Source organism: Phyllostomus discolor, chromosome 9, assembly GCF_004126475.2.
Source record: "Phyllostomus discolor isolate MPI-MPIP mPhyDis1 chromosome 9, mPhyDis1.pri.v3, whole genome shotgun sequence".
Classification (NCBI taxonomy): Eukaryota; Metazoa; Chordata; class Mammalia; order Chiroptera; family Phyllostomidae; genus Phyllostomus; species Phyllostomus discolor.
Window position 1 is genome coordinate 83,116,438 of NC_040911.2, and position 140,562 is coordinate 83,256,999.

At 50.1% G+C, this 140,562-nt stretch overlaps 5 protein-coding genes and 1 long non-coding RNA gene across 11 annotated transcripts; 2 read left to right on the top strand and 4 right to left on the bottom strand.

Moving 5' to 3' along the window:
• The first annotated feature begins 6,999 nt into the window (after positions 1-6,999).
• Positions 7,000-23,917, top strand: SDCBP2 (syndecan binding protein 2). The gene is made up of 9 exons (XM_028524622.2): positions 7,000-7,363; positions 14,815-14,887; positions 15,523-15,592; positions 16,349-16,449; positions 19,890-20,048; positions 20,661-20,836; positions 20,915-21,086; positions 23,084-23,175; positions 23,423-23,917. Exons 2-9 carry the CDS (start codon positions 14,834-14,836, stop codon positions 23,475-23,477), a joined length of 879 nt encoding a protein of 292 aa, XP_028380423.1. The 5' UTR covers positions 7,000-7,363; positions 14,815-14,833; the 3' UTR covers positions 23,478-23,917.
• On the bottom strand, positions 23,800-63,008 carry SNPH (syntaphilin). Of its 3 annotated transcripts, XM_028525032.2 has the most exons (7): positions 62,759-63,008; positions 62,409-62,515; positions 36,805-36,832; positions 35,433-36,026; positions 34,595-34,702; positions 31,814-31,963; positions 24,424-28,729 (listed from the first exon to the last, which is right to left on the bottom strand). In XM_028525032.2, exons 4-7 carry the CDS (start codon positions 35,612-35,614, stop codon positions 27,559-27,561), a joined length of 1,611 nt encoding a protein of 536 aa, XP_028380833.1. In that variant the 5' UTR covers positions 35,615-36,026; positions 36,805-36,832; positions 62,409-62,515; positions 62,759-63,008; the 3' UTR covers positions 24,424-27,558. The 3 variants fall into 3 exon arrangements, with proteins under 3 accessions (XP_028380836.1, XP_028380833.1, XP_035865551.1); XM_028525035.2 differs by lacking the exon at positions 36,805-36,832 and having other exon boundaries at positions 23,800-28,729; positions 35,433-35,529; XM_036009658.1 differs by lacking the exon at positions 36,805-36,832.
• Positions 63,009-71,986: 8,978 nt separating this feature from the next.
• Positions 71,987-100,406, bottom strand: RAD21L1 (RAD21 cohesin complex component like 1). 2 transcript variants are annotated; one of them, XM_036009659.1, is made up of 13 exons: positions 100,121-100,406; positions 98,231-98,360; positions 96,602-96,695; positions 94,781-94,887; positions 92,830-93,000; positions 91,645-91,740; positions 90,593-90,703; positions 88,499-88,725; positions 88,163-88,262; positions 87,198-87,322; positions 84,239-84,328; positions 79,287-79,364; positions 71,987-72,437 (listed from the first exon to the last, which is right to left on the bottom strand). In XM_036009659.1, the coding sequence occupies exons 1-13, from the start codon at positions 100,262-100,264 to the stop codon at positions 72,249-72,251; spliced, it is 1,662 nt and encodes a 553-aa protein (XP_035865552.1). In that variant the 5' UTR covers positions 100,265-100,406; the 3' UTR covers positions 71,987-72,248. The 2 variants fall into 2 exon arrangements, with proteins under 2 accessions (XP_035865552.1, XP_028380738.1); XM_028524937.2 differs by having other exon boundaries at positions 84,239-84,331.
• Positions 100,407-109,061: 8,655 nt separating this feature from the next.
• C9H20orf202 (chromosome 9 C20orf202 homolog) lies at positions 109,062-117,553 on the bottom strand. Its single transcript, XM_036009456.1, has 3 exons — positions 117,542-117,553; positions 115,688-116,026; positions 109,062-110,428 (listed from the first exon to the last, which is right to left on the bottom strand). Exons 1-3 carry the CDS (start codon positions 117,551-117,553, stop codon positions 110,195-110,197), a joined length of 585 nt encoding a protein of 194 aa, XP_035865349.1. The 3' UTR covers positions 109,062-110,194.
• An 8,978-nt stretch (positions 117,554-126,531) lies between these two features.
• LOC118496809 lies at positions 126,532-131,557 on the bottom strand. Its single transcript, XR_004899365.1, has 3 exons — positions 131,418-131,557; positions 130,997-131,147; positions 126,532-127,896 (listed from the first exon to the last, which is right to left on the bottom strand). It is a non-coding gene; the product is annotated as an uncharacterized LOC118496809 (long non-coding RNA).
• Positions 131,254-138,471, top strand: TMEM74B (transmembrane protein 74B). Of its 3 annotated transcripts, XM_036009660.1 has the most exons (3): positions 131,975-132,095; positions 132,802-132,902; positions 135,769-138,471. In XM_036009660.1, the coding sequence occupies exons 2-3, from the start codon at positions 132,860-132,862 to the stop codon at positions 136,506-136,508; spliced, it is 783 nt and encodes a 260-aa protein (XP_035865553.1). In that variant the 5' UTR covers positions 131,975-132,095; positions 132,802-132,859; the 3' UTR covers positions 136,509-138,471. The 3 variants fall into 3 exon arrangements, with proteins under 3 accessions (XP_028380399.1, XP_035865554.1, XP_035865553.1); XM_028524598.2 differs by lacking the exons at positions 131,975-132,095; positions 132,802-132,902 and adding an exon at positions 131,254-131,853; XM_036009661.1 differs by lacking the exon at positions 132,802-132,902 and having other exon boundaries at positions 131,901-132,095.
• The last annotated feature ends 2,091 nt before the right edge of the window (positions 138,472-140,562 follow it).

The window sequence follows — 140,562 nt, forward strand, 5'->3', positions numbered from 1 at the left end:
AGTTCAGGTTGGCCCTGGGCTATACAGGTGGTCTCCCGTCACCGGGTACCTGGCTCTGAGATGAGGAGGGGGAGGACTGTGGCCTCCTGGGTGCTCGGGAGCTGGTGGAGGTGGCCTGACTCCGGGTGCACAATGCCAGTGTCCAGGTTGGGCATCTGTGGAGTCTGGGCTCAGCAGGGACTGGAGTGCCGGCGAGCTGGCCCCTTGTCGGATCTCAGCACGTCTTGGTGTGAGCAGCTGAGACTGATGGTTGCCTACCAGCTGTTCTCCCCCTTTCCTTTCTGACAGAACCCCCATATTACCTGACACTGTGCCTAGCGCAGACTCCATTTCCCAGCCTCCCGTGCAGCCGTGTGACCCTGTGATTAAATTCTTGCCACCTGACTATGTCAGCTGAAGTCTCCCTGGACCTCCTTGTGGGCATCCTGGAAGAGGCTGGCTCAGCTCACGGGAGGCAAACTTTTTGTTCTGCTTCGTCCTCCTGCTGCCTGGAATGTAGTTCTTAGCTGTTATCTCTGCAAGCCCAGCGGCCATATTGGGTGGTGCAGAGTCCGCAGCGGGTGTGAAAATGGAAAAGACTGGGAAGATGTTTTAGTGCATAAGGAGGGCTTCATAAAGTCTCCTCTGCAATTGGCTCTCCAGGAGGATGCCTAGCTAGAGAAGCCCCGAGGTATCCAGTCACGGGAGTGGCTTTGAAGAGATACCTCCGGGTGAGCCTAGGGCACTGGGGACACTTTCTCAGGCCATGGAGCAGGGCCACTTGGGCAAAGCAGCTCAGACAACTGGAGAAGTGGGGTTTTGAATACACATTCTAGAGTTCTCTTCACCTTCATTCTCTTGCCCAAGTGCCACCAGATCCCATGCTCCCCCACATCCCATGCTCCCCCACCCTGCAGCCTTCTGCAGCATGAGCAAGGCAAAGGCAGGAAGAGCACGAGTTTCCTGACCCGGCTCTCCCAGAGGCCTTTGGAAGGGCAGCCAGGACCCCCCAAGATGTGGGGCAGAGAGTAAGTGAGGGAAGTCCAGTGTGAGGGACTCCAGCCTGTGCCGACTGCTCTGTAAGCCAGAAACCGCCCCCCAACCTGTACCCAAGCTCCTCATCTGTGAAATGAGGCAGCGATACTAACCCTGCCTCCCTCCTAGGGTACTGAGGGACCCTGTTCTGAGCAGTGAGGCAGGTAGGAGGAAGGACAGGGCCAGTGTGCAGTCTGGCTGAGCAGGTCACTTCCAGTCACAGGAAGCAAAGAGCAGTGACATATGTCTTGGTGGTCAGGAGCCCGGGTCTGGTATCTGGCAGGTCTGGGTCCAACGGCATGGCCCACCACTCACGACCTTGTGATCCTGAGCTGGAGCTTTCTCATCTGCAAACTGGGAGTGATTCCTGTAGATAGGGGTGGACGCCGATGGAGGTGAGCCCCTAATTTGGGGCCTGGCGCAGAGCAGCCCCTCAGTAATGGGTGGGTCGTCCCCTACCCATTCCTGGTCTCAACAATGTTTGCATTCTTACCTAATGATGCTTCCAACAGAGGGGAGCCTGTTTACCAGCATGCCTTGCGGTGAGGACCTGGGCATGTGATTTGGGTTCTACCAGCCACAAGCCCCTGGTGCAGACCTTTGGGGGAATCCATGGCCCACGAGGCAGGGGTCCCATCCTGGCAGTGCCGCCTGCATGCAGGGTCTGGAGTCATTGGGGACAGAGATTCCTCGGGGACTCATCACGTCTGGGTGTCGGTGGGACAGTCTGCAGTGTCCATGCCCCGCAGCAGGGGACCAAGGCCATAGGTCCTCCAAGCTGGGCTCTCTGACTCCCTGGGCCCGTGGGCTCCCAGTGTCCTCGGATACGTTCCTTCGCTGCTTAAGTCACCCATGGCCAGTTTTGGCTGACGGTGACCACAAACCCCCACCGTCTCCCCAGGCCCGAATGCTCTGGACAGTCCCTTTAAGGCTGTTCTCTGAACGGCTGACCTTCCCCTTCCCATGTGTGTGGATGTGGCATCTGTGTCTCTGGCCAGCTTTCCTGGGCAGTTACAAAATAAGACCCAGGCCCAGAGCCAGAGTGGCAGAAGCCACATAAACGGGGAGAGTCTACTTCTGCAAGGGGAAAGCAGGCCAGTTCTGGTTCAAACCCCAGTTCCACAACCTACATGTGTGATCTTGGGTCCACAGCATACCTCTGAGTCTCAGTTTCCCTATCTGTCATACACCCCATAGGTTTAAAGGACGTGAGGGATGGAAAGTCCCTTGCCCCAGGCCTAGCACATTGTGGGCACTGGATGTGATGAGAAACCAGGTCAGGAAAGAGGAGTGAAATCATACTTACGTTGTTGTTTACTTCAGAATCAACTTGGAGAGGTGAGTCAGATCCAGTACGCTGGGGGCCCCCGGGATCTGTCTCTATAATGTGTCCCCTGCCCAGCCATCTCTCTGTAGGTGGCCGGGGCCACTGCACCTGGAGAAATGCAGGATGTGAGGGGGAGGATGCAGGAGTGGAGTGCAGATGGCTGGGCCGCCTCGGCGGGGGATGTCAGCTCCTCTCTCACTGGAAGCTTTTAGAGTGACCGTCCCAGGGGCAATCCAGCCTGAGCTTACGTACGGGCCAGGAAGGATGCAGGTAATTTCGGTGTATCTGATCTTCTATCACATTGAGAACCGTGAGGGCTACATTTTTCTCCCTCAGATAATCCAATATCCAATAACATGGATGGATATATAATAGTTCACATGTAGTTAGCACCTCCCCTGAGTCAGGCATTAAGTGAGCAAGTTATGTGTGCTAATAGAAACAGAGTGAAGTCATTTTCCCCATCTCACGGGTGAGGAGACTGAGGCCCAGAGAGGTCACGTGCCCCAGGTCACACGGCCTAACAGCAGGGGTTTGAGCCTAAGCTGTGCCCCTTTCAGGATGTCACGTCCTGTGAGGGTGCTACAGGCCAGGGTCTCTGGCCCGTGCCTGTGCTTCCAGGCAAGGGACCGAGGAGCTGGGTGGGACTAAGTGGGGTGCAAGTGTGAGGGACTGTAGCCCTTCAGCTCACCGGGCCTCCGACCAACCCTCTAGGGTCCTCAGCTACTACCCGGGACAGCTGTGATGCGGCTGCCTGGGCAGCTCCACTCAATTCACAGTCAAGGCCTGGCCTTTCCCCTCGGGCACATGGCCTCGGACAAGGTGCCTCACTGTCGGGATCTGGGGCTGCTGTGAGCAGTAGAGAGACTGGGTTCTGCCCCGGGCCCAGCACAGCACCCGACATGGAGGGGCCCAACAGACGGCCTCTCCCCGTTGTCACTGTTCAACAGCAGGGGTGCGGCCATGGCGACGTGACCGGGGTTTTGCCGCCCCGCCCAGGCCCCACACAGAGGGCAGGCACGCAGCTGGTCCCTCTCTCTGCCCAGCCAACAACCCTTGCCCCTTCTTCAGGTAAGAGCACTGCCCCCTGAACCAGGTAACTCGTATCTCTGTAGTGTACAGCTGGACTGATTCCACGGGGAAGCCGTGCGCTGGCACTTACTGAGTGCCAGCGGTGTCCCGGGCACTGCCTGTGACTGATTCATTTGATCCTCAGGACAAGCCTGTAAAGCGGGTCCCAGTGTTCCCCCTCGTGGATGTGGAAACTGCCACTCAGAGCGGTGTGGCAACTCGTGTAGCGTCACAGATCTGGGACGCAGATTTGATGGGGTCAGCCTGCCCTCCCATCTCTTAAGTGAGTGAGCCATTGTTCGTCACTGCGATGGACTTTCCCGGGAGGGGCACTTACTCATCCAATAAATAGGTACCGACGGCTCACTGTGTGCCTGGCAGGGCGCTCGGTCCGGGGTTGGAGCCTCACGGACAAGCCCTGCCCTCAGGGAGCACCCAGCAGGGGGCACAGACATGTTCCACCTCCTGGGCCAAGTCCAGGTGGCAGCAGCTGCCTGACACCTCGTTGTCTGAGGATTCTGAGCCACTTCTGGGCTCAGCGGGGAGTGCAGAGGCTGATTACTCAGGTCTGCCAAGGGCGCTGCGAGGAAGTGTCTGAGCGTCCGCTGTGTGGTAGACACTTGTTTTACTTTGGAAGGTTGTTCAGACAAATGTATAAGGAAGCAGAAATGTATCCAAGTCAGAGCACATGTTCCAGTTTTTATTTTGAAAACAGCCACTGCAGGGAAGGATAAGTAGGCCCTGCCTTCAAGGAACCTGGGGTCTGGCTGGCAGTGCACAGGACGCACGAGCAGCCCAAGGTGGTTACTACTGTCACAGAACGAACTGGAACGTCTGACCCAGCCCTCCCAGGCGGGGTGGGACCCCTGATGGCCATGGCCAGGGGAGTGCTCTGGAAGGGGAGCCCAGCGGACCTGGCTTCGTGGAGTGGGGGCGGGGTGGGCTGTCCAGAAGCAGTAGCACAGGCAGAGGGGGCCGGGCTGAAGTGGGGATGGGAGGGGATCCCAGCCTGGCTGGGGCAGAGGTGTTGGGGGGACAGGGTAGAAAAGGTGATAAATGGGGCTCAGGGCGGACCATGGAGGCCTCAATGTCGGGTCTGGGAGCTTGAGCGTGACCGTAACCCGCCCCTTTTGACCCTTCGGTGGGGGCCACTGGAGGCCTTGAGCAAGGTCACGCCCAGTGAAGGGGACTTCTCAGTGGCTGGAGCAGGGATAAGTCAGAGATGGGGGTGGTTAGAACACCATGGAACGGAAAGACAGGTCCTATAAGTGGGGGTCTAGGGACCAGGTCCTAAGTCCTAAGAGGTGCTAGGTGACCACGGGCAAGTCCTTTGCCCTCCTGGGCTGGTTTTTCTCCATCTTCTCTTAAAGGCCCTTTTAGACCATCAGGGGGGTGTGTGTGGGAGGGGGAGGGCCGTCACTTGGTTCGGTCAAAATCTAGTTCTTACTTTTTGTTGGCCTTGAAGACCTGGCCTGGGGTGGGCCCCTCACGTATGGCTTCCTTACATCATGCTTCACGACCGCGTGGCGCAGCCCTGGGCGTGTCCCCACGTCAGCTGCACACGGCATTTCCCCACGGAAGAGAACACAGGACCTCAGAGCCACTTTCTAGCCGTGTGCCTTGGAGAGGGCCTGTCCTCTCGCGCCTGCTTCCCAGGGCTGAGCAGGCCCCTGAGGGGAGGCCTTCAAAGCCCCTGGGGCGGCATCTTCTGCTCCACAGGCAGGACCGAAGGAATGTCTGGACCAGTCGAGAGTTTTTATGAGTGTATTTGAGTCGAACTGACAATTGCTAGGAAGCAAAATCTCAACGAAATAAGAAAAATGCTCCGGAGGATGGCAGTTTGCAGCTCACTGTGTACATCGGAATCAAAGGAGAAGACGTAAGGATGGTTCCGTGACACCCATGGGTGGTGGGTAAAGGGGGCGGGAGAAAGCAAGCGGAAGAAATCTCTGGGGCTGGATAAAAAGTAGAACAAAGAGCATACGGTTCCGTCACACTGGTGGGTGCAGGCGAGTTCATGACTAACACTCAGCGCACAGCGATGGTCCTTGGGGAGTAGCGGACACAGAGGGTTCCGTGGTCTCTGCTGTGGCATGGGGGCATCAGGGTCTGGAAAAGGTACTCTGACATTTCAGAAATATTGTTATCTTAAATGCAAAGGACAATAGACGGGCTCACTTAGGGTAAAGATTGACTTTGGCAAGGCAGCTAGGGGCCGAGGATGTGACTGCCCCCCAGACCCACTATTGGGAATTTTTACGTTCCAACCATCCTATGCAGTTCCTTTCAGTCTCTGAGTCTGTGAGGCCGCCATGCAGGCCACCCCTGAGCTTGTCAGGTTTAGAGTGTGGCCCTTTCTCGTCCACAGCACTCAATAACAAATGCTTTTCTTGCTATTGTCCCTGTCACGTTTCCTGGGGGGACTCTCGGCCGTAAGCTCCTTAGAGGAACAGTTATCTCCTCCACGGGGCTGAGTCCCAGCCGGGGCCCCAGTCAGGACCTGACACCCATGGCTAGTGAAGCTCTGCCCAGGCTTGTGCTGGGGGCCGTGACATAGGGCTGCCCGGCCTGGTGAGCAGCCAGATACTCACCCCAACCTGCGTGGGTGCCCCGTGTCACTCAGAGGGGACTGCCCCGCCCACAGGTCCCGGTCCCTTCCCAGGCAGCAAGTGTAACAGGCTCCTCTGTGCAACTAACCCTACCAGGAACGAAATCCACCCTCTTTTCCATTTAATTTCATGATTATTCTTGGGTTATGTAATACATCCAAATGTTTCAAAATTTAAAAGGCACCAAAAAATGTGCTGTATAAAAAAAAATCTGGCCCTGGCTGGTGCAGCTCAGTGGATTGAGCACTGGCCTGAGAACCAAAGGGTTGCCAGTTTGATTCCCAGTCAGGGCACATGTCTGGGTTGCAGGCCAATTCCCCAGTAGGGGGCGTGGTGCATAAGACGGAACCACACATTGATGTTTCTCTCCCTTTCTACCTCTTTCCCTTCCTCTCTCTCTAAAAATAAATAAATAAAATCTTTAAAACAAATATCCCCTCCTACCCCAGCACACAGCCCCTTAGTTCCCCTTCCTGGATACAACCAATCTAAATTCCTTCTTAAAGCAAATTTAATTTGTTTCCTTCTTGCAAAAATCATAAGCATTCAAAGCAAAAACTAACTTTGAAACAAAACCAAACCTGACCACCTTGGAATGGACACAAAAGCACAGACCAAACCCCACCCACCACCCAGACCTCCTGCACTTTAGTCCGGGTCCTGCCAGACTGTTTTCGGTGTGTATCCACTTTTCAACACGTGAGAACGAACTACAAGAGGAGTATGACAGTGCTGGCTTTGCAGTGTCTTCCCTCTGTCTCAGGGACATTTCCTTGTCACTTCTTATGTAAATGGCTTTGACGGCTGTGTGATCCTTCAGAGACAGACTTACTGAACCAGACCCTGGTGACGGTCACTTGGGATTCCTAGGTTTCCCTATAATAAGCAACATGGCGATGGGTCCTACTTGTTTTTTGTTTTTATTTTTAAACCAATTCCTAGAAGAGGGAATGTTGGGTTACAAATTTTCGAGACCCTGGATACCCACCCAACTGACCTCATGTCCAGGAGGACTGGTATCCAATCAAAATCTGATTTCTCAAGGCCAAGAAATCTCAGTTCAAACCCCTTTTGACAGTGGCACCTGCGTGTGCCCCCAACCACATCTCAGCACCCAGACGAAGGCCAGAGCCCTCTTCCGGGCAGGGTGACTTCTTTGTTTACCCAGCCAGGAAGAATCACCTGGGCCAGTCCCAGGCCTGGGTGAGTCAGCTGACCAGGCGACTGGCCCCACCCTTTTGGCAGCAGGAACCCCGCTGGGACAAGGGCCGCCACCCTCCAGGGGAAGCACAGACTCTCAGCAGCTGCTGGAGAAGGACGTGTCGCAGCTCCTGGCCTGCAGGTAAGAGCCGCACCCCCACCCCACTGCCCCTGTAGACTGGGTCCTGGCCTGTAGGTAAGAGCCGCACCCCCACCCCACTGCCCCTGTAGACTGGGTCCTGGCCTGTAGGTAAGAGCCGCACCCCCACCCCACTGCCCCTGTAGACTGGGGCTGAGATAAGTGGGCTTTGTTCTCACCCTGTCCTGCTCCTTCTGGGACTTCCCAGGCAGTTTCCTTTCAAGGTGGCTCCCCTCAAGTATAAACTGGGGTTTCCTCTTCTGACCTCAGCCCTGGGCCAGGTTTGGGGGCTGAGAGATCTTCTTTATCTAGATGGGAGCCCCGGGCTCCTTCTGACTGCCTACAAGGGTGCTCACGGAGATGGGACCCATACTTTGCTTCCTGAAGTGGGGCGCTTGGAAGTCCAGACCAAAGGAAGCCGATTTCCACAAGGAGCTGGGAGCACAGGCATCAGTTTCTGTACCAACTTCTCTGCCTGAAGCTGTTCTATCAACAGCCTCTCCCCCTGGCAAGGAACACCTTGGGCCAGTGGCTTACACTCTAACAACTGGTTTCCTCACTTGGAGACTCAAAGTGGCCCCACACAGTAAAGGGAACCAAATGAGATAATGCACATGAGAGGCCAGTAGGTGCCCTCCACACAGAAGATGAAAATGGGGTTTACGAGGCTGGTGTGCTGGCAGGCACTGCGCTGGCTGCTTTACACACAGCAGCCCCAATGAATAACTCTTGTATCACTGTCACTTTTCATCGGGGCTCCCTGTGTCCACCCCGTTTCTCTATTCTCTAAACATCAGCCTGAGAGGGACCTATTAAAATAAAAGTTGGACCATGTCACTCTGCTGCTCAAAATTCTGCAGGGCCCATCTCACTAGGGGACATGCCAAATCCCTGCCGGACCCACCAGGCCAGGATCTGGCCCCTCTACTAGTTCCCAACCTCCTCTCCGGTCACTCCCCCCTGAACCACTAACTGCAGCCTCACTGGTCAGATGATCCTACACGCAACAGGTCCCCCTGCCTCGGGGCCACCGGAGTGGCCGTGTCCTCAGCCAGAGTGTTTTTTTCTCTACGCTTTAGGCTTTTACCCAAATCCCCCATCACCCCCAGCTCCCAAGCAATGAGGCTCTTTGGCTTCCCAATGCTCTACGCTCCACTGTGCTCTTTCTCTGCACCACTTCCCACCATCTAACACAGCGTACGCACTTATTTATCCCCAGCTAGAAAGTTAACACTCCTCAAGGTCGGATGTCTTTTATTCACTGCCTTAGTACTGGTACCTAGACTAGTACTGGGACTTAGTGCTCATTAAGGGTACTGAATGAAAACAGCTAATGATTACTGTGAGCCCTTTAGGTGCTAGACTCTGTGCTAACTGCTTTCCATATGTAGCTTATCTCTTTTTTAAGAATCTTTTAATCTCCACGATAACTTTGTGATGCAAATATTGTTACTTGTATTACAAAAGACATTCAAAAGGACTTGTCCGAGCTTGTTCCCACGAGGCAGGAGCAGCAATCTGAACTCAGTTCTTGCACCTGGCCTGCCTCTCCTGGGCAAGGTTTGGGGAGCATATGCCTTCTCTGAAAAAGCCCCCAGCTTCTCTCCAGGCGGCAGTGCACCCTGAGGAGGAGGGGCTGGGGTAGAGCTGGTGGCCTAGCAACAGTCTCTTCCTTTCCTGCTCACAATATCCCTGGGCTAATTTGGCCTTCCAAGAGCTCTTACTCTGACACTCTAACCCACGCTTCCCTCCTGCACAGTCTTCTGAAGGATGGATGAGTTGTCCACAGAACAAGTGGGAGGCCCCTAGTTTCAGCTCTTTGGAACAAAGTGTTCAGAGGAGTGTTCTCACTGCAAGTCCAAAGATGGGGGCTGATGACCCCTTTCAGCCCTGCTGAACTCGGAGGGCCTGAGTGCTGACTTGTGGGCGTTATTGTTTTGATACTTTTTGTATCAAAAAGTGCTGAAGCTCAGGAATGGAAACTTTGGAAAGTGCCCTGGGAGAAGATTCCTATGGGAGAAGTGGACTCTTCTTTTGGAGGGGCTAATTAATTGCAGGAATCTATCAGTACCAAACTGAGCAGATTCCTCCACTGTCAGAGTGGAGGAACGAGACTTCCCATCTGCCCCAGTAGGCAGACTTTGCTCTCCCAGGCCCAGGGTTTTTCTTCAAAGGACCTTTTTGGGTTTTCTTTTCCTTCTGTGTCTGTTTTTCCACTTCTTTGAGAAATGGTTACCTGGACGCCGGCTAAAAGGATTCAGATTTGAACAACGTTCTTGACCCAGAGACCGAGACAGGCAAACAAACACAAAACAGTGTGTATCCCACCCAGAAATGCCAAAGGCATTGATCACAGCGGGTGCTTAATCAATACTAGTCAAATGAATGATGACTAGCTGAATATGAGCTTCTGTGGTCTAGAGAGGGAGGCTGTGGGTGTGGACATTTGGGGGAAAACTTAGAACTGGAGTTCACCAGATGAACAAGGGGGAGAGGGAAGGTATGAATGGCATTCAAGACAAAGTGAACAGCATCCACAAAAGTACAAAGTCATGAACAAGCAGGGTGAGTTTTAAGATCAGCAGTTTGGAATGAATGAAATGCAGGATGTGTGTGGAAAAATGAGGTGAGGAGTCAGGTCATGGGAATCTGAATACAAAGTTCAAGTGTGAGATTTATCTTAAGGGCAAACGCTGGGTATGGACGACTTCGAGAGCAGGAGCTGACGGTAACCCAGATTTCTGGCTCAGACCATGGGCTGGGTTTAAGGGCTATCGTAGAGGGGCAGCACAGCTAGGGGAAATGAGTTCAGGAGACTGCAAAGGTCTGGAAGGCGGCGGGGCTCTCAGGCCTGGGCCCACCTATCCCCGGAAGAGGATTCTTCCTTGCCATTCTCCTGAGCCCTCCAGAATTCACAGTCTCCCTCCTTCCTCCAAGAGGCCTTCCTCGTTTTCCTACTCTTTTGTCCTGCAGCTCATAGACTCAACTGCCTGAGTCCCTTAGCAGTGGGTCCAATTTTGCTACGGGAAGTGACCTGTTTGGCCACGCACAAGTCCCCTACCCTGGCAGCGGGGGCCCAAATCACTCGGTCACCAGGCTGACTGCAGGGTGAATCGGGGCGGGGCGGGGCACTTGTCGCTTGGCACCTGCTGAGGCAGGAGTCCGGGCCAGACAGGAAATCCATGAGAGAATGGGAGGGAGGGACTGTGGCGTCACAAGGCCTAGGAAATAGTCGATCGAAGTCGCTTCAAAATTCCAGGGAGCAAGGGGGAAGATTCCTGCTCAGTTCGAGAAACGCAGGCGTGCTGACTTCGCCCTCCTCCTTTGCCATGGCTGCCTGAGTACGGATTCTTGTCAGCAGTGAGCGGCTCAACCGCACCCTCCTATTGCCGAGGCCGTAAACGGCCCTGCTAGGGGCACTAGCTCGGTTAAAGCGCGATTTGACTCTCCCAGCCTCCAGTCCAGCAAAGAGGACGCGGAGCCTGGCCGAGCCTTCCCATCCCTTAATCTTCTGCTCTACCTGGTCTCTTTTGTCGATGCAGCGCCAGCTACGGGCGCCTGAAGAAAGCGAGAGCTCAAGTAGGTCTCTAGCAACCCACCAAGCCAAAAACCTAACCGGCGAGAAAAAACCGGCTTCCACCCCGCAACCGCAGGGCATTTTGGGAGTCGCCTCTAGCCGCCCGCTGGTCAGGAGCGAGACGCTTGCGCCTTAGGATGCCGCAGCGCGCCCTAGCGGCCCGGCGGGGCCTCTGCACAGCTGCCGTAGCCCATAGCAACTGGAAGAGGTCGCTTCCGGCCCGGGTGGGATCGAACTCCGGGGTGTGAGTCCGAGTCGTTTGGAGGTCGTTGATCGGTTTGACGCATCGGGAAACTGAGGCCTGGGGAGAAGATTAGGCCCTGGGGACCGTTGGGGCTTTCTCTGGTGCCCCAGTGCGTGGAGTTTGTGCTCGGAGGCTCGCATTTGACAGAGCGGGAATTGAGGGAGGGAGGGAAGGGCCAGGTCCCTCCACGGTGGCCTTTTCCTCTGGGTAAAAAAATCAGTCCCTATCTTATTACAAAGGAGAAATGAGGGCAATGAAAATAACTTACAATAAGAGATTTTACATTTCACTATGTAAAAGCTCAGACTGGATTACACCCAATCATGCTTACACCTAACTTAAACTGATTACATTTGGATTTAATAAAACACAATATTCAAATGGATTTTGCCAACGGCTTGTGTTTGACATCTTAAGTCGAAGGCTAAATGTATTTGTATAAAAGCGTGTAGTCACTGTGACAGCTATAAATGCAGACACCTATGGATGGGTGTGTTCTGGTGACTAACCCGCTGTGAGAAGGGTCGACTGTGACCTTCCGAAATAGTGAACAAAACAAAACATGACTTCCCTCGTTAACCTGGCATGTGCATTTCTGGATGGTATACATTCTATGTTAAAACGAAGGAAAAGTCCTTGTCTTTGTACATCAAACAGGTTGCAACAGGTGTTTGCCCCCGCCCCCCCCCCACCCCCACAAACAAAGGTTTGCAGGATGTTGGAAAGCTGTGCAGGCCTGAGGGCGATTTGCGGTGAATTTTTCTGTGCATGGCATGTGGCCCAGATCTCTGCTCCCTGCTCCCTACAGGCTCATAGTGTCCTCCCAGTCCTGTGACCCCCAGTAACACCCACACAAATCTCCACTCTGCTCTTTGGAAAACCACTGATATATCCAGTCAAATACCTTTTGCCAGTATTTCCTGTACACGCTGGGCACTTTCGGTGGGGAGGCCTAGTGTGGTGAAGAGGACAGAGCCCTTGCCCTTCTGAGGTTGGCTCCGTTAGGAGAAAATACTCAGATATTAGTCATATACTGTGATAAATAGCTTGCCAATACAGGCAGTACAAGCCAGGGTTGGGAATAAAAGAAGACCCAGCCCACTAGCAGAGGGTCCCACGACCCAGCAAACAGCAGAGAAGTAGCACTGGAGCTGAGCCGTGAAAGAGCTCCAGGTGGAGCAGGGTGGGGTGCCAGGCAGAGGGACCGGCAGGATTGAAACAGGTCCGGGGTCCCCGGCGCACAGTGGCCACAGCAGCAAATGCTGCGCGTGAATGGATGGATGATCGGGTGAGACGCAGAGCATGTTTGCGGGCAGGGAGTCGTTCCCCACTGTATCACCACCTGCTGACAGGCAGGGGAATGCCGACTTCTTGATTTTGCCCAGAGCCCCAAACTGAGTTGGTGGCCATGAGCAGGTGGCCAGAGCAGGTGGCCATGGTGAAAGTCACACAGAAGTGGAGGAAGGGCTGCATGGTCCTGGCCTGGGAGTGATTTCCAGGAAGTGCATCTCTGATTCTGCTCTCCCAGAGGGCAGCTGCTAAAAATACCACCGCTCTGCGGCGTCAGCCTTGGAAAAAACAGGTCAGGGGTGGCCTCTTACTTTCACATCTGCCCGTCATGCATGATCCGGGTGGCGCGGCATGCTTTGGCAGATGGTACCTCCTGAGAACTGTCTCAAGCATGTGCCCAGAGTATGTGCACAGTGGGAAAGTGGGGAAGGCCCCTGCGGGTCTAAAGGAGGTCAGAGTCAGTGTCCGTCTCCCCCTAGGTCAATCTCTGACATCATAAGATATTCGTTTCTGCCCCGAAGACCAGCATAGGGCAAGGATCTGGAACTCCCTGCCTCCAGGAGCCGAGCAGGCCGTGCAGATCTGCCGGGTGGGTGCTCAGGGAGCTCAGACGGCCATGCAGCCCCATGCAGGAGGCGGGCTGCAGCGCAGCCCCGGCGCAGTGTTGTTTGCATAACAGTTGCTCTTGCATTGCCAGATATTTTTGTTTTTCAATACAATTAGAAGTGGAGAATTTTATGTTTCCGTATTTTAAACTGTTGGCACTAATTCAAATAAAAAACAAATAGCAAGACTGTGAGCCTCGGCCGGGTGGTTTGGTTGGTAGAAGTGTTGTCCCAGACACCAAAGGGTTGTGGGTTTGATCCCCGGTCAGGGCACGTGCCTGGGTTGAGGTTTTGATCCCTGGTTGGGGCATGTAAGGAAGGCAACTGAACCATGTTTCTCTCTCTCTCTCTCTCTCTCTCTTTCTCTCCCTCTCCTTTTTCTCTCTCTAAAACCAGTAAACTTATCCTTGGGTGAGAATTAAAAAGAAAAAAAAAAAGACCATGAGAGGCTCCCAGAACACATTTGAGACCTCCGGGCCTTGTTTCCATTCTAGGAATGGCCTCAAAGGAAAAAAGTGAGAGCCCAGGCAGAATTATTGCTTCTGGCAATACTACTGAGTTAGCGTCCATGCTGGGGTTGGGGTTTCTGCGGCAATTGAGAAGGCCCCAGTTCCTGCCCTTTTGGAACTCCCAGTCAAACAAGGTAGATGGACAAATTAAGAGGCAACTACAAGAATAGCGAATAATTAGCCAGAGTAAGGACATGGGGTGGGGGTGGGGCAGGGGTGGGGGGAGAGCACACAAACCGAGGCAGGCTTCCTGCAAGAAGAGTGCTCTGATGCGGGCCACGAAAATGATGGGGAGTCAGCCAGGCAGCAGGAAGTGGGAGGGGCGGAGGAGGATTCCAGAGACAGGCAATAGCACATGCGAAGACCCAAGACATGAAAAAACTTGATGTATTCAAGGATATGAAAGTATCTCTTTCCTCACATTCCATCTAGGAACGAAATAGAGCAGCACATGTAATTCCTTTGAATTTCTTTGGGTGCCATGCTGCCAGGTCCTACTGATTCTCCTCTGGGACAGTTAGAAGGTATTTAGTAAATGTTCATGGTGCTCCCCCAAGTCTGCATTCCCTCCACCCTTAGGAACAAAGCTCTGTTGAGTTTGAAAATGTTGCAATAGCTTGTATGCCTGTTTTCAAGGATTTCTATTGGTCTTTGCTGTGGCCAAGATCGAGGCTGGAAATGGGTGTTACACAGCAGGAACTCAAATGCCCAGAGGTGACAAGGGGCGTGGGGAGTGGGGAGGAATTCTAAAGGGCCTGCTGCCTTTCTGTTGTAACGCCAAGTCCCCACCCACTCGACACTGGACTGATTCTGTGTGGTTGTGGGACAATGCTTTGCAAACCCGTAACATAGGCCAGTATGCAGCAGGTACTCACCATGTACCTGCTGGGGTGACTCCAGGTCTCGTAAGCATGTCTGATCTTTGAAACACGGCAGACAGGGACCTAGTGCTGCTGTCCTGACCAAGCATGTCCTGGGTGGTTCCCTGGGCCCGGGTTTGAAAGACCAGAATCAACTCAAAGTGGTGGCGTGGAATTCTGCAAGGGTGGGGACCATGAGCCTGGGAACCAAAGAGACTCAGGTGCAAACCCCAGCTCCTCCATTTCCAGAATGGGGGGTAATTATGCCTTTCTGATATCTTTCTCATCCTGAGAGTGCTGAGTGACAGGCGGATAGGAGGTGGGCATCTGTGCCTCCTCTCATCCCTCCTTACCCCCTGTGCCCTGCAGGGTGTTGCAAGGAGCAGCCATGTCCACCCTGTACCCATCTCTGGAGGACCTGAAGGTGGACCAAGCCATTCAGGTAAGCCGCCAGGCCGTGTTAGCCTGGGCCCCCTGGTGGGGCCTTCAGGATGCCCCAGGGTAACTAAGGGAGACTTGCCTTGGAAGTTGGTGGGTGGTGGGGGCCCCAGGCATGCCGGTCACCACTGAGGGGTCTGCTGGGTGGGACAGGTGCCCGGAGGTCAGGGCAGCGGAGTTACAGCAAAAATGGCGAAGACCGAACAGCTTCAGACAGGCCTCTCTTGTGGCCGCTCTGTCCCAGCGCTTCCTCGGGGGTCGGGCCCCACGCTGCTGGGCGGGCGTTTGGCCTGCTCGGCCCCCCACCCCTTCTTCTTTCCATCCACCTGCGGGCCCCGTGGAGTTTGAGACTTCAGAACTTTTCAACTAAGAACTTGGTTGGGACTTGGGCCTTAATGTTCCGGCTGCCTCAGGGAGAAAATGGGTCGTGACATTTGGTGGCTCATGGAGAATGACCATGGACCTCCCCTGGAAGTGTGGACATGTCTAGAGACCACATTTACACATGACCTGAGCTCTGTGGACACTCGCTGAGGCCGGCCAGAACACCCGATGCCCTGATTCCCGGGTCCCAAAGGTTCCCCGGGGGTGGGGCCCAGACACAGCTGACCAGCCTGCCCAACCCCCATCTCTCCCCAGGCCCAGGCCAGAGACACACCCAAGATGCCCACCTTGCCCATGCAGGAGACAGCTGCCCCCCAGCCTTCAGGTGAGTGAGCGGGGTGGGGGCTCTCCTGACTGAGAGTGGCCTCTTCGGGCTATTTCCAGGCGCTGGTCTCTTGCCTGCCACTGTGCTGCACCCTCTGGGTAGGCCTCGCCTTCCCCAGAACAGGACACGGAGACAACTGTGGCTTAGTGAGGGCACACATTTTCCTGATTTGGGGCCCTTTCCTCTGGTGCTGCATGAGGGGACCAGGATGTTTGTGGCAGCCCCTAGATTTGTTGGTGGCAGTCTTGATTCAGGTTTCATTGCAGCACACTTGAACTCAGGCCAGGCGCAACTCTCCCCCTCCTCCCTGGGCACACAGGCTGCGGAGCCACCCTTGGGACAGACGCCTGCCTCCCTTTGGCTGTGGATTTCTTAAGAGTAGGGCCTGATGGCCACAACGCCAGCCCTGTACTTTGTGTTGGCTGACTGGTGCCAAGTAAAGCCAGTTGAGCTAAACACCAAAGCGGTACATGAGGAACTCGGTGTCCCAGGCTGCTCCTGGGGAAGGCAGACAGCCACCCTTCAGACCTTCTGAGGAGAAGACCACATCGCCAGTGCGTGTCCCTGCTTCCTCTACCGCAGCGGCCGCGCTCCGGGGACACACAGCGTTCCCAGGGGTACACGGCACTCCCGGGAACTGAGGGCATTCCCAGGCCCTCTCTCTCGAAACCGAGTGACTGCATTGGAGCCAGGCAGGTGTGGCTAAGTTCTGTGCTTGAGTAACACCTTTCTCCTTCCTTCTTTCCTTCCCATCAGTTTTGTACCCCAACCTGGCGGAACTGGAAAATTATATGGGTCTTTCCCTCTCCAGCCAAGAAGTCCAACAGAACCTGCCTCAGATTCCAGACGCTGCCAGTGTAGGTACCTGTCTCTTGCCGGGCATGGGCACAGGCCTTCCAACCCTCCCTCCTTTCTGGGTCTTGCGGCTCTGTTTCTTGGTGCCACTTTTCATTTTTAGCCTTTGTTTTAAGTGCTGTGGAATTTCATGGCGTCCAGAGGGCCCTGGGGTTGCAGGGCCACTGTCTGCCCTTTGACCGCTGGCTTCTGGCTGCTGAATGAGAAGGGAGGACGTTCAACCCAGCCTGGGTCTGGGGGCTTCTCCTGCAGGGCTGCCTGTGACTGGGGAGCGGCTGCACGGACAGGCAGAGGGGAGGGGAGGAGCTGGCACCTAGCCCTGGTCCCCACATTAAACAATACCGCCTGGTGCTCGCTCTCCGTGGCCCGGGGAGCAAAAGACACCCTGACACAGAAACACTTTGGAGCTGTGTTCACTTACGAACTCAGTCCCCACGCAGGCCCCTCCCAGCTAGCTCTAGATCCCCGAGGCCACTTGTCACCCCGAGCCCCTGAAAGCCAATGGCAAAGTGCAAGGGGGGGAGTCTCACGGAGTCTGGAGGATTTCACGGAGGTGGCGGGAGGGACGGCGAGAAGTGCCACAGCCACACACAAAGCGCCTGACAAACGAGGCTCTCACAGGAGAACATCGACAAGGATGAGGACATGTGGGCCGCCCCCCTAGAAAAACTGGGGACCCCCTGGGGTGTTCCTCTGAATGACCCCTAGATAGTCATGCTGTGAAATGCAAACGCGAAGCAAAGAAGGTCATGTGTCTGTAGTTCAACTTTAACTCATCGATTTAAGTCTCTCTGTTCCAATAATTAGCATATAAATGCACATGACCTAAGTTATGATAAAAATATGACAGCTGAATGCATTTTATAATATTTAAAAGTTTTGTTTTTATCTTCAGCTTTTCGTTTTTAAATGCTCATAGATTCTCAGGCAGTCGCAGAGCACAGGGAAGGGCGCCGCAGACGGTACCCTGCGCCCTGACTCGGGGAGGGCCGCAGTCTCCACAGCGAGAGCGCACAATCGGGGCAGCCGCCGCCGCCGCCGCCGCCACCGGTGCGGCGTGCGCGCGTGTCAGAGTGCTCTGTCGTTTTACCTCCCGCACAGTCATGCGACCCACACACAATCAGCGTAGCCCCTCACCGGAAGGTCACCCACACGCTGCCCCTCATACTCAGGCCTGCCCTCCCCCCACCATCCCCAGCCCAGGGCAGTCACTCCTCTGCTTTCTGTCCCTATGCTTTGTCGTCTCAGAGTGCCACAGAAGTGGAATCCTGTAGTGCGTGGCCTTTTCGGACGGGCTTTTTCACTCAGCACAACTCCCCGGACACCTTTCCGGGCTGCCGTGTGCATCAGTAGTGCGCCCCTTTTCCTGCTGCGCGGTGCTCCGTGGTGCGGACGGACCGCCCTTCGTCTACCCTGTGGAGGGACATTGCAGTTGTGTCCAGGGTGGAGTTACTGCAAATGCAGGGTTTTGTATGAACATAAGTTTTCGTTTTCTGGGGTAAATGTCCAGGCGTGCAATTGCTAGGTTGAATGATAAATGTATGTGTCAGTTCTTAAAGAGACAGCTAAACTATTTCTAGAGCGGCTTGACCATTTTATTTTCCTGTCGGTAGCACACGAGAGCACCAGTGTCTTCCCACGCTCGCCAGGATTTGTTGTGATCACTGTTTTTAGCTTTAGCCGTTATCATGGGCGAAGCGATGTCTCGTCGTGGTCTTAATTTGCTTTTGCCTCGCGGCTGGTGATGCTGAACATCTTCTCCTGATTTTCTTGGCCATCTATATATTCTTTTCAGTAAAATGTTTCCTCATTTCTTTTGTTTATTTTCTGAATGTATTGTATGCTTTTCAAAGTCAAGTTTTGAGAATTCTTTATTCTGGAGACCTTCATGGCCACATTATCTCACGATATGTGGTTTGTAAATATTTTCTCCCAGGGTGTAGCTTCTCTTTCATCCTGCTAAAAGAGTCTCTCGCAGGGCAGAAGTTTTTAATTTTGGTGGGGTCCAGTGTATTGACTTTTTTCTTTTGTGAGTCATGCTTTGCTGTCCTAAGAAATTTTCGCTAAGCCCTACATCCTGAAGATTTTTTCCTTTATTTTCTCCTAAAACTGTTATAGCGTCATGCTTTGCATTTAAATTTATGGTTGAATTTGGGTTAATTTTTGTATAAGGGGTGAGGTGTAGGTCACGATTCATATTTTTCCCTGTGGATGTCTGATTGCTGCTGCGCCAGCAATCCTGTAGTGCGCGGCCAAAACTGCGCCCCTTGTGGAAAAGCCTCCTCTTTCTCCGCCGAACTGCTCTGGCCCCTCTGTGCACACACAGCTGGCCTGGCTTGTGTGAGGCTGTTTCTGGATTCTCCGTTCTGTCCCGTGCGGGCCCCTTCCTCCACCAGTGCCACGCTGTTCTGATGGCTGTGGTATAGGGTACGCTTTAACATTTGGTTGCGTCTCCCCGGAGTATCCTTTTGTCAGGGTAATTTTAGCTGTTCTAGCTCCTTTGTCTTTTCATATAGTCCAGAATAACCTTGCCTGTCCCTGGAAAACATCTTATAGGTATTTTGATAGGAATTGCATTAAATCTGTATTATCAATTTAGGGACATCTGACAGCTTTACTTTGTTCTTTCAGTCCATGAATGCAGACTGTCTCTCCATTTATTTGTATCATTTTTGGGATCTTTCACCAGTGTTTGTCAGTTCCGGCACATGCTCTACAAACTCATTGTCAGTGTGTTGGAGGACACTTGATTTTTGTGTGTCGATCTTGTTCCCTGTGACCTCGCTGAATTCACTTACTAGCTCTGGGAGTTTGTTCATAGATTCCTTGACATTTTCTAGTAGGTCATAATGTCATCTGCAAATAGGGACCATCTTATTTTTTCTTTTCCAACCTGTAGGCCTCTCCTCTCCTCTCCTCTCCTCTCCTCTCCTCTCCCCTCCCCTCCCCTTTTCTATTCTATTCTATTCTATTCTATTTTTTCTTGCCTTATTGCCCTGGCTAGTTCTTCCAGTGCTATACTTAATAGAAGTAGTGCACTTGGGCATCTTGCCTTGTTCTGGATCTTAGGGGGAAAGCATTTATTCATTTTTACACTTCTAGCTTAAATTTTTTTCAGACAAAAAAATCCAGCTCAGTTTTTCTCATTGATCACTACTGCTATGAGATATTTCTTTTATTTTTATGTGAATTTCAAAGGAGCCTTTTCCTGTCAATCAGCCTTGGAAAACGGGGGCCTCTTTTCTGTATAGTGCCTGGCTGTTTTTCAAGAGCATAGACTTTGGTGCCCCCTAGTGGCTGCATGGAGTCATGTTTCCCGGCTCCAGCAGAGAAGCGCGTGAACTGCGGGTGGGATGGGCCCCAGGGACCATCGAATCCTCCTTTCCTCATCCTTCCTCGGCCCAGGGGGCTAGCTGACCCTTTCCTTCCCGGATGTCTGCAGGCGGTGGTCTCTGGCCCCTTGCCCGGTCAGGTGGTGGCACCGGTGTCCGGGAACAACCTGGGTGTGCGGCGTGCGGAGATCAAGCCCGGGGTGCGAGAGATCCATCTATGCAAGGATGAGCGTGGCAAGACCGGGCTGCGGCTGCGGGCCATCGACAAGGTGGGGCTAGGGGCAGGGCAGGAGCAGAGGGGCCCTTCGGAGGGTGATGCACGTGCAGGACAGCACACTAAGCAGCCTGAGCCACCCGAGCCCCGAGAGGGTAGCGCGGGATGGAGGCGGAGTGGCCGTCCCCAGTGAGGAAGATGCAGAGTGTGCTGGGAGCAAGGCCCTCCTAACTCCCAAGCTCAGGCTCTTCCCCTCAACCCCTCCCCGAAGGCTCGTGGCTGGTACTGGGTTGCAGCAGAGACCTGCCACCAGCCTCTCGGGGGCTCCTCCTTGCTCGTTGCTCGGAGCCTCCCTTCCGCTGTCCCCCAGTTCACAGGGGTCTGCTGCCAGCGGGCTGTAGGGTCTTCCTGCCATTGTGAGAGGCTGTGCAGTCTAGTGGTTGTGGGTGCAGCCTCCAGCCAGGGTTGAACTTCAGACTCAGCTGCTCCTTAGCTGTGTGGCCTGGAGTGTTTCCTCCCCAGGATGATGGGGTGACCAGCGCACCTGCTGGCAGGCGGCAGTCCCAGTACCCTGTAGGCCCCAGGAGAACCAGGAGGGAAACAACAGCTGGGAGGAGAGACCTGGGCTCCGGGTGAGGGGAGCTGACTGGGGCCCTGCCTCTCCTAGGGGCTCTTTGTGCAGCTGGTACAGGCCAACACCCCGGCATCCCTTGTGGGGCTGCGCTTTGGAGACCAGATCCTGCAGATTGATGGGCGAGACTGTGCCGGGTGGAGCGCAGACAAGGCCCACCGCGCATTGAAGAAGGCGTCAGCTGAGAGGATCGTCATGGTCGTTCGGGACAGGTGAGCAGCCAGTCGCAGAAGCCTCTCTGTTGGCCTCCAGCCACATCCCAGGTCTGACCCACTGTCCCTTCCCGGCAGGCCTTTCCAGCGGACGGTCACCATGCACAAGGATGGCACCGGCCACGTGGGCTTCATCATCAAGAAGGGGAAGGTGGTCTCTATAGTCAAAGGCAGTTCTGCGGCCCGCAACGGGCTCCTCACCAACCACTACATGTGTGAAGTGAATGGGCAGAATGTCATCGGGCTGAAGGTAGGCCGGCAGCCGGGCTCTGCCCCAGACCTGCAGGGGCAGGGAGACGGCTGGGCGGTGGGAGGGCCCGTGTCTGTGGGCAGGCTTCTGTTCCATCCGAGCCTCAGCTTCTTCATCGGAGGTTGCTGCAAGGATTTAGTAAGGTAATAAGTACATAAAGCTTCGGGCACATAGTAAGTGCTCAATAAATATTAGTGTTGACATTAACACATGAAGGCCAATGACGTGGCAGAAACAGGAGGTGTGATGACCCTTGAAGGGACACAGGTGCCCAGGTGGCTACTGGCTGCATGAACACCTCCCTCCTTTGTGTGGTGCTTCTGTTTGCATCCTGGTTCACGTGATGGGAATATTTCAGAAATTGCTATTAGGAAACCCATCACCGGCTTCTGTTCATTTCTCGAGGGTGGTGAGCATGTCGACTTTTATCTTTGAAAAATAAGAAGGAGCCGGTGGTCTGGAGTCAGTGCTGTGGGTGTGGACTGCGGGGTGGGTGCCTTCAGGGAAGGGACCGTGGATGATGATGAGTCACGTGTCTTTTGGACTCTGGGCGAGTGAAAGTGATTTTATCCTGATTGGTTGTCCCCTGGACCACGAGTGTCCTCATCCCAGGTGTAATTCAGATAAGGGTCCCTCTGCCTCCTGCAGCCAGGCCTTGAGCTCACGTAGCAGGGCTCCCCTGGCAGAAGTGGCCTGGGTGGTGCCATTCATTCCCCAGCTGCCACAGTCTCTTAGGCCAGGCCCCCACCCTCACAGGGGCCCTCCCCACGCCATTCCAGTCGCATGGCTGCTTCCCTGAGCTTGACAGTTGCCCCCACCTCCCCTGGAGGCCGGTTCTGGTGGTTCAGGAAGTTCTTCCTCAGGTCTGTCCAAGGTCCTGCCTCCTGCATCTCCCCCCTCAGGGATCAGGCAGGACAATCCAGAGGGAACCCAGTAAGACTAAAATGCTGAGTACACTAACACCAATGCTGAGCGGCCGGCTCTTTCAGAGAGTGGTGAGGCACCCTTTCAAAGCATTACAGCTCGCTGGCCCTAACGGCTGAGGGGCAGCCATTCTACGCGTGTCGCTGACTCTCTCCTTTCTGGCGGCTCTGGGCTTCATTATGGATTTGCCGGCTATCCCACCAAACCACAGCTGTGGTGAGGCGCTCATGACAGGGCTGGTCCCTTTTCTGAATGGCCCCCAACAGCTATGCTTCCTGAGATGATCTTTTCAAAGTTTATCTGCTTTCACTCTGTGGCCATCACTAGTTCTGCCTGGCACGTCTCCTCCCACGTATCCTGGGACAACTAAGAAAACACAAACCAAGTTAGAGAACCGAGTGAAGTCAAGGGCATGAGGCTCTGAGCGAGGGCCAGGGGCCCTGCTGCTGCCGTTGCGTCAGCGTTTGGCCTGCTTGGCGTGCTTTGCGTGGAGACCCTTGTTTCCTGTGCTTCCTGGGACCTCAGGCCTTTGTGTTAGCCCTGGTGAACAAGATGGAAGAGGGAGACATTTCCTGTGGGCTCAGCTCAGGCTGGCCGGCCGGCAGGGGCCAGGCAGGTGGAGGGGCCCCGCCCCCCCCCCCCGATGTCCCCCGCTGCCTGGTTGTTCTCTTCCTGCTTTGGGGCCAGAATCCCAGTGTGATGGGGCTGGGGAGATGGGATTGAAGACGGGGCCGCAGATGGGGCCTGGTGAGATTCTGGGGCCTGAGTGGGGGAGGGGAGGAGGGCAGTAACGCTTGTAAGGCCCTGTTACAGGCCAGGCCAGGCCGCTGGGACTGGCCCTCGAGGTGAGGGTGGGGAGTGGCATGCTCCCTCTACCACGGGGGTCCTCGGGGAGGGGCCACATTCTTGCTCCAGCAGAGCCATCCCTGTGTTTCTGCCCGGGACTCTCACCGGAGGGGCGGCTGACCCCTGCAGTGCGGGTGGCAGCGGCGTCCCCTAGCAGGCGCCACACTGACCCCTCCACAGAGTTGCCTCTGGGCCCCAGGGTGACCGCTCGCTTGCCTCCTCTGCAGGACAAAAAGGTCACAGAGATCCTGGCCATGGCTGGGAACGTCGTCACCCTGACCATCATCCCGACTGTGATCTATGAGCACATGGTCAAAAAGTAAGGCGGCCCCTTGCCCTCCCCCCTCACCTCCCCACCCCTCTGCTGCCCGGCTTCCTCCAGGCTCACGCAGTGTGCCGCCCTGCTTGCCCTCTCCTACCCCACCCTCCCCTCCTCGGTGGCTGGTGGCTCCTGGTGATTTGCAAGTCGTAGAAATCAGAGTGGAGGCCCACGTGGGGTGCACAGGCTGTGGGGAGGAGGGGAAGGCACTGGCAATTCTGGCCACTGTCACCATTGCTGTTTGCAGGTTGTCCCCAACCCTGCTCCACCACGGCATGGACCACTCCGTCCCAGATGTCTGAAGTCGCAGGAGGGCAGCGCGGCCCCCTCACCCTCCAGCAGGGAAGGGCGAGGCCTGCTGCCTGGGGGCACACACAGGGGTGTGTTCCAGCTGGGGTGACATCGGATCGTGTCGCCTGTCATTCACGACACAGGCCTCCTCGGAGTCTCAGACTCCCGGCACTAAGGCAGGGCAGGGCCCGAGGGCAGCCTGCCCTTCGAGCGGCTGAAATGCAGGGCACGCTGGCAGGCCGGCCAGGCCTCTGGCAGTTGCAGCGTGGTCCCTCCCAAGATGCTGCCTCTGCAAGAAAGACAGTCCCACGTGCTGAGAACAGAAACACGTTCTTTGTACAAGGTTTTTCTTTTTCCTTCACTGGATCTTGGTCACACACTGTACATAGTTATAACTCCTGTCTTTTGAATAAAGCTTTGGTTTTAAATAAAATTCCTTCCTGAAAAGTAATTGAAAAATCCCAGAATTTTGGTCCCGTGACATGCCAGGGCTGGTTTTCTTTTAGGCAAGTGTGAGCCCAAGGCCTTTTCTGCGACCTGCCTCTGAGTGCAGTGCTTGGCTCTGCGTTCGCACTCGCCCCCCCCCCCCCCCCCCCCGCAAGTTTGAAGGGGGCGGGGCCTAGAGCGGAGGACCCATGTGGGGCTGTGGAGGAGGGGCAGCGGTGCTCCAGAGTCCCCGCCCACTGCAGACTGCTTCTGCAGGTGCCGCAGGGGCACGAGAATGATTTCAGGGGTGCCTGAGAGGAGGGCGGCCGGGCTGCCCACAGCAGCCGCACGGGCAGAGCTGAACCAGCGCGCGGCTCTCCCGTTCCCTTGACCTGGGAAGAGATCTCTGCGGCTGGGCGTCTCCCAGGTGCACCTTCTGCCTCCCACGCAGGTGGGAGCAGCTTGAGCCTGGTTCGCCGCCCTGCCCCCTCAGGAGAACGGCCAGGTAAAGAAAGCAGGCTGAGGGTTCTGTGTGTTTTCATGCTTTAATTCAGAGCTGTCTGCTGCAGGGACAGCTCTGTCTGAACAGAAGGACAAAGGAGACAAAAGTGACTACCCCTCCGTCCCTCCTCCCTTCCCGATCCCCTGATTCTGTCAAGTGGATGGCAGAACGTAAGAGCGCCCTGGGACGTGTCTGCACTGTGCCCCTAGGTCACCCAGGGGATCACGAGGTCACTGGGCAGAGGCCCCGCAGTAGACCTGTGCCCCAGAACCTGGTCACTTGCCCACCCGTCCCCGCGGCGCCGTCAGGCACCCCTGCGCACGTGGGGATTGGGAAGGGTGTACAGTGAAAAGCTAAGGTGTCAGTGAACTCCGCCCGAGGCCAGCTCTGTGTGCAGAGTCCCAGCCTCGACGCTGGCGCCTGCCTGAGCCCGGACCGGAGAAGTGGCAGCAGGGCCACTCTGGCCTGGAGGCTACAGTTAAGAAGCCCCTTCCGGCCGCTGGGCTCCAAGGGACCAGCAGTCCCAGAAAGCGGCTCCTGGAAACACTGTCCCTTAGGATCCAATCAGCTCTGGCCAAGGCTAGGGAAGTGGAGGCCCCAGAGATTTCTGCTCCCGGAGCCGAGGGCAGGGGGGAGGGTCACAGGCCAACAGGAGGAGGTATTAAGCAGGCATCTGGAGGATGAGCGCTCCACAGCCCGGCCCGGCCTTGCCCTCCAGTCCCACATTCTGTGCCCTGCACAGTCGGGGACAGGCCGCCGCCCCTCCGCTGCCTGGAGCTGCACGTTTTGCATAGATGCAGACACTGAGCACACACACGCACACACATGGGAGCCCTCAGGGCCCCTGACCGCCAGGGTCCCAGGGTCTGCCCCAGGGCTGGCTGGTAAGCTACATCCTCCACAAATACAAAGAAGAAAAGCCTGTCAAAGGCCCCACCAGCCCCCAGCCCCCAAAGAGAGGGTCCTCAATGCTGTGGGCGAGGCCCCAGGGCCCAGACAGGCAAGTCTCTGGCTGGAGCAGGCTTACGGGGCGGCAGCTGGCCCCACTCACCTCACCGGGAGGCCTGGGGTCCAAGCCCTGGCCAGACCTTCGCCAGTGGCTTCTCCAGCAGCAGGGACAGCGTGGACTGTGGCCCCAGCCCCGACCACATCCACCAAAACACAGGATACAACAGGAAGGCCACAGACAGCAAGACACGGATGGGAGCGGAGGGGCTATGCAGCTCCAGTAAATGCCGGTGGTGGAGAACAGAGTTTATGTTGTCAAGTAGAGTCATACGTTTATTTTCTCAGCAAAGCTTTGACTACTTCTAAAGAGACACTGTGCAGCTCCGTGAGCACACGGCACAGGATGCTGGTGCCGCGGCCGGTCCCGGCTTGGCTTTGGATTGGGTTTGCCCGCTGCCCCTCCGCGCCACGACCCCAGGGCCCTCAGGGCAGCCCTGGCCCAGCCCCAGGAGTTCGGTTTTGTTCGGCTGGGGTGGGGGTGCTCCGCAGAGGATGGCTGGTCTGAGGCCCCGGCCGAGGAGGGGGGCTTCGGAGGCACAAGCGCGTGGCAGAGGGGCTGCTGCCCCGATGGCTGGGCGGCCGCCCACTCCCGGTGCATGCAAGTGCCCCGCCTCAAGGCAGGGGCATGGGAAGGAAGGGCAGAGCCCACAAGTCGGGAGTCGGGAGATGGCTGCTGGAGTGGCGGGGGTGGGCAAGCAACCTTGGCAGAGAACCAGAGTGGCCCCTAGGCCCGAGGGGTAGGTAGGACACAGGGTCCCACCGACCCCCCTAAATGTGGGGCCTGACTCTGAAGAGTGGATGGGACAACCGGACGGGTGGAAACCTGCCGGGAGAAACGACGGGATCTGCTTTGTAACAGTGGTAGCAGAATGTCAGCAGCTTTGCTGGGGGCCCAGATGGGGTCCCGGGGAAGGAGGGAGGACAGACAGTGAAGCGTCCCGGGCCTCCTGGGCTCTGGCTGGGAGCAGGGGGCTGCAGGGCTCCCGCCGGCCCTGCCCCACCCCAACCCGGGACAGGTCCCAGGGCACCTGTTTTGGCCTGGACCCATCTCGTCATTCGTCCTGCCAGAAATCCCCCCTAAGGCAGAAAAGTCTAAGAGTCAGGAACCCTCCCCCTAGAAAGTAAACAGCCACCTTGCAGGAGATCCGGGGATGTGTGGGAACCGAGCCCCAAAGTGAATATAGTGCAAAGCAGAAGTTGGGCCTGAGGCCCCTGAGAAAGTCAGGGTGAGCTCTGGGGGCTGTCATGGCCTCTGGCCTTCCGTACCAGCCGAGGATTGCTGAGCCCAGCCCGGCCTCCCAGGCCTCAGGGCCCCATCTCCACAGGCCGGGCGGGAGGACCGGAGCCCTGAGCTGCCGACCCCGCCCCCTCTCCCTGCACCGGCACCAGCGGCAAACTCTCTGGAGGGGAGCCTTCCTACCCCAGCACCTAGCCTGCTTGGCTTAGCGTTCACAGAAAGAGTCACCAGACACACCCAGGAGCGCCAGGAGGGGAATGGATCGTGGGGGAGGTCTGGGACAGACAGACAGACAGACAGACACAGAGCCCACACTGCCCTCTGCCACCTCTTGCCCATCACGGGCTTTCCACCGAGCGGGGGCAGACTGAGGAGGCCGGGGCTCCAGCCCAGGTCCGGCAGTTCCAGACCCGGCTCGGGGTCCTGGGTCAGGTGCCTGTACTTTTTGGGTCACAGCTGCTTCTTCTGAGGGGGTAACACCGCCCTGAAGCTGGGCTGAGGGCGAGGGGTGGTGTGGAGCGATCAGGGGACTGAGCAGGATGGGGTGGCGGGGGTAGGGCAGCGGAGGCCAGCCTCCCCAGATCAATATACCAGAGGCTTCCTGAGCAGCGGCTGCCCTTGTGAGGGGCCAAGTGGGAGAGGCTGGGGTGAGGACCTCGCCAGCTCTCCCCCTGCACTCTGTCCCATCGTGTGCCTCCCTGCCCTGGGTCTCCCTTCCCTCCTCTCCTGTCCAGGCTGTGGGACGGTCTCCACCAACCCCCTGACTCCCAGCCCCCGGCATTGCTAACATCCTGAAAGAACCACTTCCAAATCAAAAACTAAATAAATAAGATGATGTCCCATGGGAATGTGTGAGAGGGAGGACGGCACCCCTACTATCAGCGGTCAGGCCACCGAGCCACCGGCTGGGCCGGCCTCCTCAGAGCTGGGAGCCGCCACCGCCCGCCGTGCTGGGGCCGAGGGAGCGGCAGCTGATCCTGCGGATGGAGTGCAAGGCCACGGTGCAGCAGCCCCGCAGGAGGGAGCTGATGTTGTAAATGGGCTGGCCCTGGCGCCGCTGGGAGCGGCAGAGCCAGGCCACCGTGGGCACAGCCGGCACCACCACGGCCAGCAGATCCACAATGTAGTGGCGGCTCCAGTAGCTCTTGGGCTCCTTCTCAGCAGAAGCCGCCTCCTCCTCCTCTTCCACAGGGCACGCCACGCTCACCGACAGGCGGGAGTTGGGGTTGGTGCCAGGCTGGTGCAGGGTCGGCCCACGAGTGATGGGCTCTGGGACCTCAAGCTCATCGCCCACCGTCACCACCACTGCTGAGCTGGGGTCTCTGGGCCCTGGGGGGTGGGGATCCGGCTCCAAGCACCTGTCCCCTGACGGGGGACCTGCCCCGCAGACCTGGGCCACGGCCACCTTCTCCAGAATGGCGTCTGGGTCAGGCTGGTACTGCACAAGGTCTGTCTGGATGGCGCGCTCCTGCATGCAGCTGGCCTGCACGCCGGCCTCCGTGCCGCAGAGCAGCTTTGCATAGGCGCTGCCGGCCGGGAAGCGGGGAGCCAGGCTGAAGGAGCTGTTCGGGGAGGCCTCCTCAGGGCCGCAGTCCACCCCTGAGGACAGCAGGCTGCTGGCCTCCAGCACATCCGTCCGGCTCATTGTGTCATCGTTTGCCACGAAGCCACTATCAGCCCCATCCTCGGTGTAGGAGCCAGGGTGGTCCCCAGGGGGCCGGTCCCCACAGACGGCCGGGTCACTGAGCTTGGTGTAGGTGGAGCTGCGGGTGAGGGAGCGGGCGGGAGAGCCGCCGGCCGACTCCCCGGTGCCGTCCTCCTTGGCCGTGCCGTTCTGGGCCACCTCCATGCTGTGCAGCAGCGTCTCCAGCTTCTTGTTCTGGATGTTGATGTCCACGAAGTACTTCTGCAGCCCCTTGTCCTTGTCGATCAGGTTGTTCTTGACAGTGTCGATGACCTGCTTGAGCTGCTTGATCTCCTTGCGGGCTTCCTTCAGGGCCAGCTGGGCTTCCACGCGGTGGCACTCCTCCTCGATCCAGTCCTCCTGCATGCGCGACAGCTGCGTCTTCAGGTCGTCGATCTCCGAGTCCCTGCGGTGGGCAGACAAGACGCACGGGCTCACTGCCTCGCCCTCACCACCACCCAGGACCGGCACACAGGGACTGGCGCCGAGCTTGGAGGGCCCGCGCTGTTGCCACAGAGAGCTAAACACAGAAGGCACCACTCCACGCCTCCTTCCTTCTTATCTTTACTCCCCAGGGGGAGTGAGGGGCGTGGGGGAGGGTCGGGTGGTGAAGACGGGAGAGGCCTCCTCCTGGGTGGCGGGGAGAAGAAATGGCGGTAAGAGACCCCAGGCACTCCCACCCCAGAGGTCGAAAGGCTGCCGATCGTCCACATTCAAATTGATCACCTACAGAAGAGGCTAGACAATAAAGACTCTCAATTTTAAAATGCTGCTGCTATAAAAACATAATACACCCTTAAAAGTCTTAACACCAAACAACAAAATGAGCCCTGAAAGCTCTGCTCTGTAGAAAGGGATGTGGCCTCTGACTGGAGCCGGCTTGGCTGTGGAGATGTTACACGGAAGGACATGGGGCCAGAGGCCCAGGGAGCGGCAGTGACAACTCTGGTTTCCATGAGAGGAGTCAACACTGTCCCTCATGTGGAGAGAGGAGGAGTGGGTGAACCAGAGGAGAATGGTGAAGACAGGGCGGTGCTCTTTGATCCAGGTAGGCATTTACTTCTTTTTTATATCCACTGTAAAGAGGAAGGCAAAACAAACAAACAAACAAACAAGCAAACAAAAACCCAAGAAAACAAAACAGCGTGAGACAGGCACATGGCTGCTCCCGAGAGGAGAGGCCGTGCCCAGCAAAGCGGACAGTCAGCAGACTCCTCCTGTCTGCTGGCCTCGCAGGCCTTTCAAATCCCCGAGTCACGGATGATTTGGGGGCGTGGGGCACAGGGCATGGGGGCGAGTTAGGCAAGGACGCCATCAAGTCCACAGGTAAAGCCAGGCGGCTGAAGGCAGTGAGAAGGGAGTGGGACTGGAATCCCCGCCCTGGGCGGCCCCCTCGGCACACCTCTCGGTGAGACAGCGCATGCAGCCGCTCCTGCACGCCCTCACCGTGCCCGTGAAACCCTCCAAAGGCCCAATGCCCCTGTGGGGTCAGGGGACCCCGTTGGAGAAGTGGTCCTGACCGAGCACCGTGTATTTCCAGCGTGAGATCGGGAATTCAGCTCGGGACGGGCCCAGGAACCTCATGCTGCAGCCTGCAGAAGGGCTGGGCGGCAGAGTTGCAGCAGCCACCAAGGTCATCAACCACACCACCTGGATGTGGACAGACCACTCACAGGACACAACTCAGTGACGGCAGCGAGGGCCGCTCAGGGCGGCAACAGCAGCCATGCCAACAGGTGTACGGGCACTTGCCCTTCCCTCCTTCCGTCTCAGGGTGAGGCTCTCTCCAGGCTGACCCTCCTCCCTGACCCCGAGCCTGGGGAGGACGAGTGAGACTGGACGAAGGGACTGTGCACGCTCAGCTCTGCAGGCCCTGCCCCCTCTCCTTGGAGCCGGCAGGACCCCTGGGAGCTGTGGCCTCCCAGCCTTGCCTAGGGTGTTACTTCTGAACTGCGTCCTGAAGGATAAGTTGGCCAAGGGAGCAAGAAAGGCCACTGCAGGAAGTGGGGACACAGCCCCCAAAAGCACAGAGTGGAAAGAGTGAGAAGGTAGGTGCCATTGGGACGGCCGGCTCCAAAGTGAGTACGTGGAGGGAGTGCATGGAGTGTGACCGTAAAGCAGGTGAGGGCCCGCTGCAGTTCCTGCCAGGGCGGCGGGCAGGAGGTGGCCGGGGATGGAGGAGCAGGCCTGTCATCACGAGGCATCCTGCCTAACCACGCAGCAGGTGGCCTGGAAGGAATGCTGTGAGATGGGCCGTGTCCTTCCTGAGGACAGTAGTGCATGCAGACAGCCGAGCAGACCCGGGGCACCACCGACAGGCTGGGGAAATAAAAACAGCAGTCCCGGCTCTGCAGACAGGGAGGCCCAGAGAAGGCCACCTGTAATTCCCATGGTCAAACTGCGGCAAACCCAAACTGGACGGGATGTGCTCCGGTCAAGGAAGATGCGGCCGTGCACACTGGATGCCTCCGTCCATCTGCAGTGTCCAGAACAGACAGATCTGTGGGGACAGCGAGACTCGAGGCTGCCAGGGACTGGGGCGACCACAGAGGAGGGGCATGGTTGCCACTGGGAGTGGGGTTTCTTTTTGGGGTGATAAAGTGTTCTGGAATCAGATACGGGTGATGGTTGCAGAATTCTGCAAACACAGTAAAAATAATCGCATGGTGTGGGATGCGAATTACATTTCCATAGAGTCGTACAGAAAGAAGGAAAGATCTTGGAGGATGCGGTCGGGGTGCCCTGCCCTGCCCTGCCCTGCGGTGCCTCGCGTGACGCCCTGGCCAGCTCGCTCTCAGCTGCACGTTAGAATCAGCACAGTCTGGAGAAGAGGGTCAAGGTGACGAGGAAATCAGGGGGCAGCTCGGGAGCTTCCATCGTGAAGACGGAGCCACCAGCCCAGAAGGGAGAGGCTGGGAGGGGAAGCCTTGGCCCTCAGGTCTGGAGAACAAACTCAGGTGGGCTTGAGGGGGGTCCTGGGAGACCCCTGGGCCGGGTGGGAGCTCAGCACAGAGTTTCTCCTGACTGTGAACCATCTATACGCAGATGAGGAGGAAGGCTTCTGGGGCCCGATCAGATGGGTCCAGAGTCCCCTGGTGACCGGCAGGGCCAATGGGTTGTGTCTCCCCCAGAGAGAAGGGAAGCCAGGAAGACAACCCTGTGCCCCACCCCCCACATGGGGAGGAGCCAAGGAGAAGAAGGGGCCAAAACGGGCTGCCAGGCCAAGGCCGGGACAGGCCTGGGGGAAGTCTGACAAGCCTGCACAGGGGGCACCGCTCCCGCCCTGGCCCCAAGGGGCTACCTAGTCAAGGAGAGCAGCTTCGGGGAGCATGGGGACAGGCAGGTGCTATGGATGTGGGCTCCAGCCGGGCTCTGCTGGGAAACGAGCCCCAGCCTCCCCTGCCCCCTAGAGGCACCCCAGGGCCCCGGCCCTTCGGAGAGTAGAGCGTGCCCCCAGGGCTGCCGAGGGCTGGCCCTGGCCGCTGCTCACCGGTCCTGGAGCCGGTCCTGTGTGTCCTTCAGCCTGGCCTTCAGGTGCCGGATGCACACCTCCTTCTGCTGCAGGGGGGTCAGGTACTGCTCGGGGGTGGGTGGCTTGATGCCATGGTTGTCGCTGCACAGCGTGTACTTCAAGGAGCGCCTGCAAGGGGGCGCTTGTCACCAGGAGGGACAGAGGGAAGGAGAGCAGCAGGAGGCCAGCCTCGCCACCCTGGCCCCCCACCCCCACCAGAGGGTTCCAGGTCGGCCTCCCCAACCAGGCCCGTGGGCACTGGACAACACCCGGCCCTTTTCTGGAAGGTGGGCTTTATCGAAGTTCTTCCGAGTGCAGACCTCGGCGTCAGCAGGGAGCCTCGGCTCCTCTCCCTAGGGTGGGGAGGCGTGCTGGAGAACACAGGCTCAAGCCTGGTACCACCTCCATTCGTCCAGTCCCCCAGCCCGGAGAACGGGTTTGGGGCTGGAGGCCGGGCTGGGACGGACCCTCCCTCCTCATCTGCACACACACATTCACTCTGGGTACATGGATTGCCAGTCTGTTTGCACCTGCACACCCACGTACGTGACTATACACCTGTGCGTGCCTGCGCATCCCACCGTCTCTCTGCCACCTCCAGGAACTAGCACATGTGCACACCTATACAAGTGCATGTGCCCCTCTGTGAACACACATGTGAACACACGTGTGGACACTGCTGGCTCTGGGCACTGACACGCTGCACCCTGAGCCTGAGGGGGCAGCACTGCTCCGGAGGCCCTGTGCTCTGCAGCTCAAGGTGGCATAGACACGCGCACGCACAGGTGAGCACACCGTTACCACCAGTGCGGCGGAGGAGGGAGGCCAAGGCTTGCACCCACGGAAGGAGGGCGCTCCAACTCTGCCAGCAGACCACAGCCCGGCCTCCTTGGCTCCCCACCTGCCGGCTGTTCTGTCCACAGAGGAACCCCCTTGCATCTTGGCCTCAGAGCTCGGACGTGTTCTCACACAGCTTGGCAGGAGACTCGCTGCCACCCAGCTCTGCTCCTTCAGGGGACGGGCACTCCCGGGTGCAGGGAGGGGCAATGACATAGCATGGGCCTGGAAAAGGCAGGCCCCGGGGAAGGCCATCGGCTGCAGCTGGAGGCAGTTTTAAAAGTCTGGTAGAGGCTGCCTGACGTTCACTGAGGAAAACATACTCGTTCACTGTGAACTGTTGAAGAGAAAGTGGCGAGAGAGGTGGGGAGAGAGAAACGATCTTCTTCTTTGCACTCAACGAGTGGTCCCCATGTTTACCTCTGGCCAAATCACACATGCCCGTTTTCTGGATGGCCAAGGGCAGAGGGATGGCGTGGGCTGGGAGCTCAGGGGGTACCCCTCCGGGGGCTCTAAGAACCCTCTCTCCAAAAGAGAAGCCAGCCAGCAAGCGCCTTGGACCCTGGAGGGCCCGGAGTCCCATGTGCCGGTCCTGTGCGTGCCCTCAGGCCCTGCAAGGGCTTCAGCTGGAGGGGCACAGCCCTGTGGTGAGAGAGAGGGGTCTTCTCCCCACACCCGGGGTTCAGGGGCCAGGATTAGTTCAGTGAGTAAGTGAAGAGACTCGGAGAGGAAATAACTGTTTTTAACTTTTTCACTTACTCTCATGAGTATTTTCCCCCAACATAACATTTAACACTCATACATTTTTAGTCACTAGCTCTATCTTTGTGGGAAAAATTTATATATAGATAAGAAGAACAATTAACTACAATTCCTGTCTCTCAGCAACTCACGACTTGGAATGCCTGGCCCCCTGCTCCCCTGGCAGCGGTGGCTCTCGCCGGGGGCGAGAAGACCCTTCCGCCGAGGCACTGCCAGCCCCGGGGCAGGGACTGTCCCCAGGGGCTGCAGTTACAACCTGCACCACAAAAACCTGCCCCTGAAACCCAAGTGTTGAAGTTGCCAATCGTGCACTTTTTAAAACGTGAGTGTACACACCCATCTTCCTCACGCCCCGGGTGTTGGAGCGCAGTGGCAGGTAGTGCTGGGGGTCGGGCATGCATGCGTGTGTCACCCATCCTGCGTGTGTCACCCACCAGTTGTGCCACGATGGAAAACCCTGAGAACTGTCACCTCAGCATGAGCTGGGCATTGCTTCACACGAACGACTCCCTCTCCACCAGAATGGGCACGATGAGCCTTCCCAGGGGTGCTCTGGCCCCGGGGGAGCTGCAGGCCACGTAGGACCAGAGTCCTCATGATGGCAGGTACCAGCTACGGGCCACCGGGAGACGGCAACCCACTGAAGCCTCCGGGCAGTCAGCTCCATTTCACACGCCACGGAATGGAGGTGGGAGGTGACCAAATCCCAAACCCGTGTTCTCGTGCCTCCGCCAGCATTTCAGAGCAGGGGGAACAGGACTCTTCCATTGTTATGGCTCTAACTGCCTGGCCTTCGAGGCCCCGCTGCCCTCCCCCTGACTCCCCAACCCCGTCCTGATTTCCGAGTCTCTGTGTGCCTTTCCCGGCAGCACAGCGTGGCCTTGGTCACACGCTTTGCTTTCCAGACCCACTCCACCTCTCTCGCCCGCAGAGTGGCCCCCGGGGAAAGAAAGAGGACAGAAGCTGCCTCCCCACCCCCCCACCTCAGAGCAGGGAGAACACTAGCTCTCCCTCCTACCTGGTCCCGCCACCTGTCGGCCACGTCACCCAGTTCCAGCCAGCGAGGTGCACACAGAACTCGCTGGGGAAGGCGTCCCTTGTCAGAAAACAGGACCCCTGGGGGCGGGCTGGGCTAGGCCAGGCCCCGGGGCAGGCAGTTACCTGGGGGTGGGGCTGCTGTCACTGCCCTTGCAGGAGCCGGAGTTGCTGCTGCTGCTGAGAGAAGAGGTGCCGTAGGCATCCCGCACGCTCACGGGGGGAGAGGTGCGCCTGGAGGCGGGAAGAAGAGGCAGGTGCTCGTTCTGGCCGGCGGGCAGCTGCGGACAGTGGGCGAACACTGCCAGGCCGCTGCGGCCCAAAGGGCCCCGACTGCGGGGTCGCCGCCGAGAGAGAAGCAGAGGGGAAACGGGACGCACAGACAGGGGCCACAGAACAGACAGTGCACATCAAGAGGGAAAATCAGAAGGAGGCCGGTCCTCCTGGCTCCCCAAGACAAGAACAGAGGTTGGGCGGGGCGGAGGCCAAGGCTGGGGCCCCATCTGCCGTTAAAGGGGCCTCAACTTCCAGGGTCCTCGGAGCCCAGGGAGGAGGCCCCTGCAGGGGCTGAGTCCCAGGGGGAGAAGAAGGGGGCGGGCAGGAGTAGCGACAGGAGGAGCAGCACACGGGGGCGGAAATGAAGGGCAGCCTGGCGAGCCGAGTGGAGGACTGCATGACCCTCCCCCCCCAACAATGGTGACGGTCACGCAACACTGATGTCAGCAGGAACCCAACGGTTCACGTCCTCAGAGAACTTTATATCCACTCTGTCATTTGAGCCCTCACACAGCTCCAGGAGGAGGTGAGCATGAGCAAGCCCATTCTAAAGGCAGGAAGACTAGGGAAACGACTTGTCCGAAGACACACTGCAAGTCGGTGGCGGAGTGGGCGCCGCCCCTCCCTCCCCGCCCCCCTCCTCTGCGGCCAGGGTTCGGGGGCGGGGGTGGGGGAGGGGGGGACTCACCTGCGGGATCCGGCAGAGGCCCGTCTGCTGCCCGACAGGGACATGGCCATGAGGCTGCGGGTCCGGGTGAGGGGCGGGATGGGCGGTGTCCCGGGGGCTGAGGAGAGAGGGCGCGTTGGGGGTGCCGCGGGGAGGGCCGGGCCGGGCCACGTCATCCTCTCGCTGGGGCCGCTGCCCGGCATGGCGTCTCCTCTCGCCCTTGGGCAGGACACCCGGGCTCCGGCCGCAGCTGGCTCCTGCCGCCCGACTTAGAATTGTCAGCGGAGCCCTGGGCAGCCAGAAATCACCAGTCCAACCCCGTGTGCTCCAGACGAGTGGCCGGGCCCCACAGAGAGCGGAAGCCTTGCCCAAGGTCACACGGGCGTCAGGGCAGGGCCTCCGACTACGGCACAGCGCTGAGTCCTCTACGCTACGGGCCGGGCCCCCGGGCCCCTGACACTCGGACCCCACCCCTGCGCTGGTCAATCCTCCCTCCTCGGTGGGGGCAGCAGGCCGGAGGACTCCTGGAGCAGAACCAGGAACCCCAAATATGCTGGGCTAGTCTTGACGTCACCTTCCCAGAGTGCCCGTTGGCACGTGGCTCGGGCTTCCCGTCTACAGGGGAGACAAGACAGACCGACATACCAGCACACGTGTAGAAAGACACATGGATACACACAGTCACGAAAAGGCGCCATGGCCCTGCCATTCCCAGGCGTGCTGCACAGGTCTCAGGGGACATGCTCAGGGGACCTATGCATGCGGCAGGACATGCAGCCGGGCCCTCCCGCTCACGCACTGCACACACGCAGGCCTGCACCCATCTGTGCGAAAGCGCATGCTGACTGTGGCATGCACCAGGCACTGGGAACAGGCTCAGAGCAGATGAGGGCTAGGTGGGTGGGGTCAGGAGCCCTCCCACGGGGTGTCTCGGTGGGCTGGGCCCAGTGGGAAGGGACTGTGTCTGCACAGACCCATCCTTGGCCCTCTTGACAAGCGGGTAGGGAGACTCAGGCCCTCTGGCTCCTGCCAAGGAGTCACTAGGCTCCTTTCTTGGGCAGGGGCTTGGGCTCCAAGGGCAGCCCTACAGGAGTTTAAGGAGGGGGACGCCCCCTGCTGGGCAGGTGGCAGTGTCTGCGGGGAGTAGGCTGCACGGCCTCCTGGAGTCCGAGGTGGGGGGGCCTGGGCTCTCTACAGCCCACATGCTAGTCCTGGGCCAGCTCCAGAGACCCCCGTCCTCTTCTTCCATGTCAGAGCAGGGACTACGGACGGTAGCCCGGGTTACAGGAGACTCGGCTGAGGACACAGCACTTCACACCTTCCCCCATGCTGGGAAACAAGCGTCCACCAAGCCCCGCTGGCCATCAGGCCCCAGGCCAAGCACGTTACGTACATCACGCCATGGACTCCTCTCAACAACCCTATGAGGAAGTGCTGTGGTTAGTCCCTTACAGATGAGTCCAAGACCCAAGGGACTTGCCCAAGTCACACCCTCTTGGTGGTGGGGGGCCGGATCTCAAACCCTGGAGTCCCCGGGCCCAGGGCACCGCCCCTTCCCACGTCAGGGCCTCCTGGGGTGGGGGGCCTGGTCATCCTGGCCAGTGGTGGGCAGCCTCCTGAGCAGACAAAGGCACTACTCAGGTGGCCCGTTTCCTGGCCGTGACACAGAGGCAGCCTGTTCCCCGGAGGGCCTAGACACAGCCAGTATTGTCTGCGCAGAGGTGTCGGATGCTGGCGCAGGAGCCTCCGACACTGTGCCCGTCACCTGAGCCGCCTGCCCCTGCTTGGCGACACAGCCCACCCATCACGCCCCAATCGCTCAAGCAGGGCCTCTGGGAACCGTAGGGCTGGCTCTTAGAGGAGGAGCCACAGGACAGGGCCTGGGGCGACAACGGTGACCCCACACTTGTCAGGAAGGCTGCCCTGGGCTGAGTGCCGCCTGCCCCTGAGCACACGAACTAAAACCCTTTGTGGCCAGGTGACCCCTCGCCTACTTCTTCAAAGGTCACTCCTTCAAGGCAGTCAGGATTTGTTATCACATTTCAGCCAAGGTCACACGGCTGTGGGTCCGACAGACCCCGGTTTCTAGCCCAACCCAGCCTGGATTCGCTGGCACCTTCCCAGCTTCACGCTCTCCCTCTGGCTTTCGGGAGGATGCAAAGCGGAGACTGTGCCTTCAGGAGGACGTCCCAGCAGAGGCAGGGCTCGGGTCTGAGGATGAGCCTCGCACTTCCGGGCCAGCTCGGATGAGGGCTGCCGAGTGGCTCAGCCTGGAAAGGCCAGGTGGGGTTCTAGGCCTGGGCAGGCAAGACGCCTGGAGTGCCTTGGAGCTGCGTGTGGCCGTGGCACAATGAGGGCTTTGTCCGGCTGCCTGTCTCTGCTCCTACCTTGCTCGGCAACCCTACGCCTCCTCCTCTTGAGCTCCGTCTTCCTTCCTTTCTGGCCGGGGGTGGGGAAGGGACTGCGTTCGTATCTGGATGGAGCCAACAGTCTCCTGGGAGGCCAGAGCCAGCCATTCATCCAGGACGGAGGTGGAAGTGGCATTTCCCCTGCAGGGATCAGACCTCGTAGGCAGGGGTCCCTCGTGGGAGGGCAGAAGTCACCAGGCCCACAGGGAGCCACCCCTGTAGGATCCAGCTCAGAAGTCTCAGTGTGGGGCCTGTGCGCTCTCAGTTCCTCCCTCCCCTGTAGGCCCCAGAGAGGAGGCAGGTTGCTATGGCATTTGTCACCGTGCTGCCTGCTCAGCCTGGAGTCCCACAGGCCAGTCCCCAGGTGGCCAGAGGCTGCCACTTGGAACAGAGGGTGGAAAGCAAACCCTGAGCCGTGAGGAGCTGGGCGCAGAGTCTCCCGTCACCTCAACCGCAGAGCCAGGCCAGGCCAGCCCTTCGCACTCCGGCTCCCCCCATCTCCCCACGGCCGCCTGCTACGTCACCCCTCTGATCAGTCCCCCACACACCCAGCAAGTCCTGAGGACCTACAACAGGGGCGCCGGGGACACCACAGGATCCAGGAAACCGAGAAGGGAAGACGTGGAAATAGAGCTGACAGATGTGGGCTCCAATCCGGCTCCGCTGCCTTCTGGCTGCACGGCTTGGGCAGATCACGCCGCCTGTCTGAGCATGAGCTTCCTCATGTGTGTGTGGGGCCACGCCAGAGTGCGCCTCATGTGTCACCATGAGGACAACACGGGATAACGCACGTGTGGGGCTCAGTGCCCGCCGCACCACCACCGCCTCTCAGAAACGGCAACGACTGGTGTTCTGGAAGTGCATCGCTGCCACGCAGTGTGAACTTCAAAACAGAAACTCATTCAAGGCATGAGGGTAGCCTCAGGAAGGTCAGGGAAAGCTTCTTCTAACAGAAATGTACGCTGGGTCTTGAAGGGTGAATAGGAGCTCACCAGGCAGAGAGAGTGAGTGGGAAGAAGGAAGCCTGGGCCAAGACTGGGACCCTGCAGCAGAGCTAGCGGCTCAGGCCACCGGGACGCCTGCTGAGGGCAGAGTCACAGTGTGGGGTGAGGCTGCTGATGGCGAGGCCCAACCCCACAGAGCTACCTAGCCAGGACCTCGTCCTGGGAGCCACAGTAGGGCATGGAGGGACCTTAAAAGATGGAGGAACACAATGGGATCTGCATTTGAGAAAGCCCCTGGGTCGGGGGCCTTTGTGGAGCAGGGCTGGGAAGGGACGAAGCAGAAGCAGGGAGCGGAGTCAGGGGGTCATCAGAAACTCCGGGGTGAGGAAGCAGAAGGGCCGGGACCAGGGCAGCGGCGGGAGCGGTGGAGAAGGGGGCCTGGGACGTCCTCCAAGTTCACCGGAGGCCCCCGATTGAGTGAGATCAGGGTAAACTCTTGATCCTGGCGCCAGGGCCCTCTCCTCTGTGCCCTTTCCATCCCACTCTCACTGCCCGCTGACCCCCAGGGAGCCCTGTTATTCGAGATTTGCGCCCACATCTCTGCGTGGGCATCTGCCCACCCTGAGGCCTGCGGCACCGTCCCTGCCCTGTCCCCAGGCGTGCACCACATGCTGGGACCTCTCCCGGGCTCCCGGTCTGGGCCCCTCAGCACACCACGCTCAGTCGGAACACCTCCCTCTGGGGGATTTCATAATAAAAAGCACAGCAGACACACAGCTGCAAGCAACACAGCGGTTCAAATGGGCACGTCTGAAAGTCAACGGGTGGGATCAGATGGTCTTGAAGACGTTTCTGGATCCAACGCGCTGATCCCAGAGTGACAGGATGCTAGGGCAACGAATGAAGGGGTGGACCTCCAGGGGACGCTTTCTTCCCCTTCGACGACGAGGACCCCTGGGTTTCCGGTTCCACGGCCGCAGACCTGGGAAGCTGCATTCTTCAAAGACACACGATGGCATTTTATGGAATCAGCAAGTCACGGGGGAGAAACTGGGTCCTTGAGTTAATCTAATATTCTAGCTAAGTGAAAGTCCCTGCATATACTATAAATTATCTTTTTTTCAAAGCATCAGCCATCGACAGAAGAAAGCTATCCTAGAATCTGGCGCAGGGAACGAACAATCGCACCTGAGGACTCAAGCCTCCGTGGCTGTGGAAAGCAGAGCATCACAACCGACAGAACAGGACCTGGGGGGCAGGGATGGGGGGAGGTCCTCTCGCTGCCAAGGCAACAGGAATGCAGAACATCCCACCCATCCAACAGCGGAGTGCCTGGACTGACACTGGCGGGTGCTCCTAGAATGCTAATGCAGAGAGAAGTGGGAGATGAAGGACGGCCCGGGAGTGTCCTGGCTGCCTCACTCTGGCCCTCACAGGACTAGTGCTGGGGCGGTTACTCAGGGCTGAGCTCAGTAAATTTTCCGCTCGCTTCGTGGCCCCATCAGCCACCACGTTCCTGCTCGTTGTCAGCGAGACCCGGGACCGTTCTTCCTGACCTTGGGAAGGGAGGCAGGGGATGCATTTCTCCAGCTTGCCTCCTGTCTCCTGCCTGAGCTGCCCCTGGAGCTGGAACCACAGATGGGAGCCACTGGACCCCTCCTCCTCACCGTGGCAACCCTGTACAATGGCAGGGCAGGCCCGCCGCGGGGCCAAGGCTGTCTGGCTTCCCCAGCAACCAGGCTGAGACTGGCAGTCAGATTGGGATTCCAGGGCTTGGAGGCCACAGAGCCCCGTGGTCTGGACGCCCCCAGAGAACAAGCATCTGGGGCTGCTGAGGGGTGAGCCCCGGCCTCCTCCCCAGCGCACCCAAGGAGGCCCCTCTTGCACGTGGTCCACCCATGGACTGTCTGAAGGAAGACCACTTTTTACAAAGGTTTCGTGGGCTAAAAATATACATAATATGTTATTTCCCACAATGAGATACTACCTCACGTCCACTAGGATGGCCGTAATAAAAAAGACGGGCAAGTCTCGGTGAGAATTCCGAGAAATGGGAGCCCTCGTGCAGTCGTTGCTGGTGGGAGGTAAAGTGGTGCGGCTGCTCTGGGAAACAGTCTGCGGTTCCTCAGGAGGCAAACACAGAGTTGCCACGCGACCCAGCAGCCCCACCAGGGGGTGCGCGCCCCAGAGAACAGAGGTGAGGTGTTCCCACAGAAACCTGCCCAGGAACGCTCATCGAGGCACGACTCACAGCAGCCGGAAGGAGGGCACCCACCGACGGACGACGGGGGAGCAGATGCCATGCGTGCACAGGACGGAACATTGTCCAGTCAGGAAAACTAGTGAGACCCTGATGCATTCTGTCACACGCACGAACCCTGGCTCAACCTCAGGCTAAATGAAAGAAGCCGAACCAAAGACCACATGTTGTACGATTCCAGGTACAGGAAACACCCAGCACAGTGAGTCCAGAGAGAGAGAGAGAGAGAGGGAGAGAGAGTGCAGAGTAGTGGCTGCCCGGGGCCGGGGGAAGGAGAAACAGAAAATGAGTCAATTGGTATGAAGTTTCTTTTTGGACTGATAAAGATGTTTTGAAATTAGATAGTGGTGATAGATACACAACTTAGGGGATCCACTAAAAACCCTTGCCTTGTATATTTTAAAAAGGTGAATTTTATGGCATGTGGATGGTATCTCAATAACAACAAATTAAAACATCTAGGAAATGTCTGTTTTAACTGAACAGCGGTGAACGGACAGCAGGGTCCAGGGGAGGGGAGGGAACAGCCCAGGGAGGCGACGGGGCAGGAGCTGGAACCAGCCCTCCCCCGTGTGCCTGACGTTGGGCTCTGCCCTGGGGCCCCGGCTCCGGGTCAGCCCGGAGGAGACAGCCTCTGAGGCCGCCCCCACTGGAAGGCTCTGCAAATGCACACCCCATCTGATCCCCTGGGGAGGGAGGGCAGGTACAGCCTATTCCGTGTGACACCAGGAAACCCGAGGCTGCACCAGCTGTAAGATCACTCAAGGTCGTGCCTTGGACTTCCAGGTCACACGCACCCGCACTGCTACTGCATCATGAAGGTCTCACGATACAAGAGATCTGGGGCCCTCACCATGAGGACCACTGTTCTCAGTTCTTGCAACAGCTGCTGTGACCCACTCTTTAGCCCACTGGGTCCTGTGCCAGCCCACCACTGACAGGCCCTCAGCTCCCTGAGCCACATCACGTGGTCCCTCTCGGTGACCTTGGGCCTTAACCTCTTGCAGTCCCAGCTGCCTCATGTACTCGGTGGGAATCTCCCTGCTGACCCTGCCTGTCTCTTTGGGATCCAGCCAAGGCAAGGAATGCAGGGATGGGGCACGTTCTTGGGCAACGGGAAGACTGAACACTTCTTGTTATTACAACCACTGCTTCTTGAAGGGGATCTCTCTCTCTTTTTTTCTTCTTCAGAGATAGCCTTTGCTTTACTCCCTGAGGTTAGAGCAGGCCCAGGGGGTGAGTCTGCAATTCCAGGCACCTCTGCCAGGCCACCTGCCGTGGATGGCTCTCCAGGGCCATGTCTGGCAGGCCTCCAGCACGGGGAGAAGCAGCAGGTGGAGTGCTGGTTTCCATCCCTCCGCCAGCCGGCTGCGTGCTAGGGCTGCCCCTCTGCAGCCAGCCATGGGGAGGAGTTGGAAACAGAGGGACGGTGGGGCCAGTCCCAGCTCGGTGGCTGCCTGGCAAGTGGCTCCTGGCAGATGGAGGCCCTTCAGCGACCTTGGCTGCAGCATATGCTTCCCTGGGCTTCTCGGCTGATAGAGCTGCCAAGCCTCAGCCCGGCTCTTGGACCTGCCCCTGCTCCTGAGGTTCCAGCTCCAAGGCATCACAGGAGGGGGAAGAAGGTGGGGCCTCCATCTCCATGGATTCTCCCTTTCCCCCAGATCTCTGTCCTGGTTTTCAGGGTCCTTGCGTGGGTGCCCTCCTGGCTTTTTATCCCAAGTACCAACAAGGGCTAACACAGTCTCAGAATTCTAGAATGGAAAGGATATTGGCTAGACTTTGTCACAGCCCATTGTTTTATGAGAGAAAGTGACCCCCAGAGAGAGCCGGTGATTTGTCTGAGGTTGCTTAGCAAGCGGGGTCGGAGCCGGGGCTGGGAGCTTCACTCCGACTCTAGTGACGCAGCTTCTGCACCACAGCCCCCGCCCCTCCCTCGCACTCGAATCCAGGCAAAAGTGTGATAAAATAAGAGCAAAACACAGCTTATGAGTAAAGAAGTGATGGAAGGAAAGGCTAGAGACCAGACAGGAGGAGTCTCACCACTCTCAGGCAGCTCGCAAAGGACACAGGCATTGTAAAACAGACACTGACTCCAAGGCCCGGGAAGACAGAACACCACAGCCAACCACAAACACCGGCCCGGCAGCAGCAGCAACAAGGTTCAGCTCTGACTCCGCGCTTCCTGGCCACCAACGCAACATGAGAAATGATGCCCAGTCTTCTTGTTCTCACGGTTAAGGGGGAGCGGGAAGCAGACCAATTCGTTAGGAGAAATAAAGCCCTCCCTAAAACGAATGCTAAAAGAAATAGTTTTGCATGGGGTTTGCTGCAGGGAAGAGGGCTGGGGGGGGGGGGGGTCCTAAGACAGAGGAAAGCTGAGGCCCTTGGAGCTGACCCAAGTCGCCCTGGGTGTGCTGTGCGTCACTGACTCGAGGGCGAAGGACCCGAGGAACCCAAGGACCAGAGAGCTATGGGGACGTGGCGATGGATCCCATCTGCCTGGGACCACTGCCCCTTTCCAGGCAGGTAGTTTCCGACTCAACCTGAAATCGGAGAGCTTCCGCCTTCCTGGGAATCCAAAACTGGGAACCCTGTAAACTCACTCTCATTCATTTTTTTGTCTCTCTCACTCACATTCATTTCCTTTCTCTTTCCCTCTCCTGGCATTTCATGACAATCTGGTCCAACTGCCACATTTTCTAAGCAGAAAGCAGAGGACTTGCCAAAGGCCACGGCGTGAGCTACAGGAGCAGGCGCATGAGGCTGAGAGCCAGCTGATCCCGGTCCCACCAAGCCCTCTGGGCACGCTGCTCCCGTTGGAAGCCAAGTCTCATCTACCTCCTCGCAGTTCCCGGAGGCTCTGCGTGGAGTTGCTACCCACGGAGTCAGAGGCCTTCATCTCTGCTCCCAGACCCTCTGCTCCCCAGCTGCCAGCTTCTCGGCCATCCATGCAGCTGACTCCTGTCCAGCGGATTTCCAATGGCATTTCCCACGTCAGGTTGAACTCGCTTGCCTCCGCTAAGGCCCAGGGCCTTCGACAGGACCCCACATGGCTCAGGCTTGCCAGAAGAGGTCTGGAAATTACAAACCCCTCTTCCGAGAAGTCCTCCCTCTCTGGAGAAGCTGTTGCAGGTGTTAATTTAGCTAAAGTGGACATTTAAACATCTTTTAAAAGGGAGATCCTATAAATATCTATGTCCTATTTAAAAAGCCCTTTGTTGCTGAGAGGCCGACTAACCAAAGAAATTGTGGCTCTGGGCTCAGACACACCTGGCTTTGAATTCCAAGCTCCACCACGCACCACCTTCATGGCAGTGGGAGTGTCACTTCACTCCGCTGAGCCACAGCACCTTCTGTAAGGCGGGGCGGATTACCGCTGTGCGTGAGCACGGTCAAGGTCAGTGAGAGCGCATGCCTGATGCCTCTCATGGACCTGGTACAGGGGAAACACTCCACGACCTGTAGTGATTATTTATTCCCCCAGATACAGTCTTCTAAAAAAAAAATTCTTATCCAAGGATACGCTTATTGATTTTAGAGAGAGGAAGGGGAGAGGGAAGAAAGAGAAAGAGGGAGAGGGAGACATCGATGTGAGAGAGAAACATTGATCGGTTGCCTCCTGTATGCGCCCTGACAGGGGACTGAACCCACAACCTAGGTGTGTGCCCTGACCAGGGACCAAACCCACAGGACATTTTGGTGTATGGGACGATGCTCCAGCCAACTGAGCCCTTGGCTAGGGTCACCTAAATACAGTCTTATTCTTAATGTTCTTTATATATAATTACATCTTTATCCCACTCCAAAATCTTAATCTGAAATATTGTGATAGTTTGTATCTCAGGGGTCCTTGACTACAGAATCGTTTATATCTACTTAGGTGTACTGGCTGCAGAGACCAGTGAACCTGCATGAGGGCACATGGCAAGTAGGTGGCAACGCTGAGAGTGGGACCCAGACCGATGCCAGCGGGCCCTCCAAATGACACCTGCACTCAGCAAATCCAATTAGTCAGCAACTCCGAACCCCGACGGCAGCCCCAGAAAAAGATAAAAGACACAGAGCTGATCCTTCTGATTTGCAGATTCTGTATCTGTGAATTCACTCGCTCCCTCCAATTTATTGGCAACACTCGAGTCAGCCCTCGCGGTTCTTGCACAGTCATTCTCACACATGCGCTGTGCAGTAGAAAAAGTCACTTTGGCACATTTTAGCACATTGCCACTTTGATCTAACAGAGCATCTTAAAGTGACTTGGTCCAACACAGGAACTCCTGCTCTGAATGTGATGCCCTCAGCACCTTCTGCTCCCTGCCTGGTCCAAGCCACCACCTCTGTCCCTGGCGAGGTGGCAGTCTCACCCCTGCCACCTCGACACAGTGGCCAGAGGGATCCTTCGAGAATATGAATCAGATGCTGTCACTCCTCCACTTGAAACCTTTTCCAATCCTCCCATCTTGTTCTCACGGTTACGGAGACTGAAAGCTCTTAGATTGGAATAGAAGCCCAGGTCCTTACTGTGGCTAAGGTAAGGCCCCGCCCCCTTCTCCCTCTGACCCGCCTACCGCCGCCCCTCATTCATGCTGCTCTAGCCACGCTGCCAGCCGGCACTCAGGGCCTTTGCACGGGCTGTTCCCTCTGCCCAGCGTATTCTCTCTCCCCCTTCAGGTCTTCTCTCCCACACCACCCTCTCAGTGAACAGACCTTGCCCACTTCGTTTAAATTACAACTCTCACTGCCCCAGCACTCCCTCTCTCTCTTCCCCATGCTTTATTTTCTCCAGAGTCCTTAGCAACAGCTAATATGTTTATTTATTTATGTTGTTTACTGTCTCTGGACTGTAAGCTCCAGAAAGGCAAGAATATTGCCCATTTTGTTCTTTATTTAATTCCCAGTGCCCCGTGCACCACAGGCCTTCAGTAAATATTTGCTGAGTAAACGTGGAGGTCTACACTCATTGATGGCGCCACCCGAGTGAGGGCGAGCTCCTCAGTAAGTCAAAAAAGGGGCAAAAAAAGTTCTGTGGCTCTTTGTTCATAGTATTATGGTTTTTTTTCTTAACACATAGCATCCATTTCGGTGGCTTGTCTCTCCTACTAGATCATGAGCCCAAGGGTGTCGGTCACCTCTGAATATTCAGCATCTGGCAGGGTCCCGAGTGCTCAACTCCCAATAACAACACCTTCTGGGAGAGCATGAATCCAAGCGGCACAGTTTCCAGCTGCCCTTGCATCAGCATCTGGCCGGGCACCGTCTTGAGTGTGTTCCCCATTTATTCTCTCAGTTCCCTCTTATGTAGCCCCCCGGGCTAGAGGGTGTTCTTTCCATTTTACCCCAGAGGAAGCTTGGGCTGTGGAGACCAGTGAACCTGTATGAAGGCGCATGGCAAGTAGGTGGCAACACTGAGAGTGGGACCCAGAACCGATGCCAGCGGCCCTCTAAATGACACCTGCACTCAGCAAATCCAATTAGTCAGCAACCCCAACCCCCTACGGCAGCCCCCAAAAAAGGTGAAAGACACAGAGCTGATTCTCCTGATTTGTGGATTCTGGCTCTGCAAATTCACCCGCTCCCTCCCATTTATTGGCAACCCTCGAGTCTGCACCCATGGTTCTTGCATGTCATCCTCGGACATGCGCTGAGCATGCCTGACACCCATGTGAGTTGCCTGATGCCCACGTTTTCCGCTGAGGTGGAACATGGCAACCGGCTTGTCTCATTTCTCAGTCCCTCAACAAGCTTCCTTTCTGCGGTCTATCAGTGTCACGTGCTTTCGTTGACGCTGCTGTTTAATGTGGCCCGAAGGTGCGGGGCTGATGTGCTGTCTAGTGTCCCTGCGACGTGCCTGACGGAGAAAATGTGTCAGAGAAGCTCCATTCAGGTATAAATTACAGGGCATGAGCTGTTGGCATGAGCTCAATATGAATGAATCAACAATCTATATTGAGGAAGGCGTCCTTAAACAGAAATACACAGAAAACGAGGTTATGTATTGATCAGTTGATGAAGCTGCTGTGCCCGGAGGTTCAGGAGGACCTGGCCCTGTGTTCTCAGGGCACATCTGTCCAGTCCACAGATGTGAACACATTAGGTCTAGTTGTGTTCACGCGCACGTGTGCACACGTAATCACACTCATCTGCATGCTCTCTGCTCCCTGTCCCAAACGCTGCCGTGAGCACCGGCGGTCCCCGCAGGGGCGAACGACTATCACGCATGCGCACAGTGGGTACTCAGATGTGCCTGCGTTCGCGAGGCATTAGACGTCTTCAGCCCAGTCACACTGAGGGCCCCTTTCCCCATCTGCACGTGAGGTTAATCACTGCCAGGACCAGGAAGTGAGGTCAAGCTGCCAAGCACAGCGTCTGGCACACAGCAACCCACAAGCTGCAGCTGGGACACAGTTTCTGGCAGGCTGCAGGACAGCCTTTTAAGGCCTGCGTATTTGCCTAGGGCGTACGTGTGGGCCCAGGAGAGCCGATCTTAGGGCCTGTTCCTCCTTGGCACACTGACCTTCCTGCTCTGGCAGGCCTGGCCTCCTTCTGCCCAGCGCTGATCTCCAGCGGGGTGTGTGCAGCAGGAATCTGGAACCGAGGGGTCAAAGCCAGAGGGGCTCAGAGGCAGACAACTGCAGAGGTCCCAGACGCGCAGCCCAGTTCCCATCGTGCCCGAGGCAACTTTCCTTGTATGTACATGCATTTTCATTCTAGTCAACGTTTATAGATTGTGAGCTTTCATATTGTAATAGGTCCAGATTTCTAGCTTGTCTTGAAGAACCCCAAAGATCCTGCAGATTGTGCGCCTCATTCCAGCATGGCAAAGGGGGACTAGCGTTTTATCGGAGCTCTTGCTCTCGCCCCTGGGCTGTTGTGGTAGCTGCCCAGCACTGGAGCCCGAGGCTTGCAGCTCTGAACTCAGGGTGGGGGATGCACAAGGAGGCCCAGGAGACAGGACAGGGGACGTGGGGTGAGGGGGACATCTGTGCAGGAAGAGGCTGCTGGGTTAGAGAGGCACAGCAGAGAGCACCGGCTCTGGCTGCAGGTAGCAAACCGCTCCTCTTCCCACCTGAGGGCACACGCCGGCCTCCCCGCCCTGTAAGAGACACTCTTGCGCGGCTCTGTTGACACAGGGCTCTCAGGTGTCCCTCCCACCGGCCTCTGCCTCTGAGCAGGCAGGGACCATCACGATCACAGGGGCCCTGGGGTGGCCTGCAGCACCGTGGCGCTGTCCTCGGGCAGGCTGCAGCTGGGAACCTGGTTCTGAGCAGGCTGACCATGAACTGTAGCTCCCTCATCTGCAAAACGGGGTTTCAACGGCGATGATTTCATCAGATAATGCGGCGCAGGGCCTGGCGCTCACTGCCCGGCGAGCACTAGTTTCCCTCCCTTATTTTATACACCAAGGCCCGGAGACAAGTGAATAATTCATCCCGAGAAGGTCACGAATTAAAACGTGCTGCCTTACCTCTGCCTGGGTGTTTTTCAAATGTTAAATATGTTTATGACAGTAGTTATTACAGCCTAAGAGTAGCATATACCTTTAAAAAAAAAACTTCCCGTTTTGCCACTTAAAGATAAAAACTACTGGTTAATTTTCTTGTTGTCTCTTCTAGTTTTTTTTCTTGGCACAGAAGGAAATTTTGTGGGGGAGGTAGTTAGTGTCATCCAGTTATAACCTTGAAAGTCACACAGTTCATGGCAAATATGAACCTTTGTATCTTTAAAAAACTTAACACAGTTTAAGAATTGCCCATACTATGGTACGTGCTTTATTAGAATTATGTTATGGGCTGCATAATATTTCACTTCGTGGCTCCATGTAGGCAACACTCCCTCTCTGTGGAACATTTGGACTTTCTCCCTATCACAAAGAATGCTATAACAGATATCTCTGTGCATAAATATGTTTCCATATTTAGACTCATTTCCTCAGGACGGGTCCCCGGGGGCTCTGTAAGGTCAAAAAGTGTAAAGAAGCTGCCAGACTGCTTTCCTGGAGGCTGAGTGGCCGGCTGACTCTCCTGCCCCAGAACACAGGCACGTCAGCTGTGTGTTCCACGCGACAGTACCACTGGCACTTGGCCTTGCCTCCTAAAAGGCAAGGAGTTCAAGTTCGCACTCAAGGATTACCCCAGATGATCCTTCTGTCTCTTTGGCCCTGTGGCAAAGGGGAAAACCGAGGCCCCCAGGAGGGACCCGGCTCGAAGTGGCCCAGCTCCCAGACTGAAAGCAAGTCCCCACAAAGCGTCTTCCCTCTCATGACGGCAGCGCTTCTCCGTGGGGCAGCTCTGGAGGGCCATCTGGGTCCACATTTCCCGAGTGCCTGCTGTGCTGGGTCCTCCTCTGACAGTCCCAGTAACCGGGTCAGGGAGGGGCTGGGTGGAGGAGGGCAAGAGCTCTTGCGCAGAGCTCAGGAGGGGGGACCCTCGAGCAGGGCCCTGAGGGATGGATGCGCAGCTGCCTGAGCAGGAGCACTCCATTCAAAGCAGGGGACCCTGCAGAGGCCTGAAGGGGTGGGACCCAAGGGGCTGGGTGTCACAGACCAGATAGTGTGGGGGCGGGAGGGGAGCAGGGCGCAAGGCTGGGAGTGCCGTCTGAGCCTGCAGGAAGAAGTTCTGGGCAGAGGAATGACGAGGTCAGGTTTACATTGCAGGGGACGACCCTGGACCAGCTCTGGTGAGAGGCACCAGGACATTGAGACGGGAATGGAGGACAGCGGGGGGTTGGGGGGGCGGGGCGGGAAGCAAAGATGGATTCAAGGGAAACGTTGGAGGGTAGCTCTGCAGGGCCCCGGGGCCCCAGGGTGTTGGGCTGCGGGGAACGTGGGACAGGGCAGAATCGTGGCAGTGCCCAGGCCTCTGGCTAGGTGGGGGTGATGGAGGTTAATCGCTGCCCACTGAACGTTCAGGGTCCCCCTCCCTTAATAACGGAACCCCATTTTTGTTCAAGGGTGGCAATACAGCCAGCTTAACACACACAAGTCCCCAGAGCGACAGCAGCCTGTGCACCGTCAGCGGTGACACCTGCGCTTGAGAATCTGGCTAGTTGTCCCGCAGCCTGTGAGCCCCACCAGCGAGGTGGGCGCCGTGTGTTCAGTGGCTGGGAGCCTTCCCAGCTGCTGGGGAGGGCTGCGCTGAGAATCAAGGCCCAGCCAACACCTGTTGAAGGGAGCCAGGCGGCCAGCCAGGTGCGCCGGAGTCCCGAGAGTGCCACGCACCAGCCAGGGACCAGACAAGCGGCTGTGGGAAGAGCCATCTCCCCGGGGACACAGCAGACAGACCACAGCAGTGGGGGCCACGACACTCAGCTCTGCCACTGACCCACAGGCCTGAGGACGCACTCTCTCGATCTCGTGGTGCCTCAGGGTCCCCATTTGTAAAATGGAGATAGCGCCCCCCACCTCACAGAGCTGTTGTGACACCTGCCCTCTGCTGTCCTGTCGGCTCTGTCTCCCAGCACATGCTCCCCCAGGCTCACTCTGTGGGTTCGCATGCTTCTGCCTATGTGGTGCCCTCGGCCTAGAAAACCCTTCCAAGGTTCCTCTACCCGCTTCTCTTCCAAAGGCCAATTCAGGCACAGATGCCTGGGCACGGCTTCATAGGACACAGAGTTGGTGTCCACCCCCACCCCAGGAGGGCACTGCACTCACTCTTTTGGGAGCGCTTCTCACACCAACAGGACCCAGGCTGTTCACACACGTCTCCACCTGGGGACCATCTTTGCAGAGTTCCTAATCCTACAGACGCTCACACTCATGCACAAACACATTCACACACTCATGTGCACACTCACCCACACAGAGGCATTTGGTTGAAGCGTGTGTGCTGCTGGTGCGCTGTGCGGGGCGGCGGCAGAAGAGGTGAAGACACCCTCAGCCAGGCGCCACACAGCCCAGGACAGAGCAGGAAAGGCTCCCAGCTCTGCTCCAGCCGGCACATCCCCAAACCCGGCCCAGCGTGGCTGCCCCCCTCTGCCTCCCAAAGGCCTTTAGATGGCAACAGATGGTGCCTGAAATCGGGACGGTCAGCTAGAACGCTGCCCCGGCCACTCACCCACAGGCAGGCACTGCCGTGCCCACCTCACAGCCAGGGTGAGAGAGGCTCAGAAAAGTTACCCGACTCACCCAGAGTCACAGGGTAAAAGAAGCCAAGGCATCCAGCCCAGGGCCTGCTCCTGCAGGAGGTCAGAGGTCTGTGTGAGCTCTGGCCTGCACCCCTCGGGGTCTCAAGCATGCGGGTGCCCTGTTTGCAAAGTGAAGCTGGTGAGATGCGTGAACTCTAGTACCTGTGGGTGCTGCCTTTCCGTGACTCTAGACGTTGGTGGGGCAGAACGGAATCCAGAAGCAGGAGTCTCTCTCTCTCTCTCACACATGCACATGTTCACACGCGCACTCACATACGCACAGAGCCCCAAACTCCCACGGGGCCCTCTGTGGCAAGACTCAGACTGGGAGGAAATATGTGCAAAGTGTATACTTGACAAAGAACTTGCATCTGTAATATGTAAAGAATTGCCACAATGCAATAATAAGACGACCAACAACCAAATGCTTAAAGGTTTAAGAGTGGGCAAAATATTTAAACAGGCACTTCACCAAAGAAGGCTGACGGACGACAAATAAGCCCATAAAAGGGGCTCAACATCGTTACTCATTGAAAAATGCAAATGAAAGCCACAAGGAGCCACGGCACACACCTGTTAGAATGGTAAACACTGAGACGTGCTGGTGAGGATGTGGAGGGGCCGGAGCTCTTGTGCGCTGGTGGTGCAGCCACTTCGGAGACACCTGGGCAGTTTCTTAAACACTTACCTATGGATTTACTGAATAATTCAGCCATTCCACTCCTAGGTATTTACCCAAGAGAACAGGGAAGTATATTCCTACACAAAGAGTTATACACGAATGCTTCTGGCAGCTCTATTTCTAAAAAAAACCTCCGAATGTTCAACAAATGAAGAAATAAATGAACCATGGCTTATCCCTCCATGCAATGGAGTACTACCAGCAATAAAAAGGGATCAACTATTGATACACACAATGACAGGAATCTCAAATAATTATGCTGAGGGAATGATGCCAGACCCAAAAAATACGTGTATACTGCATGATTCCATTTACATGAAATTCTAGAGAACGCAAAGTAATCCACAGTAAGAGCAGATCAGGGGCTGCTGGCAGGGCCGGGGGGAGGCGGGGGAGAGGCACAGAAGGAGGAACTACGAAGAGGGGACGTGTGGGGATGACGGATGCGTTCATCACCAACTGTGGCAATGCTTCTGTGAGTTGTATGCCATGTGAAAACCGAATCGCACACTCTAAATACCTGCAGCTTGTTGTGTGCTGACAATAGTCCAATAAAGCTGGCGCAGGAGAAGCAGGGGAAGGGGAAAGGGGGGAGGAGCAGCAGCAAGCAGGACGAGCCTCACTTAGGAAGCCAGGTGCGCGCACACAGACACGTGCGTGGAGTACGACGCTGCCGCCTGGCCTCCAGGGTCACTCTGAGAGCCTCTCGAGCCAGGATTCGATCCGCTACAGACACCAAGGCTACGTTGCGTTTGCTCGTTTCATTTTGTCCAGAGTACTTCCTGTGTGCCTGGCTGGGGCTGGGCACCGAGAATCAGAGGTAAGTCAAACACAGTCCTTGCCTTAGGCGGTTCATCCTATTGGTCACGGCAGAGCCTTCCTGAAATTCGGCCCGCACACGTGGCCACATGCCCCGATTGCCCCAGCCGGGCTCCCTTCACAGGACCTGTCAGAGCTCTTCCTGGGCCTGATGTGTTTCCGGCCTCGCCACCTCTCAGGAGACACCCAACTTTGGCAGCGTCCTTCATCTGTGCTAAACGGGCGTCCATGCCAAACCCCAACTGATTTCTAATAACTGACTAATGAGATCTGAGTCAAGTCTTCACGGAATCACAGGCATTCAGGGCAGGGAAGAATGAAGGTTTCAAAGCCCAACAGCCATCTGTTTGAAGCCCCATTTCTCTGAATAACATTCCTCAGGCCCGGTTTGAATACCTCCGGTGAGAGGGGAGCTCACTACCAACTGAGGATGCAATGGATCTTTGGAAAACTAGAGAAGTTATAAAGTTCTTTCTTTCTGACTGTGGATGGAAGGGTATGCTATTTATGAAGCACTTACTGTGTGCTAAACCCTGTGCAGGTGCTTACACGGGTGGGATTTCTAGTCTAGTTTAATTCTCATGCCAGCTTTGCTCCGAAGAGGCCGGGGTTGTGATTAGGACCTGTTTTCACTACCGAGGAAACAAAGGGTCAGAGAAGCCAGAGACTTGTCCACAGTCACCAGGTAAGTCCGTGGTAGAGACAGAGATGGCAGCCAGGTGTGTCCAGCTCCCAAGTCCATACTTTCCGTTCTCAACCTCTCTGGGCAAAGGGTCTGCTGCCATGTAGGTTCGGGTCCTGGTTTCCTTCACCTGGATGCCGACCTCTGGGATTCCTCATGTGATGATCTCCTGCCAGACCTACCAAACTCTGGGGCTCCTCACCTCCCAGGTACAGGACCCTCAGAGTGAGAGGCCCCCTCCTGAGGGGGTGAAGAGCGGCTTGCCAGCAGGAAGCCACAAAACAGGGAGCTGGCTCTGGCTGTCCTGCAGCTCCAGTCTGGGCCCAGCCACCCCCCAGCACAGCCGGTCCCTGCAGGGCAGTGAAAGGGTGTGCGGGGAGGGGCAGGTGCTGTCCACCCCCTGACGGCATGAAGCGTGGCATGGTGCCTCAGAGCCTGGGCTCTGAGAAGGGGCTGTGGGGGTCCTGAGAGGGGCCCTGAAAGATGGCATTTGAGCTGGGCCTTGAAGCAGACAGGAGCACGGGACACAGCAGTGGGGACAGGAAGAAAACTATGGGCGGAGGGAACCGGGGTGAGCAAAAGTAACTGAGGTGGAAAGGAGCAGCTCATGGAACGAGTGCTGCCGACCTGGGGCAGAGTGCGTCCGAGGGCCCCTCAGGCACACGTCTGAGTGACACAGCTTCCCAACACCCATCTCATGCGGACTCCCTGCAGTGAGGCCCCGGGCCGGTAAAATCGCTCTTACATATCCAGCTAAGGGCTGAGGAGGGAGGAATGGGTATCCACAGGCCTGAGAGAGCAAAGAGGGAGAGAAAGAACAAGAAAGCAAAGGAAGGAAAAAGGTGGTGGTGGTCATGGAGGACACGGGCCCTGGAGCCAGGGACTTGGTAGCTCAGCCATACGTAATGGCCGTGGGACCGTGGGTGGGTTGTCAAGTTCCCTGTGACCCCATTTCCTCCATAATTGTACTTCCCTCCGCAGAGCTGTGGGACGATGCTCTAAGGTACACACCCCGCACCTGCTGGGTAGTGTGGCTGTCTTCACTAGCCTGGACGAGAGCTGGGTTGCAGAGGGGCAGGGAAGCGATTGAGGCGTGAGAGAGGGGGCATCTGCTGTATTCCAGGCCCTTCCCCACGGAGGAACACGGCCCCGTGGGTAAGGAATTTGTCTGAGATCCCAGGCGAACGAGCAGCAGAACTGGAGATGACCCTGAAGCCAGTGCACACCCTGAGCAGCGAGGAGCTCCTGGGAGGCCCAGGGCTGCCTCAGTGGAAGGAGCCGGGCCTCCCCGACTCGGGCTCTGTGCCCCAAACGTGAAGAAGATGGCCCAGCCTGTCCGTCTTAGGCTCTCCCACGGCCTTCACCGCAGAGGCGAAGTTTGGCATGACTTTCTCCTGGGTGGACTCAGGGTCCAAAGCCTGCCCCTTCTGAAAGGGGGCTGGGAGGGAGGTAAGTGGTATAGTGAGGAGAGGTGAGAGGTGGAAATGGAGCCAAACTGGCCTCCTAAGGAGACGTTGGGAAAGACCCAGGATTCACCAGGCCTCCATCCCCGCCATTGAAAAAACTCAAGAGAGGGAGGAGGAGAGGGCTGGGTGGGTGGGTTGGGATGGGAGTAAAAATAGAAAATTGTACTGCAACAATTTAAAAAAAAAACCTCAAGAGAACAGGGCGATGCCCTTTGCTGAGGGGCACCAGCCCTGTGGCCCAGCCGGACTGGTGTGCTCACTTCCCGGGGGTTTGTTCCCACTCCTCTCCCTTTCCCGAGCCCTTTACTCTGCTGGACCTTTACATCCTGCACTAGTTCTTCCTCCACCTCCAGGAAGTCTTCCTAGATAGTCCCAGCCTACAGTTATTCTTTCTCCTGGAAACACCAGTGGCACCCACTACTCATAACACCCGTGACTGGTCCTATTAGAATTCCAGATCCTCTGGACTGCAAGACTGTCAAGCACGGCCATTCCAAACTCCATCCCCCTTGCACGAACTCCTTTCAGAATGTCCAGACCTACGTGCTCAGCCCAGGCGCCCTCCGCTGACTGTACTTGAGTATCTGCAGACAATTATCCTTAACCCCTGAAGACTATTCCGTCCCGACAGCGTGGGAAGCCAGGTCCAGTACACCTGGGCTGGGGTCCCGACCCCACCACTTCATGGGTCTGTAACTCTGGCCAGTTTCCTCTTTCCGAGGGTTCCAGTTTTCTCAACCACAAAAGCCCCCTGCCTCACCAGTGGAGCTGTGCTTCACCGTCCGTGTGTGGTAGTTTCATTATTTTGATCACTAATCACTAGTTTAGAGGCAGCACAGCTTAGAAGAGAGAACAGAGTGTCGAGGCCAAGCAGCCCGGCACTGACCACTGACGTGGAGGCTCCGCAGCACAAACCACGCCCTCTCTGCGCCTCAGCGTCCTCGCCTGTAAAGTGACGGCACCACGTGCTCGGTGGGCCTGAACTGTCAGCTGCTCCCTGTTCTCTCTGACCCCTGTGCGTCCTGACCTTTCTTCCGGAGCTGCACAGTGTCCAGGTTAACGCGAATGCAGCTGCCCTCTCCCTGAGCATGCGTGTGTGGAGGGCGGTGTGCTGTGTGCCCTGCATCCAATCCCCACATCCACCCTCTGAAACGGGTACTGCACGGCTAGTGCCCAATATTCAGTGACACACCCAAGGGCAGCTGCTATTAATATTCGGATGAGTCAGGCCCCGTGCACCCTCTGCGTATCTTTACCAGGCCAAAAAGCCCCCTGAGGGTAGGCACCGCGTCTGTGGTGCCTGGGCACTCCGTGCATATTGGTAGAACAGATGGATGTAAATACTTCTCTGCGTTTCCCCACAGAGGCCGGGATAAAGCCTTGCCACGGTAGGCGCCTGATGAATATTTGATTAACTGGAGCCGCACAGTATAAACTGTCATTAGAGGCTCCAATCTGAATCCCAGGATGCCCGGAGACTGAGTCAGTGTGGCTCCTCCCACTAATCTGGAACTCCTGGAGGGCTTTCTCTGAGGACGCTCTAGGCTTCCTCCACAACCAGGTCCCCAATTCTCGGGGGTGTCCGTGTGGCAGAGCTGTGCATACGGAAACTGTTTACGACCCGGACCTCATACAACCCAAGCAGAGGGTGGCAGGACCTCGGCAGCAAGGCCAGCGTGGCTTCCAAAGGCCAGGAGCCACCCCTCCCTCCCACGGAGGAGCTGCCAGAGCCTCTCTCCATGCCCGTCTCTCAAGGTGGCTTCTGTGCCAGGCTGCACGGGCCACCAGCCAAGTTCCCACTTCTGAGGCTGCCGACCGAGCTTCCAAAGACCCCGGGCTAGGGAAGCCCGGCCAGTGCCAGCTTCAAGGGGGCACAGAGGTGTCTGGAGGCCTCGGTCCCTAGAGACTCAATCCCGACAGGGCCGCCAAAAGGACACAAACAGGGCCTTTGAAGCAGCGGGCCCAGAAGCAGATGATCACCAGCCGCCAAACGAACAACGTGGTGCCCAGCCTCACAGACAAGGCTGGCCCTGCCCCAGGCCCCCTCCGCAGCCTCCTCGTCTCCCTTCTCCGCCCACACACTCAGCTGACGTCCGCCAGGCACGACGTGTCCAGCATCTGGAACTTTACACCACAGGACACAGACGGATGACCTGCCGCAGACACAGTTTAATAGGTGCATTTAAAATGCTGCCTCGTTGGCCACATGTTAAACATTAAGAGACGTCACAAACAGCCAGATTTCTGTATAAATCAGAACACCTGACGGTATTGGGCCCAGGAGCTGGCTAGCAGCGGCCTCCTTCAAGCAAGCACTTTTCAGTCTGCTGTAACCCCCAAACAGCCCAACCCGTTTTGCCTGTGTCGACAGCCGGGTTTGAGATCCCTCGCGTTACATGCAGAATTATGGCATACGGACTTCCTGATGGCCTTATGAGGTAGACAGCATCATTTCCCCACTTTTCAGATGAGGAAACAGAGGTTCTGAGAGAAAAGGTAACTCGGCCAGGATCCAAACCCAAGCAGCCTAAATCCAAAGTCAAACACAAGGACACTCGTCTGCGGTAAAATGAGCAAAATACAGGCAGTGCAGTGAGTGTTTCATAAAGCAAAATGCATTTGATTTGAAGGAGTACCTCTTCCTTCCCTGGTATTATATCGCCTTCTTTCTCTGGGGACAGAGGTGTTAAAATGCTCTTTCACTATATGACAGTGATAATAAACAGGACTCAAAACATCATTCAAGGATGGCCGGTTAGCTCAGTTGGTTAGAGCGTGGTGCTCATACTTGCCATTTGAATGTCCTTAAATGGCAAAATAAAACGTTGGCTAACCTAGGAGAGACCCCCCAATGTACAGATATTTGAAATTGAAGTCTGGGGCTACCGCTCTGCTACAAAGCCTTCCTGTCCCAGAAGGCCAGCATGCCTCTGCTGCTCCTCCCGGTTCAGACCGCCTGTATCTGCAACTCATCCTAACGCTGAAGAGGCAGCTTTTGAACTGGGCCTTTCCCAAGCCCTCTCCCTGCAGCAAAGCCACAGAGCATTTGTTCACGCCTCTTGTTGTGGTTATCTCTTCTTCCTCGAGTTACAGTTATCCAGTTATCAGTGTCCTCTCCACTCCCGCACCCCCTAAAGTGGCTACAGAACAGAAGGAAGAGCTGCTGAATTGTGAGCCAGTCAGAGCTTGAAAAGCCCTTAGAGATCACCTTTGACTCTCATTTTGCAGGTGTGGAAATGCAAGGGCCATGCCTCAGGCCACCCAGGCAGCCTGCAGCAGAGCCTGCAGAGCTGAGGTGAGTCCCTCAACTCCCCGGCGCTGGCTCTTCCCACTGCACCAGGCTGCTCCCCAGACAGTCCCTCATGATTGACTCAGCACCTCGATTTGGAGGATGGTGCAGAGCATGTGATGCACACTTCATAAACATCTGTTTATTAGGAGGTGCAAAGCAGCTGAGGGAACACAGGCCTCTCCCTGTCCAGGTCCCTCAGCTTGAGCTTCGCAGCCCCTGCGTCAAACCTTCACCCAGTGCGAGCTGCCCGTCCAGTGCAGAAACGGCCCCTCAGGCCTCTGGTGACCTGGATGCAGAATGACTGCACGCAGCTGAGAAGTGCCGTTCCCATCAGGCCAGAGCTGTGCTCCCAGCCTTGCTGAGTAATCCTGGGTAATGCCTTCACCTCTCCGGGTGCTGGCGCTTCAGACAGGAGGCAGGCTCAGAATGGATGTGAGGAAGAAGTCCCCAGGCCTACTGCATGGTTGCGGGCGCCTGCCAGGCTCTCCCAGAGGAACGCCAGAGTCCCGTCTCTGTACGCTCGAAAGGGCAGGGAAGGTCTGGGCCCACCCGGGACCAATGGACGTTCCACTGGACTGTGCCACGGAGTGGGCTTGAGTCGTCCCTCAGACTTCTGTGGCCATGTTTTGGGGTCAGAAGCCAACAAGTCTCTAAAACTGTTTGGTAATACCCGAAGGTGGGTAGAACATTTATCATCCTCATCCTCATCATCCTCATCATCATCACACACGAATGCAATGCCAAAAATAAGGAGATGACAATGGTGTCATCTCTCTAAAGCTTTCCTGACCCAAGTGGGAAAGACCACCCTTCTCCCCACCCCACTCCACCCCACGTCCATGTCATCACAGTTCCTAGACCGTTTAAATATTTGTCCCCTCTCGTCAGCTGCGAGCTTCTTAAACTGAACGTGAACTGTTACTCGTTCCTGTATCCTGTGCACGTATCCAGGGCGTGACTAACAAGTAAACAAGCGCTGATTAATGTTTAGCTAAGACAAGGAATCCCCTCCACTCCTATTCTGGGCCAAGGTGGCATTTAGATCTTTTAGAGCCAGTAAATGCACCTGGCCCATTTGGGGGACGGCAGCACCGACATTCAGAGGGAACTGGCGTCCGCAAAGCTACCCAGTCAATGAGGCGGCCCAGGCTGAAAGGCTCTCCCCGACTCCCAGTAGACAGCGCACTTCCCGCAAAACCTTCTCCGGTTTCACAACAGATCAGCTGTGTGACTCTGGGTGAGACCCCTGGCCTCTCTGCCCTGGCTTTCTCATTGTAAACTGGGTGAGATCCCAGTGCCCACATAATGGGGTCATCTGAGCAGTAAAAAAGTGAACCCCTGTAGAAGAGCACCACGCACAGGACGCGCTCAGAACGTGTGTCTGTCGTGACTGTCATTCACTCCTAGCCATCCTCCGTGGTAACGGGGCAACTACCCCCCACCCGCACAGCAGGGCTCGCACTGGAAGGGGGGCTTTTCAGCTCTGACTTACACACACTTCCGCCCAGCCAGTCCTCTGCGGGAATCACTTTGGGGAAACGCCTTTCCCTTCTCACACCCCCTGCGCACACACGTGCAGCGCACACACAGCTCACAGGGGTGGCAGCGAGGTCTGACGGGGAGGCAGCGAGACTTCTGCGAGAGTGTGCTCCTTCGCGTCAGACACACCTGCTGTCAGACAGGAGTGCTGCCACTTCTGGCTGTGCGATCCTGGGCCAGTCCATCTCTCTAAGCCTCAGTCTCATCACCTGTCAATCAGGTGTACTTCGTTATGAGGATTCCCTGCGATACTCATGCTCCATCAACGATACCGAGAGTAATGCTGGTCTCAATTTTATTCAACAAAATCCACTTGAAAAAAATGTCGGAACCAGAAGGGACCTAAGGGACCAGGTGGTCCAGTCCTCCCAGGTCCAAGCCGGAGGCCCAGCAGTCTAGAGTGGAGGTGTGATTGGCCCGAGGTCACGCAGTGAGATGGCAGAATGAGACTTGGGACCTGGGTCTTCTGATTTTCTACTGTGCGTCCATTTTAGCCAATTGGTTCTTCTCTGCCACCCCCCGCCCCAAACGCAGTAAGTGGTCAGAATCACTCTTCCCAACCGCCTTCCCTTGACGGTCATCTTAGCACCATCTGCTTACTGACAACGCCACTCTCCCAGGCACATCTGGCCCCCTGAACCTGACTTGAGGAGAGGGTAAAACCACTGGCGGCCACTGACAATAGCGATGACAACAGTATTAGTAACAGAAACGACAACTGACAACTGCACAACGCCCTATGCTCCAAAGTGCTCTCACCCACACCTCCAACAACACATTCCGGAAGCTGCTCCCTAACCTAGCTGGCTGAGGGACATAATTCCCTCAAACTTACTGAAGACCTACTTTGTGCCTAGCCACGGACTAGAGGCTGGAGACACAGACAAGCAAGGTGGCCTCTGCCGGGAGGATACAGGGCAGGTGGAGACATCGCCACTTCTTTTGGCCCAAACGATACAGCAGCGACATGACCTGCCCCTCCCCACGGGGAGCCTTCTTTCCCGTGCTGTCAAGAGGCAGCTCCCTGTCTGTGGAATAAGTCAGGGCAAGAAAGGGTGAATGCGAGGCTGAAAATGACAGCAGGAGCAAAGATAAAGAATAGAAAATACCGACACCAAAAACTTAGCTGCCTCGTCTCAGGGAGACTCTAGGGCGAGACTCCGGGGAGGGTCAGGGAGACACGGTGGGTCCCTCTGAAATCAGGAAGCCGTGGTCCCTGCCCCTCCGCTGGCACACGCGAGTCTGAGGCTGCTGTTCTCTTAGGGACTCTGCTCTCAGATGCCAAAATTTTCCAAAGCCAGTGCTGGGCTTTATGTGCCTCCTTGGGACCATCATTTGCTAAAATGATGTCACAGCCGCTGCAGTGGAAACATTTGTGCCTCCTGGTTGCTTCCCAGGGCCTCAGCCCAGCAGGCCAGCACACCCCGGTAGTCACTGTCCCCGGGCAGGGACACCATCCGCCGGGTGGAGAAGAGATGGGCAGGGGTGGGGCGGGGAGAGGACTACAAGAAGCTACTCCTCTTTCCCCAGTCTGTCTCCCAAGTCCTGTGTCTGTGGGAATCTACTCCGTGTCGGGCACAGGTGCGATTTTAAGTGTCTCCTTGAACTCTAGCATCAACCCCGTGAGACATGTACCCTCCTTCCAGATTTACAGATGAGGAAACCGAAGCGTGGGAGGGGAAGCAACGTGACCAAGGTTACCCCGGTGAGGGCACAGGAACAGGACTGCCAGGACTGCCGTCAGCCCAGGACTGCCTTGCGCCTTCAGTTCCACGAGACCCACAAGGTCAGTGTTTCACCTGAGAAGTCCACAGTTGAAAGAGATCAGCTGAGGAAACCCTACTTATTTCATACACTCAAGTTTAAACCCTGGGTTGCTTTAAGACAGAGGTCCCCCTGACGTGTTAGAGCTGCTTGAGTGGCACATCATGAATGTACGGACCATCTAATCCAACGCCTGCAGTGAACAGAGGAGCAGAAAGACACCCACGCCTGAAGAATCTTAAAATGGCTACTAGTGGCCTAGTAGCAAGCAAGGGGACCCGAACCTGGGGCTGCGGCACTTTGCCCACACCACCCTGCCTGCGGAGATCGCCTTTTCTATGGGAGCAACTCCGGCCCATCCCACACCTCCAGACCTGCAGAGTAGGCAGGGGAAGCCGGCAGTGTGTAGCCTCGCCTCATCTGCAGGGCTGAGGATGGGGTTACACGTGGGGCTTCCCAGGCCAGTAGGTGTTCCGAACAGCCTGGCTCCACATCCCATGGAGGCTCCGGGGAGACTGAGGCCCCGACCTCCCACCCTAGAGGTCATGGGCATTTTTTCCAGATCTACTGCAGGGCCCTGATGCTTGGGGGGGGGGGGGGGATTATGGGAAGGAAGCTGTCACTGGCCCTTGACCTTGGGTTGGGTGTGGGGTTCCATCCTTCTCCCACCCCCAAGCACCCCTCTCCTCCTCCAAGAGAAAAGAGGCGTGAATGTTTGCCAAATGCTGGGAGAGGAAAACAAATAGCAATAGGGTAGACCCTGAAACCCTTCTAATCGCCCACCTTGGGCATCTTCCCTGTTGCAGTCAGCATCCTCTAGTTGTGAATTTCAGGGTGGTGGTGGTGGTAGGGGGGTGCGATTAGAAGGATGTAGGGGAACGAAGGAGGGTGAGAATGAGTCACAATTAACCCCTCCTCGGCCGGTGCCCTCTGAGGATTCTACCGCAGCGAGCGGCCCCCGCCCACCACCCACCGCGGCAAGCAGGGGTCCCTCCGGGCTCGGCTCGCAGCGGCCTCCTCACCTGTGTCCACTCGCCCTCCGCAGCTCGGCCGGCTCGCACCACTTCGGCCCGGCTTGGCGCAGCGCCTCTGCAGTCGCTGCTGCAGCTGCCTGGCCCTGATCAGCAACCTGCGGCGGTGGGGGACAAGGGCAGACAGGTGCGGGTGAACGCGGGCGGGGACACCCGGGTAGCTGAGCCCTCGGCCGCTGACAGCTGGGCCGCCGCAGCCGCGGAGCTGGGAGGGCAGGCTGCCTCGCTCCGCTCCCCGGTGCGGTCCGCGTCTCCCCTCCCCCACCCCGCACTCGGCACCCTGGGCCGCGTAGGGCGTAGCTGGGGGGTGGCCGCGGAGGTCCCCGGGGTCCCGTCATCACCTGCGGAGGCTCCCATGGCTTCGGCTGCCCCGCCAGGGCCGCCGGACTGCTCTCCCGAGCCCCTGCTGGAAGCGCTAACTGGGCGCGCGCCGGGGCTGGGGCTGCCGGCGGGAGGGGCGGGCCGGGGAGGGGAGGCGGATGGAAAGGACGAGCCAGTCCGCGGCTCGCCGGCGGCTGCGTAAGCGGCTGGTCTTCACTTTCCTTCTTAAAGAGATAGTTGGCACCTGGCTCCGAAGGGCGTGGGAACGGGGCGCGAGCACGCAGAGCGGCGTCCTCTCGCAGGACACACCGGCCTGCGCTCACAGCTGGGCCGCGGGCACCGCCGGACGCGGGCGGGTTCGCGCGCGGGCTGTGTGACCCCGGGCGAGCCCCTCGACCTCTCTGGGCCGCGGCTTTCTGGCCTGTAGCGCGGGACGGTGAGACCGGTCTCGCTTCCCGGCACAAAGTCGGACGACGTGAAATAGTGATTTGATCCGATTTTCTGTAGGAACATTTTTCACCCCCAGACCGAGGAGCTCCGAGTACCGGGGTGATGTAAAGAAAACTGCACTTGGACTACTAAGAAGAATGATAGCAAGAATCTTAAATATCTGAAAACGAAAATGCTTTTCTTTGAAGTCGGGATGGTGAGTCATTGGAAAGACGGAAACGTACACAATCACAATGTAAAGTAAACGTTGGTGGAACACCTTTCCCTCTGTCTCCCATCACTGTCACGGGAGGAGCCTGGAGGAAACGTGGGGGGAAGCCCAGGAAACCGGAGTCCCCGCCTCGCCCTCCCACTCCTAGCGGGGCAGCCGCGCTCCGGGCCTGGTTGCTTAGGTGGCGCCCGTGCGGGAAGTGGGGAGCAGCGGGAAGGGGCTGCCCCTTCTGAACCAGCCCTGGCGATCGCATCAGTCATCCCGCTGCTCAGGACCACCCCTCACCGCTCCCGGATCCCGGTCCAGCGTCGCGGCCTCCGGGAGGCCTTCTCGACCACCCTTCTTCCCCACTCCCTCTGCCCTGTTTCCCCGCATCTCTCCACCAGCCCGCGTGTTCTATGCTAACTATGTGTTAGTCTGTCGTGGTCACCCCCACCAGAATGTACACTCTATGAGGGAAGGGACTTTGTTCTGTCCCCTATTTCTTTGTCCTTAGTGCCTAGAATAGTGCCCATCACATATTAGGTGTTTGATGAATATTGACGAAGTGAAGGAGCAAGCAAGCAGCACGGTGCCCGGCCCCCGGCCCTAGTCTCAGGTAAGAACGCTGGTCCCGAAGTCTCTGTCTCCTTGTGGCAAGGCCGCACGTGGGGCCTCTGCTCGTCTCCGCCCCAGGCAGACTTTTCCAGAAGGGCTGTAAAGTGACTTCACTGGTTTTATATGGCGACTCTGCGACACTGGCCTGGTTACTATTTCTAACGTACGTGAAAAAGAGTTAAAAATTAAATGAAATATGCAATTAATTGTGACTTTTCAAAGTTAAACCTTTTTCTGTAGCTCTGATTTGTGGTAAATCTCTCTATAACAATATAATGCCTATACTCTTGCAACAAAGGCCTATACATCATTAGTTATATTTCTCCCTCTGTTCAATTAAGTCGAATGTTCTAATTGGAAGACCAATGACCATCAATACATTATGCTTCGTGGGAAAACATGGAGAGCAGTTGCAGCAGGAATAGGAAACTGTAGTTGAAAAAGCCGTGTGAAATAAGGCCCGCTGTCTAAAAACAAACAAAAAAACCCCCCAATGTTGTATTGTCCAAGTTAATTGATGAAATGTTTTATCTGCCCTAAGGCCTGCCTAAATTATATAAGTGACATTTTTTACACTTCAAGTAAAACCAAAGGAAGCTGTGTAATTACTGTTTGTTTATCAGGAGATAATTACTGAGATTCTCATTAAAAATATACTTTTTTGTCTGTCCCCCATGTTTGTTTGTTTTTGCTCGACACCCAGAAGACTACATTTCCCAGCAACCTCCACAAGGAACTTCCCTAAGTTAGAGGCACCTCGGCCCACAATTCTCCCATCCGGAATGGTGTTGGCTAGTGAAAGAGCTCTCTCCTCAGCATCATAATGCATGTGGTTGAGAGAACCAGTGTTTAGTTACAGTCTAAATCACAACAAATGAGCATTTTAAGCATAAAACAAAATTATTCTAAAAAATAAGTTTTGTTTTGAACTAATCAGAAAATACTTTAATTTGTTTAGTTTCAAGGCAGTTTTGATTCTGGTTTGGGCTAAGCACACCCCTCCCAGTGAACGCTGCAGTGAAACCTGAACAAATGCACAGAGCACTTGTTAGTATTCGGAAGAGAAAAAAAATAGGAGGCAAATTGGGGAGGGCCAGAATTTGACCTACCACTGCACTAGTGGGTTTACCGTTTTTGTTTTTTCTGATATCCCCTGATCTAGTCAAGGCAGCCAAAATCTGGAATTAAATAATCAACACAGAGAGTTCTCAAACAGTTTCCCTAGTTAGGATGGGAGGATCAGGAAAGCCGACCCCTAATGCTCAGGGGGAGAGGGGGAAATAGTTTTCCTTTTCTTTTTCAGTCTTTTCTCCGTTGTCTCATGACCCAGCCTCCGGGCAATGCTGCGGTGGTGGCTGTGACGACAGGGACCCACAGGGGCCTGGAGCTCTGAGGGAGGAGAAGCTTCTCCATCGGAGTAGCTGTGGCGCCGGGAGAGGGTGAGCCTCTGCTGTTCTTGTCTCTTTCTGCCCCCACCATTCGGCAGAACAGGGCAGAGCGGTAAAGCTCCAAGCTCCAGCTTTCTGGTGAATCCCAAAGAGGGTAAACCAAATAGTAGTAATGATACAATAGAAAAAATAATAACTTCCAGTTACTCTTGAAAACTAAAAACAAAGAAAGAATATTGAAAGCAATCAGAGAAAAATGAGGAGTTAATTATACAGGAGCAGTGATCTGAATAACCGGACTTCTCACTGAAACCATGCAGGGCAGCAGGACAGTGCAGGAAGAAATCTAAACTGATGAGGGAAGAGCCTGGTCAAGCAGAACTGTACACCCAGCAAAAATATCCCTGAGAAATAGAGATGATATAGAGACATTCCCAGGTAAGGAAAAGCTAAGAGAATTCATTGCGAGCCCTAAACAAACTGCTAAAGAGAATTCTTTAGTCCGAAGGGAAACTATATTAAAAGGAAACTTGGAACATCCAGAAGGAAAGAAAGAACAATCAAAATGGTAAATATCTGAGTATATTTAATAGCCTTTTCTTCTTTTCTTGAATTCTTTAAGATATGTTTAACAGTTGAAAGAAAAAATTGCAACATTGTCTGATGGGCTTTCAATGCATGTAAATGTAAAACATAAGACAACTGCAGTACAAAGGAGGGGGTGTAAAGGGATGTAACGGTGCAAGCTGTCTGCGCTCCACCTGAAGTGGTAAAATGCTGATTCTAAGTAGAATGTGCAAAGTTAAGCATGTGTTTTGTATTTCTTAGAGCACCCATGTAAAAATATAACAAAAGATGTAATAAAAATCAACAGATAAATTAAAATGGAATTCAAAAAAATGTTCAACTATTCCAAAATAAGGCAGACAAGGGGGAAATACAAGAATTAAAAATAGAGGTCCCCAGTATGGGGTCCCCAGTAGTGGGTTGCATGAGAGGCAACCACACTTTGATGTTTCTCTTCTTCTCTCCTTCCCTTTCCCTCTAAGTAAATAAAGTATTTAAAAAAAAATTAAAAATGGAGGAAACAAACAGTAAACAAAAAATAAAATGGTAGATCTAAATCCAAGCATATCAACATTTGCATTTAATGTAAATGGTTTAAACACATCAATTACAACAGAGATTATTAGGGCAGATAAAGAATGACTGAATTGGATAACTACAAGAAACTCAGTTTAAATCTAATGATATAGGTAGGCTAAAAGTAAAGATGGAAAAGATATACCATACAAATGCTAATCAAAGGAAAGCTTGATGGCTTAATATGAGAAAAAGACTTCACAGAGAAAGACAAATACTGTGTGATTTCACTTATATGTGTAACCCAAAAAAACAAAGCCGGCAAATCAGCACAGAAACACACTCGTAGACACGGGAAACAAGTTGGTGGTTACCAGCATGGGGAGGGGTTGGGCAGTGAGTGAAATAGGTGTAAGAGGTAGAAACCCCAGTTATAAAATAGATGCATTATAGGGATGTAATCCCCAGCATGGGGAATACGGTCAGTAATATTGTAATAACTTTGGTGATGGATGGTAACTTACTGTGGTGGTCATTTTGTAATGTACATAAATATCAAATGGTGATGATGCACACCTGAAACTAATAGGATATTGTATGCCAATTATATTTCAATTTAAAAAAAAGGAAAAGAAAAAGAAAAAGAAGACTCCAGAGCAAAAAAAAATTACTAGGGATAAAGAGAACCATTATATAGCGATATACGGGTCACTTCACCAGGAAGGCATAATAATTGTAAATGTAACCTAGTAAAATGCTTCAGAATACAGGGTCAGGCACAAATAATGCCGGTTTTTATTACAAAATCATCAGCATGTCATTCTGTAACATAACGATATCACACTCCAACACACCATCTGATGTTTTAGGTGAAATGTTTGCATTAAAACTATAAATTACTACACCCATATTATTGCCCTACCAACCATGCTCAGGCAGGCCTTACTTTTGCTGGACCCTGTTCATGGATCAAAAACAGTCAGATCTGAAAGGAGAAGTTGATTCACAATTACAGCTGCAGACACAGACACTGCTTTCTCAGTAACAAATAGAACTAGTGGGCAGAAAATAACCAAAGATACAGAATCGCTGAGCAGCACCAGCAGCCAACAGGTCCAACTGGCATTTGGAGAACACTCCGCCTACCAGGTCAGATTCTACACCAGGTCATAAAACAAGCCTTAAGTAAATCAAAAAGAATCAAAATCATTTAAAGTATGTTCTTTAATGACAAAAACTAGAAATGAATTACCGAAAAAGAATAGGAAAATCTCTGCTGGAGATTAAACAACATACTTCTAAATCATCCCTCCACAGGTCAAGAAGGAAGTCTCAAGGAAAATTAGAAAATATTTTGGAGTGAACGGAAGTGAAAATACAACATATCAAAATTTGTGCAATGCAGCTAAAGCAGTTTTTGGAGGAAAATATACACCATTAAGCATTTATATTAGAAAAGAAGGAAGGTCTCATATCAATTAAGCTTCCATCTTAATAAAACTAGAAAAATAGCCCTAACTGGTGTGCCTCAGTGGATTTGGCACTGGCCTGTGAACCAAAGGGTCACCAGTTCGATTCCCAGTCAGGGCACATGCCTGGGTTGCAGGCCAGGTTCTCAGTAGGAGGTGCGTGAGAGGCAACCACACATTGATGTTTCTCTCACTCTCTTTCCCCTTCCTTTCCCCTTGCTCTGAAAATAAATAAATAAATAAATAAATAAAATCTTTTTTAAAAACTAGAAAAATAAATCCAAAGCAAGCCAAAGGAAGGAAATAACTATCAGAGCAGAAATCAGCAAAATGGGAAAAAGAAAAAAAGAGAAAAATCAATGAAACTGAAAGCTGGTTCTTCACAGAGGCCAATGAAATTAGTAAGTCTCTAATACTACTGAAAAGAGAGAGAACTAGAAGACATAAATTAACAGTATCTGGAATGAAAGAAGAATTATCACTATGGACTTAGGCAATGGAAAGAGAATAAGAGAATACTCCAAACAACTCCACACACAGAATCATTAATTTAGATGAAGTGAAATAATTCCTTGCAAACCACAATCACCAAAACTCACAGTAAGTGAAATAGGTAACTGAATAGCTCAACAACTATTTAAAAATTGAATTCATAGTTTAAAATCTTCCAAAATATAAATCTCTGGATCCAGATGGTTTCATGTGTGAATTCTACCAAACTTTTCAAGAAGAAATAACACCAATTCTACAGTCTCTTCCAAAAAAATAAAATGGTAGGAACACTTTCCAAGTTATTTATATTTTACCCTGATCCCCAAACCAGAAAAAGACAGTACAAGAAAAGACAAATACAGACCAGTATTCCTCATGAACACAGATGCAAAAATCCTAAACAAAATATTAGCAAAGATGCTTAACATCATTAGTTATTAGGAAATTGCAAATCAAAACCATGAGATACCACTTTGCAAGCACCAGGATCGCTATAATCAAAAACAGCGTCAATAACAAAAGCATTGGCAAGGGTACAGAGAAATTGGAACTCTCGTATGTTACTGGTGGAAATGCAAAATGATGCAGCTACTTTTCCTCAAAAGTTAAACACAGAGTTATCATATGATAGCTCTGTGATATAGATATGGTATCATACGATAAATCAGCAGTTGCACTCCTAGATATATATCCCAGAAAGGTGAAAACATATACATACAAAAACGTATACACTGATATTCATAACAGTATTATTAGTAATTGTCAGAAAGTGGAAAACAATCCACATGTCTACCAACTGATGAATGGATAAACAAAATGTATATCCACGTAATGTAATATTAATTTGGCCATTAAAAGAAATGAAGCACAATACACCCTAGGACATGGGGAACCTTTAGCAACATTATGCTAAGTGAGAGAAGGCAGGTTCAAAAGGCCAGAGGCAGAAAGAAAACTAGTGGTCACCAGGAGATGTAGGGAGCAAAGGAATGGGGAGTGATTGCCAGTGGGCATGAGGTTTCTTTCTGGATAATGAAAATGTTCTAAAATTAGATAATGGTCATGATTGCATAATACTGTAAGTACACCGAAAGCCATGAGCTGAACACTTTAAAAAGGGTGAATTTTATGCTCTGTGAATTATATCTCAATAAAGTTGTTAAAGTATATTAGCAAACTGAAGCCAGTGATATGTAAAAATAATAATACCACGACAAAGTAAAGCTTATCCTGGAAGTGCAAAACTGGTTAAAAATTTTAAAAATCCATCATATTAACAGTCTAAATTAGAAAAGCCTCATGATCCAATCAATGAATCCATGAAAAGTAATTAAAATTCAATATACTTTCATGATTAAAAAAAATCTGCAAACCTCTCAGCAAACCAGAAATAGAAATATCCCCAATGATAAAAGTTACCTACCTCCCCCCACCCCGGCAACACACACAAAAGCAGCTACACTGACATCCCACTTCGTGGTCGAAGAGTGAACACTTCCCTCCTCGCATTGGGGACGGACGGTAAAGAAAGAGATGAAACTATCTCTATTTGTGGACAACAGGATCGGGTAGAAAATCCCAAGGAATCTAGGGAAAAACAAACTCCTAGTTTAAATTTGTGAGTTTAGCAAGGTCTCAGGATACAAAGTTAATCTGCAAAGGTCAATTGCATTAATGGCAAAACTACAGAAATGGGGAACGGATTAGCGGCTGTCGGGCGAGGGAGGGAACGGAAGGAGGCGGCTGTGAACACGAAAGGGAGGCACGAACGATCCTGGAGATGGGACTCTCGTTCTGCTCACAGGAAGCTACGTATGTGGTAAAATTGCACGGCCTCAATAACAAACAAGTAAGTGCATGTGAAACTGGTGAAATGTGAATAAAGCGCATGGATTGTATCAATGTGAATTTCCAGTGACACTGTATTATAATTATGCAGGATGTTACCTTTGGGGAAAACAGGGTGAAGGGCACACAGGATTTTGCTGTGTTATTTTTTACAACTTCCTGTGAGCCTACAATTATCTGATAATAAAGAGCAAACTAAAAGTCAAGTGAAAACTCTCATTCATTGCTAGTGTGAGCGCAAAAAGGTACAATCACTCTGGAAAATAATTTTGTAATTTCTTATAAAGTTGAAAATGCACGTACTATATGACCCAGCAATCTCACTCCTAGATACTTAACCCTAGAGAAATGAAAACTTAGATTCACACAATAACGGAGACAGGTGTATGTAGCAACTGTGTTTATAATTGTCAAAAGCTAGAAACAAATGTCTTTCAGGGGATAAACAGATACATAAACTATGGTATATCCAGACAAAAGAATAATACTCAGCAATAAATACGTGTAACAATTTGGACTAATCTCAGAGACATTACACTGAGTGAAATAAGCCAGACTCCAGAAGGTTACATACTATATGATTCCAATTACGTGACAAGAGAAAAATAAAAAATAAAACTATCTTCATGTGGAAGAGTGGCCGCCAGGAGTTGGAACAGGGGAGGCGCGTGACTCCGAAGGGCTAGCGCAAGGCAGTGTTTGGGCGACGGTTCCCTTGGTAACCCGCTTGTGCCGGTGGGTACGGGAATCCACGTGTGTGTTAAAACTGACAGCGCTGTGCACCAAAATGAAAAAAGTCAATTTTTCTGTATATGAATTTAAAAAATAATAATTTTTAAAAAAGGCAATTGGACATTTAAATCTTATAGTTGATGCATTCAAAGAGGTCATTTAGAACTCCATCTGTAGCACGCCAGGACTGTAGACAGGACCACAGGCTTCATTTGACAGTGCACTAGGGAGCTCGCAGCGCGTTCTGTGAGAATTGCCCAACAAACTTCAAGTAAGAAAAAAGAAAAACAATAGTGTTAATGTAAAAAGTGTTCAGTAAGCACCAAGTAAAAGAACATTTATTTTCGTGACTTGAATCCCAGCCATAGACACTATGCTAATTTGTTAACATAAGAAACATACTTAGTTTTGCTGATACATGAATGGTGGTTATAATAATCATTAAATAGTGAATAAAAAAGTTAAATGGTCTATAAATAGACTGAAAGCCACTCAGATAACTTAAAACAAAGATGAATTTTATAACTCTTCAATTAAGATATTAGATTGAAAATCAGGGCACTATGTCAAATTAAGGATGATATGAATTTGAACTAAATAAATTATTGCCTGCGGAGAAATAAGAAAGTGTTAATTATTAATTAATCCCATAACTTTTAAGCAAATAATCCAATGTAAAATAGCCTTTTAATAACATCCTTGAATGTTTCTTGAAGACATATAGTATTTAAAAATATATTTGTAATGCAACATTCAAGTCAGGGAAGTAATAAATGCTATACATTCAAGTCAGCTAAATTAAAATACTACTTAGCTAGCCCTGGCCAGTGTGGCTCAGTTGGTTGGAGTGTGGTCCTATAAACTGAAAGGTCTTGGGTTCAATTCCCAAGTCAGGGCACATGCCTAGGTTTGGGGTTTGGTCCCAGTCGGGGCATGTGTGAAAGGCAATCAATCGTTGTTTCTCTCCCTCTCTCTCTTCCTCCTGCTCTCTCTAAAACCATGAAGTATGTCCTTGGGTGAGGATAAAAAATATTACTTAATTATAATTTAGTATTTCTGTAAGCATATGAGTTTCCAGTTCTGGCTATGATTACTCAGAACTTACAAAGAAGAAATGGGAGGTTAACCTGCTTATGAAATGGACCAGACCTTCGGCTGCTTCCAGACAGCAGCTGCATTAAACCACACAATCTGTAAGAAATTTCAGTGATGACACACACCTGCAAGTTTGGGATTCCCTTTATATTTTATGGAACATCGGCCCCACTGTAGCTATAATGTCTGCATAGGGGGCACTCTGGCTCAGCTCAATAGCCCGGTGTTTCTTCAGAACGAGGAAGCTATAAAACCTGGCAGCGGCTTGTTTCCGGTCACTGTTTCTGCAGAGAGTCATCAGGCTAAAGCGCTTCATTCCTGTCTTGCTGGATTCCTGGGAAAATAATTGGAAAGGAGGAAGGGAAAGGGAGACAAGAGCATTAAAAGCAGAGCAGGTGGATGGATAAGGAACAACAGAACATTGACATTTTTGTTAAGTGACTGTGAAATCCTTAAATGGGGAAATCCAAATGACTAATTAGTAAGCTTAAAAGCCATCCAGGCCACACACAGATCACAAGCGCGGTCCATTGAGAAAATGCATGCAAAGGAACTCTAAAGTGCTATGAAAAATTTTAATGTGTTATACAAATGTCAGCTCGTTTAAAAAACTGATGTTAAACTAAATGTAATGTGGTATCCTTGATGGGACCCTGTGATAGAAAAAAAAATTAAGAAATCTGACCGAAGTATGGACTTCAGTTAACGACCATGTTTCAGTATTGGTTCAGGAATTGTGATGAGTGCGCCACATGCATGCAAGACGTGACCAACGCGGGAAGTTGGCTATGGGGGGTGTGCGAGTTTGCTCCACTGTCTTCACAATGTTTCTGTAAATCTAAAGCTATTCTAGTAACAATGTATTTTAACAAATAAATAAAATTTTTTAAGAATGGTTAACATAAATGGCTCCAATTAGTTTAGACGTATAGGGAGAAAAAACCCACCGCACCTGGGAGGCTCACATGCAGTGAAGACTATGAGCCTATCGGGCTCCTTCTCCTCCAAGGCACTGAGCGGGGGGACAAGGGGACTGTAAAACTCTAGTGTTAAATGGAGAATTATATTTGTACATCTCAGTGGCAGGGCAGCATGACTTTATAAACATCTCTTGGTTTCTTTGCACAGGGTAAAAGATGTTAGATTCACCGTAGGGAACCTGTGAACCTACTGCAAAAGGTTGAGGTCCAATGAAGTGTTCAATTATGGGTGAACATAACTCCTTTCATGAGACTAGTGCTTGGAAGCAGAAGGGCCGTGTTTTAGTTACAACACTGTGATGAACACTGGTCAGTATCCCTGTGAGTACTGTACTCCTTGGAAAGTTGCAAAGCAGTTTTAGAAATGTGATATACAAGTTTCTTTCCTGCCAGTTTTAACATTTAACAAATTAATAAGTTAAATACTTCATCACCCTTTATCTCAACCAAAGGAGTGGCCCAATCTTGGCAGCCATTCAGCGATGGCATGGCAAGCCGTCACGTATTCCCACTCTTGAGAAATATGATGCCTCCCCAGCAGTGTGGGCTGGGTGGCTTCTTCCCCTGGAAGGGAGCAGGGACAGCCCTTCAATTTCAAGAATCCCTTCGAAAACACCCCGAACAGACAACTATGCAAGACTGAACACATGTGCTTATCCCGTTCCCTCCAAAAACACCTGTAAAATGAAGGAAAAGAAATAAAAGGTGACAGAGGAGATAAAGACAAAGAAAGGGCAAGACGAACTGACTTAGCAGGGTGGACAAAGCTGGAACTGGCGCCAACAGGGAGGACAGCCAACAAAAAGCAAGCCCGTTTGGGCTACCGAACCTTTGGAAAGCTCAGGAATGAGAGGTAACTGTATATGACAAGCTGGAGATACGGGGTGAAGCAGGAAACAGGAGAATTTCTTGAAAGTCATCCTGCAAACAGTGAGACCCTCAGGAGCCCGGCACCACTTCACGGAACCAAGACATGGCGACTCCCATGCGCTAGCAGACTATTTCCCTGGGGGAGAGCAGGGTCAGTCTTTCCAATTTCAAGAGTCCTTTTGAAAAATACCCCAAGGGGACAAATGTGCAAGACTGAACACACGTGTTTATTCTGTTTCCTTCAGAAAACCCTCTACAATGAAAGAGGCAGGAAGGTGTTTTTCTAGAGATAAGAACCACTGAGCCTTGGGACACCAGGCACTGTGGGTGGTAGAGAAGTGTCACACCAGAAATGAGGGGGTTAAGCGAAATTCTACACCCTAAACAATGAGAGAGCCAGCCTCTCCCTGACCCACTTCTGGTTCCCAGACCATGGACACCATGCTTACATCTCCTAGGCAGCAGATGTGAAGATTAAGCTGGGAAAACTGTCCATTGTGAGGAAAAAACTCCTGCAGATAAAGGCATCCGTTGCAGGGCCGGGGAGGGAGGACTACCTAGCTACCTCACAATGAAGACCACAGATCTACAAGCTGCGCGCATGTGTTTATGTCTTCCAATCAGATTTTTGGGTAATCACTCTTAAATAAAAACATAACCAAAGTCTGCCAGACACTTGAGTAAAGTTTCTAATATCCAAGAGGAAAAAACAATGAATCAAAAGAATTGCTAAGGAAATACAGATAGTGCAGGGAGCCCAAGAAAACTATAACATCTAAAGGTTAAGAAGAGACACTATATCTGTGAAAAATGGTTAGGATGAGACTGAGAGGCAGCAGAGCAGTGGTTTGCCTGGGGGTAGGAGAGGCGGGGCAAGGCACTACAAGAGGCACAAGGAAACTAATTGGGATCGGACAAATGTGCACTATCTTGATTGTGGTGATGGTTTCACAGGATATACACATGTCAAAACTTATCTAACCGTATACTTCAAATAGGTATGGGTTATTGTATGTTAATTATACCTCAATAAAGCTGTTAAAACTAACTTAAATAAAAAGATTGGGATGCTATAAAACAAAAGAATAACTAAAACCTAGGAAAAAACTCTTGGAAAACATAAAAAGGAAAAGCTGAAATAAAACTCAATAGACTGGAAGATAAAGTTGAAGAAATCTTCTCAACAGTAGAAAAAAACATCAAAGGAAATTAATATAGGAAATACAAGACTTTTTTTTAAAATTAAGGGTGCAATTTAGGAGATCCAAGACCTGACGACCCATCTGGTCCGATCTGGCAGTCCAGAAAGAGAGAATAGACTAAGAACAAGGAAGAAATGCAAGAAATATAAAAATTCTCTGGAACTGAAGGATATGAACTTCCAGAATAAAGAACCTGCTATGTGCTGAGCACAATAAAAAAAAATACCAAAGCACATCATCATGAAATTTCAGAACAATAGGGATAAAGAAAATATCTAAAAGCTTCCAGTGTGAAAATAAAGGTAACTTACAAATGATCACCAACCAAGCGGCATCTGACTCTTCAGTAACAACCAAGAAGCCTAGAAATGTTACCAAGCCTTCAACATTTGAGACATAATATTTTCAAACCATGTTCAGAGACATACCGAACAAGTTCAAGGTAAAATAAAAATATTTTCAGACTTGTATGTAAGGTGTCTTATGCACCCCTTTTTTAAAATCCTCACCTGAAGATACACTTACTGATTTTAGAGAGAGAGGGAGAGAGAGAGTCATCTACATGAAAGACAAACATTTATTGGTTGCCACCCTATGCGCCCTGACTGGGGATTGAACCTGCATCCTTTTTTTTTCGTGGGAGGATGCTCCAACCAACTGAGCCCCCAACCCAGTCAGGGCTCCTGTGCACTCTTTACCTGAGGAAATTAGGAGAGGATGTTAACCAAGGAAGATCAGAGTACCAGGAAACAGAGGCACTAGTAGAGGAAAAATACAAAGAAATTCCATGTTATGGTAAAGAAATCACCCAAGACAAAAACTGTGGAGCAGACTTAGGGAGCAACTAATTCAGATTAGAACAAGAGGATGATGAGCTCCAGGAGGGATACCTTCAAGAAAAAAGAGAGTAGAATCAATAAACTAACTGATATATTTGCCCATACTAAAAGGGGTTTTATTATGGTGCCCAAGAGTCTGGAGAGTTAAGATGGGTATATAGACACTAGGCTAATGAAAAAACTGAAGTAATGATTCACTCTCCCCCTGTCCCCAACCCCATAAGGTTGACAAGAAGAGAAATACAATTCACTGTGAAGTTTTGATGTGAACCTATTTTGACATAGGCTTTGTGGCAGCAACTGCTTGTTGCCCCTTGATACCCACTCTCCTACTCCACGGCAACAGGAGTGTGACCGGGGCCGCAGGCTGTGAGAGGAAGGACTGCATTTCCCAGCGAGACGCGGCCAGGTGAGACTAAGTGCTGGCCGGTGAAATGAGAGAAATGGTACACGCAATAACTAGATTGTGCCCTCCAGAGAACCTTGCTGCTGCCTGGAATGCGGGCATGGCGGGTAGTCAGCCGCTTTGGAACCTGAGAATAGTGAGAATGGGATGAAGGGAGAGTGGGCCTCTGAGGACTTCGTGAGTATAGTGGCCACCCCAGATTGTACTTTTACTGGAGGGAGAAATGAACTATCTTTTTAAGCCAGTGACATTTTTGCTTTCTGTCACAATTAAACCTTCTCCATAACTATTAGAATTATGACATTGTAGGCACTGAATAGTGTGCTAAAATATACTGAGGAGGAGAGAGATGTAATTCAGCTAAATTTTCATTTTCTGTTGAAAGAATAAATAAACTTCAAATCTAAACTATGAAGAAAGAACAGTAAAACAAGTCATCAGAAATATGGATATAAACACTAAAAGAAACTTCTTAATATGGTGGCTTTTGGTGAGTAGGACTTAGCGATAAGAAGGGGTAGGGCAAAGGACTTCTGTGTTTCCTTTTCAGCATAGTACTATTAAATTTTTAAAATTATATACATGTATTATTTTGATAAAATATCAGTTAAATTTAAACATTATATTTCACTTTTAAACTGTTATAAACCAAGTTCCACATTGAATATTTATTAATAGTCTGCTAAAAATGAGAATGAAACATAAAACAGATGTCTAGGGACATGAGTATGCATAAGACATTGATTAGAGTTTCTAATTAAGGACTTGTGGCCAAGATGGAGGCGTAGGTAGATACACTTAGCCTCCTTGTATAACCAAAAGAAGGACAACAAAAATTTAAAACCAAAAACTAACCAGAACTACAAGCAAATCAAATTGTATGGAAGCCCAACAACCAAGGAGTTAAAGAAGAAACATTCATCCAGACCAGTAAAAGTGGTAGAGACCAGCAGCTGGGGTGGAGAGGACTCACAGCAAGGTGGTAGCTGGCAGACTGGGTGGTCCCACATTCGCATGTAGATAAACTGGGAGGAACAACTGGGGAGTGAGACAGACCATGCAACCCAGGGTTCCAGGGAGGGAAAAGAAAGACTCAAAACCTGTAAAGAACTGTGGGGGTTGTGGCAGCAGGAGAAACTCCCAGCCTCACAGAAGTGTTCATTGGAAAGACCCACAGGATCCTAGAACTTACACAACCCACCCATCTGGGAATCAGCACCAGAAGGGCCCAATTTGCTTGTGGGTATCAGCAGGAGTAACCGGAAGCCAGCCAAGAGCCAAGCAAATGACATTGTTCACTCTTGGACCCCTCCCCCACATACAGTGCCACAATGCAGCAAAGTGGGTTGCCCCACTCTGGTGAACACCTAAGGCTCCTCCCCTTACTATATAACAGGTGTGTGGAAACAAAAAAAATATGGCCCAAATGAAAGAACAAATCAAAACTCCAAAAATAGAAGTAGGTGATGAAGAGATAGCCAACCTCTCAGATATACAGTCCAAAACACTGATAATCAGGAAGCTTAGAGAAATGGTTGGGTATGGTTGCAAAATAGAGGAAGAAGTGAAGGCTATGAAAAGTTAAATAAAGGAAAATGTACAGAGAAATAATAGTGACAGGAAGGAAACCAGGATTCAAATCAATGGTTTGGACCAAAAGGAAGAAATCAACATTCAACCAGAACAGAATGAAGAAACAAGAATTCAAAAACAATGAGGAAAGGCTAAGGAACCTCCAGGACAACTTTAAATGTTCCAACATCCGAATCATAGGGGTACCAGAAGGAGAAGAGGAAGAGCAAGAAATTGAAAACTTACTTGAAAAAATAATGAAGGAGAACTTCCCCAATCTGGCAAAGGAAATAGACTTCTAGGGAGCCCAGCAAGCTCAGAAAGTCCCAGAGAAGTTGGACCCAAGGAAGCACACACCAAAGCACATCATTATTACATTACCCAAGATTAAAGATGAGAGAATCTTAAAAGCAGCAAGATAAAAGGAGACAGTTCCCTACAGAGGAGTTCCCATATGCCTATCAGCTGATTTCTTAAAAGAAATCTTGCAGGCAAGAAGGGTCTGGAAAGAAGTGTTCCAAGTCATGAAAGGCAAGGACCTACATCCAAAATTACTCTATCCAGCAAAGCTTTCATTTAGAATGGAAGGGCAGATAAAGTGCTTCTCAGATAAGGTCAAGTTAAAGGAGTTCATCATCACCAAGCCCTTATTTTATGAAATGTTAAAGAGGCTTATCTATGAAAATGAAGATGATCAAAACTATGAACAGTAAAATGACACTCACAACTATCAACAACTGAACAAAAACAAAACAAACAAATAACAACCAAAAAAACCTAAGCAAACAACTAGAACAGGAACATAATCACAGAAATAGAAATTGAATGGAGGGTTATCAGCAGGGAGGGGAAGGGAGTAGAATGGGGGAAAAGGTACAGAGAATAAGTAGTGTAAATGGTAGGTACAAAATAGACAGGGGAAGGTTAAGAATAGTATGGGAAATGGAGAAGCCAAAGAACTTATATGTATGTACAACACATGGACATGAATTAAGGCATGGAGGAAATGCTGGTGGGAGGGGAGATGCAGGGTGGAGCAAAATAAAGGGTAGAAAAAAATGGGACAACTATAATAGCATAATCAATAAAATATATTTAAAAAAGAATTCCTAATTAAAACTGTTTTGATGTAGACACCAAAACCAAATTCCAGTATTTAGTTTTACACATACTGCTCATAATCATGTCTAGAATTTGGTCTCAACAAAAACATAATAAAAATGGTTTAATTTTTATTAATATCTAGAAAACTGAAGTCAACAGTTTACTTATTTTTAAAAATAAAAATAGGATTAACAAACCCTCTCATCTTACCTGCAAAGTATTTAACATCTGGCGTATTCTTTGATTCCATCTCTCCCCTTCAACACTTTGTTCACTTCCCAGTGACTCCTGTTTGAACGATTAAGAAAGTATTTCACTCGAGCAAACTTAGTGAATGTTTACTATTTGTCAGGCATAGTTCGCTGCTGCAAGAAACCCAATTGTAACAGTGGGTCCTGCCAAATAAAGAGCTTATAGTCTGATAACAGAGAGAATAAAAGTAGCATACAGGTGTAGATTAACCTTTGCAGGATTACATCTATACTCCCCAGGTAACCTGCTTTTAAGAAAAAATTTCATTGAACTCATTGGGGTGACATAAGTTAATGAATTATATAGGTTTCAGGTGTACAATTCTATAATACATCATCTGTATATTGTATTGTATATTAACTACCCCAAGTCTCCTTCCATCACCACTTAGCCTGCCCCCCCCGCCCCCCCCCCATTCACCCTCCTCTACCTCACCCTAATCCCCTTTACTCTGGTGATTACCATACTGTTGTCCATGTCTATAAGGGTTTTTCTTTTTTTGCTTAAAAAAGTAAAAAAAATATTTAAAAACAAGAATTTCTAATGAAAACTGTTTTGATGTAGACACCAAAACCAAACTGCCATATTTAGTTTTATGCATATTGCTCATAATCATGTCTAGTAGAATTTGGCCTCAACAAAAACATAATAAAAAGGGTTTAATTTGTATTAATATCTTGCTTTAAAAAAAACTTTTCACTCAGCTCCCCAACCCCCATCTCCTCCAACAGTTGTCAGTCTGTTCTCTGTATCTATGAGTCTATTTCTATTTTGTTTGTTAGTTTATTTTATTCATTAGATTCCACATATAAATGAAATCATATGGTCCTTATCTTTCTCTGACTGGCTTATTTTACTGAGCATAATACTCTTCAGATCCAACCATGCTGTCACAAATGGTTAATGTTTCCTTCTTTTTTACAGCCAAGTATCAATATTATTCCATTGTATAAATGTATCACAGCTTTTTCATCCACCCATTTACTGATGGTCACTTGGGCTACATATGGCCAATGGCATATGAAAAGATGCTGAACATCACTAATCAGAAATAATGCTGCAATGAATATAGGGGTGCATATTTTCTTTCAAATTAATGTTTCAGGTGTCTTCAGATATATTCCCAGAAGTGGAATCACCGGGTCATAAGGAAGTTCCATTTTTAATTTTTTAAGATAGCTCCATACTGCTTTCCACAGTGGCTGCACAAATCTGCATCCCAACCAACAGTGCACAAGGGTTCCCTTTTCTTCACATCCTCATCAACACTTGTTTGTTGATTAACTGACAATAGCCATTCTGAGAGGTGTGAGGTGATAACTCATTGTGGCTTTAAATTGCATTTCTCTGATAGCTAGCGATATTGAGCATCTTTTCATGTGTCTATTGGCCATCTGTATGTCCTCCTTGGAGAAGTGTCTATTCAGGTCCTTTGCCCATTTTTTAACTGAGCTGTTTGCTTTTTTGGTGTTGAATTTTATAAGTCCTTCATAAATTTTGGATATTAACTCATCAGACGTATCATTGTCAATTATGGTCTCTCATTTAGTAGGTTGTCTTTTCATTTTGTTGATGGTTTCCTTTGCTGTGCAAAAACTTTTCAGTCTGATGTAGTCCCATTTGTTTTTTTCTTTTGTTTCCCTTGCCCTAGGAGATATATCAGAAAAAAAATATTTCTATGAGCAATGTCTGAGATTTTACTGCCTATGTTTTCTTCTACAGTTTTTTTATGGTTTTGAGTATAACTTTTAAGACTTTAGTCCACTTCAAGTTTATTCTTATGTATGGTACAAGAAGGTGGTTTAGTTTCATTTTTTTGGACTTAACATAACCCAATTTTCCTAACACCATTTATTGAATAGACTATCTTTACCCAATTGTATGTCCTTGTCTCCTTTATCAAATGTTAATTAGCTATAAATGTGTAAGTTTATTTCTGGGCTCTCTATTCTGTTCCATTGATCTGTATGTCTGTTTTTATGCCAGTACCATGCTCCTTTGATTACTATGGCCTTGTTATAGCTTGATTCCTCCAACCTTATTCTTCTTTCTCAAAATTGTTGTGGCTATTTGGGGTCTTTGGGTTCTTTATACATTTTTGGAATATTTGTTCTAGTTCTGTGAAATATACCATTGGTATCTTAATAGGAATTGCATTGGATTTATAGGTTGCTTTGGGTAGTATGTACATTTTAATGATGGTAATTCTTCCTATCCATGAACACAGTATATGCTTCCACTTATCTTCTTTAATTTCTTTCTTCAGTGTCTTATAATTTTCTGAGTGCAGGTCTTTTACATCCTTGGTTAAATTTATTCCTAGGTATTTTTTATTTTATTATTTTATTTTTCTTTTATTGATGTAATTGTAAGTGGGATGGTTTACTTAGTTTCCCTTTCTGATAGTTCACTGTCGGTGTATATAAATGCAACTGATTTCTGTGTATTTATTTTGTATACTGCTACTTTACTGAATTCATTGATCAGTTCTAACAGTTGTTTGCTGAAATCTTTAGGGTTCTCTACATACAAAATCACGTCATCTGCCCAGGCTATCTTCTGATAAGGGTCTCCAGAGTAGGAGAATCTTCGGTCTTTACTGGTAATGCATCCCAGGGCATCAGGCCCTTACTTTGAAAAGCAGGCAGCAAAGACCACCATTTGTGGCTAGAAGTTATCCCAGCTCTGGTCAATCTAAACTCAGTTAACAGGTGTAAACATAAAACTATTAAAAAACTGCCTTGTAAAGGCTTTTATCTGAACTTACTTAGCAATACAGAAGCTCTAACAATAATTGATATTTAGTTGTTTAGTTGTATACAATTGGGGTAGAAAACTTTTAGATTTTGTGGGTGAAGATCAACCAATTGCCTGTTACGTTATCTGAATAGATTCATTCTCTTCAGTCTTTAAATCTTCAGAAATCACTTCAGTATTGAAAAATTGTAAAGTTGAAATCCCTTTACAAGAATTCACTCCAAGCCCTTACCAACTAAAACATTTTGAATTGAGAACAGAACTGGGCGTAAGAAAGGTGCTGATGAGTCTGAAAAAAATGTATTTTTTCTAAAACATTGTATGGCTCAAGGCCTATATCTATATATATATATGACTTCTGCTCAAAGGGCCACAAGTCAATAGCAAAGCTAGAAGTAACATTGGACCCACCTAACTCCATGTATATTATTTTTTTATGTCTGTAGTTTTTGTTCAAGAGCATAAAGGCATTTTAAGATTGTAATGAATTTTAGAAGTTTTTTCAGTAAATAATATCAAAACATGTAAATGCCTGATATTAATTTTCCTTTTAAGTAAATTATCACTCTGATGAGCTCCAAAACTGTTAGATTGTTTTTTCATTTGTGGAAAAAAGATTGAATTCTCTGGATAAGCTAGGACAGAATAAATACCTTAACTTTTAAACAGCTGAGCCAGAAGTGGACTGATTAATTGTTGCCTTTCTCTTTGCCTCTATAGACACAGGTTATTTTCATACAGGGTCAAGCAAAGCACAACACAGCACAAGTTCAGCTGTTTTAATAATCCACTGGGCTTTCACACAATGGATTCAGCTGTAGGGTGTCAAGATAGATCAACTGGACAGGCTTCAGCAAAGCACACACACTATTTATTTCTCCTGAGCCTTTTCCTGGTTAGTTCAGTTGTGCAATATGGGAGAAGCTTCAGTCTCATGAATCTTTAACAAAGAGTTGGACAATTGCTTTTTATATTTCAAAAATAGCATTTTGTGTATTCAAAAACAAAAATCAACATTAGTAATGGCATGAGCTCATTTATCCTAGAACAGGCTCACTTTGACCATGCAAGATGCTGTTTATTTGAGAGATTTTAAGAAAACCTGAAATAACAAGCCAAGACAGGTCATTCATATGAAAAAGTCACTGGAAACAGGTAGGGTGGGCCTGAAGTGGGTGGGGCAGTGCCTCAGGGAATCAACAGGGTGAGGCAAACAGTGTGACCCAGGTTGATGGAGTCTCAGAGATGATGCCTACCCGCCAGCTCTGTCAAGGGAAGGCTCATCAAAGGAACAACGGTCTCTGCCAGCACTTCTGTCTGGGAGAAAGCTGCCCCTCCAGCTCTTACCTTGATACTGGATATTCGGTTCCTTCCCACATGTCTTTGGTGCCTTTTAAGCTGCTGCCCCAGTGCCAGAACTCAGATGAGTGAGTATGAGTAAATTCATGCACAGGTCCTCAAACCGGAACTGTCTGGGACTCCGGAAGCCTCTGTTTCACTCAGCCTCATTCTCCACTGGTTTTTGCAGCCAGAAGTTATGGGGACTTCTCTTCCTGGCACTGGAGCCCTGGGGCGGGGGGGCTGGTGTGGAGCTGGGACCCCTCACTCCTCGTGGGGGACCTTTACAGCAGCCAAGATTTCCTTCCTGATTTTTATCTACCACACAAGTGTGGGACCAGCCCATTTTGTATCTCCACCCCTCCTACCAGTCTTGATGTAGCTTTTTTAATTCCCTAGTTGTAGGACTTCCATTTAGCCAGATTTCAGGCAATGCTTAACAATGGTTCTTCTGTAGTTTAGTTGTAAAGTAAACTTTCAAGTGCCCTAGGCCATACCCCTGATACAGCTCTGTTTCTCTAGAGATGTTATAAGAGTAACTTAAAACAGTGGTTCTCAACATTTTAAATCTGTGACTACTTTTAATAAGCATAAAAATCTCTTCCCTTCCTTTAAAATTATTTGAAGTTTCAAAATAAAAAGTCAAAGTAATTCTGAATATGTATTATCAAACCATTCATACACATCTTTGTTGAGATCACTAATATAAATTATAATTTAAAAAAGTAACGTGACAGCTCTAAAAACTAATGGTTAGGTAAAGATAAAACATTTAGGAACAAAGTTTTTAAGAACATTTCCAAGGCTTTACATACACTTGTCCATTCAACTGGACAATTTTCAATTTCTTGTGCCGAGATGGCATTCACTAAAGAGGATTCCTCAGCAGCCAAAGAAACAATATCCTGCTAAAGCAAATTAGGAAAAAAATAGGTAAGTTATCTCAGTAGTAGTAGTCATCACAGGAACAATCTCATTCCGATAAATGCTTTAATCACATGCATGCTCATTTATAAAACTAATTTAAAGTACTATATCCCAGGCAGGCAGCTTCTGACTTAAATATTCCTCTTTTCCATAAGTCTCCTACAAATGAAGAACTCGCATGCCCCTTCCCCCATTGCTTCCTATCCTTGTCACTCCTATTTCTCCTGCCTCTGCAGGTCTCATATCAAAAGTCTCTGCTGCTTTGTGGCCGATGCCGCTTTCCTTTGAAGCATTTTATCTAGCCCCAGTTCCCTACCTCTATTCTCATGCCAGTACCAGGTGGCAGAAGAAGGAGACTGCAAACAGAGGGAGTGGTACAAAGGAAGGGATATTAATATCCCTACCTACGGCCATGACAGGTTTCTTGCCGCCAGTGCTGGAGCTGTCACTGGCAAAAGGGAAGAAAAACTGTGTCTGGAAGCAGAGCAAAGACATAAAGGGAGAAGGAAGAAAAGAAAGCCAGGAATTCTCCGTTCCCTGTCCTCTCCCTTTTTCACCTCTGCGGAAGCTGTCAGCACCCTTTGCATCCTCACCCTGTCTCCCAGCTTCCTTCCCCAGCTGTCATCTCTGATCTTGATTAAGTTAGAAGCTTCCTACAACAGTTTACTTGATTTTTCACTTCAGCTTTTTAAAATTTTAGTGAATATAAGGAGTTGCATTTTATTCTTTAATATACATATTTGTGAAAAATCATGGTTTTCTCTTTTAATTTCTATGAATATTCTAAATTTTAGATACTCTCAATTTTGCAGTTACTTTACATAAAAATTCTCTTTCATGAAGACATGAAAGTGATAAATCAGAATCAGTATTTCCTGCCCCTCTAAACTGTGCTCCCATTACTGACTATATTTCACATCTGTTCACCATTTTTGGAAGCAGAATAAGAATGGAACTGAAGGTTAAAGCATAAGCATAGGATAAAGGAGCAAAAGGTTCGAAAGAGCAAGTGCATCAATCTCTTTCTTTTACTTCAAGCACCTGGGAAAACCCAATTTTGTTAATATGTTAAAGAGTCATAAACTAAACAAGCTTGCTTAATCAGAATTTTCCGTGGTTGTACTCTAAGAAATGCCTGAGCCCAAATAAAGAAGAGAGTTGTACTGGCAACCCAGTATCTCAATATCTAGCATGTTATGAAATATTTAGTAAAACACATTCTCTTTTAATGCATTATGAAGTTGTCTTTCCTTCCAAGGGCATTTGGTTTCAATGCAGACTGACTTTGAATTCCCTGAGTGGTTATCAAAGTACAGTGATGATGGAACAGACTAGAAAAGCACTGGTTTATTTTTATCTGGTATGGCTATAATATTTACACTTGTACAATCAATGAAGTGACAATTGAGAAAATATTATAAAGTAAATTTTTCCAAGTCTGTTTTCAAATAAGTATGTTTTTCAAATAAAAGTTATGTCTTCAAATAAAAATTATTTAAAATATTTAATTCTGGTCATGGATCTTTAGATAGAGTCTTTTAGATTCAAGACTGAGGTAACTGGTCGATCTAAAATGTGGAGAGGGGTGCTCCACCCACAGAGCGACCCCACCCGCCACAGATGAGAATAAGTCTACCAAGACATGTTCTGCTTGGGGAAGAAAGGTGGCCGACCTCTCAAAGGAGAAGGACCTTGAGCCTGTTCCTCAATGGGCTTTTATTGGGTTCAACTTGCACAGGAATACAGGTAAAGTTCATCAATCATTGTCAGGCAGCAATGATCAAACAATAGATAGCATTCAAAGAACTACTAGGGCTTATTCTGAGTCAGGGTCAGTTAGCTAAAGGGCCATAAAACTTTGGGAAACAAACTCACTTTATGCTTGGACCCTTATCAGAAAATTGAGGGCATTCTTAGCAAAGCAGGTTTCACAGGATTTTATGCATTCTTTCTTAGGCCTGATCACCCTGGGGAACTACCCGTACCTGCCCAGAGCTACACCACCTTCCAGCACTGTTTCAGGCTTAAGTCAGGTGGGGGAAGTAAAGCCACCAAGAGATTAGGAGACTCCTTGCAGACAGGATGAGGACTCAGGCTATGTCAAAGCCAAGGGGCAAGGGTCCATCACCCCCTTTCTCTATAGCCCTCCAAGTCCTTCCCTGGTGACCCCATCATGACCATGCCTGTCTTAGGTCCTCCCTCCCTTGAGGAATCTTACCAGTCATTGGCTAACCAATCATCTGCCCGGGGCCAAGCAGGGTGAAGTAAAGGGGGCAGAGGCAGCGCTGCAGCCAGGAAGATAAACTTTGTCTCCTTAGTGGCTTATGGTCCCAAGGTCTTTTTATTCAGCCTTAGCCATGGGGGGTTACAGCTTCTGAAACCAGGCAGGGTGCTTCCCAACACTAAAACATGTTACTCTTAGAGCTGGGAAGGGTGAATTTATGATCAAAATCAAAACATAGGTGTACTGTCTAAAGTCCTAAGACTCCACAACATATTGAATGTGGGGCCTAGGAGTATCCTCAGCATATAATCAGATTCAGGTACAATCACTTATTTAATGTACTATGCAAAATACTATTTCAGTATGAAACTACTTATCTTGTGTGTTACTATCCTAAAGTTCCAGAAAATACTGCTCTGCAGATGAAAATAATGTTTCATCCTGTAGTATTGCTACCTACTAAAGAAAGTATAGGATGATGAGATAAATTATAAAAAGATAATACGTCTTTTTATTATGTAAATATTATGTAAGACAATACTAATCAGAGTCTCAATGTTCCTTCACTATATCTGTGTCAGAAAAAATACTAATATTTTGATCATTCTTTTCAGTTAACTTACCTCAGAACTAGTATTTTTATTGGTATCCTCATGAGAGCTACAATTTGAACCATTAGTCACATCCTTCCAAGTTCTGGGTTGGTTTAACTCTTGCTGGGCATTTGGATCTTTCATCAGAGAGGTCTCTGAATTATTAAGGAAGTAAAGAAGATTTCACCAAAATATCTTTTCAACTTAAATTGGAATATGATTGTCACAAAAGAAAACTTCTGACACTGGAATCCATTTAAGCAAAGGGCATACACACTCTCTACAGCTCCCAAATCTCACACATTTATCTTCCCATTTCCCACGTCTGCCTCTGTCACCTGCACTTCCCATCCTCCACCGCCTCTCTCCTCAGCACTCACACCCATACATTTACTGACAAGACAGCATGGGCAGTTCAAGCCCACGTAGGCGTATCATTCAGCAGATTTTAATGATTTCAGGAAGGGTGATCAGGAAGCAGAAGCTCACTCACCACATAGGCTGGTTTTATCATTTCTTTATAATAGTCACAATAATAATCAGCAATTATTAATACCCCATGTATCCTCTGGGTATATGGAAATATCTGTCTCAGGTTAACTGTCTTGTTTAAATGCTATTCTTATTCGCTAGGTGACTTTTCATGTTAATTGTTTAAAAGTGAAATATTATCTTACTAGCTACACAAATTTTCTTTGTTGAAGGTTTACGAATCCTGCCTTTGGGGGTGTGGGAAGTAGGAAAGCATGAGAGTAAGTATGGTACACATTGTATATAAACTATCTTTGTTATGTAGCTTTGTGGACAAAAATTAATCTGCAAAGCAGAAAAATACAATGATGCTATAATGTTTCTTTTAAATTCAAGTACTCTTCTAGAGATGGCATTTATAGTTGGGAATATGAAAATGGATTCCATCCTCATTTTGTAATGCAAAATGAAATTTTTTTGTTTCTACAACGTTCCTCAAAATCAACAAAATTAGGATGTCTTACCTACTATGTTTCCACCTCTCATCTCTTCACTTATTGATTCCTTCCGCATCAATTTTCTTCCAAGTTTAAAGCCAGAGGACAGAAAGCATTTTGTAAACAACTGCAAAAGAACACATTTTTGTTTCTAGTTTTTGTACAAATAAAATAATTCAATAAAATATAAGCACATATGCTAATGAGTCAAAATTATAATTCACACTCTCATATCCAGGAAATTAATTCAAAATAAGGGGGTATTTTTTCACCAGTTTAAATTCTTGAATATGTGAGTATACATATGCATTTATTTATTTATAGCTAAACACTGCACACATGTAAAAGCATGGAAACTATTACCATTTTCAGTTCATTATGAGTCAGATCCTGGGTCGCAGTTGACAGAAGTGTATCCACTCCTCCCTTCTTTTTCCACATCATCAGTCTCTGGGTAGGTGGTGCAAGTTCCAAAACCATGAGAGTGTCAGCAAAGGAAGTAAGTTGTTTATGCATGACTTTGCTACTGATCTCCTTGACTGGATCTATGAGCAATTTCCTCTTTTTGCTTTTCCTCTTCCAAGCTAAATATAAGAAACAGGCACAAATGTGATTGGCTGTACAACTTTGTAAAATGGTATTCTAGGCACTGCATATCGAAGAGACATTGACTACCATTCGACCTACAGAGTTGCACAGAGAAGAAAATCCCTTTGACTCTACTGAAAACTACAGTTTACAAAGTTTTTGCACAACGAGAGTGTCTGAGAAGCCAAGACTTCACACATTTTGTAAGGTGTTGCTTGACGTTTCTGAGGAGGAACTCTGTTGACCTACACAGTGGACAACCAAGGAAATGGGGAACAGAGGGTACATTGATAGGAAACTCACTCAGTTCTGAGGTTCCTTAAAATATCTACATACCAGAATAACTTTGTGAAACAATTTTGTATTTGTCCAGTGTATTTCTCTCTCCCTCACCGAAATTCATACACAAAGTACAAGAGGGTAGCCCATGGGATTTTGTGCCTATAGGTAATTTTACTAGGTAGAAAGCAGAAGTCATTTTTTTCCTTAGTAAAGATGCAAAAGGGGAGGGAGGGTTAAATTTCTAAGAATGGGTGAAGATCTGAGATCAGATGGAGCCAGAAGGAACAGGCACCAGCTTGCTGATGTGCCTCAGTAACATCCTGGGAATGTAAGATCCCAGAGGGGCTGGCTGTGTGATGACTCCAGAGGCTATGCAGGCTGGGACAGTGGGCACTACACATGGTATGGCTGATGAGCAGAGGTTCCCTTCCACTTGCCACAAACTTCCCCCAAATTTTGACACTACATGGCTTAGGGCAGGATAATGGAGCTATGCAGGCTGAAATTCTTGCCAGCTCAGTGGGATGGAGGCTCAAATTTGAATTTGGTAAAGAAAAAAAAAATGAATGCTTTATTCCTTGCATGCCTGAGTTTATAAACTAAAATCCCTATCAATTACATTACTTAAAACTACTGCATTCTTTAAAAGTCTAGTTATATATTAGATTCATATTTATTGTTTTTTCCTAAAAACATGCTTGAAGTTAAATGTTAAAAGAGATAGTGTCTCTCTTCTGATTCTTTTATTCTGCCTTATTTTATATTCATTTACATGTTTATTTATTTCCTGATCAGACTGTGGGTTTTTTTAATTGACTTCATGGAGGTAACATTGGTTAACAAAACCAGACAGGTTTCAAGGGTACCACTCAACAAAACATCATCTGCACACGGCATCGTGCACCCATTGGCCCAAGTAAAGTCTGTTTCTGTCCCCATTTATCCCCACTTTGCCCTCATCTACCTCCCCGCCCCCCTTTCCCTCTGGCTATCACCATACCGCTCTTATCTGTATATGTATATACATATATATATATATATATATATTAGTATATATTAATATGTAGGGTCCAGCACAAATAATGCCCCTTTTATTACATAAAATCTTATATTACAAAATCACAAGGATATAATTCTGTAACCTAACAATATCACACTTGAGCACACCATATGACATTTTAGGTGAAACGTTCAAATTGCTGTCCATCTCATGTGAGATCTTCATGTACCCTACCAACCACACTCAAAGGCATTACTTCTGCCAGATCCTGTATATTATATATATTAAGTTTCTTAAAAGCAGGAACTATGTCTTCTTCATTTGTGCTCAATACAGAGTAATGGCTCAATAACTACTGAACTCAGTTTAAAATTTTTCAGTTTCCCAAACTGGAAATATGTTTTGACCAGAACTGAATAGAATAAATAGACCACCTCAAACTTCCTTAACACTCTTCCCCTATTGTATTACAAATGCTATTACTAGGTTGACTACCTTTTGTAGTATTTCACAGGTTATTCAAATATCTAACAGTAAGTAAGATAGTAGGTATCAAAAATAAAAATAAAAACATGAATGATTCTTACCTGAAGCATCAATTGGATCAAGGGTAAATCCTTCCTCTTCATTTGATAATGTGGTTTCATACATTTTTTCATTTTCCAGTAGATGTATACATTCTGGATGATCTGGTTCTACTAATCAACATCACCATAAAAATTATAAAAACAATAACCAGAGGACTCTATGATCATTTAAGTGAAGGATAAACTAACTGAAGATTTATATTGCTAAGTAGAGCCACATATGAATTCTTAGAATGATGTATTTAATAGAGTTGGGGAGGATCAGCTATTACATGGTCTGAGGCCCACCGTGCCTAGGTGAGTCAGGTATCATTACCCTCTTTTGCACATGTGACATCTAAGGTTGGACTCAGACATGACTGTGACTACAGTCACAAAGTGAAAACATGGTACCAAACGTGATAAATGACTGGCTTAAATTTGCTTGTATGTCTGCTAAAAATTTTATATTCCGTTAAATCACTTAATTATTAGTTGACCCATAAAAAACTGTAACTAAATTTTAATTGCCTATCTCTTTTCACATTTTAAATTTTCACTATTATGTTAGAGAGTGAATGTAACATCAAAATGAGGCTAATTATACATCTAATTCTTAAAACAATCAGACTAAAAGAACTCAAATCATTTGAGGTACCTTACATAAATTTCAACTAGAAAATATGCCCCCCATTTATAATTTCCTCCAATTGTATATAGGTTATCAAACCACATTTGTATAGCATTAATATAATAACTATTTTATATCAGATGTCAATCATGTTTTTACCATGTAATATGTTATTTTAATTATTCAAAAGCACAATATTTTGGCAGAATATTTAAATGTGCTCTCATATGAAATAAACCCAGTACTGGTTAAATAACCATTATCGTACCTTTCTCAGAACCCAATTTCTTATTCTACATAGTCTCAAGTCAGACTAAGAGTTGGAGGGACATTTTTTATTATCTTTTGATATATTATATGCTACATAGACTCAAAATACCTAAGGCTCAATTTGAATATTACCAACTGTTCATTTTCTACACAGAGGAAAATTTCAACGTACCCACTGTATTATCAGGAGGCTCAGGAGGCAGGAAAATTTCTCTGTCCAAATGCTTGTCTTCTAACAGGGCATTCTCATCATCTTGCAACAGATTGTCTTGAAAAACACAACAAATACTTTTGTCACACAGAATTGAGTCTATTATTTGCTCACTAAACTCTGATTGATATTATTGTATGTAAGAAATTGTGAAAGGACACAAAATGAATGAACCCTACTTAATTAGATTTGGTTGGATAGACTATCACATTTCATGCAGAATGACATAATTTTAATTTCCTTTCCTTTATTAAAATCTATTTTCAGATGTTTAATTTCAGAAAACATTTACTCTAAACTAATACCAAGATAGCAGCCTTGTTACAAAGCCATGCTTAGTTTCACATCAAGAAGTGAAAGTGTCCACACTCCTTTGGTAGAGATCGAAGGTAGAGCCATTGTGCTTTCATATTTCCAAAATTCCAGACGTTTGCGGTAACCAGCTTTTTAAAAATAATTGACTGGTTTGAGAGAGAGAGGAAGGTAGTGGGGAGAGAAACACATTGATTTTGTTGTTCCACTTATTTACGCATTCATTGGTCCATTCTTGCATGTGCCCTGACCAGGGATAGAACCCACAACCTTGGTGTATCAGTGCTCTAACCAACTGAACTACCTGACCAGGGCAACCAGCCTTTTAATGTAAACTAGAAAATTTTAAAAAGATGTGATGTGTAGGAGTCAATATCTTTAAAACATGTGCATTTGGATTTCTTAGTTTTTGCCTATACTACTATGATTAATATAATATAAAAATAAAATAAAAATATAAAATGTTTGACAGATCCTTTATAATAGCTCTCTTATAATTTCTGTTAAAGAAAAGAATTTTTTTGATATATAATCTAGTATATTTTCTGAGGACTATACTAACCTATTTCTCTTCTAAATTTTAGAAATTTTTTAAAAGAAAAACAATCAGTATTTCACAATCTTTATAAAAATACATTTAAACAGATGGCTATTTACTTAGACCTAGCTTAAATGTTTAAATATACTACACACTTTGAAAACTTGTGTAAGCAATATGTTGATTTGTGGTAGACACATACCTGATTGTTTTAGTTTGATCTAACATATCTACTAATACACCATAGTAATTTCATAGGAATAAACACCCAATTTCTATAGAACCAGACAGCATACCAATCATTTCTCCTGTAGCCCCTTCGTCACCAAATCCATCCCCACTGTCATAGAGCACAGATTTTTCTCCGTTGAGGCTTCCAGAACTATATTCAATTACAGCACCACTGGAATTCAGCAGTACGTTGTCATCAAAGAAGCTACGGCTTCTGAGAATTTCAGGTTCCTCCCCTAAATAAATATATATCATTAATACTGAGTTAGTCAGGAAAACACAGAATTTTAGGGTTAGAAGGAAATTCAGATATCATCTTATATAGCACCCCCCTTGTTTTATAGATAAGCAAAATGAGAGCTAAAAAACTGATTTGAATTATTAAACTAAAGTCACTCAGTTAATCAGTGGATACTAGATTTCTAGTCTAACACTTTTTCCAATACGATAAGAAAAAAAAGCCAAGACATTAGGATAGAGTTTCTAGTTATGGTACAGTTTCATAATTTCCAAAGTTATTACTGGCAGTGGAGTAATTCTTCTACTTTAGGTAGGTCATGTTCTGCTTGAATAAGTATTATTTCATATTATTTCAAGGATAACTGCTTGTGTTGTTTATCCATAATGGGGCTTTGGAAAATAAGGAACGTATCTGCCTTCTTAGGGATGGAAACATGGGTAAAATATTAAAGAATGGGCTTACAACATTAGTTCAATAAATATTCATTGAACGACTGGGCATTAGGCAATATGCAAGGGACTGGAGATACAGCCATTAAAAAGACAAGCACTAGTCAACTAACACTAAGCGAGTGCTTACCCTGTGCATTATATTATGCAATAGAAATACTATTACAATCCTCCTTGTACAGACAAGGAAACACAATCACAGAAAAGTTTTGTAATGTGCACACAGTCAAACTCTAATAAATGGCAAAGCCAGGATCCGAACCCAGCAGAGACATCAGTGTTAGAATGGTTAACTGGTAAAATGGTCTGTCAAATGGAGATTTATGACAGAGAACTCCTAAGATACTTAGAGCAGCAGATACAATAAACTCCCTACTTCCAATTGGCCTGCTTCAAGATTAACTAAGAGCACATATTCTTTCCCTTCCTTGGGTTTGACTCTCTAGGCCCAGGAGTCTGAAATCCCAGAGGGTCAGAGTTGGGTCTTTCCTGCCCACCCTCTAACAGCCCACGTAAATGCAATTCAGTAAAGAAAATAATAAAGTATCACTCGTATTGAAAGTTCTTCTATAGGCACACATCTTCTAGAAAGTGAGAGTTTAAAAAGGCAGCCTTCACGGGCCTGGACTAAACATTTGCTCAAAAGAAAAGACTGGCTTTTCAAACAAAACAAAACAAAACAAAACTAAAATTGTGTCTACTTGTTCCAGGTGCAGCTTGATAGCTACCAAAAGAAAAAGTCTTGTCAATAAGATAACATTTATGAAGAGACACTATATTCTTAGCACTGAGCATCACAAGAACCTGAGATTATACAAAACAATTAATGAAATAATCATTGCCTTCAATTTTATATTGATATCCACAATAGGATGGGTTCATATTAAACAGTTCTTGAAGGACATCAGGTTTGATTTAGTTTTTGAAGAGAAAAATCACTTACTGGTAAAAAAGTTTAAAGGAGGGTATAATGAAAATAATGCTGTGATGTTGCTAGTAGTATCCCAACATAGGGGAGTAAAGCAGTAAGGTATAGGGCAGTAAGGCTCAGAGAAGTTAGGTAATTAACCCAGGATCACACAGCAAGTAAACAGAAAGCCCAGATTCAAACCCAGGTCTGTCAATCTACAAAGAACATGTTCTTCCCACATATACTAGAAAAAGGCAACGCTAAAATTGCTGGAGGGTTACCTTTATACATCAAAAGATTCATTCTAAAGATATTTCTACTGGCATAGAAATAGCTATTTCTATTGGCATTATTTCAATATAAAAATGCAAATATAACTGGTTGTGATATAATTTTGATTTCCCAAATATTCTCACCAAAGCTCACAGCTTGGAAAAGTAGATCATTGTGGTAATAGTCTTTAAGCGTGATTTCTTCTGGTCTGCTTTGGTTCTGAGCAAATTTTTCTAAAACATTAATAGCACTACGGAGAAATATAAGATTGAGGAAAACATGTGAACACAATATATTTTGTAGTATACTGCAAAACAACAACAAAAACTCCTAAAACAAAAAAAACCATGTTTTATTATAGAAATGAAGGAGATTTTTATTTTCTCAACAGTATTATTTATAAATACTAGTTTCTTGTCCATGCATATGATCCCCAGGTTGCCAAATCCAACGGTCAGCTCTCAGCCCTCTCATTCACCCTAACCTGTAGCATCTGAAGCAGATGGTAACTTCCTTCCTTATGGAATACTTCCTACGTTTGGCCTCTGGAATACCTACCACTCTGTCTTGGTTTTCTTTCTCCCTCATTGGCTGCTCCTTTTCCACCTCCTTTATCAGCCCTTTCTCATCTCCCAGACTATTAACTATCAGGAATGACCCAATACCACTCAGTCCTCGGGTCTCAATCTCATGCTCTCCCTCACTCCCTCTCTTCCTTTTCAATCTATGCTTACTCCCTTGGGGATCTCCTACGATTCACGGTTGAAGTTCCGTCTCTGTCTCACAACTCCCAAATATGTATGTCCCATCCAGACCTCTTTCCTGGGCCTCATATCCAGGTATGCAACTACCTACACACTCCCCTCAGATGTGTAACCATCACCACAAAACTTATGTCCAAAACCTAATTTAATTCCTTCACTCTGCCCCTCTTAAACGTGCCATTCCATAATTACCCTTATATCATTAAGTGGTGACTCCATTCTTATGCCAAAAATCCTCTAGTCATCCTTCCCTGCTCTCTTTCTCTTAAAGCCATATCCAGACAGCAAATTCTGTTGGCTGTGACTTCAAAACAGATTCATAATTTGACTGTTGCCAATTTAATAAAATGAAGACTGAGAACCGATGGCATATACTGGCATGTCTTACCTGGACTTCTCGCTGCAGTAATCTTCTCACAGGCTCCCTGCTTCCCTCCCCTCTTTTCCCGGTATAGTACAGTAAGTGGCCAAAGGAGCACCCTGACAGCGAGTCAAATTCATCGTGTCAGTCTCCAATCAAAACCCTGCTGTGCTCCCCAGTAAAATAAAGTCCTCACTGTAGCCTACCACACCCTACATCTGCATTCCCGGCTGCCTCTCGGACCTCATTTCTTACCACTCAGACCCCCATTCACTCCACTGCAGTGTCCTCGCCTCCTTGCCGTTCCTTGAAAATGTCCAGTGTACTCTGCCTTAGCTCCTTGTGCTTGCTCTACAGGAATCCTTCCTCCTCATGTTAGTGAAAGGTTTGTTCCTCTACCTCCTTCAGGTTTCTGTTCTGCCCTTATCAGAAAAGCCTTGCTTGACCATTCTATTATTTATTTTATTTTATGTTCTATTTCTCTTCATAGTGACTATCATCTTCTGTCATAAAGTATGGTTAATTACTTGTTTATTGTCTGTCTACTCCAACTAAATGTTGGAGTCAGGCCGCCAGGAGCTTTGTTTTACTCACTGCTGTCTCTTCAACACCTAGAACAGTGCCTGGCATATGGAAGGCATCAACAAATATTGACTGCATTGACCAAATATAATGATACATTTTGGAGTACTTTGAAATTTCACACTAAATTGAAGTCTCTGTCAATGGCATGTTTACTTCAGTTGCTAACTACACTGCATTTGCATTCATGAAATCTGAAGATGAAAATGATACAGTATCAAGAAAGAAACTGAAGGAAAATAAATAAAACAATTTACTTCACATTCTGGATTTCAAAATCATGAAATTCTTCGGGCAGTGTGATAGCAGTGTAAGTTGCTTCAAAATTCTCTTTTGGAAGGTCAACTAATCCTGAAAAGTATAAAAAAAATATTACATTCAATAAGCAACAATGCTATGTAAAATAAGAAATTCCCAAATAAATCTCTTTTATTTAAGTGAGACTCTCTCTCACTGGACTACTGCTTAGTATCCTGACTGGTTTCCCTGTATCCACTCCTGCCCCTTCAGTCCATTCTCTACACAGCAGCCAGCGTGATATTTTAAATACGAAATCAGATCAGATCACTCCCACGCTTAAAATGATTCAGTGACTTCCCCAGTGCATTTAAATAGAATCCCAATTTCTAATCAGGGCCTCCGCAGCCCTACAAACCTATCAGCATCATCTAAGGACACTCTTTTCCTCACGCACTATACTCCAACCATACTGGTCTTTTTGTTCCCTGAACAAGTTAAGCACTTTTTTACTTCAAGACCTTTGCTCTTGCAGTTCCCTCTGCCCAGAATGCTATTCCCTCAGGATATTTCTCATTCTTCAAGTTTGAGCTAAATTCTATCCTCTCAAAAAGGTTTCTCCCCACTCCGCCGCCCCACCTAGACTAACTAAAATAAAGTTTGGTGTTATTTTCTGTTGTAGCATTCTTTCTATATTTCTTCACAGCATAATCACAATCTATAATTACTTGAATGCTTAAAAAAACCCTTCTTCCTTATCTGATTTTCTCACCTGACCACAAAGGACCTTATTTATCTTGTTTGTCCTTGTATCCCAGAGCCTAGCATAATGTTTCACATAAAGTATGAGGTGAACAAACATTTGTGAAATAGATCAATGAAATAATGAACAAATGAACCATATTTGATATTATTATAAATTTACATAGAGATTATACAAATATTTTAAATAAAGAAAAAAACCTGTCAATCCTGATTCAACAAATGTTAATTGGGGGAATAGTATGTGCAATGCACTGAGAAAAGTACTATAAGAAATTCAGAAAATAAATGCCAACATATTGCCTCCAAGGAGCTTATAGACTAGTGTGAGAGGCAAGCCTATACCTAAATAACCATTATACAAGATGGAAAATGATGAATGTCTTAAATTTTAATTTAAATTTAAAGACATTATATTTATATTATATGTAAATCTCTAGCACTTTGGGATGTCTAGAGTTTTTTTATATTTTATTATTAGCATGCTACTTAAGGAGTCTTGAGAATTCTGAAAACAATGACAATTACTGACATCTAGGTTTTGTCGGTCATATTAGTTCCAGTGTATCTCAAACGGCAAAAACAGATATTGCAAACAACAACACATTAAAACTGAATATCAGAGTTTGCTGCACAAGTGTGGTAGCTTTAAGTGTATTTTATAGGTAAACATGCAGAAACATTACAAATTTTTGAAAGCATAATCTTTCCCTGTAAACACAGGAAAAAGAGAAGGAAAGAACTTAACTTGGACTCAGTCAAAAGAAAGATTATGTTCACTCTACTCACCCTGGAATTACAGAGGGTGGTCAATTTAAAAAGCCCGCCCAAAATAAAAACGCAAAAGGGAACCAAGACAAGTGAGACAAATCAATATGCACATATACCTGGGCGGAATGTCATCTTCATTTTAAGCAACGCTTCACTGCAATCTGCCAAAAGATATTTGGCCTTCCTATTATAGATTCGAACAACTCCCAAAAGAAGGTGTCCTGAAGTTCGAAGTGCAATTTTCACCTTTCAATAATTTTTAAAGTATTAGAATATTACAAATTAGATTCATAAACCCTGTTATTTGAAAATTACAAAATCATAAGAATTTCTTCTCTTTAAAAAGCAGGTATTTTGTATTCTTATTTAAAGTGAATCAATCACTTAACTTTTACCTCACTTTGTAAAATACTGGGTTGGCCAAGAAGTTCATTTACTTTCTCCATATGATGGCTGTAGTAGTGTTTCCTTGTCTTGAATTTCATTCAAAACAATTTTGTTAGATTGCATTGTGACAGTTGTCATATTAGTATGCATTTTAAAAAAATGTATCAAAATCAGTGAATTTTTGTGCAGCCATTTTAATATTGAAGATAGAAGAAAGTATACAACATTTTTGGTGTATTATGCTTTATTATTTCAAGAATGGTAAAAACACAACTGAAACACAAAAAAAGATCTGCGCAGTATGTGGCAAAGGTTTTGTGACTGATCAAATGTGTCAAAAGTGGCTTGTGAGGTTTCTTGATACTATTGACATTTTGACCAAATAATTCTTTGCTGTGGAATAGACAGCCGTCTTATGAATTGGAAGATGTTTAGCAGCACCCCTGGCCTCTACCCACTAGAAGCAAATAGTGGGAGATAAGCCAACATACTCAAAATATCCAAATCAATAAAGTTATTGGTGAAAATGAAAAATGTGTCTTTTATTTTACAGAAAAAACTAAATGGGCTTTTTGGCCAACCCAATAGTTATTTTCTTCAATGAAGATAATTAATTTGACATTCAAATGACGTGTGCTATTATTGGCTTTATGGGAAAAATAAAAGTCCCAAGTCTAGCAGAGTTGGGTTCAAGCCTTGGCTCAGTTGCTGAGGCTGGGTCATTTAACGTTCCTGAACTTTGACTTATTAATAATGGCTATAATGTATTATTTACTTATTCTGTGACAGGCATTGTCCTAAGGGCTTTTGATTCGTTAATTTATTTAATTTTGACAACAATATTTATTTACAGAAGAAAACATCAAGCTTCAGATATGTTAAGTAGTATGCCCGAACTAATACAACTATTAGGTGATGGAACAGAATTCAATTTAAACTTCAGTCAAACAAAGTCAAAAATTCATACTCTTAACTACCACACTTCACGGAGGCAAAAGAAGCCCATCACACAGGATTGTTGTGCAGATTAAAAAGACTAATGAACATAAAGTCTAGTCCAATGCCTTACACATGGTTGGTTTTCAATTATAATTCATCCTTCTCTCAAGCAGAAAAATACTTAACCTATAAAATATTAAAAGAACATGTTAAGGTCAATTCTAATAGTTTGAATTGACCTTCTAAAGTATATTTTTATAATGAACATAATAGTATTGTTTATGAAGTGTTTTCATATATATTTTCAGTTATACACAATCCTCCTTTTTTCCTATTCTCTCTATTTATTCACTCATTATTTTTCTAATAAATACTTATTTGGTACTACTATGTATATAGTAATTTAATAGGGAACAACGAAGGATTACAAAATATGTATAAAATAGGGTCTTTATCCTTTAGGGTCCACTCTATTTATGATGAACATAAAATAGTTAATTATTAACAGAAACTAATATATGTATATATTCAGACAGTAAATCCTATAGAAGCTAAAAGAATGACGACCATTTGAGAAGTAAAACATCCTTGGAAATGTATTTCATGATACAATGTATTTTAATTCCTTTCCTTTCCATAAGTCACAGCAAATACATACTACAATTTAATCAATAGCATACCTTAGGTGAAATAATTTTTTCAATGGTTATCTCTAGATTACATTCGGATACATGGGCCTTTGTGAGTTTCTTCTCCCAGTGAGCTGCAAGCCAGATTTTGGCCAATGGCCCTCTCTTACTCATAAGCACATGTGTGTAGAACATATTGCCTGTATTCCTCAGTTGTATTTAATGAACTAGAGAGAACATTAAAAGATATTTAACATTTGATTACAAAAACCTTTTAGTGCTAATTTTCAGCAAGCAAAAATACTGTTCATTAATTCCATAAAATAACACTCAGATTATCTTCTAGTTTGATGTGTAATTCAATTCCAATTATTTTGTAAAGAAGGAACCATTAGTTAAAATACAAAATAATTAACCAGTTACAGAGCTCTATTAGATTGTGACTCACACCTGGTTTAAATGTATCCTGATCACTGGTCACTTTTTACATTTTACTTATTTTATCCAATAAGGAGTGTGAGTTCTCCTATTAATATGGTCAACTAAATAGAGGAGAAAGCCTGGAAAAAAATAGGAGATGGAAATGGGGGGAAAGCCCCAATGAATTGGAAAAGGTAGACCAAACTAAGAGAACCCAGGTCTCCTTTTTTCTAAAACTTAAGAATTTGAGAAGTGTTGGATCACTGATTTATATCCAGGAGTTGAATTTCTTTGTTCTCTTAAAGATGCTCTGTTTTATTCAATAATATATTACTTTTTGAAGTTAAAATAAAACAAGAAACCATAAGAAAAGAACAAGAAGGCAAGAAAGGAAACAAGAGTCAAAATGTTTTGACATGAGTGGTAAAAGTAAACCACTTAAAACAAAGAATTTATGCATATTTCTACAAATTGTACTATTGTCAATAACATCCTAAGGTCCCATTATTAAGGGATGTTATAATACTTTGGCTGACTTCTAGAGGAGAATCAGACTAATTTATTTCTCACAGATGTGATTTCAAGCCACTATAAAAGCTTCTTTTTGTTTCTTTTCTCAAGTTCTGGGAAGAGAGCAAATTGAGCCAAAATGAACACAAAAACAGTATCAGTCACAGAATTAAAAATCTAGCTGAGCTTTGATCAATGCCCATTTCCACACCAAAAATCAAATCACTGGGCCCCAAAGAAAAGAAAGGTCATGCAATCCACCAAACCACACTCCCCAGCGGGGCAGCTACAGATTTTAATGTTTATGTCCTGTGTCTGCCTTGGCTCCCCTTTGCTTCTTCCTAGTCTGTGTGCTTGGTATCTTGGAATAAATTCTAGTTCGCCTTTCACAATTGCTCCCAGTTGTACGCTTATTAATGTATTTTAAGAAAAAGGAAAAAAAAAAAAACAACCTTGTGATTTAATATTCCTGAGACATCGATTTTTCTTGAGCACCTCCCTTCTGCACAACAAACACCCCCCACAAACCCCCAAACGTCCCGAAGGGGACGTCGAGATAAATTTGCTCGGTGCCAAGTAAAGCTGGACGCCATCGCGTGGACCTAGGAGCCAGGGAATGGGCTGGCTCCAGCCGAACCCCAGGGAAGGCTGGGGGCGCGGTGTGCGAGGGGAGCCGGGACGCTCGCGGAAGAGCCAAGGAGGGGGAGTTTCCTCCGGGCGGGGGCACGCGGGGAGCCGGGGCGAGGGGCGAGGAAAAGGAAGGTCCCGGGCGCGGGCGTCCAGGGCTGGGAGAAGACGGCGAGCGCCCGGCGCAGGGACGCCCAGAGCTCCTCCCACAGACGCCTCCCGGAGTTCAACACCGGGTGCTCCCAGAGCGGCGACCGCTAGCTCCTGTCCACCCCGCGCCACCCCACTTTCGTGTAGGGGGGAGAACCCGGCCGCGCCTGCAGCCCGGGGAGTTTCTCCCTCAGGCGGGGGCCTCCGGGCTCGAGCCAGTGAGGAGACAGGCGGGGCGCGTGCCGGAGTGCGGGGTGCTGCGGGCTCTATCACTGAGCCGGCTTTCAGCCTCCAGCTCCCGCCCGGCCCCTCCGGCTGAGCCCTACATTTAGCGCAGGATCTGAGGAGAAGTGCGCCGGTGCCAAGGAAGCGAGGAGCCCTGGCTTGTCAGCGCGTCGGCTCTGAAGTGCTCCGCTCCCACAGGGGCGGGGCGTCAGCTAGTGCGGGGCGCGGCGGGCAAGGACCAGGGCGGGACAAGTGGGCGGAGTGGGCGGGGATGGGCGGGGCTACGGCGGGATTGGGGCGGGGCAAGAGCAGCACGAGCTAGAGGCGGGGCTTCAGGGGATGGGGCGGGTCCTCAGGGGTTCGGTGAGGCTAAGGGCGGGACAATGGGCCAAGGAGGCTGCGGGGCGAGACCCTCTGACCTTGGACCTCACTGGTGCACGGGTATGACAGGGGTGGGGCTCGGACCCTACAGAATAATTGTGAAAGGTGGAAAGGTCTGAGCCCTCTTCCTAGTCTCTGAACATCCTTAGGATGGAGTCACCTCTCTTCCACTTACTAGCTAAGGGGGTCCCTGGAGAAGTTATTTAATCCCTTGAACCTCAGTTTTTGTCATCTGAAAACTAGAAATGATGACAATAAAAGTATCTGTGCCCTATGTATCATAAAAGATGCATGAGATGAAGCATGTAAAGAGCCTAGTAATAATAAATGCTTAATAAATATTAGCTGTTATTACTGTTATTAAAAAGATTATTCACGTTGATACACCCTCTGGGGAGAGAGAATATATTTCTGCCTGGAATATCACAGCTTTCAATAGCCAAAGCCAATTGCTAAAACGTAAGAAAAATCATACTAGAGCATAAGGATCTAGGTTGGCTTCCTCCCTTGAGCTTCATGGTAAATACTAATGAATCTTGGAACAGCAATGGCATCTAATGTGTAGGTTATTGATAAGGTCTCAGGCTCCTTGCTGATAGGTTGTCTCGTTCATTCTTCAAACACCCTCACAAGATAGTGCCGCTTTTGCAATGAGGACATGGCGCAGAGAGGAGAAGCAACCTGAGTAGGGTTACTTAGCTGGGAATGGTAGACACAGGACTCAGACTCAGGGTCGGCTCCCATTTCCCACTTCCCCACCTCAGGGAACAGTGTCCCAGCAACCGCTCAAGCAGGTAGCTGAGAGACAGCCTTGATGCCACCCTTGCCTCTAGCTTAACGTGGATCCATCAGCAAGCCCATCACTCCACCTTCAAATATTACTTTATGCACTTCTTGCTATCTACTCACTCAACTCTTACCTGAGCCACCGCTCTCCTGAAAAAGCTCCAACAGCTCCCTCAGCAGTCTCCTTTCATGTCATTTGCCTCCCTTAAGCCCATTGTCCACACTGAAGCCAGAGGGGCGTTTGGAAAGCATAGATCAAATCACATTACCCCCTGACATCCCCCTTTAAAGCCCTTGTAGTTTTCCTGTTGCTCTGAGAATAAACTCAAACTCCCTTCTAACACTACGTATGGCCCACCCGTACTTACTCTTCTAGTTTCATTTAAAATGGGTGGATTTCCCTCAACAACAATGAACCTTCAGTTTCAGGACCCTTGCTTGCATCAGCCCCTCCAAGGCCCTGGAGGAAACATAGTCTGTGTTCACTTGGGCATATGTTTTTGTAAATGTGGCAGAAGTAAGATATTTAACTGTAATCCTTTAAGATCAATATCTCTTCCCATTCCAACTCTCCCTCTATCAGGCTATGCTGGTGGTGGCAAGAGAAGACCTAAGGATACAGGCAAGGCAGAGCTGAGTTAGGTATACATTTCATTTAGGTTCAGAGGTGTTTTGGACTGAATGTGTTTGCCCCCCAAAATTCATAGGTTGAAATCCTACCCCCTCCCCATGTGATGGAATCAGAAGGTGGCCTTTGCAAGTGATTAGGTCATCAGAGTGGAGCCCTTGTGACTGGGATTAGTGTCTTTATGAAAGAGACCCTTGAGAGCTTCCTTGCCACTTCTATCCCATGAGGACATAGCAGGAAAGAGCCATCTGTGAACCAGAAAGCAGGTCCTCACCAGACACTGAATTTGCCAGCACCTTGATCTTGGAATTCCCTGCCTCAGAACTGTGAGAAAGAAACGTTAGTTGTTCAAACCACCCAGTCTATGGTAGTTTGCTATAGCAGCCCTAAAGATGAAGACAAGAGGGATCCATTTATATGGTTCACAGTCACTTTCATCTGTAGTAATGTCATTGCTGTCCCTCTCAGTGTAGGAATTACTGCTCACAGCACCACCTCACCCTGCACTGTGACATGAAGGTGCAGGGCCATACTCTGTGTTAGTGCCTAGCACCAGGAGTATGCGCACAGTGGGTCGGAAACGAGATTTGAAATATGCAGAGCAGAAGCTAGTCTATGGAAAATTCTCCCAGTCATCAAACATCTTAAACAATGTGCAGAGAATGTGTATCTCCATAAATCTTATTAAAGCAGAAGTTCTTTCCTATCAGAAATACATTTGGCAGAATAGCATATACAATTAAGTGTGCCCTGCACGCTTTCTTCCTCCTTTGTAGTAGGAATTGCACAAACTAGAGAAATCAGAGTCCTGTGTTTGTAGGCCATGTGGCAAATATGTGACCATACTATAAACAACGAGTGGGAAGTTACTGTTTTGTGATCTCCTTCTGTTGGGTCATTGTTACTTGTCATTTTTGCCCTAGTGATGTCTGGTGCTCACAGATGCAATGATCTGCAGATCATACTCATAACTTTCAAATCAAAGTTATGAATGGACTTGGATTGTCGGATAATCTAATTCAATGACTTTCTACCTTTTTCATCACATGGCACACATAAACTAATTAGTAAAATTCTGCGGCACACCAAAAATATATATTTTGCTGATCTTACAAAACATCAGTATAACTTGGATCTATTCACACCTGATGGCTATTATTGTGTCAGCTGTTGTCATTTTTTAATTTGACAATCTGAAGGAAAAGAGGTCGGTGCCCCTGACTGAATTGTTAGATATTGCAGGTTTTAACAATTCTTGTGGTATACCAGTGTGTCTGCTGCAGCACAACGGTTGAAAGTTTCTCATCTAATTAATTAAAAAGAGTATACTATATAAATACATTGGGAAAATATTTAGATTTCTCACTTATTTGACATGAAATACTGACATGGACGAAGATTTAATCGTTTTGGGAGGAACTGACAAGTAGTCAGTGGTCAAAGTGCTGCCGACTCAAAGGGTACTTACAACTGGTCACTGTCCCTGAAGACTCCCATCTTATATATGGAAAAAACTTAGAGGTTGTCCCAAATTTGACAGTAGTCTTAAAAATTAACATGGCATCAAACTTTACAACTTAAAGAAAATTGTTTAAGCTATTCACACAAAAGCTAATCTTGTAAAGACTGAATTATTTCCTTTATATGTTTATAGAAAGACCACAAAACTAATTGTCTTATGACTGGATGATCACAGAATCTACAGCAAAACTGTATAGGAAAAATTATTATAGAGCTATATCATGCAGCTAATCAATAAAAATGTTATGTCTAGATTGTATGATGTTCATGATATTTGTCAGCTTTTTAAACTTTGTAATTTGTCATTTCTTCTGTCATTCTACAAAAATTTCCTTTCTAACTGAATTCTGTATTTACGACATTTGTTCTTCTTCTTTAAGAAAAGAGGATTCCAAATTTGAAAAGCCTCAAGCACCATAAAGCCTGGCTCTGTCCTAGCCTAACCCTGTTTTACTGCTTCTTGTGCTCTAGTCATACTGCAGTCCCTCTACGCCTGCTGCTTATGAAAGTGCCCGGCACATAGTGATATCAGAAAAATATTTGTAGATGGATGAATGACTCAGAAACTGGAATGCTAAAACACTAACTACATGAAAACATGAATTTTGTCTGTTTTATTCATTGCTACATTCCCACATGCTGAATAGTGGCTGGGCTGCAGCTGGTGAGCAGTAAGTATTTTTTTAAATGAATCCAGGCCTATGCAACTGCACACAATGCTCTTTACATTGCCTCTGGTTATTCCCAGTTTACAAAACATTTTCCCAAGATCCTCTTCACAGATCTGAGAGGTCTCATTTTTATTTTAGAGTTAAGGTTAAATGGAAGCTCAGAGGAGAAGTGACTTGCCCCGGGTCATTCAGGAGCAGAGCTGAAACTCAAACCCAGATCTCAAGGGCCAGAAAACCTTATTCTCCTTAGCCCTCTCAATAAGATGTCCCACAGTAAGAAAGTAGGTGGTGAAGGAGCCGGCCTTACAACCCAAAGCAGGCGGGATCCCAGAAGAATTACTGCGCATGGACAGTAGGTGGCGCCCATCCACAGAGTACTTACCCTAGGCTGACAGCACTTGGTTAAGGGACACAGAAGCATTTGTCAAAAACCAAACTGCGAACTGCCAGTTTAATTTGTTCTCAACTCTCCTGCTTTTGCTCCCTTAGCCATTGCTTTTTAGGCCCAAATAGGAAAACCTAGTCTTTCCCTCTTGATTAGGAAAAAAAACCAGTTCTCCACCTCCTGTGTGTTTCTCCTTTACTTTTACACAGCATACTTCACTTCCAACACCTGGTCACCGAATGTGTGGGTGTTTCTCCCCCCACCAATCAATTCGCAACAGCAGCTGGGTGTCCTACAATTTAACACAATTCTGACACTCCCTAGAGATCCCACAGCTGAAGGGCTCAGTCCCCGGGCCAGCTCCCGCCCCACTTCAGAAGCCAATTGAGAGTAGTAAGTCCCTGGGTTACCAACAACTTCTGTCCAACTTGCCTAAAATCAGAGGTTCCCATGACACCTTCCTTAGTCCAATTAATTTGCTAGAATGGCTCACAGGACTCAGGGAAACCCTTATTTCCCTTTACCAGTTTATTAAAGGATACCGACAAACAGCCAGATAAGGAGATAACGTAAGACAAGGTCGGGGAGGGTCCCCAGGGCAGAGGAACGTCTACAGCCTCCTGGTACGTGAATGTGTTTCCGGAACTGGAAGCTCCCTGAACTCCCTACTATTGGGATTTTATGAAGACTTCCTCAAGCACGCATGAGCAATCACTACCCCCATTTCCAGCCCCTCTCTCCTCTCTGGAGGATGGGGGTGGGCTGAAAATTCCAAGCTTCGAGTCACGACTTGGTCTTTCTGGTGACCGGCCCCTGTCCAGGGGCCACCCAGGAGCCCACCTAGCGTCAACGCCACTAAGGAATTTACAAGGGCTTTAGGAGCTCCGTGTCAGGGTCAAAGACAAGTATTGGAACCAGAGATGTTCCTAGCACTCCGGCAGGATGAGGAAGCTGGGCTGTTGAGAGAGAACGGAGCGTGTGTCTGACACTGTGGCACTCACCAGCCTCTCCCTCTGTTCCCCACATGTCCCGGCTGCCTCCTGGGACAGACCCCAGGACTTATTCTAGCCGGTGGGCTGTGGGAGGAAGAAACACATATCACATCCTGACTAAAGTGTGAAAGAGCCTGTGTGTGAATCTCCAAATGTAGCTTCCTTGCTGCGGCATCTGGTGAATGCCCACGGGGTCTGGGACCCAGAGGCTCGAGAAGTGGGTGCTGGCTGGTGCCGTGGGGAGGAATTGCTGCTGTGAGATGACAAAGCATCGCTGGGTGGTGCTCATAGGAACAGGAAGCTACAGAGAACAAGGATGAAGAATGAAGTTCTTTCTGCCTCCTCCAGCCCTGGGGTGTCCCTCTAGCCTTACCCTGATGGTTGGCAGAGTCGAACAAACTCTCACCTGGAGCACTGGTAACACAGAAATGTGGTTCACGGGGCCCCAGCCCTGGCATCACAGTGCAGGTTGTTGTTTTTTTATAAGTACTTATTTTTAATTGTGATAAAAGATAATATAACATAAGTATTACCATTGTAACATTTTTAATATATTTTATTGATTATGCTATTACAGTTGTCCCATTACCCTCCCTTCATTCCCCTCTACCCTGCACACCCTCTCCTACCCACATTCCCCCCCTTTAGTTCATGTCCATGTGTCATAAGCTCTTTAGCTTCTACATTTCCCATACTATTCTTTCCCTCCCCGTCTATGTTCTACCTACCATCTATGTTACTTATTCTCTGTACCTTTTCCCCCTCTCTCCTCCTCCCACTCTCCTGTTGCTAACCCTCCATGTGATCTCCATTTCTGTGGTTCTGTTCCTGTTCTAGTTGTTTGCTTAGTTTGCGTTTGTTTTTGTTTTAGGTGTGGTTGTTAATAGTTCAATGGCATCACCTGCATACACATTGCTCTACCACCATTACTGCCATGCATCTCCAGAATGTTTTTCATCTTGCAAAACTGAAACTCTGTGTCCACTGAACAACTTCCCACTCCTCACTCCTCAAAGTCATGGCAGCCGCCATTCTACTCTGCATCTATATGGATTTGATTACTCTCGGCATCTCACATAAACAGAATCATATATTTGTCCTTTTGTGACTGACTGGCTTATTTCACTTAGCATCATGTCTTCAAAGTTCATCCATGTTCTGGCATGTGTCAGAATTTCCTTCCCTTTTAAGGCTGAATGAAATTCCATTTTATGTGTATAGCCTATTTTGTTTATCTATTCAGCTGTCAATAGACAGGGAAATATTAATTTTTAACTTTTATTTATTGATTTTAAAGTGAGAGAGAAAGGGAAATAGGGAGAGAGAGAGAAAAAGAGAGAGAGAGAGGCATCAATTTGTTGTTCTACTTATTTATGCATTTGTTGTTCTACTTATTTATGCATTCATTGGTTGATTCTTGTATGTGCCCTGGCTGGGGGTTGAACCCATAACCTTGGCATTTCAGGACAATGCTCCAACCAACTGAGCTACCTGGCCAGGACCAGAGAAGAATTTTTATATTATCCAATATGATACAAAATATCCCAAGTTAGTCTGACAATAAATGTACATATAAGCAATACACTCACTTTGCTTCTATATGCAATGGGTTTACTTTTTCAAAGCCACAAAAATAATATTCTAACAGCATGCAAGTCAGTCAAAAATAAAAAGGCCTACCAATAGTCAGACCATCTTAACAACAGGACTTTTTATATCTACCTCTTCCATTTTAAAGTCTTTCTCACAGGCGGACAAAATTTCCAGGGTTCCAACCCCAGCACCCCATGCAGCTCAGTGTTCTGCCACATCACAAACCTTTCTGTTGGCTGTTACAGCGTTGTTACTGCCAGCTCTGAATGAGTGAGGTGCTGTTTTCTTCATCATTTCCCTCCTTTGCTTCTTTGACCGTCTGCATTGTATTCCTCAGGACTGTTTTGGGTGCAAAGGAGGGAAACCCTTCTCAAATCAGCTAAAGCAAAAACAAATTGGTGTGTGCAATGGTGGTGGAATTACTGCTTTCAGTCACTGGAAAGAAGGCAGGAGTAACTCGCAGAACTAGGACCTGAAACCAGGGACTAAAAAGAGCAAGCCTGTCTCTTGTGTGGCCCTTTCTCTATTTCTCTGTCAAGTTAGCCTCTTTCTTTCCGAGCACAGACAGGTCTGCCCCACCTGGAGGGGAATAAGGCCCCTGGCAGCCCCAGCTTTGCAACTGCAGTAGAACCAACATCTGGCTAGCAATCCCAGAGAAGGGATGTGATTGGCTATGATGAGTCACATGGCAACCCACTGGGCCAATCATGTTGTTAGGGTGATCATGCATTAAAATTGGGCAGGCCTGACCACTTGTCCATCCGTATGGCCAGAGGGTGGCAAGGTCTGTTGCTTTCAGACAAAGGGGAATGAGAAGGCCTGCTGGGGAAACAGCAAACAACCATCCTGTCTTTACAGAGTGTCCTGTTGTTCACGATGGCAAGGCTGGATGAACATCCTCACACATTAAGCTTTTTGTTTTAACAATCATGTTTCGAGAAATGCCCAAAGATAGGACTACTTCATGGTGCTTTCCAGAAGCCATGTAAAATAGCTGTGTTTTTCAAAGCATGTTCACATCCAGTTTTGTGACATCTCATCCAAAATGCTGATAAATGACAGAAAAGGAACTAGTGACACAGAGACGCTGAGTGATGCGTCCAGGGACACTCAGTGGATGAGGGCAGAGGTGAAGCTAGAGACTTCCTGACTCCCATTCCAGTGCTCTCCCCCAACAACATCACAAAACTTAGACTAGTGGTGGGAGGGTTCAAGCCCACCGTCACCTTTAGCCATTTAAGGGAGGGAGCTTCGCCTGCTGTCTACCCCTTGGAGGAGCTGGGCCAGGCGCCTGGACAACATGGGAGGGTGACCCCTGCCTTCGGAGCCTGCTCGAGCTCTGATGGGTGATGCCCCTCCACTGGACCTGGTGTCCTCCCAGTGGGCACTCTCAGAACGCAGCTCCTCCAGGACGCTGTGGAGGTGCCTCAGTGTGAGCAGGAGCTTCTGGTCTTGGATCTGCATCTCAGCCTAGGAGAGAAAACAAGTCTGAGAGGGGCGGGCAGAGTACTGGGCCCCCCGAAAGCCCGTTCCCATCACTGTCTCATCAGAGACACGCTCACAACCTCTGGGAAGCTGGTTCCACCAAAGCCTCAGTTTCTTCTTCTGCAAAGTGGAAAGCAAATTACTTAATCTTTCAAGGCTCTTATTGTAACCAGCTCAAAATGGTCCTATGTTGTTTAACAAGATACTGAGCTGCTTTTCACAGACAGAGACCAAGACCACAGTCAGGCAGCTAGGGCATGGCACAGAAGAGAGAACTTGGGCCTCCAGCTGCACCTGGAACCAAAGTCTCACCCTACCCCACCCCTACCCCCTGTGGAGCCAAATGACCAGGACATAACGGGAACTTGAACACTGGGACCTTCCAGAAGTCAGGGGTCTGTTGTCCAGGAAGACCTGATATTGATGCCCCTTTACCATAAATGGCCAAGTACCAAGGTCCTCCAGTTAAAACTTGCCCCACCAGCACTTTTGCATACCTGTTCCCCCTAACCTCTTAAAAACCCGTAACCCAGTCCAGCAAGCAAGATGGATCTGAGGCACCGCTAGGTGTCCCATCTTCTCGGTTGGTATCTTCTTGATGCGCACGCCTTCCCTTACTCCAAACCCTGACATTTCGGGTTCCGGCCTTTTGAAGCACTGGGCACACAGACATTGGCCCAGTAGCAATACAAGGACCGAATGAATTGGTTCCTGCTCTAAAACATGACATGCACCCTACCAAGGTCTGTGATTGTCTTCATTATCATCATCATCATCATCATCATCATCGATATTAAATATTATTCTTCTTAATTACGACCCCACTTGTATGTGTAATCCTCACTGTGACAAATCCTTGTATAGCTAATCAGGTGCCGGTGACTTCATAGTAAAGTGAAGTTCACCCTGCTGGCCGGCAGGAGCGCTTCAGAGCGCTGATTCTCAGTGTAAGGTCCGGGGAGTCCTTGGGTCCCCAAAACCCTTTCAGGGGGTCAGCAACTTTCATTACAGCACTAAGCTATTATTGCCCTTTTCATTTTCATCTTCTGAACATACAGCGAAGTTTCCCACAAGCCATGGGAGGTGGCATGGCTTCAGGCTGAATGCGGAGGCAGATGGAATCCAGCTGTGCCTTATTAAGGGCGACACTAAAGGGATTTGCGACACGGTGAAACAGTGCCACTCTCCCCGTTGGGTATTCTCTTTGGAAAATATAGTTGTTATTATTATTTTTTAATCCTTACCGGAGGATATGCTTATTGATTTGAGAGAGAGAGAAACGGAGACAGAGAGAAAGAAACATCAATGTGAGAGAGAAAGGTCATCGATCCGTTGCCTCCCATATGTGCCCCGACCAGGGCCTGAACCCGCAACCTTTTGACCAGGGACTATGAACCCTTTTGGTACATAGGACGATGCTCCAACTAACTGAGCCACCAGGCCAGGGCAAAAATACTGTTATTTTAAATAAAATATTTTATTAACATGTAGTGAGTTTGCTATTATTATTGCTTTTTGTTTTATTTTAAAGATTTCATTTATTTATTTTTAGAGAGAGGGGAAGGGAAGGAGAATGAGAGGGAGAGAAACATCGATGTGTGGTTGCCTCTCACGCACCCCCATACTGGGGACCTGGCCCACAACCCAGGCACGTGCCCTGACTGGGAATTGAACCTGTGACACTTTGGTTCCCAGGCCGGCACTCAATCTACTGAGCCACAGCACCTAGGGCAACTATTGTTATTTTTAAATGTATGAATAAATAACTGCTAAAAATTTCTCAATTTTGTTGTCTGATGTGATCAATATCGATAGCTATAACTCACATACACAAGAGCTTTTTTGTGTCCTTAATCACTTCTAAGAACGGGAAGGCTTCTAAGACCAAACACTCTGAGAAGTGCTGCTTCGAGACCTGACAACAATGCTCCCTCACCGTCTCCACTCCTCCCACTTCCCCCAAGGGGTGTTCCCTCCCTGTGCTTTCTCTCTGATGCTTCCTGTTGTAAGATGTTAAAATTACATCCTGACTAGGCCATTCTTATTCACGATATAAAATCTAAAAGCTGCAATGGGACATATAGTGTAAAGCACCTCCTCCTCACCCCTCCATGCGACAGCGCAGTCTCCTCCCCCAGAGGAAGGAGGGCCGCAGGGAGCAGGTCTCCCTTCTGAGGCTGCCTGAGGCCAGCTGACCAGAATGTGCATCCTCGCCCTGTCTCTCTCTGTCCCTCTTTCTCTAAAAGATCGTGACTAACAGTATTTCTCCATTAAAAATAGTGTTTTTATTTTCACTTCCATGACTAACTAATCACTTTACAAATAAGAAAACGAGGCCCGTTTCCTCCACTCCAGCAGTAGTCAGGCTGCCAAGAAAGAGAGAGCCAGAGAGAGGACACTTGAAGATGGCCACTCCCGAGAACTCAGGGATCCCCCAGCTGCACCTCCAGTGGTGGCGGGGTCGTCCCTTCCTAATTCCTGGGAAAATGTTGTCTGTGTTTTTCCAGTTTTAGGGTTTTCCTTCCATGCTTTCTCCCCACCCCCCAACCCCCATCTGGCCTTTAGCATCAGGTCGGGGTATGCATTCATGAGACATAGAAGCAGTGTTAAGGGAGGTGGTGGGCTCCATGTCCTTGGCCTTGAGGGCCGAAAACCCAGGTTAAACTGCCTTCCACAGCAGGGACGCGTCCTGCCCCATGAGGTGGGAGGTGCTGTGCTAAGGTGGGCTCCGGGCTCGGTGGGCTGGAGCTTTGCAGCGTGTAGCTCTGTGCTCCTGAATGATGCTGCGTAGTCATCCAGCTGGTTCGCCTTGTTGTCACAGACACCTGCAGCCCTCTCCCCTCTTTTATTTATTTTTAACTGAATTTATTGGGGTGACATTGATCCCCAAAACCATACAGGTTTTAAGTGTACAGCCCAATAAAACATCCTCTGCACAAGGCATCATGCACCCATCGTCCCAAGCAAAGTCTCTTTTCATCCCCATTTTTGCCCCCTTGGCCCACCTCCACCTATCCCCATCCCCTTTCCCTCTGGCTGTCACCACACTGTTGTCTATGTGTTATATACATAATTTCTCTGTTAATTCCTTCACCTTCTTTCATCCAGTCCCCCGGCCCCCCTCCTCCTCTGACAGCTGTCAGTTGGTTCCATGTGTCCACGCCTCTCTTTCTATTTGTTCATCATTTATTCTGTCCATTAGATTCCATATATGAATGAGATCACATGGCATTTGTCTTTCTCTGACTGGCTTATTTCACTTAGCACAATAATCTCTGGGTCATCCTTGCTGTCACAAAAGGTAAGATTTCCTTCTTTTTATGGCGGAGTAGTATTTCATTGTATAAAGGTACCACGGGTTTCTTTATCCACTCATCTACTGATGGGCACTTGGGCTATTTCCAGATCTTGGCTATTGTAAATAGTGCTACAATGAACATAGGGGTGCATATAGATTCTTTCAAATTAGTGTTTTGGGGTTTTTACATTATATTCCCAGAAGTGGGATCACTGGGTCTCCCCTCTTTTAGATCCCACCAGGACTTGGGGGTTTACCCAATCCCAGGGGAAGAGAGCACTGGAGTTTGGTCCACGGTAGTCATCCGTGTTGCTGATTTTTTCCTTCTGCTGCAGAAAGTGCTGTCTAGTGCTGGTCCTTCCCTGCCAGTCAGGTGGGGCTTCTTGGCTGGGCTCCACAGAAGTGGGGACCTTATGGAGTTACATGACGGAGGTAAAAGTGGGCTTGAACGGGAAGTTCACAAGTCAAGAATTAGCAAGAGGAGACTCAAGGCTCCCACCTTTTGGCATTGTGTGCAGGGAGGTTCCTGGGCCTGGGAGGCTATGTCCCAGTGAGACTCCCCCAATCCTGCCTGTCCCCCTCTCTATGGGGTGAGAGAGAAGCTTTATCAGTTGGAAGCAGGCAGTTTGGGCTCGGGCGCCAGGCAGCCTCAGCATGGGCACCCAGTGTTTAGGGGAGCGTGGGGAAGGCCCGCTGGCCAGCCCCTGGGGGCCTGAGGATTCTAACAAGCTCAGGTCCCTGCAGCTCGAGTCCTCTTGTCCCAAGAGAAGCCCTACAGGTTAGCCCCGCCCACCTGGGGCGGAGTTGATCTTTTGTGCGGAGATCCAGAGAGGTCATTTTGAGACAGTCCTGCCTGTCCTTCCCGAGAAGGAGAATCTGGGGTATTATGGGATACACACTTTGGGTGCCTTCTGGGGTTCCCTGAACTGCCTCTTGCTCTTAGCTGATGTCCCCATACACTTTGGGCCGCCCTTCTAATTTCGCACTTGGGGAAAACACCACAGGGAGAGGCATAAGGCCTAGCATCCGGCGCAGCCACCAGGAGACCATGAAACAGAACTCGGAGAGTCAGTTCAGTTCAGGAGGGTTAGGGTCCCTGGGTGGACCTTCACCATCAGGCAGTGGGAGACACGAGTGAGCTGGGCAGACACCTCTCCTCTTCTTTCTCTCTCCCCCAGGACGCAGCTCGTCCCTCAACCCCTGCAGGGAAAGCCTGCAGCCAGATAAACCCGCTCTTGAGAGGTCCATCCGCTGGGCCTCCTTAGGACTCCTTCCAAAGTGGCCGTCAGCTTGGTACCGCAGTGCCTGTCTCGCCTCCTACAGCCTCAGCTTTTGCCTCCACTCGCTACTTCCCTCACTCTCACTGCTCTGGCCTTGCACCTCCAGGTAAATCGTTAGTACCCCACTCTTTGTGCGAGCCTCCATTTACAGTCCTGACCGGCTGGACGTGGTGTACGCCCAGGCTAAGACAGTGAGTGTACTCCAGGCCCACCTGGGTCAGGACTGGAATAGCCAGCGTAGGTGTGCGAAGCAGACACTGAGGGAATTACACATCTCCTCCCCAAATTCTTACAGTAACCCCTGCAGTGTTGATACTACTGTTGTCCCTGTCTTATGATAGGGAAACTGAGGCTCAAAGAGGGAAAGCCACTTGCTAGAAGCCACTCGGCAGCAGAGGCAGGCACATACCCAGGACTCAGTATATTCTAAAACCAGTCTGGCAAGCACTGCCCCCAGAGCCGCCTATGTAGGCCATGACCTACTTATCCCTGTACCTGAGATGGCAATTGTGCACTGCGTGGCTGGTCCCGGAGGGGAGCCTGCAGGGCCTATGCCCCAGCCCTCAGTCCCTGTCCCAGCCAGTGGGGCACCTGGGAAGGGGGCACCAGCACACCTTGGGATGTTTGGGGTGGAGGCATCAGGTAAAAAGAAACAGGAAGCCTTACCAGTTCCTTTCTCAGCCATTCCAGGGTCTGCCCAAGATTCGGGGCTGGCTCTTCTGCTGTTTTCATCTCGGTGTCCTTGGGAGAGACCTTGACACTGACCTGGTGATGGGCCTGAGGGACCTTTGACTTACACAGTCTCCTGCCTGCTGCGGGCTGGAAGCAGGCTCTGGTCAAGTCACTGAGGACAAAGTTAATGAGATCAGGAAGCGGCTCACATTGGAAAATGTAGGGTTTTTTTTTAAAGGGCGTCAGTGCTCTAAAGAGAGAAAGGAGGGAGCGGTGGAGGGAGACCACCGGGATATCGGTGCCTCCGTGCCTGTGAGTTCCGGAATCCAGGATCTGACATCAGTAGGATCACAGAGACTACAGAGCTTTATGTGGTAAGAACAGTAATTGTTTTAAGAATAGGTGTTCCCTTCTGAAGGTTCTAAGACACATGTACCTATAATCTCTCTACATAAAATATATATCTCTATTATTTATATGTAAAACCTCATTTGTTATTTATTGTATAATACGTATCATATATAACAATATATTTTATATATGCATGTATACAGTCATTTGGGGCAAATAACCCATCTATTCCACCTGTGCCCCGACCCCCTCCCTCCCACACCTATCCGTATAGTCCGGATAAAGGGGAGTGCTGGCTCTCCAAGTCCCCTTGCTTCTGGGGTGCCCATGTGTCCCATTTCCAGCAAATGAGAGCAAAACAGAAATTTGCTGTCTGACCTCTAGGAAAACTTTCACCCAGCTGGTAAAAGGAAAAATGTCAGTGATGCTCCCCCTTTGTTCCCACTTTCTTCCCCATCCTTCTGCCTTGAATGTGGACATGATGCCTGGAGCTACAGTAACCACTTTGCAACCCTGAGACAAGAAAACCGCACAGGCGTTTGAAACCCTTGCCTCACAGAATCGAGCATTTGCCTGTTTTGTGAGACACTGAACCTCATTTCTAATTGAGCAAACACAGCCCTAGTAACTGACATGCCATGTACCCTTCACAACACACGGTGAAGTGGATATGCTTTCATCCTCTCTTTCAGCAAACATTGAGTGCCTACTGTGTGTCAAGTTCTGCTGGAGGCCCCGGGGCTACATATAGCTCAAAATTGGAGACTCATGTTCTGCTCTCCCAGAGCTGGCATCCGAGTGGACAAACACAAACAATAATCAAATTAATATCATGAGGCAAATAAGTAGGATCTATTCTCATGTAGATTCTTGACAACTTTTTATTTCATCCACATGAGCTAGGAACCCCAAACTAAAATTTACAGAGTGATCCCAGATAAAGAGGTGAGGTGATTCGCAAAACAAACACAAACCATTGTGGAGGGGCTGCCCTCGACCCAGGCCAGCAAGCTGCCCCCAGACAAAACTTCCCTGAAGAGGAACTCACAGTCCGAAATTACGAAACCCACACGGGACAACCCACCATAAGTGGGAGTCAGCAGACACATTCAACAGCATGATCAGACCCCTCCACCCCCAAGAACTTCTGATGAGGATAACAAAGTATTTTGAGAAGAATTAAAAAATTTACAGTCATACAAAAAGGAATAAAAACTGTAAGAATAAAGACACTATTTTAAAAAGGCAGACTTGAGAGACTGGTGGTTGCCAGAGGTGGGCAGGGTGGGGGGCGAAATGGGTGAAGAGAGTGAAAAGGTACAAACTTGGTTGTAAAATAAATAAGTAATGGGGATGCAGCGCACAGCACGGCGACTGTGGTTAACAGCTCTGCGCTGCATATTCGAAGCTGCTGAGTGAGTACATCTCCAAAGTTCTCATCGCAGGAAACACATTATCCTGTAAGTACGTGTGGTGACAGACGTTAACTGCACTTACTGTGGCGATCATTTCGCAATATACATGCAAATGTCAAATCACTGTCATACACCGGAAACTAATATAGAGTTGCATGTCAATTATACCTCAGTAAAAAGGTAGACTTGAAAAAAAATAGAATTTATAGAAGTACAAATTGTAGCAAATGTTTGTGAATTAAAGAAAAAGTGCACACAGAGTGTAGCTCTGGAATATACAGCGAGGGCAGTGGGTACAGGATGCAGGGAGGCAGGTTGGGACTCAGTGGGAGGAAGGTGTGGCTTGGAACTCTTCTGAGCAGTGGGCACTCAGGTCAGCGCGGAAGCACAGCCCAGACGATCAGGGAGGCTGAAGAAGGGGCTCCGCTGCTCGGCAGCGGGGCCTGGGGCTCCTTCCCAGTGTGGGATGGACTGGGCTGCGAGGGCTGCTGGGTAGGAAGCCGGGACACCTGGGTTCTCACCCAGCTCTACCAAACTTCCTACGTGAACTTAGACCTCCTCCCTTCTGTCTTCGGCGTGACGAGGCTCCAAAGAGTTACTAAATTGAGTTGTAAGAAATGTCACATTTCTTGTACACTAGGGTTTCCAGGCTGAGATGCATCCTGACAGCCACACGCAGAGAAAATTCTATATACAATTTCTCCCTGTCCAGCTGTCACTCTTCCTTTTCTTTTTGAAATATCTTTCTTTTTTTTTCATCCTTACCCGAGGACATTTTTAAAATTGCTTTTTTAGATGGAGAGGATTGGAGAGACTGGAGAGAGAGAGAGAGAAACATCAATGTGAGAGAGAAGCGTTCATAGGTTGCCTTCTTGTATGCGCCCCAACCAGGGATTGAAACCGCAACCTGGGCACGTGCCCCGACCTGAAATCAAACCCACAACCTTTTGGTCCATGACAAGAGTGTCAGACTCATTTTCACGGGGGGGCCACATCAACCTTGTGGTTGCCTTCAAAGGGCCGAATGCAATTTCTGGACTGGATAAATGTAACTACTCCTTAACAGTTAAGCAAGAGCTCGGCACTGCCACCGGGTAGAAACAAGGTGGAGGGCCAGATAAAACAAGGTGGGGGGCCAGATTTGGCCCGCAGGCCTTGTGTTTGCCCCCTGTGGTCTACGGGATGCGTAGATCCCGCATGTGGTTGGCTGCTCCAACCAATTGAGCCTCACCAGCCAGGGCCAGCTGTCACCCTTAAGAACCAAAGAGGATCTGAGAAACTCTCGCCTGCCGCATTCACACGCCTTCGGAACACAGGGGCCAGAAATGGTTTCTTCTCAGCAGGTCGCCAGGCTCCATGTCACGTGACCTGGTAATTATGGGGCAGCTGTCTGGATCAGAGACAGGTGCCCCCCACCACAGCCGTCATCTCGGTCATCCACAGACTGGGCAGGAAGGAGATCCTCAGCTTGGGGGTGACTGGTGTGAAAGGAACTGTGTCCCGGGTGGTGACTGCGTGATCCAATCAGATCTTCTCTTGGAGAATGTGAATTTGCCACAGATACAGAGGTTGGATTGCCAGAAGGGCACCGTGTAACAAGCCTCTCCTCAACTCCAGACTTACAAACGACCGTTTATTTTCACTTTGGAGTTTGTGGGTCGGTGGGGACGGTCTGTGTCAGACTGGAGATCTGCAGGTCTGAGCCTCACTCACGGATCTCTCATCCTCCCGCTGGAGTCACTGGGCCACGGGGCGTGTCCTTCCCTTCCCATTGACAAAGAATAAGAGAGCAAGTGGAACCACGTGAGGACTCTTAAGGTATACGCTCACAGATGTCACACTGTCACTTTCACACGTACTGTTGGGCAAAGGGAGTCACATGGCCAATCCTTAAGTTAAGGGGCAGGGATGAACATCCCCCCTAGAAAGAGGTCATGTCAAATTTGTGGAGCTGGGGAGGGGTGAAGGAGCAAACCAACAATTCTGCACCAGGAAGGAAGTTAGTTCAGAAGTGAGGCCACAGGCCTGGAGGGGCCCAGAGGGAAGATGGCAAGCAGAAATCAGCAGGTGGCGGGAGCTGGAGACAGGAGGGATGGCTGGGTGGCAGTGGCAGAAGACCCAGAAAGAACTAGAGACTTGAAGGATCATGTAGGCAGGACAACCAACATTTATTTATCTCCTACTCCAGACCAGGTACCATGCTAAGCCCTCGCCATGCGTAACTTCCTTTCCTCTTCAGAACCGTGTGGCTGCGATTTCCAGACCATGTGCCATGGCACCCTGAAGCGTGGCAGAATTCTCACAGAGGCACTGCAAAATATTTTAAAATTTCGAGGGAAACACCATAACATCTGTTAGGTATTGTGCAGACTACAATTATTAAGTTGTTTAAAATGAATTGCTTAATAAGTAACTGTTAAGTATTTCTTTGGGCCTGGTGCACTGTGAAAAAAAATTACTAAGGTGCTAAGGGTACTGGGAGCTGAGCCAGTTTAGGAACCTCTGGGTATGAGGAAGCACTGTTGCCACCTGCATTTTATTGTTGATACCGGATAGATCTATCAGTAGCCCCTTTTCACAGATGAGGAAACTGACACGGAAAGAGGCATGGGTTTTCCTAGGATCTCCCCCGCAGGTAAGCAACAGGGACGGAGCTGAAATCTGTCCCCCCTGACCTGTGTGGGAGGTCTTGCCTGTTGTCTTGAAATGATGGACAGCTGAGAAGGGCCCAAGCCAGGCCATCTGCGACCTCCTGGGCAGGCCCAGTGGGGTCTCTGCCCAGCGCAGTAGTGGGGTGGATAGGAGTGTGTGGCAGTTAGAGTCTGGCGCTCTGTCCTTGGCCTCCAGCGCTGACACCTCATTCCCCCAGAAAGCCATTTCTCATGATTAACTTGTTTTGATACACTTTCAATTATTTTTTAATCCCACTCTTAGGATTCTGGCTTAGAGCACATTTTACTTCATGGGCTCAGAAAGGCTTGGCATATGAGGATAAGGGAAGGTGGAGCTGGGGGCCTGAAGAGGGTAGGGACTTGAACTCTGAGTAAGGATAAATGTCTTTGCCGAATACAAAAACCAGAATTGCCATCTATCCACCATCCACGGGCAGCTAATAACACAGCTTCCATGTGTGAGGCCCCGCACTGGCTGCTTGGGGTATAGTGGTGAGCAAGAAAGACCTTAAACCTTATACCTAAGAAGATCCATTAATAATCGAGTGGCTCAAAAATGGTACTTTATGCCACAAGCCTGTCACATACTAGAATGAACACATGAATGAAGGAATGAATGAATTTACAAATGAAGAAACGAAGGCTCAGGTGGAGATACGAGTCACCCGAGCAATTCAGCAGTTGTGACAAAAAATAGGTTGTCCTTCCACATCCCTTCTCCTAGTCACTCATGGCAAAGGACTGTGTTCCCAGTCTCCCTTGCAGGCACGTGTGGCCAAGTGATGAGCTGGGATATGAACGGAAGTGATTTGTGCAGACACTGGGGTGTGCCCTCAAAAGGAAGGAGGAGAGCTGCTGTCTCTTCCCCGTCCTGCCGACTGGCACGCGGCCACCGGGGCTGGCGGTGGCTCAGCCACCATGGACCACAAAGGAGAGGACAGCAGAGCAACAAGACAGAAGGAACTCGGGTCTCTTGTGACTGGTGAAGCCTCCGTGCCAGACTTAACTGCCAAGTACACTTTTACACGAGAGAGAAATGCATTCTGTTTTATTAAAAACACTATTTTAGTCTTTGCTTCAATACAGGAGTCAAACCACCGTCCCAAAGCACAGCAGCAGAGCGAGCGGTGGTGGTCAGGTCCCTGGATCCCCCCACTCAGGCCCTTTCTGTACTCCCCCACCTCTACATTGCATCTCCTTCCGAGTGTTTTCTTGTCCATGACCCCGTCTGCTCCTCACAACAGCCCTGTGAAGGTCGTAGCAGAGAGAGGTCGTCTGTGAGGTTCACAGGGCAGACAGGAAACTTGAGATTCGAGAGTCGTAGGTGACCTGCCCGGAGGTCATCCCCATCTCTGAATGGGGCAAGTGGACTCAGCGATGTCCCTCAGCTCTGCCTCCATTTCTGACTTCCACCCCACCCACCTTGGGGCTATCCTCTCCCCCACTTAGCAAAACACAAATGAGGTAGACATTTAGCAGAGAGCAGCTTCCACACGTTAGAGTCCTCAAACCCTCCCACCCTCCCTTCCTCCCTTGTGAGCCCCCGCCTTCGTGCCAACCAGAGGGAGTGTGGGGATGGACAGCAGTCTGCTTGGGGTCCCAGCATTGCCTCTCCTCATGAAGCCGTTTCTCCCCTTCCAGTGGGTCGCCCCTTTGGCCGGGACAAGCAAGGCCAGTAAGCCAGTCATCAGGCTTCTGCCTGTGTCCTGTTCCCGTGCACTCATGGGGCCTGAGCACTTGCTCTGTACTGCTGTATTTGCTAGAAAATGCTGCCAGGGCCCCATCCGTACCCCTCAACACTCTCCTTCTTCACAGGTGCCCAAGGGTTTGGCTGCAAAGCACACCTGACTCTCTGCTTAAGGAACATGCTTGAACTGTGCAGAGGACAGGCTGGGCATGCTGGGAACAGCCCTTAACAGTGACAGTTATGTGTTGGTGGATAAATGCCTCCCTCCCCTTGGCTCCTGGGTAGGACAGTTCTCAGTCCGGCAAGGCTGAGCTCCAGTGGCTCACTGTGGTCACGTGCTTATCAACACACCTGCAGTGCGTGGGAACCTTCCCCTCTGTGTCTCACTTCTCCGCTCCTCTATTGTGCTTCCTGGGACTACCTTCCAAATACGCCACTTGCCCTAAAATTCTCATCTCAGATCTAATTCTGGGGGAACTCAACCTATGACGTGTCCTATCCACATGCGCCCTGACACATGAGTCCGGTGTACCTCTTTAAGAGCTCACCTGTGCTGGACATGAGTGTCCTATAAATGGGTGCTCCAGCCCTTCTGTTCCACACACAGGTACCCTGTGGACATATGTCCCACACACACCTGTCCCATGCCCAAGCAACACAGTTCTATGTCTGTAAGTCAGGGAAGGACAGCCTCTGAACCAGAAGAGGTGGTGGAGACTCTGGTGAAGCAGAATGGCATAGAAGGAAGAGTGTCCCTTGGCAAGTTGCCTGATTGATTTGAACCTCAATTCCTTCCCTAGGTAAACCCCAAGTTAGCCAGCTGTCAGAGCTGGGGTGGGGAACTGGGTAAGAGGACACACGTGAAGCCCAGTAAGGGACCAGAGCACAGAAGGTGCTCCACCAAGGCCCCTCCTCCTCTCTCCCTGGGCTCACCCTCTCCCACGGGAATGGCCTGAAATCCAGCTAGCCCAGCGCCTCCAGTGCACCAGGCTCTGGGCTGGCCTGGGGCGTAGGACACATGAATGAGAGAAGACACGGTCTCTGTCCTCATGGAACTCCAGCAGGAGGCGCTTGCTCATCCAGAGGCTGGGAATGTGGATCTTAATCTCCCTCCTTTTTGTTTCCAGAGCAGGAAAAGATCGTGGCACCCAGGATTTTCATTCCCCAAGGCCAGGAGCTTCAGATAGACCAGGTGGAGAGGACGGGAATGTCAGCCGAGCTGGCTAAAGACGTGCGTGTGTTGTGGGCATGTGTGTGGTCACTCCCTCCAGGGCCTGGACGTGGCCAGCACTTCATTTCCTCAAATCCCTGAACTCTGTCCCATTACCACGCTGTCAGAGCCACTCCATGAAAGCTTCAGAGCTCCAGGAAAACCAGACAAACCAGGCTGGGGCCTCAGGATAAATATAAAACAAGTAAACAAACCCAGGTACCAGATGCAGCAAGGTGCTCAGAGACGGATGACACTGGGTGGGGGAGGGGAGATGAGGCATGTGGCTGGTCAGGCCTGGGACTCTAGGTCTCTCTGAGGTCTCCCAATCAACCTGGAAGTCAGGAGCCCTTGGTTCCGCTTATACTAACACTCAGTGTGACCACAGGACCATTTCTTCTCCCTTGACAGTCAGTTGTCCCAAATGTAAAGCTGGGATAGTATTAACGATCAGGAATTTTGCATGTGCTTTGGAAATTATGATGGCACCCAGTAGAGCGGTTATGGGCCCTAACTGGGGGCTGGATTTGAATCCTGGATCTGCAGTATGCCAGCTGTGTGACCTTGGGCAAGTTATCAACGACTCTGTGTCTCTGTTTTCTCATTGTAAGTGGGGATAATAATAGCACCTTCATGATAAGGGGGCTAGCTGACTAAGTGAGTTAGTATTTGGAAGGCAGTTAGAACAGTGCCTGGCACACGGGGAGGCCTAGGTAAGTGATGATCCACTAAACATAACACACAAGTAATTCATCACTATTGCTTCATCCCTGAGCCTGTTAAGTGTTGTTCCCTCTCCAGGAATACTTTTCCTTCCTCCCCCTCCCTTTGCCTAGAGAAATCTCAATCTTACCAAGGCTATCCCTTCATGTCAACCTCCTGGACACACTGCAGGCTGTCTTCAGAGTTTCCTCACCTGGAACTCAGGGGGTCAGACGTGGTCCGTATTTTTCAAACTTCAGCTGCTCACATATCTCCTTCTCAGTTTGTGCCTGCCATCTCTGCTTTGATTTACTTATATTTGTCTTTAAACTGATCCTGTTTGAGAGTAATCGGTTTTTACTGAGTGACAGAAAATCTGAAGTAATAGCAGCTTATACAAGATAGGAGTTTATTTCTCTAACAAATAGGAGTATGGGCAACTACCCCAAGTTGGTGTTTCCACATTGCTCCCCATCCCGACATCCTTCCACCTCGAGGTCCAAGACAGCTGCTCTGTTTCCACCATCAGGCCTGCATCCAGGCAGCAGGATGACTTAAGAGGAGAAGGAGGGCATAAACCTTCTGTTAGAACACATAATAGCCCTTGCTGGTGTAGCTCAGTGGATTGAGCTCGGGCTTGTGAACCAAGTGGTTGCTGGTTCGATTCCCACTCAGGGCACATGCCTGGGTTGTGGGCCAGGTCCCCAGTTGGGGGAATGTGAGGGGCAACCACACATTGATCTTTCTCTCCCTCTATTTCTCCTTCCCTTTCCCTCTCTCTAAAAAATAAATGAATAAAATCTAAAAAAAAAAGAACACATAATACATTTTGCCCACACTGCCTTCTCTGATATGCTAACAGTTTGTTGTCCACTTGGTCCTACCTAACTGCAAGGGAGACTGGGAAATGGAATTCTTACTTTGAGGGCACTGTGCTAGCTACTGATGAGGGATTATATCCCAGTGGAAGAAAGGGAGAGTGGATATTGGGAGAAACCAGCAGATCGGACATTGTCCCAACTTTATACAGACATATTTATTTCTTCTTTGCTTTATTACTGTCTGTGCTGTTACAGTAGTCCTAATTTTTCCCCTTTCACCCCCCCACCACCCAGCCTGCCCCCCACTTCCACAGTCAATCCCGCCACCTCTCGCTGTCCATGTCCGTGGGTCCTTCAGTTATGTTCTCTGACTAATCCCTTCACCCTCTTTCAAACAGTCCCCACCGCCCTCCTCCCCTTGTACTGCTGTCAGCCTTATATAGACACATGTTTTCTACCCTCACTCTAGTAATGTTACCCATGACATCTTTAGTTTCATGAGTTAGCTGTATACTTTTCTAAAACACATTAAGAATGCCTAGCCATTAAAGCGGATACACATACACACGAGTGTGTGTAGGTGCGGTGCCGACAGTGGTAGACTGTCACTGCCCCCAGGGATCCATGCCTCTCGGTGTCCATGCCCCACGCAGACCCTTGCCCTTGACTCTGGGCTGGCCTCTGGCCTGCGCAAAACCAACAGAATGCAGCAGCAGCGGCCCGTGTCTGTTCTAACCCTTAGCTTTAAGAAGCTCCAAGAGCGTCTTCTTTTCTAGTCTCGGCAAAGTCGAGTGCCACAGAAAACTCTACCTTTAGGCCACCGTTGGGTGAGGAAGCCCAAGCTAACCACCTGGAGAGAAGAGAAAGAGAACAACCCTGTTGACAGTGAGAAGTCAGTCCCCGGACACACGGTCAAGTCTGGGCCTTTCCAGTCCGCTCCTAGGTGTCCGTGCCACCCGGGTGGACACCAAGTAGAGCGGAATTAGGCTGTCCTCCCCTCCCCCCAGATGCAGCCCAAGCTGAAAAAGTGAGCAAATAAACAATGATTTTCTTTTAAGCTGCTAAGTTTGGGGGTAATTTGTTATGTAGCAATATGTAACCAAAGTACACTTATCTATATAACACCTAAAATCTTGTTACATACCACTAGCCTTTGGAAAATTCTGGATTAAGTGATGATGTGAGGTTCTACGAGAGGTCTCCATTCTCTCTCTCAAAGGCCCGCACGTTGCTCAGGCACACCACCGCAGTGAATTGATCGAGGACGGCCCTCACACCAACATGACCACAGTGACTTCCCAAATGGCCTCTGTTTTCACTCTTGTCCCCTGGGAGCAGCCAGAGGGAGAATGTTTTCAAAATGCAAATCTCTCTCCTGCTCCTCACCCACTGCAATGTCCACCAAGGGTCTTCCTAGGTTCAGCTGCACCCTCAGACTCAACAGATGACCCTAAGTCACGCTTGGCATTGGCATTCTCCACAGGATACAAGACAGGCCCCTCCACTCGCTAGCGTGGCACTCAGTGGACACTAGCATCGGGCACTCCTCTCCCAGCGGCAGTCCTTGCTGCTGTCAGGCAGGACAGTGCACGCAGTTGCAAGGCAAGGAAGTCCCCATCTGGGAGCCCAGGAGCCAGCCTGGCTTAAAACCTTCATGTCTCACGGAGCCAATGTCCCTGGGGCTGCTGCCCAGTTATAAGTCACCGTGCTTGTGATGCCCAAAGTGGGATTTCCCACCGTGTCTTTATAATTCCTCTCAGCCAGGTTCAATTTACCCATCAGAGGTCTTTTTTAAAAGAAATACCTTCATTTCTTCAGATCAATTTTAAATTACAGAAAAATTGGGAAGATTGTATGGGGAGTTCCCATATACCCCACACTCAGTTTCCTCCATTATTAACATGATACACTTGTTACAATTAATAAACACAGATACATTATTAGCTGAAGTCCTTTATTCAGATTTCATTAGCATTTACCTAATGTCCTTCTTCTGCTCCAGCACTACACTGAGGACAACATACTGCATTTAGTCATCATGTCTCTTTAGGCTCTTGGCCAACGGCTTCTCAGACTTTCCTCATTTTTGATGACCTTGATAGTTTTGATGAGTGTTGCTCAGGTATTTTTTAAAAATGTCCTCCAGTTGGGATTTGTCTCACGTTCATCTCATGGTTAGACGAGGGATATGGGTTTGGGGGGGAAGAGCCAGAGGGAAAGTGCCATTCCCATTCCATCATATCCAGGGTGCAGACTATCGACACAACTTGACTGTTGATGTTGACTTTGATCACCTGCCTCAGGTACCCAGGTTTGTCAGGCTTCTCCCCTGAAAGTGCCCCTGCCCGCCCCCATCCCCACTCCCACTAGTACATGCCATACTCTCTGGAGGGCACTTCGCTCAGCCCGCACTTACAAACTGGGAGTTATGTTCCCTCCCCTTGAGGAAGGAGTATCTACATTCTGTGTGGGAGATTTATCTTTTCTCTCCATTTCTTTTTCATGCATCATCCTTTAGGTTATGACCCAATATTCCTTTATTTAGTTTGTCGGTAGGAGTTTTCCAGGTTTGGCCACTGGGAGCTCTTTCAGTTGGCCCCTGTGCCCTCAGACATACCTCAGCCCGGGTGTGTGTGTGGTGTGTTTGTTTACGGAAGCACTTCCTTCCTTTCTGGCACTGTGTGATGCTCCGGGCTCCTCTTGTACACGTCCTGCCCAGTCCTAGAATCAGCCACTTCTCCGTGGTTCCGTTTACTGGAGAATGGTATTAGAAACCAAGATCTGGGTACCAGGGGTGCTCATTGTTAGGCAGCGTCATTGCTTTCTAGCACCTCTTTGCTGACAGAGAAACGAAATCTATGCACGTGTACTAACCCGAGTGTATGCACGTATCTATACATATTATATGGAATCATCTGCATCTGTATTAAGCTAAGCACAAGTCCATATTGGTATCTCCATTTCTAACCCATTACCGCATGGTTCATCCTAGCCTCCTGCTTAGGGGTCATTTTTACCACAGCAATGTTGCCTAGTAACATAGTGGACACATGTTTATCGGTTTCCAAGGAAACAGTGCTAGACAGTTAACTAAAGGTATAATTCTCACACAAAAGAGGGAAAGATTTTAACCCTTCACTCTCACTGATCAGTGGCTACTCACTGCTCTGAGGACAAAGCAGGACCAGAGCCAGGTGATCTGCAGGTGCCACCTAGACGGCAGTTGCAAAAATCAGGGCTCCAGCCCTGACCAGTGTGGCTCAGTTGGTTGGGCATTGTCCCGCAAAATGAAAGGTCACCAGTTCGATTCCCAGTCAGGGCACATGCCTGGGTTGCAACTGCATCCTGGTCAGGGTATGTACAAGAGGCAACCAATCAGTGTTTCTCACTTTCTCCCTCTCTTTCTCCCCTCTCTTTCTCCCTCTCTTTCTCCCTCCCTTCCCCACTCTCTCTACAAATAAAGAAATAAAATATATTTTTTTAAAAATCAGGGCTCCAGATGACTGGATAAGCTCTTTCTTGGGTGATGATGCTGATGAGCTGCAGCAAGGCAGAGGGAGAGTGCCAAGAGTGCCAGTGAGATGACATATATATATTATATATATGACCAAACAGTCTGATTTAAAAATGGACAGGAGATCAGAGTGAACATTTTTCCAAGAGGACATGCAGATGGCCAACACACACGTATGTGAAAAGATGCTCTACATCATTCGTCATCAGGGAAATGCAAATCAAAACCACACTGAGATGATCTCCTCACACTTGTTAAACTAATCACTAACAAAGTAAAAAAATAACAAGTGTTGGTAAGGATGCACACCGTTGGTGGGTATTTAAGTTGATGCGGCCTCTATGGAAAATAAGATGGGGATTTCTCAAAAAATTAAAAGTAGAATTACCATATGACCCAGCAGTTCCATTCCTGGGCATGAGGGGAAGAAAACAAAATTAATTGGAAAAGATACTGCACCTGTGTGTTTATTGCGGCATCAGTTACAATAGCCCAGACATGCAAACAACCTCAGTGTCCATTAAAGGATGAATGGATAATAAAATTGTGGCACAAATATATTTTGTTTATATTATACAGAAAGAGAAATGGAATATTATACAAATGGAATATTATTCAGCCACGAAAAAGAATAAAATCTTGTCATTTGTGACAACATGTATGGAGTTGGAGAGTATTATGCTAATTGAAATAACTCAGATGAAGAAATACTTATACCATATAATCTGTCCTATCAATCAATCAAGCAATCAATCCAAGCTCATAGATACAGAGAACATATTGGTGATTGTCAGAAGTGGGGGTGGGGAGAAATGGAGTGAACTGTTTGTTTGTTTTTTAGTTTAAATAAACTGAAAAACACAAAACAAAGCAAAAAAAAGTTTGGCAGGATATTCGTAGTGGGAAGGAGAGTTTTGAGGTCAGCCATGAAGGGGAAATGCATGGTTGGTGAGGCTAAAATGGGTTTCTTTACAGGAAGAGTCTGCAGAGCCTTGAAGGCCGATATGCAAATCTCCAGCAGGGGAACAAATTATTCAGCATTTCTCAAATTCACTTGACCCCCAAACTCATGTTTTACAAGGTTCCCCTCTCTACGTACGGAAGTCACAGACGAAGTCTACAATGTAGTTCCTGTCTTTCCTTCAAGGAGAACATGATCTTGCTGGGGAAGCAACGCTTGTAAAATACATGTGCACAAAGCAATGACTGGCATGTCACACAGCACAGCAGGATCTGAGGTAAAATGGGCAGTCGGGGAAGGGAAGATCAGTGTGGTCTGAGACGCCTGGAGCTGGGATGGCAGGAAGGCTATAATTCAAGCTGGGGCTTAAATAGACAGGGCAAAGGAAGGGGGGGCGGCAAGCACAAACAGAGGAATGAATGACCGAGGAAATGGGTGGGCAGCCTCGCCTAAATCGGACTTTTCATTTGTTCAGATAGACCAACTGAGGGGGTTTTACTGGACAATCCATACACGCTTGAAATTATCAACTACTTTTTCAATGTTTTCTTTTTAGGCTTAAATAGTGACTAGTAATTCATTCTGGACAAGCTTTTCTTAGGAGAAAACAATGTCCATAAGAAACATGTTGAACGCGCATCAAGAGAGGCTCTGGTGGTACCGCAGACGGCCGGAAGTGCTCTGTTCTTCCGCGTAGCTGCACCTCCTCCTCCACGGCCCCCAGCCCCAAGAGCTCTGAACACTTGAAGTTCTGCCTCCCAACTCACTTTGTGGCAATACCTTTCCTGAACTGATAAGAGGCTACTTATATTCTTTATCTAGCCCACTCACTGTGAATATCCATTCATTTTGTGACACTACCCTAGACCACTGGAGGGTTCTGTAAATTGCAGTGTACATATCATGTCCTCTCTAACCCGAGACTGTGGACCTATAATTCTCATGTATTCCCTAGGATTATGCTGTAGGTGAAAAAAGGTATTTGCTGTGTACCACGGCCTATGGGTGACTCTGCTTTGAAGGGGAAAAAATAGGTGCTCAATAAATATTTGCTTATTGTCTCCGTTCTCCATTCTCCATTCAGTAAATAGTTACTGAGGGCTTCCTGTATATTATTGGCTCCTTTTCTAGTCTCCTGGGATACGGCAGAGAGGGAAACAGGTAAAGCCTCTGCCTCCCTGCAATCATCTTAAGTAGGAGTAACAATAAACAAAGATAAGCTAAGGTCAGGAGTTGATCCACGCTATGGAGGGAAATTCAGAGTTAAGGAGTAAAGGGGGCTGGGTGCTGTTATTTTTAAAAGAATGGTCTGGGAAGGTGTCTCCGAGCAAGGAGTTGAAGGAGGTAAGAGAGTGGGCTCCGGGGGTATCAGGAGGAGGAGTGTCCCAGGCAGGAGCAAGGGTATAGGTGGTGGCTGAGGCAGGACTGTGCATGAATGGGGGGTGAGGGGTGGGGGGTGGGGCAGGGCGGGACTGCCAGTGCTTTATAAGGAGCATCTTGTCTAATCCCATAACCCTTACCAAGCCCACTTCACCAATGAGGAGCCTGAGCTCTGAGAGGGGAGCCTGTTGTACAAGGCCGCACAGCTGTGAGTGGTAGAACTGGGACTCACTCCCGAGTCTGCTGCCACAGCTAGTGGCACCTTCCAAGTCCCTAACAACAGGCCGGGCCTCTGGAAGGCAAGAAGAGACTGAAGCCATCCCAACCCTGGAGGTCCTGCCTGGGTTTTGTCTCCTCGAAGGGCCAGACATGTGGCTTCAGAGTGGCCTCCGCTCTCCCGGTGGTTGAGGACTGCCCAGGCCTTTGGAGCAGGGCAGGTCCAATAAGGTGGCTTGAGGTGCCAGGACAGCACCCCTCCTCTGCGTATCCTTCCAGAAGGCTGACCTCCTCTCAAAGCCCTGGGAGCCTGCGTTTTCACAACCCCATCTGCAGGGGCGAACATTGAAGCTCACAGAAGCAAGAGGACTTACCTGAGGACACACAAGTGGCCACGGGGTTTTCCCAGGAACCCATGATCTTCAGACCAAACTTCACTTTGGACTTGGCCGTGGCCCCAAAAGGGGAGTGTCTCTTTAACTCTTGTGCTCCGGGCACCTTACTTGGTTCACTTTGATCCGGGCCCTGTACAAGAAAGAAGCAGAGTGAAAGTCACCCTACCCACCGTCTGTTCACCCACATCTACCGCGCTGGGCTCCGGGGGACCAAGAGAGCACTTTTCGTAGGCTGTGCACTCGCTGTCCCACTGAGAAAGAAGAGCGGAGGAGAAGGTGGGGGTGGGGCTGGCGAATAGGGGGCGTTCGTCAAAGGCTTTCAGCCTTCAGGTGGCGCCATTGAGCTACGGAACCTCACGAGTCCTAGAAGACCGTCCGGACCTAAGGACCTGGGACCTACCTGGGGGCCCTGTGTGTGGGGCGAGAGCGGGGAGGGCTAGGGCGGGAAGGCAGCGTCAGAGCTTGGCGCAGTCCGGACTCTCCCGCGAAGGAGACCGGCAAGCAGCGGGGGAGGGGTCCTCTTCAGCACACCCCCCCAACGCCTCGCCCTTGGGCCAGGGCAACTCGCGCTCGAAGCTTCAGTTTCCCTAGCCCGCAGATCAGCCCTGAGAGAGCGGGAGAAGGATGGAGCTATGGCCCCCCACCCTTACCCCAGTCTGTTACCCGCCTCCCAGTCCCTCCCCACGCTAACTCTCCGGGCGCCCTCGCTGGCTGCGGGCGGAGCTCGATCCGAGGCGCTCCGCGATCCCCGGCTCCCGCCCCTTCCCTCGTCCCTCCTCCCCGGAGCCCCCCAGCGGCCCCGGCCGACGCCGTGTAGCCCCGCGCGGCTTCAGCAGGTACGTGCGCCTCGGCAGCGGCTCTGCGCCGGGCCGGGAAGGGGGCGGGAGCTGGGGAAGGAGAGGCGGTGGCGGCCGGGCCCGCGCCCTCCCGGGCTGCGCCGCAGCGGAGACACCGGCGGGCGGGCGCCGGCTGCAGGGAAGCGGGTGGGCGCCGGCGAGGACGCGCCCTCGCCCTCGTCCGCCGGCCTCCCGGCGCGGAGCTGCCCGTGTGGGGAGGCCGGGAGGGAGGCCCGGCACAGGTACCCACGAGGAGAGGGGACTGCGGGGATGGCGGGAGGCGGAGGCCCGGGGCGGGGAGGGGCTACCACGGCGAGCTAGTCTGACCTCGCGGCCCGGCCGAAGGACACGCGGCGAGGGGACCGGGGCGCACGCCGGTCCTCGCGGAGCCTGGCCTCTCAGGGCCGCCTGACCACCTAGCTACCGGCGTCGCCTGGCTCTGTCCAGCCTGACCCGGCCCGGCCGCGTTTGTGGTCAAGGGCAGAACCAGGGGGTGTGAGCAGCGGGCAGGCTGGCGCGCGGGTGCGGCGGGCAGCCGGGTGTTGGCGCTTCCTGCGCGGAACTTTGGGTGTAACAGCGTGGACCTGCGTATGCGTGTGTGCGCGCCCCAAGGCTTTGTGTACAACTCGTGCGTATATCTGCCGGTGGGGTTCTGTGAAGCTTCACCCAAGCCCGCTGTGTTTCTGTCTTTCCGCGTGCTAGTGCGCGCTGGTGGGTGAGGTGCTGGGCCCTGGTGGGACTTGGTTGGTCTGGCTTAGATCTTCGCAGTCCTAGGGGCAGTTAACTGTGTGTGTGTGTGTGTAACCAACTCCGTCCCTTCTGGGTGTGGGTATCAGTGTGGTCCGCTAATCTGCAGTCACGCTGCGTGGCTTCCTATGTCTGTGGGTGCTGCGTGTGGAAACGACCCCCTGGGGGGGAGGCAATGTAGAACTGAGGTGTGCCTTTCAGGTCCTTTTGAACTGCAGGTGAAATTGTGGTGTCACGGGTACAGTCGCAGGGTGTGAGCATGGACTCCAACATCTTTGTCACTTTGTATCTCCTTGTTTTGGGTAAGTGACTGGGCATGCCTGTGTAACTGTGGGCATCTCTGAACCTGTGTGTGAGACAAGGCAACCCTGGGTGAGAGGGAGTCTCCTTTCTCTCTGCCCTCTTCCTTACTCTGGCATCCTAAGGAAAAAGTTTTTGGTTCCTGCTGGTGAAGGAGAGCCCCACTGCCAGAATTTGGGTGCCCTGGTTTCCTTTGGAATACCGAGGCTCGGCATGTGGAACTAACTGGGCAGGGGGTTCCCGGGACACTCCAGGAGCTGAGTTCTCTGGAGAGTGCTGCAAACCTGGGGGTGGCGTGGGGTGTGGGGGTGGGCACATCTGGACACCCATGGGCAGGAGCTGTCACTGCCAGTCCCTGTTAGGGGCTGGACAGGAAATGCTTTTGGTGCCAAGAGTAGAAAAAGTCAAACAACATAGCTCTCCCTTTGATTTACTGGGAGTAGGAGCAGCCCCCGCAGGGCCTGGTCTTGAGTCAGCCTCCCCCACCCCTTGAGTGGGAGTGCTTGTCTGCCAGGGCTGCCAGGGCGAGTTGCCAGGCCACTCCGGGGGTCTGCCTGTGATCCAAGCCCAGTGCAGGGGGCTGCGGACCCGGATGGAGTTCACACATATCCCTGCCCTCAAGCTGCTCACAGTGGCTTCAAACAGCGGGATAAAGTAGAGTCTAGAGTGAGGGCTGGAGGGAGGGTGGAGCGATGCCCCTAGTGCAGGAGTGGGTGGGTTTGCAGGCTGGGAGGTCGTCACAGTCCTTAGGGAACCTGCATTCACCTTCGTGTACCCACATGCACACCAGGGGGCCCTGGCCGAGTTTTGTCAAACGGAGATAGTAATTCCTGCTCTCTGGGCTGGCGAGGGTTATAGGAGATATTCCCGAGGAAGTGCCTGCTCTAGGGTGCAACAGGGAGTGTGGGTGCTTAGTAAACATTTATTAAATTGGAACTCGGGAAGGAGGGGTGTGGTGGTAGAGATGGGTTGGAAGTGGAAACGGGCTTTGTACTCAGATGAAAGTCCCAGTGTGTGCTAAGGGGAGGTGTCCAGTGCAAGTCCGTGCTGGCAAAAAGAGCACAAAGATCAAAATACGTGCCTTCCTGCACCGAGGCTCTTTGAATTCCATTCATTCATTTCATTAATTTTCCCCCTCATTAATTTACTCATATTCTCTCTCTCTCTCTCTCTCTCACACACACACACACACACACACACACACACACTGCAAGGAACTACGATGCACTAGAGAATAAATTCAGGCATGAGAGTGTAGAGAAATATGGAGAATCGTGTGTGTGTGTGTGTGTGTGTGTGTAGACACAACAGAGCATGTGAGCCACTCTGCACCTGGGGGTTCTCTGCACAGAGTGGGACTTGGATCTGTGTGCCCGGGGCCCTGGGTGTGCACACTCCCAGGACATCGGTGTGCACGGGAACACAGGAGTTCTGCTGCCAGACGAGGAATCTGACATGCCAGGGAGGGAAGGGGCTGAGGTGGGACCTGTGGGGGACAGCGCTGGACCTGCCCGTGGCAGGACTCCATCGTCAGGTCCAGCTGAGTGTTGTTGTAGGGACAGGGCCTGGGGGGAGTGGGTGGGTGAGGTGCTTCCATTTTGTAAGAGAAGCCAGGAATGCAAAGCTTAAAGTGTAATATATATATTGCACTTTGGTTATATATATTTGGTGTGTGTGTGTGTGTAACCAAAAACAAATGAACAGATCAGAAACAGACTTCTGTGAGCCAAAGGTGGCACATGGGCTATGAATTGGTACCCTCCCATCCCATCTCCCCTTCTGTAGTCCTCATCCAGGTTCACCCTCCTCCACCGCCTGCCCCCCCCCCCCCCCCCCGCCATCTTCTTATATACATGAAGGCATTTGACTTGACCTCAGTCTGGCTCTCAGATACACTCCTTCCTCCCAGTCTCCATCCACCTCGCCCTGACCTCATCAGCTTCCTCCCCAGACGCCTGGCCTCCTCACAGCTGCCAGAGAGAGCGTTCTGAGATTAGGCGGCAGCCGGCACTCCTTGCCCCAACCCTCACCTCCCTGGCTCCTTGGCCTGGCTGTCAAGTCTTTTGAGAGTCGGTCCCAGGTGACCTCTGAGGTACCCAGTCCCCCTGTCCAGAATGCCCGCATCCACTCTAACTGCTGGGTTCCCACTCACCGCCTCAGGTCTGGTTCAAATGCCACCACCCCCCAGAACCTTCCCGGACTGTCTCCTCTTCCTTCCCACACCACCTCCACCACCCCGACCCCTCCCCACTCACAGTCATCCTCACGGCATCACAAGAGTGTGCATTACTTGAGCTGGCTGGGGCCTTCCATGCATTGTTTTATGAAATCCTCACATCATCCCAACGAGGGAGGCATTTTGCTTATTCCCATTTAACAGATAAGAAAATCGACTGTGGAGTGGTCACATCACTTGCCCAAGCTCAAGTGGTAAAGCTGGGACTTGAACCTGATACCTACTGTGTTTAAGTTCCCTCCATCATAATAATAACTCATTGCTGGTACTTCGTGAGCACTTATTATTATGAATTCTTTATGCGGTTCATCTTAATCTCAACATCAGCCCATTACGTGGGAAGTGGTAGCAGTAATGCCATTTAGTAGATGGGGAAACTGAGGCCCAGAGCGGACATGTGAATGGCCCAAAGCCACATGCCCGCCAGTGGTGGAGCAGGATCCTAGCACAGATTGGCTCACACTGCTGTCTTTGTGCTCTTCCCCACCTCCGCCTCTGTCTGGTGGGCTCCCCCGGGTGGGAGCAGTGCCTGACTCGTCTGCACACCGCTCGGGGCCCGTGTGCCGTCCAACACCAGCAGGGCCTTGGGAGAGGTTCGCTACATTCGACTGACGTTCTGTTTTCTCTTCCAGCTGCCAAGGGGCCAAGGGATGAGCTGGGGCTCTCCTTCCCAATGGCATCCCCCCCTGGGCTGGAACTGAAGACACTGAGCAACGGTCCGCAGACCCCAAGGAGACCAGCTCCTCTAGGCCTTGGGGCCCCATCCAGGGAGGGTGTGGAGAATGCCTGCTTCTCCTCAGAGGAGCATGAGACCCATTTCCAGAACCCGGGGGTCATCAGACTGGGCAGCTCCCCCAGCCCCCCCGGGGGTGTCCCCTCAAGGGCCCGATCCCAGCGGGATGATCTGTCCCTGCATTCGGAAGAGGGGCCAGGCCTGGAGCCCGTGAGCCGCCCGGTGGATTATGGCTTCGTTTCTGCTCTGGTTTTCCTGGTGAGTGGGATCCTCCTGGTGGTGACAGCATACGCCATTCCCCGTGAGGCCCGCATCAACCCAGACTCCGTGACGGCGCGGGAGATGGAGCGACTGGAGATGTACTACGCCCGCCTGGGGTCCCACCTGGACAAGTGCATCATCGCGGGCCTGGGGCTGCTCACAGTGGGCGGCATGCTCTTGTCGGTGCTGTTGATGATCTCCCTGTGCAAGGGCGAGCTCTACCGCCGGCCGACCTTCGTCCCCGGCAGGGGCTCCAGGAAGACATACGGCTCCATTAACCTGCGCATGAGACAGCTCAATGGGGACGGGGGCCAGGGCCTGGTGGAGAACGAGGTGGTCCAGGTCTCAGAGACCAGCCACTCCCTGCAGGGGTCTTAAATAAGAGCCCGCCTGATCTAGCTGCTTCAGCTCCAGGGCTGCAAGCCCCCAAGGCCACGGGTTTTAGACTGAGCTCCACACAGGGCCCTGGGGAAAGAGTCTTAGGTGCTGGAAGGGGAGTCGGGGGCCTGGCTCAGGCTCCACCATGCAGGGCAGCCCCCTTGGTCTGTTTTGGAGCTTCAGGTTTTGCATAAGGTTTTGTTTGGAGGGTGGCTTCCGCTGCTAAAAACACAGAAGATCGGGAACCGCTGCCCTTGGAGGATGAGGTTTCTTGGCAATTCTCAGCACTGAGAGCAGTTTGAAAGGCTGCCCATCCTCTTCTTTATGCCTTGGGGAATTCCGGGATCTCTGGAGTCCTCATCAGCAAAGGATGGGTGTTAGGTGGCTTTGGAGGAGTCCCTTTCAGCCCTGACCATCTAAAGTGGGAGGTAGCCTCACCGTGAGGGGAGAAGTCAGCGCTGGGGTGACCGTCCCCTCTCCGGGCCAGTCCCCCTGACTAAAAGTGAGGGTTGGACTGGACCATCCCTTGGGCCCTCCAGGTCAGCCCTAGGAATGGGTGCCCAGTATCTGCTTCTGGCCACTTTTTCGAGGGGAGAAGGGTGTCCGGCAGGAGCTCACCATTCTCCGTGCCATAACCCGGCCTGGCCTCAGTGGCCGCCACTTTCAGACAGCCGGCAGCTGGCACTCCTGCTGGAGTTCCCTAGGTCTCCCGGTGATGCCGGGTTAAATCCAAAATTCAAGATTTTGGTCTTAGGGTGAAATTTCCTGCAGTGACTAGGTCTTAGCACATATTTCACAAAGTCAAGTGCACAGTTTTCAGCAACTCCCGGAACAAGAGGGGTCTTTTACACCAGGAAGGGCGAGGGCTGTGTTGTGTTTCTGTGGACGCGGTGTGGGCCTGCACCCCCACGCCTCCTCCAGAGTGTGTCTCTTGTGCCTGACTTTCTTCTGACGGCACAAAAAACAAATGTGGGTTTTTTTTTTTAGTTCTGAATTTGTAATGTCCCCTCTCTCCCCCATTCTTTGCAACAAAGTGCCGTTCCAGAATATTTGGGGAGAAATCAGGCACATTTGGGGGGCCTGGAGACTCCAGCCACATTGATTGCGGTATGTTCTGTTTTTGTTGGGGAGTTTCCAGGCTCCATCCAGACTCTTTTTAGACTTCTGGCAGGGAGAGAAAGTGGGTTCTAGGGGGCATGGAGATACAGGTGTCTGAGGACTGGGGGACGCATCGTCCAGTCTGGATGGCCCTAGAAGGCGTTGAGAGTACAAGCCTTCTAGACCCTAAAGGAGTCATTTCGGTGAGCCCCTGACTCCATGCAGGTCCTGCTCACTCCACCTCAGCGGGCCACGTGGGCCGTGGATCCTGACTGTCCGTTGGGGTTGGGGGGGGCGGCTGGGCACAGGGTGTGTAGGCTGGAACAGCCCCCGTCCGAGCTGTAACCTGAGCCTTCTGTCTGGTGAGCGAAACATCTGGGCAGTGTACCACCGCAGCTCCCAGGACAGATTGAGTGTCTGCCTCTGCTGCAGGTTTTGCCAGAAGCACAGGGCTGGGGGAGGGCTGGAGGGGACGAGGGCTGTCCGACTTGGCCCGCCAGGTGCTGTTCCTGAGGTCCAAGGGATGTGGTTTGGAAAGAGCAAAGCTTCAAGATAGTGAGAGAGTCACAAGTCAGGGCTTCCGCTGCGGCATCAGTTTCTCACAGGCTCCAAACAGGGAGCGGGTGCAGGGAGTGGCACGGGCCGCTCCAGGGGAGCCACAGCGGAATCGCACATCCCAGACGATGAGCTGAGGCCCTTCAAATTCATAATGATAATAAAAGTATCCACCCAAGCCATCTGGATTACTGTGGTGGTGGGGGCCCCCTTTGAAAACTAAATCTGTTGGGTGGGTGAATCTGGGACCATCAATTCCTATAGTTTAAATGCAATGAATTGTATTTAGGGACTAAATCGGGAGATCAAGTCCCAGGTTTTTGCTAAGTCAGAGAAGCCCACTCTGTATCCTAACGCAGAAACTCCTCTAGAAAATGGGCACAGTGGACCGAGGCAGTCTCTCCCTTGCCAGTGAGTGGAGAAAACTAGGAGTTGCCAAAAGCATTTCCCCAGGATTTCAGTGGGTGAGAAATGGGGTGAGGGAGGAGTCAGGGAAGAGAGTGGCGTAGGGTATCGAGAACTTTCTTTGCAGATCTTTTATGGGTGGTCCCACAGGACCCTGTGGTCTCTGGAACATGCTTCACCTCCAGGAACTGCCTTTTCCACCAGACATACTACGAGGGTCCCCAAATCTTGCTTTTCCTAGTGTATTAGAGCAGAGATCAACTTGGGAGTTGGGAGAACCCTGGTTCGAATTCAGGCTGTGCTGCTTACTGGCTGTGTGACATTAGGCAGGTTACTCCACCTCTCTGGGTTGTGGAGAGGAGTGGAAGCTCGGGCTCAGGGCTGGCCGTGGTGCCAGAGGTGAGATAGAGACCTGCATGGAATGAGGTCAGTGTCAAGGATGGCTCCCCTTCCCCCACTCAGCAGGAGACACCCTGACTAGGCCTCCAGCCTCAGGTCAGCTGTCTGCCTTTCTTCTCTCACACCTGGCATCCCACCCATCAGCGGATCTCGGTTCTGTCTTGGAAATCTGACCACTGCCCGCCCTGTGCCCCCAGTTCATCCTCCACTCTGCAGCCAGGTGAGTCCTCTTAAAGGGCTAATTGGGGCAGGTCACCGCTCTGCTCAATGCCCTCCGAGGGCTCCCCCTCCCTCCAGGCAGAAGCAAAAATTCTTGCCCTGGCCAGAGGGGGGTTTACCGTGCAGGCCCCTCACCTGCCTGGGCCCCTCCCAAGGCCTTGCGTCAAGTTTTTATTTGTAACTTTGATTTTCACGAAATGGGTGTCCCTCTAAATTGTGTGGATTTTGGGTTCCCCCACGCCTGGGTGCACCCCTCATGGTGGCCTATAAAACCCTAAGCAATACGGCCCCTGGGTCCTCCTGACCTTGTTTCCCACCCTTGACCCTTGGCTCGCTCCACACCAGCCACACTAGCGTCCTTGCCTTCCTCCTCCAGGGCCTTCGTGCCACTGGCTGTGGGCGAGGTGGGGGGGGTCTCCCTGATGGCAGAAGACCCCAACTCCAGGCCTTGTCCAGACGTATCCAGATTCCAGCTGGTCTTGGGGACAATCTTCGGGGCACAGGAGCCCATGAAATACACCAGCCTGGTTCTCCCTCACTCGCCGCCCTGGAGAGCCCAGGCCTGGACCGCAGCACCCCAGGCTCCGTCATCACATCTGCTCACCTCGGAGGTGGAGGCAGCCTGTGCGCTCCCGGCTGAGAACACCTGTTGCCCGAGGCTCCCCCACTACTGCTCCCTTCCGTGGGGAAGCGCATTCCCTTCTCTGAGATGCCCTTTCAAATGTCCTCTTCCTTGTATGTACACACCTACACACCCACACACGCACACAGGAGCAGACCCCTGTGCGTGCGTACGCGCTCACAAGCACATGTCTTGTGCACACACACACGTGGCCCTCTGATCCAACCCCGAAGCCAAGGATACATGCTCTTGAAGCAGCTGCAAGACAGGGCAACCTCTGGGTCATTGGTAACGTCTTCTGTCTCCGGAAGCCCCAGGTCTCGCAGTTCCCAGGATGCTAACCTCACAGCAGCCGTTTGCCCTCCCCACGTCGAGCTGGCATCTCTGATTCTTTCCTGCTGCCTCACTTGGGTGGAAGGGGAGAGATGTCCAGGGAGCGTTTTCCACCTTGAACTCTGTGTGGTTCTGGGCTGGGAACTAGGTGAGCAAGGTCCTTCAGGTTACCTCTTCCCTGTGAGCCTTTGGGCAAATCATTCCACCTCTCTGGTCCTTCCCACTCTGCCTTCTCTGGGGACAGAGGGAATTGGGAGATGCAAGTAGAGGGTTTTCAAAGTTAAGGGCATGTTATCGCGTGTCTGGAGAGCTCCGGGCGGGGGGGGGGCACGAGGAAGAGCTCTGGAGGAAGGGAGGCATCATGAAGCAGCCACAGGAGGCGGATTTCTGTCTGTGGGTTCCGTCTGGGAGGAAAGTGGGGTG

Excerpts from the sequence above, each read along its gene's own strand:
- SDCBP2 (XM_028524622.2), top strand. The coding sequence starts at position 14,834 with ATGTCCACCCTGTACCCATCTCTGGAGGACCTGAAGGTGGACCAAGCC. Across the intron at positions 20,837-20,914 it reads GTCATGGTCGTTCGGGACAG|GCCTTTCCAGCGGACGGTCA; the intron begins GTGAGCAGCCAG and ends CCTTCCCGGCAG. Across the intron at positions 21,087-23,083 it reads AGAATGTCATCGGGCTGAAG|GACAAAAAGGTCACAGAGAT; the intron begins GTAGGCCGGCAG and ends CCTCCTCTGCAG.
- TMEM74B (XM_036009660.1), top strand. The coding sequence starts at position 132,860 with ATGGACTCCAACATCTTTGTCACTTTGTATCTCCTTGTTTTGG. Across the intron at positions 132,903-135,768 it reads TTTGTATCTCCTTGTTTTGG|CTGCCAAGGGGCCAAGGGAT; the intron begins GTAAGTGACTGG and ends TTTCTCTTCCAG.
- RAD21L1 (XM_028524937.2), bottom strand. The coding sequence starts at position 100,264 with ATGTTCTACACACATGTGCTTATGAGTAAGAGAGGGCCATTGGCCAAA. Across the intron at positions 96,696-98,230 it reads GAAGATGACATTCCGCCCAG|GATTAGTTGACCTTCCAAAA; the intron begins GTATATGTGCAT and ends TATACTTTTCAG. Across the intron at positions 72,438-79,286 it reads AGATGTTAAATACTTTGCAG|GAATCCAGCAAGACAGGAAT; the intron begins GTAAGATGAGAG and ends TTATTTTCCCAG.
- SNPH (XM_036009658.1), bottom strand. The coding sequence starts at position 35,614 with ATGCCGGGCAGCGGCCCCAGCGAGAGGATGACGTGGCCCGGCCCGGCC. Across the intron at positions 34,703-35,432 it reads GCCTCTGCCGGATCCCGCAG|GCGCACCTCTCCCCCCGTGA; the intron begins GTGAGTCCCCCC and ends TCCCGCCTCCAG. Across the intron at positions 28,730-31,813 it reads CAGGACCGGCTCCAGGACCG|GGACTCGGAGATCGACGACC; the intron begins GTGAGCAGCGGC and ends TGCCCACCGCAG.
- C9H20orf202 (XM_036009456.1), bottom strand. Across the intron at positions 110,429-115,687 it reads AATGGCTGAGAAAGGAACTG|GCTGAGATGCAGATCCAAGA; the intron begins GTAAGGCTTCCT and ends TTTCTCTCCTAG.